Source organism: Pseudopipra pipra, chromosome 5 (genome assembly GCF_036250125.1).
Source record: "Pseudopipra pipra isolate bDixPip1 chromosome 5, bDixPip1.hap1, whole genome shotgun sequence".
Lineage (NCBI taxonomy): Eukaryota > Metazoa > Chordata > Aves > Passeriformes > Pipridae > Pseudopipra > Pseudopipra pipra.
Window position 1 is genome coordinate 16,027,064 of NC_087553.1, and position 144,179 is coordinate 16,171,242.

The following is a 144,179-nucleotide window of genomic DNA, read 5'->3' on the forward strand; positions in this document are numbered from 1 at the left end:
GAGTGTTGTTCTCCACGCTGAAGCAAATGCCCTCCTATACAGGTTGTTGTTACAAATCTCAGAGTGACTTTGCACGTATTCTTTGTTACACTGAATGTGAATAGTGTGTAGAGTGAATAGGTCAGTAACTAATCGTGGGTTTTCTCTTTGACCTTTCCATCTGTACTTCACCTACTAATTCAGTTTCAAAGACTTCACATTTTACAGCTCTGAGCTTAAAATCAACATTTCAGTGTGTGCATTTCCTCTCCTCCAAGAAGGTGTGTTTTCACCTTGTATTCCTGCACTGCCAAAATAATCATCCAGTCTCGTTGTGACAAAGTTCTGAACAGTTTTTGAAAGACACAGTTTGCAGCATTCTGCCTGGCAGTCTTTTTGGTGGTCCTTAGGCTAACAATAGGAGTGTCAAGTCAACGAGATCACTTAAGACTCTAGCTACCAGTACTTAGAGAATCATTAGCCTGTAAAACCGTATGGCTCATAACAATAGCACTTTAATATACACAGAAGTGGAGGAAGCAACAAAGATCAAATGTTAGAAGGTAAAATCAAGATGAAATAGAAAACTTGAAGGAGGAGATAGAGAATAATCTAATTAGAAATAATAGTCTTCAGTGAAAATAGTAAATTTCTTTTTAAAAATGTAAGCATCACGTTTAGTTTTAGCTTTGCAGAAATGGAATTAATTGTGCAAATACATGTGTTTTTCAGATCAAAAACGAAAATAGAAGAGACTGATGTTCTTTACAGCACCAAACTTCCCTGTCTTGATTGTCAGAAACTTCTGAAGGATGTGAAAATCAGGACAATTCACTGTGTAGAGGAATCATCCAAAGAAACTAACAAAGTATGCATCTGTAATATTATTATTTATTGTCATAATGTAATTATATGTTTGGGGGCAGGGGAGTCAGTTTACTTAGAGCTGACATACAGACAAACACATCAGTTCTTGCTCTTGTATGTAGGAGAGGAGCTCTAGCAGAATATACATCCTTCCCATCTGATCAGCACTGGTGAGGCTGTGCTTGGAGTGCTGTGTCCAGTTCTGACTGCCCCAGTATGAGAAAGATATGGACATGGGAGAGCAAGTCCTGCTAAAGGCCATGAAGATGATTAAGTGATGGGAGTATTTCTCATATGAGAAGGGGCTGAGAGAGCTGAGACTGGACAGCCTGCAGAAGAGAAAGCTCTGGTGGGATCTTATGGATGTGCATAAATACCTGATGGGTAGGAGTAAAAAAGACAGAACCAGACCCTTCTCAGTAGTGCCCAGTGATGGGACAAGAGGCATTGGGCTCAATTTGAAATACAGAAAATTGCACTAAAATGGAAGAAAATGCCTTTTTGCTGGGAGGAAATGAGCACTAGAACATGTTGCCCAGAAAGGTTGTAGAACCCCTGTCCTTGGAGATATTCAAAACCTGAGTGGGCACGGCCACAAGAGATCTGCTCTAGTTCATCCTGCCTCGAGCAGGAGGTCTGGACTGGAGACGTCCAGAGATGGATCCCAACCTCAGTGATTCTGGATTGCCTGGTTTATTTGTTTGCTTTTAACTTTCTCTTTTTTTTTTTTTTTTTTTTTTTTCTTTTAGAAAGGTCAAAAGCAAATTCTTGAAGAATTAAAGAAAAACTTTGACTATCATGGGGTAGGTTTGCATCTTGAAGATTAGACTAAGGGTTGTTGAAATATTTTTCAATATTCATTTAATAAAAAAAGCATGGACTATTTTGCTTTGATATGAGTCATCATTCTGGGGGGAGTTTTCATTTGGCTTTTTTTTCCCTGTTGTTTTTACAAAGCATTAGATGGAAAGCTTTTTAAAATACATTGAGCGTTCATGAGTGTTTGATCATATATAAGTATGTATTCACCTGATTATTCATATCAGAGCTTTTCAGTCATAATTTTGAAAGTGATTGGAGTTTTGGGAGCCAGTCATTCCTGTATGTGATAACAAAATAATTCAGCAGGTAGAAGGCATGTCAGATGTGGAAGCAGGTGACGTAGAAATATATTGCTTCACTTTTGAAGATCCATCAGATACATCTGATGGAAGTAAAGCAGTCTGACTTGGAAAAAGAGGGAACTGAGACACTCAGGACTACTGACAAATTGAGTAAATGGTTGGAGGAGAGTAGGCTGTGTGATTGACTTTTGTCTTTCTCTGTAGAAAAAAGCTTTAGAACTGGAATAAAGAAGAATGACTTCAAGGACCCATCTTTGTCCTGTGGTCCAAGAAATCTTCATGGTAGATTGATTAATAGCTGTTAGATATAGTGGCAGATTTGAGCAGTCAAATTGTGGAAAGTGCTAACTAAATGTTCACTTACGCTTTAAATAAATTTATTAGGAGTTTATTCATTTGTTTTTTTCAGTGGAAACAAACAAAGTGTGAAACCCAACCTAAATCAGGTATGGTTAAGATTAATTTCCTCATCCTTTTGTACTGTTCCATTTGTCTTCTCTTGGTATTACTTGATATTTAAGTTTAGAAGCATGGTGTGTTACTGTCTATTTTTCTTTAAAGCCCCTTTTGCAGCATGTAATAAATAAAAAAAAAATATGGTTCTAAATTGGATATAATTACTGTAACTTGAACAGAGTTACCCTTAAGTTAGTTCTCTTCATTCCAGCCTTCCTTTGATACTATTATAAATATCTGTACCCTGCAGATACCACTTCTGCCACAATAGTTCTCAATATGCAGAAGGCAGAATTACACAGAAATTCTGTCCTTGAGGTCTGTACATGGCCAGATCCCATAACTGGTTACAGTTGTAAAGACAGAGGAATGATATAGCAACTTTCTGGGTTTTCTGCTGTATCTCTTAGTCAGTAAGTTTTAGATTTCCCCCAAATGGCTAATCAGCATCCTTCATGATAGTTTTCTTATTTCAAGCCTTTTCTTTGGATTTCTTCTAGCCTTAAATGGATGAACTTTGGAGGTACTGGGTTTGAGTCTTTTGTACTCCTTGCTTGGTTTAAGCAAAATCAGTACTGAAATAAAATTTTAAAATCTTAATGATTTATAAGCTGAAGCACCATTGCTCTTGCTGAGGGGGAATATGGATTTGAAATCAAATCAAGAATTGGAACAAAACTGGAATTAGAAGATAGAAACTCCAAAAAAGTTGCTGAGCAGATCTCCATGGAGTGTGAAGATAAAATGGATAAGTGACTTGGGGAAGACTACATAACTGAAGAGGAGTAAGGGGAGGAGAAAATCAAGGAGAATAGTGCATATTTGCAGTACATAATTGCCGTAGAATGAAATCAAGCTCATGGGAAGAGTGAGAACCAGGATGATGAAGTTCACATGAAGTGGATGACAGGATTATGGCAGAAATGAACAAGCAGAGACTCGGTATCAAAGACAGAAGAGTCAGTCCTGAGTGTGAAAGCAAAGGGAGAGAGGGGACAGTGTAGGTATTGGCCTTTCTGTATTTGAGGAAAGCATTATGGATTTGTTCAAACTTCATGGAAATTCAGAAAAATCAAACTTTCAACAGAAAACTCAACAACAAAAGCCCAACCCAATCCCGTTGTCACCACCACCAGCTGTTGGGGAGCCATATTTATTTCTACGTGACATTCAGTTATCTGTTTTATATCTGTGAAATTTCCATTCATTTTATTATAGTTTCTTTCTGAATAAAGTGTCAGAGGCTGGACTATGATGTCCTGACTATCAAATATTGTCCTAAACTAATTGTGACTTCTGAGATGCCCAACTCACAGTGGATAATCTGTTAGTGTTGATAATGACAGGAGGAGGGCTGATACACTGCTGTACTTCATGTCACCTGTTTATATCTGTTATTTCTAATCTAACCTTTTTCTTTTCTGTCTTCCAGTGCCCAGTGACTCAGAAGAGAATGGAGGAACAGAAGGACTGAATGATGAAGGCAAAGTGCAATAAATTTAGTAAATGTTTAGCTAATAATCACAGTTTCATTTCATTAAACAGGGTTGAATAAATATAATTGTCCTGAAAGCAATGAGCTGGGTATTACACAGCACAGACATCCGATGCATGAACTTCTGACATATCTCTCTGGCAGCATGTTTGTCTTAATTTTAAATTTACTTTAAGTGAAAGTAATTATATCCTTTTTTTTTTCTTCAGTCTTACCTGATGTTATTGAAATCTCAGCAAAAAATATGACCTAAATAGGGAAGATTTTGTACTATAATAGTTGACATATAGCAATTTTGAAGAAGAATATGACATAGAGTAATAACATTGGCTGTTTCAGATATTGGATAATCACATGCTGCTTCTTCCCTCTTGAAATCAATAGAAATCATTCCCTATGCCAGCAGAAAAGAGTAGATAGCATAAAGAAACCCCAAACAAACAAACAAAACCAGAAAAAAAAAGAGATCCAGGATACCTCTGCATTCTGTCAAGCCAAAGCTGCTGGGATGATCATTAGGATTCTCCTCAGAGGACTGGCAGGCCTAAGTGCATGTGCTGATGAGTGAAGTGCAAAGACAAGACTCTCTACAGGGTAACTGGCACATTGAGCTTTGATACATTATTAAGAAACAGTTCTGTAGTTCAGCATGCGTAGAAGTTGGAGCTGCTTTCCCAAATCTTTCACCTCGGACTGGAGAGCTAGAAAATCATGCTTTCTGTCTTTTACCAGTAATTGTTTACTAATTTTGTGACATTACCTACTTTTTCTCCAAGATTAGATTTTCTGTCCATTATTTCTTTCTAGGTCCTCTGGCTCCTTACCTGAAGAAAGAAGACTTGTGCATGTTTTTAGCTCTACATATGGAAAATTCACCAAGTGAATCGCAGAAATCCGTGAGTTATGTCATCTCAACCATATCTATTGGTACTAAGGCTAAAAAAGCCATACTGTCAAATAGGATCTTGATTTTAAAATTACTGACTTGGCGTTGCAGGCAAAATCATCTAAACTTGAGGAATTTTTACTCAATTCAGTTTATTTCCAATAAATGCAAATTTCTGTTTACTGAATTTGGTATTAAGGGGAAAGAAGAATGTAAGGAGTTAAACACCAAAGTAAACACCTTTCCTCCATTTTTTTTGAGGTTTACCTTAACCCAGACACCTACCTTCCCACCTTCCTAGTCTCAGTTTCCATTCTTTTCACTGTAGGCTACTCTCAATTGGTCCCAAGACCTTCAGTGAGGTGATGAGTAGTGCAGGAAGTTGCAGCTGTGTGTGATGCTTCGTCTGCAACTCCTCTGTACTTTTTTTACAGTCTTCCTCTGCTCTTTTACTGGCCCTGACCTCTCATGGGTTATCTGCTGGCTGTGGTCCCTCAGGAGTGTCTCTGACCCAGTGTGGGTCACTTGTGTACCACAGTCCTGTAGTTAGGATTGTATGCTTGGACTCTAATAATTTTTGATATACAAAGCTGTTCAAGGTTGTGAAGCTACACAGATGTCTGGTGCTTCCTACTGTGAGTTCTTCTGAATAGTGTTGGCATTTTTTTTGAAACTGCATCTTGTCACTCCTTTCTCCTGTTTTAGTAGTCTGCTGTAGAGCAGGTATTGGGATATTCATCTCATTACTTTTTTCATGATTTTATGGACTTCCAGGTTTTCTAAAGGTCTGTCTGCCTCTTATGCCTTTCTGACTTTGATCAAAGCATTTGTGCTGTTGATATTGAATGCTACAGCTGAGTTATGTGCTGTAGCCACACTAGAACTGACTAAAAATCCACATGAACCAGCACACTTCTAAACTGCTTGATCCCTACCCTTTGGCAACAAATGCCATTCTTTTTCTATGAGATCCTTTGATTGCTGTTACTTTACATGCACATAACTGGATGGACTCTGATTTACACACTCGTTTCTTTGTGTATGTGCATGCAGCCTTACACAACTGGAATTGTCGTCTGTGAAGCAAGCAAGCCAAAAAGGATTATTGCCCTGGGCTGCTCAACAAAGGAACTCCATGCTGTGCCAAAAGTGCTGTTAAGGTTTCCTAATGCACTGAAAGGCTGTGAGGTTTACATGTCCAGGATGCCTTGTAATAACTGTGCAACATTGTTGGTTCAAGGTCAGTATCAGAACTGAAATATCTCCTAGACTAAGGGTGCACATGTGGCATATCCACAGGCTGGGAAACTAGATATGCCAGTCATTTCTCATCCTCTCATCCGTTTTGATCTCTGCATTTTTCTTCAGCTGATTCTATGTGATTCATTCAGATCACTGTGAGAAGCTGATGTAGCTAAGTAGCTTAACAGTAGATACCTGTGATTGTTAGAGAATATTAAGATGTGATTCATAATGTCGTTGTACAAATTGTTGGTATTCACTAACACATGGATCATGAAGAGTGCAAGTTATTGAATTTGAAAAGGAGCCACCAGTGCTTGTAGAGATGCCTGTGAAGTGAGAAAAAAAAATTGAAGGAGTGGTCTCAGGGAACCTGGAAATCCTGAGAAAATAATGCATAGATAATCAACAACAACACCAAAAAAGAAAATAGCCATTTTTATCTGAGAATTTATCAGATGAGAAATATACCTCAGGTACTAGTATTTAGGATAGTGAGGGAAATAGGTAGATTTTTTTGCAGACAAGTTAAGCTTTGGTACTTCACAAATGACAACACACTACCTATATGTTGATTTTTCTGGGGGTTTTAGATGCCTAATTGATATACATATTTTTCCTCTACAATAATTTCAGTAACTTTCTACTATCTTTTTAAAACAATCTCCTTGTTTTGGAAATTTTTACTGCTTGTTAAGTATAAGTAGAGACAAAAGTTTAATCACCTGGGGAAAAAAAAAGTCATGAATTCTATATAAAGTTTCCCTTTTGACTCTGAAAAAATGTGGTAATAAAAAATTTTAAATATTATTTTACTAATGTGATGAAAAGCTGCAGCTTAAGTATATTCCATATCACTTTATATTTATTAATGAAAAATTTATGTATCACTTTATATTTATTAATGAAAAAATTACCAACGATATATTTTATATTAAATATTAATCTTGCATATATATTTCCTTTATTCAGCACAAGTCTCACAAGTGAATTACTGGCCAAATTTTGAAAGTGAAATGACAAAAAGGGAGTCATTGAATGATTCAGTAAAACATGCTCAAACCATCTTTACAGAAAGCTATGTCGTTGCAGCACCAAATGTGCCAAAAATAGACAGTCAAAAAGAGATGCAAATACTTAATTCAAACAAAGGAATGTTTTCTGATGATCGTCTAAGCCCAGTTACATCTGTATTTGATGTTACAACAATGGATATTGATGGAAATATTTTAAAGTACTTGAACTTGGAACACTTGAAAAAATGCCAACAGAAAAAAGACCAACTGGAAGAATATAAAAAAAATCTTACTACAGCAAAGAACTGTTTTCAAGCTCTGGCAAGGTGCAAAGATGAAAAGATAATAATCTTAAAATTAGAAGAGAAGAAATACATTGAAATGAATAATCCCAAATACACCCATGCCATACAGCTCTGTGATTTATTAGCATCCAGAAGTGGTAAGTATATCAATATTGCTAAATTTAGCTGAGTAATTCACTCAGTGCAGAAAAATCCTACATAATTGTTAGTCATAGTCCTGGAAATGTAATATATGGAAAAAAACCTTTGATTGGTAATTCATGAAACTGCATATCTAGCCAACTTTAGTATCCCTCTTTCTATAATGCAAACCAAACTGGAAGAAGAGGAGGAGTGTGATTCTCCTGTCTTCCTCACCAGGTGGGGATTTTTAACTCCTTAGGCTGATTGCAAGAGACTCTGGTTGGGTCCAGTTTCTCCATGGTACCAAATGGCAGGCCATCAGTTCCAGTGTAGTTTTTGGCAAGCTTTTCTGTTTTTACACTATAGGTTTGCAAAAGCAAAGAAACACTGCTGTGACAGGTAAAAAGAAAACAAAAGTGGACATAATTATCTGTTTCCTTCTCACACTGTCCATTAGGCTGGCTGGTTGTGGTTGGTTTCATCAAAACAAAGCTGGTTTTTGTTCGGTCCCACCGAAAAGTGCAAAGTGAGAATATGGTCCACTCAGCAGCATAGCAGATGGTTTCCAGTTTATCCCAAATCCCTTCTGCTGTTTCCCAGTGCTTCTCCTCCTGTTAGCTAAATGTACTTTGCTGCTTTATGGAAGAGAAAGTATTGCAGATTTTGACTGAATTTAATCATTGTAGCAGTTGCTCTTTGTTCATAGATAAAGAAGTGGAGTTTTATGGCACCAGGCAGAGCTCGGGCAGTCCCTGTCAAGATCATGACTGCAGCAGCTCCCCTGGCTTAGTACTTTCAAGCTTTCCCTTCCCATTCCCACAGAAGACAATTTTGGGGGGTTGTTTCCTCTTGCAGAGGGGGAAGACACAGGAAGATACCCTGGGCAGTAGATACCAGTGCCTGTGCCTTGAGGAAGGTCCAACAGGACTTGCTTTTCAGACAGAGAAAATAGTTTTTAAAATCTTTCTGAGCTGCAAAGATAGAAAACATGCTGGTCCCAGCAGTGGGGAAGGTCTGAGATTCTGGCATTTCTACACAAGAGGACTAGATCAGGCAACTGAGATGGACTACAGGAGACAGAGACCAACAAGGACTGGAGGCAAGTGCATTGATTAGCCTAATGTTTGATTAGCCTAATATTTGATTAGCCTTCTTGTCAGCACTTTACCTTGTTCAATATTTTCTGGAGGTAGTCAAGCAAGAGCAGCAACTTTTATCCCAATAGCACCAAAAGGCATGGATAAGAATATTATATCTTTTGACCAGCAGGTTTGTTGTAATATCATAGTGTTGTATGAATTTGTGACTCTGATTGTCTGACTTTTTATCCTCAGACAATAACAATGGAGTGGGGACAGTGATTTACAAAGAAGACAACATTGTAAGTAAAAATTTATGTGGTATTGAAAATTGCACTCATAAAACTTTCTAATCATGATCTGTTGTCACCTGAAAGTAATGCATGTAAGACTGCTATGTAATAAATTATCAGCAACAGAAATGTTTAGAAAAGCACACTTCTGCTATAAGAAATGCACTCCAAGTTTACTAGGTTTGTGTTTATGCAGCTGAATGAGGAAGTTAACTTGCAGCGTATGGACTTTCTTAAAAAATGTTAGTGAAGTTGCAATAACATAAACCAACCTTTTATGGGGAAGAAAAAGAGTTAATATTCCCTAACTCTATCCCAGAGCATTAAGATGATGGATTATTTAATATACTGTCAGCAGTTAGAAGAGGTTAAGTCCCATATTTGCTGAACTTTTATAAGCTGATGTCCTGATGACATTGTTACTACTATCATATTGAAATTCCGTGCTTATATTTTATATGTTTCCAAATGGACACAGCTAAAAAAATGTAGCTAACAGTTTCCAAATCTTTTTGGTGACTTTGGGTTTAGCAGCCTCTTTTGTTTTGATTTTCTTCTTCCTAATCAACTTCTGTGATGTTTGTTTATAATCATTGTATTACATGTTAATTGGAAAATGTGTTTCTGGAAACATAAATTATCATTTTGGGGAAAAATATTCATGATTTTCTGAAATTTCACATATCATACAAATAATTGATTAGGATCCACAATCAATCATCTTGAAATGGAAACCTGCATAAATACTACCAAAAAGTATCACATGAGGCTTCTTGTCGAAGTTATTAACAGGTTTCAGGAGTTGGATTAGGCTGTAAATAGCTAAAGGTCCCAGAACAACATTAACTTTTATTTCTTTGTATGTTGATTCTTTCTAGGTTGCCTTGGGCTACAGTGGATATCCAAAAGGGGCAATGAATAGTTTATTTTACAAGAAGGCAGATGTTGATTTTGACAAGCATGCAGTTGTATGCGCAGAAGCTAATTCAATTATTATGAGGTAGGAACTAATTACATATTCTTAAGAAGTTAGACAAAAAAAAAGTCTTGGTGTTGAGTGCTTCGTTAAAGAATTATCTCTCTGACTAATCTACCATGGGAATTTCCAAAGCATAGAAAGGAGAAGTAATATTACATAGCATGGAAAATAATGTAGTCTTATAAGGCATTGAGTACAGTACCTAGACCTTCTACAGAGGTCTAGGTCTCTGTGATCTTATATTCTAAAATCCACCATTTCCTAAGGTGGCAAACTCATGGTATATGCTGCAAATGTTTACTTTGTGTGGACTGGTGATCCCTTACTTCCTTTAGCCAGGGATAGAAGAAAAAAAGAAGAACCCACTCTAGATGCCAAGAAAACTAATTCCTCCTGCAAGCACACCTTGTTTGTAATTGTGACAATATTTTATTTTATTGTTTTTTTCAGTTCTGAGAGAGATCTGTCTAATGCTGAGCTCATCACTACACGCGAGCCCTGCGATGAGTGTCTGAAACTGATCTGGGCAAAGAAAATAGCAAGAGTCATTTGGCCTCTGCGAAATGGAAATGTAGGTGGCGTTAGAGAAGGTTAAAAGCTGTGTGACATCATCCAAGGTTCGCTGTTCCTTTGTCACCTCCCTGAGGACATCTTCCTAAAAACCTTGTACTTTCCCTTTTCTGGGCTGGAATTGCACAGTCTTCACCCTTTCAGGCTGGACCCTCTTCTGCATTGCCAGCTTCCAGCTAGTTAGTCCCAGTGGAGGTAGGCTGAGTGCCAAGGGAAGGGTACTTCTCACAGGGGTAGAAATAGTAGAGATGGTTGCTCCCACTTGGAAGCGGAAGGGGACAGGAGTGAGAGGTCATCCTCACAGACTATCCTTTGTCTCCTTCAGCAAGCAGGGAAGGTCCTGCCTACCCAGGTACAATAGCTACATAGCCTTTGGGTGGAGTTTCATGGGGCCCACCCTACCCTCCTGCCGCCCAAAGTAGGCTCTGCTCTCCTGTCCAGCATGAAGATACAGTGTTGGCTCTGGCAGTTCCTCCCTCCTTCTGAAGCCACATGGAATTTCTGAACAGCTCGTACTTTGCTAAAGGAATATGTACAGCTCCCTAGAAATCCAGAGTCTACAGACTAGCCTGTCTTAGAGTAAATATCCTAACAGGGGCAGCAGCTCTTACCTTTGAGACAGTGGCAAGGACTTTATAAACATTGTTAAATAGTTGTCATTTTATCTTAGAGGTAAGGTCAGGTGATGACACAATGGGGAGATCAATGAATGGAAATACAGTGCTGAATGAGAAAAGTTTAGATTATTAACTATCCAAATAATACTGACAAGAAGAGAATATCTAGTTGTTGCACATCAGAAACCAAAAAATAGCCATTATCTTGTAAAGGACCTGGTAATGTTCTCCCATGCAGCACTTTCACATTTTGCTGAAATTGCTGTTCTGTACCACTTTTAACTATTAGAAAAAGCAACGACTATGGAAAGTTCTTACTTGCTGTAGATTCAGATAAATGCCTAGTTGGAGCAGATGCTAAGATCCCTCTGTACTGGCAGGGGTCACTGCCTGGGGATAATCCTTGCTCTTTCTTCTCTGGTTGGGTCAAAACAACCCCTTGCAATGCTACAGGCTGGGGGAAGAGGGGCTGGAAACCTGCCTGGTAGAAATCCACCTGGGGGTGCTGGTTGACAGCCAGCTGAACATAAGCCAGCAGTGTACCCAGGTGGCCAAGAAGGCCAGTGGTATCCTGACCTCTATCAGGAATAGTGTGGCCAGCAGGACCAGGGAAGTGATTCTTCCTCTGTATGCAACACAGGTGAGGCCACACCTCAAATCCTGTGTTCTCTTTTGGGACCCTCACTACGAGAAAGACATTGAGGTGCTGGAGCATGTCCAGAGAAGGGAATAAAGCTGGTGAAGGATCAGTTTAATTCTCTGAAATCTCTGAGATGCTCTGTCATGTTAGTATCCCTCCCTTTGCATGAACTAGTTAATTTGGTTACAGATCTCATTTTTGCCATTTTGTTCCTTATTCATGTCTCCTGTACTTCTGCTTTCCTTTCACAGGGAGAGTCTGTGCCTGCTGTGCATGGTGAACCAGCTCCACAACATCAACATGAGCTTTAGAATCCCATGCCCCTAGCCAGCACGCAATATCTTCAGTGGTTTTGGGATAGACACCTTGGAATTACGGATGCTCTTGTTGTGCCCACCTCCTTCTGGAAGCACACCTCATACCAACCCCTGACACCTCTTTTCTTGTTATTGCTTCTGCTGTACTCAAAGGCTTTGTTTCTGTCTGTGGCCTAAGGGTGGGAAAAGCATTTGCTTTCCATGTACTTCTAAGGGGTAGTCATGCCTAACTCTGCAGTGTCTGTAGGCATGAAGGCAGTGGTTATTTCCTGCAGTCCTTATTCCCTCTGCAGCTTTTATCTCTTGGATTAATCTGAACATTTGAATGAGTATTTTTCCTTTTCTTTTGTTGTGGTTTCCCACCCTCCCTCACGTTCATTTAACTTGATCTTTTTATTTTTCAATATATTTATTTTTTTTATCCTGTCGTCTTATTCAGCTGAAAGGTAACGAGTTTCCTGTTTCCTCATCTCTCTCCACCCCAGGGGTATTTGGTGCTTGTGTGTTCTTGTGTCCTTTCCCCTTCCATCTTCCCTTTTTCTCTGTTGTAATATGTTATTTAATTTGTAGCTTATTCATGGACCTCTTATATGTCCTCTGATGGGTGCATACCTGCTTTGAGTTTGTCTTTGTGCTGTTGATCATGTTTAGACTTAGATTTAATGTCCATCCCTGAATCACCAGACTAATTAATGTGGAATATGCTTTCGTATTTTTCCAGGCTAAATAATTTTGCTGATTTTGCAGTGAGGGTTTCGCAGACTATGGTGCCAATGGCTGCTTTTGTCCTTGCCTTTAGACTCCCTCAAATTTAGTTTCGATACTGGGGTTTTCTAAGACAGTCCCAAACCCAGAATCAACTATGAAAATCCTCTTGATTTTTAATGTATTATTGTAGCTTTCAGCAATTACTCCTCTTACACAACTTCAGGGTGAGATCATCAAAGCAATTTGTGTGGGATTAAATTGAAGGTTATGTCACATAAAAAAATAAATTTGCTTGCAGTTTTCAGCATGTGTCCATTGACTGTGTTCCCTTTGGAGATGGTAAGAGCACAGCATCACAAATTAAATGGCAGGGATCATGCTGTCACAGTACTTGATACTCATGTTGGAGTGGATGTTGCTATGACTGGGCATCTATTTGTTTTCTTTACATAAGGTATATGCAAGTCTTGGGCAAACCTCTGTTCTTCATTTCACCCTTTTACTTTGTTATCTGGTATGAAAACGTGTGTTAGCTCTGTCCTTAGTGTGGAAACTGAGGAGGCAGCAGCAGAAAGAGGATTTTGATTCAGGATAGCACAGCAGTGGATGTGTGTGCATGTGTGCAGCAAGGGCGTGAAGAGTGGCAGTAATTTCCAACGAGAGGCCACTTATATAATGTAGCTATGATAAAGCCATGCTACAGGCATCACGAAAGAGGACCTTTCCCAAGCTAAATACTATATGCAAAAAAACCCATGACAACATCCAAAGTCCAGAATCTCTCCATTCTCCACAGCCAGTCATGCACAGGCTTAATTTTCAAATGAGATAAAATTTTACTGCAACGACTTTCCCTGGGTCATGCAGAAACCCATGAAACCGTCAGAAATGTCATCCCTATTGTGACTGCATCCCAGTCTGATGTTTCAGTGTATGCCCACCACTCCTGGCAAAGATGGAGGATAAACTTGTGTAGCAGAAGTTTGCAAAGAAAGCCCAGCTGCTGAAAGGACTAATTTTCTTCCAGCCAGTGTTGTTAGACTGAATCTAAGTCACTGCATAATACCAGAATTTACCCATCAGGGACTGTGTTTGTACGTGTCAGATGGTGGCCTTTATAATCACTGAATTATGTGTATTTTTATGTGTCTGGAAAAGTGTCATGCTGTGTCAATGACACTAAAATTTAAGTAATCACACAATGTGTATAGGTACATAGTATCTTCTTCCTCCTGAAGCCTACTCATTGGTATCACTCACTAACAAAATATTTGCTTGTGGCATTACTGAGAAAATTTTTGTGACTGTTTCCCCACCCTGCCATATGTGACTGTCAAATTATATGTTCTAAGAGCCATTCACTTAAAAGATTAAGACAAAGCCAAGGGTGATCTCTCTTGGCTGTATAAAGGGATATCAGCAAAGTAACCAGGGAAAGTAGGAAGTGTTCGGGACTAAATCCTATTAGAAGACAGGCTAAGCCCTAAGTAGAAGAAATGTGGATGCAGTCAGATAGAGATGATTAAGGTGCTTAGCCTTTTCATTATTAATCATCAAGCCTTATATGTGATTGTATTCCTATAAATCATAAAGCAATTTATCTTAGCCTTGCAAGCAAATGATTTTTGAAGGCATTTTCAAAGCATTTGCACACAAAATCCCCATAAATGATAGCAAAGGCTTAGCCTTCATTGTGGTAAATAGAATAGTCATGAAAGGACACTTATTCTCATGGCAATGTACTTGTATAAATAACAGATTAGAACAAGAACTAGCAAGAGCTAAGAATAAGAATGGTTTTGCTTTTTTTCTAATTCAGTTGTTGAGGATGAGGCCTTTATCCCTGCTGATTTAGAATTCTGGGTGCTGCTGATGCTGACGGAAAGAAGAAAACCATTCTGCTTTCAGACTGTAAAAGTAAATGTAAAAGCTGGAACTCCCTCTGCCTGCCAGTGCAGCTATATAAGCTTCTTCGTGGTTTGAAGGAAATTACTTGGAGAGTTCAGGGAACTGCTATGCAAAATTAAATATAAAACTCTAGTATGAAAGGCCTCTGTGGAGCCTGGTGAGCATCCCCACAGTTCTCTACTCAGTAGCTGATGCTGCTTCCAGTGGTAGGCACCCCTCCACCTACGTTTTCTGCCTTGTTCTTCACTGTACCCATGGCTCCTTTGTCCTTCCTTATTCTCAAGTATGTGTGGACATAATCAAATTCAACTCCTACAGTATTGTGGGATCTAATTCCTAATAAAGGTAACATTTCCTGTAAACCACAATTATCTCTATGTCAGTTGAATATCAAATCACCCAGAGACCTTGGAAGTGATGACAAGAATTTCCTGAAAGGATTACTTAATTGAGATAATTTTGAAGTCACTTATTAGTGGCACTATAGTCTTTTGTGTCCCACCAGCAAGAGTGCCAGGGCCGAGGGGCAAATGCATAACTGACACACCACAGCTGGGATTGGTCGCTTATATTTCCACTTCATGCTTGAATTTTCACCTAATATTTGATTCATATGCTTCCTTCAGAGAAGACTCTGGTTCCATTGCGAAGTTTCATTATTAAATGTAACTAAATTTAAAACTCTGTTTCGAATTATGCTAGCATTTATTCACTTTTTATGCAATACAAGGAATTCCTGCTCTCTCCTTCCAACAAAGCGAAGTTATACGTGCATTAGCCACGAGGTGGCAATACAAGAGCTTAGTATGCTAAATTCTGTTGGTATTCATAGCGTTCACGCCGGGTAAGCTTTGAGGTATTAGCTAAATAAATATGTTTGCAGTGTTTGTGCAGAGTTTGGCTTTCTGTGCCAGTGTGTAATATGTGCTCCACATCTGCATAATTGACTTCATGCAAAAGCCAAGGAAGACTAAGCTGATTTTCTGGATCAATGATTTATGCCTTTTATGTTGCTAATAATTGATATCTGTATTTAAGTGGCTTGGTAGTGGATGAGAGATGTTATGCTAGGAACTCAGCTGCTGTTAAAAGCAAAATCTCTTAGGAAAGGGGCTGCACTGGTGATATACAGCTGTCCCATTGTGAGTCTTCTCCTGGCTTTAACTCTTGATCTTCCTGAGGTCCAAAGAAACCTGAACACCTCATTTTTGTGAAATTCCCAGGGAGGTGATGCTTCACACCGTTGAAGCCTCCCTCTTTCATCCATGTTTTTAATTCACTTTTCAGCACGGCTGATACTTGTTTTTCTGCGTTATAAGAGCATTCAACAGTGAACCATAAGTCGTGTCAGGTGGAAATAGTTAATTTCCAGTCTTTTTCATCCTGTCTTGTAATTAAAATTGTGTCATTTTCAGGCACTGGGGAAAGTAACAATATCTCTGTTTTCTACAGGTACTTTCAAGGACTAGTTTTCCACCCACTGTAACGGAGAAAGTATTTGAAGACATTTTCTATTTTGACGTCAGCTCTTTCAGTAGAAGTCAATGCTACAGCTTTGGAGAAGGTGGGATTTTCTACTTGTTTCCTCATTCAAATAAGATAGTCTAAAAATCTTTTAGCATAGGAAATGGATTTTGGACTTGGCATATGTCTCAGGTCACTATATTCACCACAGTATTTATCTGAACATGGAGAAGTTATGGATGTGCATTTTGTTATTTCACATGAAAATGCTAACAGTCTGCTACTGTCTTCTTTTGACATGGAAACAGTTTTCCACTGAGCACCTTATGGGAAATCTTATTTTCAATCATTGTGAAGTCAGTCTGTTAGCAAATATGTCTTTCAAGTACATGCAAGTTTGTGGTTTAGTAAATAAATAGAACTGTAAAGTAGAGCAACACATGAGGGAGCCTTAGAAAAGGAAATAACTTATGGGACATGAACTTCTCTAAGAAAGATTTAAGATAAAATTCTGCTTGTGAGTTGGGTGTTCAAGCTGTCACATGTGCTGTGGGCATGTGTGCTGGGACTGCCTTGTATTTCGAATAACATATAAATCTTCTACAAGGGCACTGATGGCCCTCTCTGTTCAAACACCTCACTGGACCACAGGCACTGGCACATGTCTGCCCTGAATTCAAGATTCACAGCTTCGAAGGCTTGAGGGAAACAGTTGGCTGATTTGCCCTCTGCACAATGCTGACCATGGAATTTAACAGCTGACAGAAATGGGGACCTGTATTTGGCAGGAACAGATACTTTTGTAAGGCACTTGGGTTGAGGTGTATTTCTAACCCTATCTGTTAACATCAAGCAGCCTGCTTAGACAGTTGATAAATTCTGTCTTCAAAGCTGATAGCAGCAGATTTCTCCTGAGAAAACATGCATGATCCCTCAAGCCTCTTCTGTTTCTGGAGATTGTTTGCATGCACATCTCAGCTTTCTTGCTTCTACACTGCACAGCCTGCAGACACACAAACCTCGAGCCATGCTCCCCATAGGTTACAGAAAAAAAGCTTTAAAAAGCTGACTGGTGTTTGAAGAAATGAAAGTGAGCTTTGGGCCATGCTGTTTGAAGAACTGGGTGGCTACTGCTTTTCCCTTAGAGCTTTCTCCAGTTATATTCACCAGCTTGTAGTTGAGATGCTGGATATAGATCCCGATGTGAGAAATTTCTCAGAGATTACATGTAACTGGCTGCACCAGCAGAAGGATAATTTAACTCAGTGTTGAGTTTTTAAGATAGTATTTCTGTCCACCAAAATTGTTCTGTAGTGTCAAATGAACAAAGATAAGTTCACACTTTTATTAATCTGAGGTTTTTGAACATTACCCTGACAACTGTGACTATACAGAATAGCATGTACCTCTCAGAAGGGAGAATTTGAAAAGGGAGGAGAGGAGCAGAATGTGACTGTTAGCCTCAAAGTACAGTGCTAATGAAAGAGGCCACATACTATATATTTTTCTTCCAGAAAAATAAAAGCTGTTCTTAGAAATGCCCAGTGTTCTGTGCTGTAAATTTTCCTCTGTGAATGAGCTATTTTTAGTGTACTGCTTCCTGTGACAGTCACTTTTTTCTTCCCAAATTTTTGCACCCAAATGGTACAAAATGGGTAGGATATGAAAAAGGTAGAGAAGATGAAAGGATCTAAGCATTCAGAGGCAACCACAGAAAGCTTTGCTGAAATATTTCTGCTTATCTTGCCAGAAACAACCCAGAAAATCTTCTTGGAATCTCTAAAATCTTCCTAGACTGTACCAAGGTATTTCAGTGAGGTTTGAGATGGGGCTTGGCACACTGTGAGTGAAGTGCTTTTCAGGATCAGAGCAACAAATTTAATTCTGTGTTCCCCTGCTCTCCTGCCTATCTGCTATGCATTTGTTGAATTGGGAATTAGCCTTCAATGATTTCAAAATATATTTTAATTGACCTTAAATAGCAACATTCAAACAAACCCTGCTGAAAATTATCTTGTGTTTATCTGGTGTCAGAAGATGCTATGTTGCTTTGACTTGACATGTTAAAACATTTAGTAGGATGAGTTGAGAATATCTTCTTCAATATATAATATAGATGATAATATGTTATTTGCTCCCCCAACTCACCCTTACCTTCCTCACTGTTACACTTCAAAATGTGGTTTTCAAACTATAAGCAAACTAGAGTTTTCAAACTGAGTAAACTCTAATTATCAATAGCGTGTCTCCATATTTCTATGAGACACCAGGAAATTCTTGCAACACTTGGCATTTGTATATGAAGATGACAGTGCTGTGTCCTCTCTTCTTGTGTAATTTATTTTTCTCATGTGTATCTTGACATGGATACTGAACATTTGTTGTATTGCTCATTTCTGTTTCTGATTCAAGGTGTTCAGTGTATATCTCAACCAAAAAGAAGGAACCACTTAAGCAAGCCATGAAATGATGTTGCTCGACATAGACAACGGTGTCTGTTCATTTCAGGTTGGTGGATATTTTCCTTATATATATAAATAGGTGCCATTGATGATTAATTTGATGGGTTTGTGGTCTGAAAGTGAATAATTTATATTCCTGCTCTGTTCCTGGAAGGGACATGCTTGCTCTTTCTTGCCAGGAATCACTAGTCAATGCACTTGGTTCAGGCTATTCATACCTTGTGTATTGTTATGTGATAAGAGGGAATTACAGAGTGGGATTCTGCTTGAAATCTTTTTGGCCTATGGGAGTTTCCCCAACATGTCACAGGCTTCTTCAAATACATGATAAGGCAAGCTGCAAATACTGATAAAAGATAGAGAAAAATGTTCATTTTTCACAATAGAGGGGAATTACCAACTGGAATCCCTTACAGATCAACATTAAGCTCTGTGCTGTTTGAAATATCTATAAACAATGTGGGAAGGCAGTTGGTTAGTGAGTGATTGTTGATGAGGAGATGATATCAGCTCCCAAAGACATTTCAGAGGACTTTAAGTTTGTTGTGTATGTATTGAGGTGCTGTTTTATCTAGTCTGGCTTATCAAACATCATGGAGTTATCAGAATAAGGGCTGCATGGAACTCAGGAGGAGGAGGAAACTTAAAAGTAATGTTTCTTCTAGGTTTGTAAGAAAATACCTTTGTTTCTAAAGCAGGATTTAGTAAGAAAAAAGCTGCTTGTTCCTTCTGTTACCAGAAAGGCTCTGTTGCAAGGCCCCGTCACAAACAGGGGAAATAACACTGGTCTGTGCCCAAATGCATTTATGGCTTAAATACAAAGTGAAGGTTTAGTTGGTACAACCAGACAGGGGACATGACAAAACAATGGGAAACTGGACAGCCATAGTCTGAATTGCAGTGTGACAGGAAATATATTTAAACTAGTGAATAAAAGTGTATCTTTGCAGTTTCCTTTTTATTTGAAGATACATGTCAGTGTATTTGCAATAGTAGTTCAAGAAGTAGATGAGAGTTTTGCACAATGGAGGAGCTGGGTTTGGGTGCAGATGCAATGTTTAACTGCTTTTGTCAGGTGAGGCTTAGGAAATGCTTCAAATTCCTACTGCACATCTGTGTGCAGTAGGCCAGACAGCTCAAGCATGGGAAAACTGATACCAGTGAAAATTTTTTGTCTATCCTCTCAGTAAAACACAGTCCTATGTAATGAATAGGCTTGCAGTAGTGCATAAGCCTCCACCAGGAAAAATAGCCATGGCAAAAGTTATGAACCAGGGACATCTTAAACCCCACCCTGAGGGACTGATGTACCATGTGGGAGGAAGGTGTGTCTGTCACCAGATAGAATAGATAGCTCTGCTCTCCTCTGAGATCAGCTCCTGCACTGAGTTTTTCTCTCTAAACACAAGCATTAGAGTAATCAGCTAAATCATTGGCCTTTTACCTGAAATTCTTTAACTGCAGTTCTCACCCAGGATGTGAGAAAACTCAAGTTGCTCAGAGAAGGGGTCAAACAGATATCTGGAGCATTTGGTAACATTGTATCTGTGGATGAACCCAGGGGCTGTGTGGACAGTGTGTCGTGCTGTGCTTGTCTAATTGCAAGGTCTGGAGCCATCTTGTATCAACACGTATAGAGGTGCTGGGCCTTTCTCTCACGAGTTAAGCTCTGTGAGTTTTAGTGTTATCATGGTTTTTGATGTTTCCAGATCTGTCAGGCAAGATCTTCATGTGTTGGAAAGTCTCACTTGTAAAAGACCATTGTGCAGCCAGAGGACTCTGGTATGTCCAGGGATGGCAGCAACTGAGGAATGAATTTGCAGAAATAAAACTGAGACTCATGTTGGTAGGCAACACTGAGGAATTAAGGGCTCACACAGGTAATTCTGTGCATGCCTCCTACTTTTAGCAGCCTCTCCTCTTTTATCACTACAAGCCCTCACTGCCCTGCCCAGCCTCTCTCCTGAAATGTCGCCACCCTAACCGAGGTCCAGGACCCTGTTTCAGCTCAGCCCTGTGCACCTGTCCTGGCTACTTTATAGGAGTAACCCTGCCTGGCTCTTTCTCATGATGCTGGCTTACCTGTTGATGCACCCAGTTGGGCTGAGTCCCTTGCAGAGGTCTTCTGGGTGGGTGGTTGCCCTCAGCCCCCTGCTTGTCCACTCTCCTGGGGCAGCCTGAATACGGCACAATAGGTTAGGTCTATCAGGGAAACACAGGATGCCTAGGGGTGCTGGGTGTCTCAGAAGGGTGTGCTTTATTTTCTGGCTTGCCTGAAAAATGCCTACTTTTGCCTGCAACTCTTGGCATGAGCCTGTTCCTAAATCTTACCCCTAGCCTTTAAGATGCAGCAGTTTCTCACCTCCCTGAAGCTGACCACAAAGGCAGCTCCACTGCAGCTGGGGTTATTAACACTGCAAGGACATATCAGCACTTATATATGATACTGGTAAAAATTGATAGCCCAGAACCTTGAAGATTTCAAGAAGCAGAGGGTTTTGCAGACTGTGAGCTGCAGAGTGAAGTGTCTGTCAGCCCAGAAGCCTTGCTGTAGCTCTGAAGTTATGATGTTGACCAGACCAAACCTACAGAGACTGAAGAGAAGCCAGAAATACCAGCTTCTCCATGGTGATTCAATCCAAGCCATAATGCCTCCCAACAATGCAAGGAGTGATCTCCTGGATGCAGTGGCTGCTAAAGAGTGTTAGATCAGCCAAATGCTCATTCTCATTATCAGCTGAAAGTCTCTCTGTGGTCCCACATATCCCCAGAGATGTTAAGTGGTAAGTTTTGCCCCATTATTTGCCTTCCCTTTGCTAATCCAGCACTATGCAGTGGCTATGTAGGCTGGGAGATGTCCATGGAAATTTAAGCTGCTCATTTATGATTTGAGTAACAGAGATTTCCTCAGCCTGTTGAAATAGATCTGACAATGGACTGTCTTCCTTATTTCTGTGGGACTCCAGTAACCTGAAAACCAGGCAAACAATGGCCCTGTGTATCTCTGTCTGCAATTGCTTAATCATCCTTGCAAATAAGGAGAGCAAGGTTTCCCCAGTATGATGTGTATCTTAGCATTAGGGCTTGCTATAGGATATTGTTAGCTGTTTACATTGCTTAACTTTAATGTTAAACAAGACAAGCTGTTTCAGAGCCCAGGATAACTCCTGGCTGCCAAATGGAAGTCCAGGTGCAGCTGTGTAAGCACTTCTAATTTTTTTGTGTGTGTGAACCTCAAATAACCCTGAGGAGTTCATTACTCAATCTTTATCATGAGCACACAAACAAACATGTTTTCTATAAATAGAAATTTCATTAACAGTGGTAGGTAAAGGAGCCTCTTGCATGTGTGGCCTTGATATTGTGTTTATGTACAATCAGTCTTATGCCTGCACACACATATATAGGATTTTTTAAGTGCATATAAAAATAAAATATACACATACATATACATAAATACAACCCTGTAGTCCTTTTAAAATACAGAGAAGCTCTTGTGAGGAAGGAAGACCAAAGCACGGGGAAGTCAGCCTCACTGTTGGAGACTTTCCCAGCTGGCTCAAACCAGTGCAGCTGGTTCCTGCTATCTGTCTTCCAAAGAATTAGGTTATGGCCTGCTGGCATTTGTTTGGTCAAATGCATCTGAGTAAAGAGGAAGAGCAGAGGTAACTTCAGAAGCCAACTTTTTAAAATAAACCAAACCAAACAAAAATACCCAGAAGCGTGGTGCCTGCACTCAGCACAGGAAGCTTTGGGAGCTTCTACAATGATACTTCAAGTGTTGCAAAAAGCTGGGTAATTCAGAGGAACTGCTATTTGCCTCCAAAATACATTAAGCTGGGCAGCTACTCGGTGGTGCTGGGATGTGGCTACCTTACTCCTTCCCACCCTGGTTCCCTGTGGGGTCCTGCTAAGGGTGTGGGTGGTGACTTCCAGCCTGCACTAGCTTTCCATCTGTCCTGTTGCTCCTGCCATCCCAGATGGGCAGCTGGGTGTTAAGAGGGCTGCTACTCCAGGGCTGCAGTCCTGGGAGATTGGATGGCCATCTGTGACCAAGGCAGAGCTTCAGCCTGTCTTTAGGACTACCACATGCTGCAGAAACAGAGGCCCAAGTGCCTTTTTAATGTGTTTTTTTTTTTTCTTAATTTTTATTCCCCTAATACTGGAGCTATACCAGGAATTAATTTAGCTTTGGCACGTATAATTTCCACTGTGTTTATAATGGGTTTCCTTTGTGCTCAGCAGCTTGATTTTTGTTTGGTTGTTTAATATTACCTGGTCTTTTGCACTGTGATGGATGGTTAATCTTTACCAGTCATGTTATTAAGCAGTTCCTACACAGTATGAATTCAAAAGTCTGCATTTCCCATTCTTCCTTGATAGCCTGGGCACATATTGCATTTCATTTCTCATTACATATGTTAGGGTGAATTATGGGCTATTACTCAAAATAAATTGTTCTTTGATGTATGAATGGCCAGTTGTAATTATACCAAGTTGAAACAGAACTTAGTACTATTGTGCCTAGTCCAAAATAACTGTGTCTTTTTTAAATAGAATCAAATCAGCAATTTTCCATTGTTTCTCAGTTCAATGTAGCCATTATGAAAGAATTTTTTCCTTTGTAGATTTGAGCTAAAAATGCAAGTGGCGTGTGAACAGCATTGACAGAGGCAGAGGAAAGGTGATCCTTTCCAGTTTGCAGTCTCCGATTTCTGTATCCCTTCAAAGGCAGCAGCCACTGGGTGACTCACTGCACTTTTGCTTCATTTCATTTCATTTTTATGAATGTGCTGAGTTCCCAATATATGTCTTCCTATTTATCATAGGAAGACACCACTCCAGTGTCTTAGCTGCCCTGTGGAGTAACATAACAGAGCTGTATACCATTTGGGGCAGGGGGAGAAAGGGAGGGCACACACTCTGTTTTCAGGCATTTAAAGACCCCGTGGATGTTCCTGGGGTTGTTTTCATGATAAATAGTGATCCATTGCCACGCTGAAATTCACAGACATGTTCCTCTGGAGCAAATCAAACATCTGCGTTTAATGCAAACATAACACGTTTTAAATGAGAGGACTAAACACATTCCTGGTGTCAGACCTAAATTTCAAGGGGGTTGGTTGTTTTAAATGTAGCTAGGACACATCTTGTGCTGGATGGAATTTGTTATCAGTTATGTTTACAGGCTGCTCCAAGGCTTTATGGAGCTGTAAGGCTCTTCAGCATTCATGGTTCTGCTGTTGGGCTGCCTGTTTTACAAGAGTACGTGTGTGTTTGCTACACTTTGGTTTTAATTATTGTCAGCAAATACACTTCAGGAGTGAAATATGTTTTGTCAGGAGAAATCTGGCAGTGCTTTCTCAGGAGAAAAATAATTAGAAAGGTTAATGCAATCCACTCTGTAAAAGACTTCAAACTCATTTGCTTGGAGATGTGAAGCAGATGCTTTGTTCACAAAGCTATATTAAATTAGCCCTGGGGGTGTCCCATTACTGTTTCTCAAGTACAGCAAAACCAGCAAATTAAATATATATCAGTTTTAAATATTGACGATAAAGTTGGCTTTCAAGTGTGCACAGTGCCTCATGCAAACCACTGTAGTTTTACTGCATGCTTTGTATCACACAGACATTAAAAGAGAGAAAATAGGAATTGCAGTTTTTTCATACTAAAACAGTAGATCTCCTTGGATAGGCTGTATAGGAATGTGATTTTAACAGGATGGCAGAATCAGTTCTGAAAGCCTTGACCAGCAAGCCAGTTCCTTGCAATCACTGGAGACCAGCTTTGGGAGCAATTTCCTGTTGAGGCAAACTGTCAGAGCCAGTTGGCTGCCCTGGCTGAGAAGGGTTGCTCATTTTTTGTGGAGTGGTTTTCAGGACAGGTTGTGTGTGCATACAGAATTGTGAAAGGCCTCATCCTGCTCTTTTTGGGCTTTCTCATACTACTTGTGCTGGGCCATGAGAAGCTAAAGTGTGCTGGGAGTCTGACCCAGCAGCAGTTTCTTGGTTGGTATTGCCAGGGCAGTGCAACAGCTTCTACCAAGTTAGCTCTGGCACAGTGACAGTACCACTCACCTGACACAAATCACATCCGTGGCTCTCACTCATCATCTGTTTGTGCCTTTCTGGCTAAAATTTTGTCTGTGGTTCCAACATGCAAACTTCCTTGCAGGATGTTATAACCCAGACATTTCACCCAGAAGAGGCTGAGGCTAGTCCTTTGTGGAAAAAACCTTTTTGATTAAGTGTTTCAAAGCTAGATAAATCTGTTATTGGGCTGCATATAAAAACAGTTTTAATCTCCCATCAGTTTTAGAAGCATTGCTTATGCTGATCATGTTTCCTCCTGGTAATCCACATGGGAAATAGATTTTACAGCACAAAACCCCTAGTTCAGGTAATGGTGTGAGTGTACCTTGAACCTGTTGTGACCCCACTGTCACTGCTAATGTGGGCTGAGTTGCTGGAGAGATGCAGAAAAATTATTAAAATGGGAAATTTAAGTTCTGTGGGTTGCCTCTCCTTGAGGTTAGCAGTTCCATCAGTTATTTCAGTTACAATAGGTTTGTTATCTCTGCAAATAACTTTTCACTACTGAAAGCATGGCCATCCTTCTGCTGGGATTAAGGAAGAAATTTGCAAGGAACGGAGGTAATTTTGGGGCTAAGATAAGAGAAGCTGTTTCTCCAGAAAGCATTGCAGAGGAATTTATGCAGTTTAATGTGTTTCTTGATCATTACTTGAGCCAAGATCTCATATATTTTCTCAGGCTGATGGGACAGGAATATAAAACTTCTGCACTTTATTATCTTGTTCTATATGCTCAAATTTATTACTTCCCCTTTGTCTGGCTAAACTCAAAGATATATGATATAGGTAAAGTTACTTGGCATAAATACAGAAATGCAGATGCAGATTTCTTAATGGAATGTGAGGTTTTCATTTTAGCACTTCACTTCCTCCCAGGTCTTCTGTCTAGGTGACCCTGCTTGCCTTTTTTTTTTTTTTTTTTCCCATTGCTGCATTCCTGGCATCTGAAATATGATTTATTTGTCTTCTGTCTCTGAAGACATTACAACACCTGTGCTAGTGGTGATACCCTTCCCAGTAACTCTTGTTTGGCCACCCCTTTCAACAGTTTGAGCCCAAGCAAACTTGTCTCAGCTCGGGAAAGAGGAAAGTCTGCCTTTTCAGCCTCCATCTTCTTCTCTCCCTTCTCCTCCAAGCTTTCTCCCATGGAAAATGGGAATCTTCCTCTATAAAATCAGTGTGGGATTCCCAGACATGGTCTACCTTACTGAGGGGCTTTCTGCACAAGTCATGCTCCTTTGACTGGCATCTTACTCTCCTCAGACTCAAAGTTCACATACTCCATATTAATCGAAATATCTCCCAAATTATGTGTAACTGAAAGGAAGGGTGGCCTGTGCTATTCGTTTCTTATCTCCTCACTTAACAAGAAGTCCTGTGGAAGGGAGTCTTGCCTAAAGAGTTGCTATCTTTCTGGAGTTCCTGGGAAAGTTTCAGAAGCCAGTTTCTTATCTTCGAAAATGTTTGGTATCTGGCTTGGTACCAGCAGCCTTGGTCTACATTGGAAAATGCAATGAAGTCCAGGCCAGCCCATCCACAAAAATACATTAAAATGGAGGAGACAACAGGCTTGAACTGTTTTGCTGAATGTGAAATTAAATGTAAAGGTATTTTCCAGGCACCTGGCATAACAGAAAATTCAAAAAACCAGTATCAAACCAAACCAAAGCCACACTCTCCCTCTCCCTCTCTCAAAAAAAGCCTCTCCCAAAACCAGAAAAAAAAACAAAGGAAAGAGATGTTGACAGGATTCACACCACTGAAATTCTCTGGCTGTGGCACCACCACAGGCTGTGTGTGACCATAAGTTACCATTCATCTGAGAAGACACAAAGAAGTTTAGGACTGACACATCAGTGTCTTCTGGGTCTTCAGGCTCCCACAACACTGCTGGGTTACTTTCACTTGAGGTAAAAAGCACCCTCCAGTAGTGAGGGCTGTTGGCTTCAGCTAACTCACCTGTGGTATATGAACCTGGATATTGTCATCTTCCTGATCCCATATTGCTCCTCATCATCCTACTCTTATTTTCTGAACTCTGCTATCCTACTCTCTTTTTAACCCTGCACTGGTTTCCCAATATAATGTGACTGCAAAGTGACTCCTACAGAACTATACAAGGCACTAAAATCATGCCTTTAAAAGCTGAGGTGCTGGTATGCACGAGGGAGTTTGTAGCCAAACTGCTTTTACTTCCTCAGCAGTAATATTGCATGTTGAATATAGTGGCAGGGTCAAAAGTGTCCTTTTCTGGCTTAATTCCTTCCTCTCACCATTTGCACATGCTTGTTTTGTAGGAAACAAGAGCATGTTCCAAGAGCACCATCTCTGACCCCAACAACTTCTTCTCATTCCCCACAGGGTCTCAAGTGCTGAACACCATCTGATAGGACTGTCACAGGGGAGTTTCACCTATCAAAGGTATTGTATAATGAAAAGGAATAAGAGTATTTGGTTAAAAGTGCATTTACCCCACTAGACTTTTTCTATTTTATTTTTTTTAATGATTGTTTTCACAGCTGGAATAGGGGTACTTGCACATGAAACTGCAGACAATAGTTCTTAACTTTTGATGGGTAAACATTGATTTTATTCTTGTAATTCCTCTTGTTTTACTTGGATGCCTTCTTATCTAAATCAGAGGCCCTGTGAGATCCCAAAACAATACTCTTACTTTGTTATGTAGCAGCCTGTCAGGTTTGATTTCCTAGATATGCTTCAAGTAACATCCACACCCTAAAAGCTTTTAATAGTTTAATTCTGTTATGTCAAGGCTGCTAACCTTGATGTCAAAAAGCTCTCTGGTCCAGCTTATATTAACTAAATCTGCTTTGTGTTGCTACGTGTCTTCTTGCAAAATTCCTGGAAAAGTGATTAATATGTTGGTGATTAGGAAAGTACAGGAGTCCACCCTTCTGAAGAAACTGGGATTTACAAGACAGGGTGGGGTTACTAGAACTTTGTCAAACAAAGGATTTAATGAAAATCATAGAACGATTTGGATTGGAAGGGACCTTTAAAGGCCATTTAGTTCGTCCCCCCTGCAATAAGCAGGGACATCAACTAGATCAGATTGCTCAGAGCCCCATCCAACCTGGCCTTGAATGTTTCCTGGGATGAGGCATGAGAAGGAAGCTGTTACCTCTGGAAATCCGCTGTTCAGCAGCGCAGGAATTCTGATTAATTGCTCCTGGAAATGTTATGTTGCACCTTCATGAAAACTGTAACAGGACCTGGACTGCCTGGTCCCTCCTACCAACGCTCTGGAAGCATGTAGGCCTGTTGTGTTTTGTTACTTTGGGCTTAAATATTTGTGGCACCATCGGTAAAAGAGAGATTGGCTGGTCCTACCATGCTGCATCACGGAGGAACACACCATGTGTGCTCTCTGAGCTCCTGGGGTGGGTGAGGGACACAGGTTTAACTGCGGATCTCCCACCTCTGGGGTATGCTATCTCTGAGTGCATCTCCAGTGCATTTTATTTATTTGTGTCCTCCACTTCCTTTTGCTTCTGGTAATACAAAAAGAAAAAAAAAAGAAAAGAAAAAGAAAAAGCTAAAAGTAAGAAATATTGTATTCAGTCCAAAATACAATTATTTTTTTTTTTTTTGTCTCAAAATGAGATGGTTTCTCTTTTCTCAATCTTAATTGAGACCTTTTTCAGGGTTTCTGAAATGGTGGTTTCTTACCTGATGCTATTGAGATTTGGTTTGTAAGAGAAATCACCATGCTTTTGCTTCCAGGGAAAATGGATTAATATTACTGGGTTTCTGCCCTGCAGTGGCAGAGTGGGAGTACATGCCCAGCAAGTAGGGAAAAAGTTGCAGGGCTGAGTGGAGTCAAGGATACAGAACTGCTTGTGTTCAGACCAGCAGACAGGAGCAGAGAGACGCTGCTCTTCCCACTCTGTCCGGGGTGCTGGGGCGGAGGTGCTGCAGCCTGGGCTTGCTCCACCCTCAGTCCCTGCGCAGAGCTGTGCTGCAGCCGTGCTGCCGTGGGGGGTGAGGTGGCACCAGGTGCAAGGTAGCAGCAGTGAGGCTGGATCCTTTGCATCAGTGACCCTGCTGAAAATAATTTCTGGCGTGGCAGCCCCTTGCTGCTCCCCTGGGCTGCTTCCAGCGAACACGGTGGGTCGGTCCCAGCAGCAGAGAAGGGCTGTGCCAGCTGTGGGCTGGGGCTGGCAAGAGTGGGGCAAAGCTCTCCTCTGGCTGCAGGGGGGTTTGCTCTACAGCTGTGAGTTCACAGGGATGCATTGATTTCTCCTACGTAACCTGTGGCTGTGGCAATGCACAGGAGAGACCTGCAGTGGAAATTACCGGTGAAAAAAGCAGAGTAATCCCGTTTAAACCAAAACTGAGGATAGGTGTGCCTTTCCAGCCTAGAGTTCAGCTGGCCAACTGTGGTTCACAGTGCTAAATCACAGCTATAGACGGAAGACCCGGGGAATGAAACTGCATCAGTCAATTCCTGGCTGGGTGCATGGCACAGACCAAAAATGTCAATATGACCCCACCCATGGCTTTTAACCCTTCTGCACTCAAGACAGCCATGGAGCAAGGAGAGCACCTTCCTGAGCAGTGTCACTTGGAGACCTGCAGCCCTACTCCCATCCCGCACCTGGAGTGACTGAAGCCTGCACAGCTGGGGCAGACTCCCACTTGGGTACTTTTTCAGTCTTCCTGCTCTAAGGCTTGTTCAGGAAGACTGAGGGGGCACCAGGAAAGTGTGGTAGCACTACTTAGTGGTATTTTGGGTACCTGAATTGCAGATTTACTCTTGACTGGCAGGTATGGGTGAGGGGAAAACAGCCTGATACCCTTTCTTTTATTGAAGACCTGAACGTAGGTCCCTCTTTCTCCACAGAAATTATCCCAGTGAGTCCTGTCAGTTGCCAATGAGGTCCCTCTTGACAAGGTCAGCTTTTTACTTGGACACCTCCACTTTGCTCAAGCCTCATTACAGTCAGTTACCTCCTTCCCTAAATCCTCTTGGCTCTTGTGGGCTGACTGCTCTGATTTGGGACTATCAGTGCGTAGTCCACTTGTGGCTTATTTGCTGTACCCCCTTGGAGGTCTGAGGCTCCAACTTCCCACCGTGCAAGTCCTCAGCTAGTTCACAGGAGGGGTTTTCTTTGGCCAGCATTTCAGAAACAAGGTTTTAAGTTACCAGGTAATATCGAAACATCTTGGGTTTGTGAGTCACAGGTAAGACATGCTGCTACAGGTCTTCCAAGATGAATGAAATAATGGCCTTTGATATGTATCTTTATGACTTGTTTAGTGGTGATGTTCCTGACTCAGTGGGCAGTCTAAGAGAACACTTCCTGAAATTGTTTTGGGGGCAATTAACATCATCCACGATTGTGAAACAATGCGAGCAACAAAGCTTCTGGTTTTTCTCATCTCCCTAGGGAGGAGATACAGGTCTGGAACCTGAGTCAAATAGCTTCAAGCAAGAGAAGACTTGAAAAGAATGACTTGTCTTTTCCTCTGAAGGAAAGAGGAAGGGAGAAGCTCTTCCCAGACTCTAATGTATGACCCACTTTGCTGGCTCACTGCATGGCCTGATATGACAGGCATGCCTGCAAACACTGATACTTTTCCCTGGAGTGCTTCTCTTCTGATTAGCTAACACCAGGTTTCAAGGGATCTGGCTCACTCTGTTGTTCCTTGAAAGTCCTGGCCTGCAGATGTGGCACCACAACCTGGCCAGTGATGAGACTGGCTGGAGATCTGTGATGGGACTCAGGGACGTCACCAAAAGGCACATATAAATGAATTGCATGGAATAGTAGCAAGAAAGAGGATAGCTAAGAGATCCAGTTACTGTCCTTGTGGTCTTGATTTCCTCTGAGGATGGCAGCAGGAGTCTCTCCCCTCTGGCGAGTAAGGTGCCCATCTGGTCATGCACGTGGAAGTCATAGCCTGCCCTGGCTGTATGTACCTGCCCTGACCTAATGCCACATATGCCTGACACCCAGGCAAGCTGTCTGGAAAGCTACCCAGGCTCAAAGGAGTCTCAGCAAAGAAGGTGAAAAACAGAAAAAGAGGAGTCAAATAAATGCCAGAACTGATGCAAGGGAAGACCGAGGGAAAGTATAGTCATGAGGGAGGTAAAGCAACCATTTAAGTTGCTTGAAACTATTACAAAACCACACTCTTAGCCAGCAATGATATCCGGATTGAAACACAAGATTTCCCTGTCCTGTTTGTGACTGTGATGGCTGCCTGCCTTTACTTTCCACAGTAACTGTCCTTCAAAGCAAGATTTGGGCTTCTAAGTACTCCACAAATCTGCTGAATTATCATGTGTTAACTAACCTCACTAAGGAAGCATTCCAAGTACCTGCCATTAACAACTAATTGAAAACTAGTCATCAAGGGGATCAGACTGGAAAGGGGTTTTTTACAAAGACATTGAAGTACAATTAACTGATGGTTCATAATACCTTGAGGTTATCACTCTTGCGGTTCATCCATTTTTTTTCTCTTTCGATTCAATTCAAAGTCAATTAAATCTCACCTTAAATCACAGGACATCTTTTTACTTCTTTTGCTGAGTTTGTGTGAGATGCAGTGCAGATGGCAAACCAGGGAATCTACTCATCTACTGTTGCTCCTTCTGAATTTCAGTGGGAAAGGCATTTTTCAAACCTGGGTGACACAAGCCTTTGTGAGTTCACCTAGTAAATCTTTAGCAGGGCTTATTAGGCACTTTCAGACTCTGTCCTTATTTATTGTCGAAATGGAGCTTAATATATCGTATCAAATTAGTTTGACTCATGCTTACCATCCTGCGGCCCTTTTGAACCTTGTCACTTCTGCTGGAGACAACTGGTTATCTCCAGAGGTTATGGCAGTCTACACGTTCTAGTTCATGTTTTACTAAACCCTAACAACTGCAGTAAATATTTTATAAGATTAGTGATTAACTTATTTTCCATCTGATCTGTCTTGTTTCATCTATTGCCTTTATCTGAGCAAGATTCTTCATGTAGCTCAAAAATCCACTTGGAGCTCTCTCTGACCTGTGGGAAAAGTTGGAAATGGGTCAAATGGGCATTTGACTTGGCCAATTCTGATGCTTTACTAAGACTAACAAGAACACAGCCAAGCCACTCAGATTAACACAGAAGAAGAATCTTAGATGGCTTCTTACCTGGATATGCTACAGACCTTTCTGGAATAATTTTTTTTTGGTTGGTCTTTTCAGTTTAGAGCTGGGAGAGGACATAGAGCACAAGTGAAATAAAATCAATGGGGATTGATTTTATTAGCATAAACATGGAGGTGAGCATTCCTTGTGAAAGGAAACCTTATCTGAAGAAGAAATCTGAGCAGATCTCAGCTTCTGCAAAATAATTTCTGCAGAGCTGTAAAACTACAGAGCTGAAATACCGAATATGGTGCTCTGTCTGAAAATCTGGTTGTTTTAATTAAGCCGTTTCCTTCCACTCTGATCAATGTGGTTTTCTTGAGTGCTTAGGAGATGTTTCTAGTATTGTCATTAAAGGAATTACATTTGGACAAAACCTTAATAAATCTGGAGCATGAACTGGGAGCACCTTGCAGTCAGGATCTCCAAACAGTTCTTAAAAAAAGATTGTTGGATCCTGTCCTCCCTGGCAGGCAGACCTGCCAGGCCTTGTGTTTCCAGGGGAGAGGAGCATGGTGGCACCACTGGTGGGTTCTCAGCTGTGGGGTACTGAAGTGCCACACTGATATGCCAGTGGCAGCTCTGGGTACAGATTTCTGTGCTGAGGCTGCCTGTAAAGGTGGTGTTGCTTTTAGGCAGCCTGCCCACCAAAACCACACACACACGTGTGTGGGAAAGCTGCTCTTGGCTCTCTGGAGAGACAGGGGGTTCCTCTGACAGTCTGATACGTATCCGGGGCAGCCAAAGGAATTTTTTTTCCCTCTCAAAATGTTCAAAACTAGCCTAGGTGAGCAGTAGCTTCTTCAACATTTCACATGTTAAAAGAATCCATTTTCTTGAATGGTTTTTTTTTCCTGATTCTGGCAGAAATACGTTTTGGAAGACCATGCTTTCATGTATGATTACTGTTATCATTATGAGGAGAGCATTCCGAAATACAAAGGGGTTGTTTCTAACAAGGGGTTCCTTGTCTAAACTGGGCTAGAAAAAACAGCTGTTCTAGTTTACCTAAGCTGTTTGCCCTTCTAATTCTCCTTTGCAATGTGAGGGAGAAGCAGGGTCTTGTTGTTTTTCTGCATTTTTATTCTTTTAGGTGCAGGGTGAATTTGCAGAGCTGGTTGGTAGATAAATCACCGCTGTTCTTGTCCATGCAGAGTGCATTTCAAACTAATATTGTGAATATGCCACGTTCTCACTTTTCTTCAATTAACTTTTGGCATGGAGCTTCACTTTGTAGTCCCAAATGCACTGCAAACTCACTTTAATGGCAACATTCAAAAGGTAGCAAAAACTTCTATCTGAACTTGGCACCTAAACGCCTCCTTCCAGGATTGTGAGGGTGAGTTGCCAAAGTAAGTTCTCTTCAGTGTTATCCGTGCATCTGGCCCTCTCTTGGCATGGGATGGGCCTGTGCAGTGTGAAACGAAGTTACAACTTCAGCATAATGTTGAAATGTAATAAATTAAAACCACCAGCCAAGTGAAACTTGTAATTGGAGTGTCACTTTCAAGTGAGAGAATGGCTCAGGCAGGTTCAGCGTTCTGCCTGGGTTGCAGAACTGTTGTAATTACCCTGTGTGGTTTTTAATACTTCTGAGAGAAAAAAAAAACAAAAAAACAAACCACTAATTTTTAGACTTACAATTTCTTGCCAACATACAGCTGGCATCTAAGGGCATCTATCTAAGTGTTTCAAACAGATGAAGTGTGCATAAGCAGTAAGGCAGGGTCAAAAATTGCTGTTGTCAACACAGGCTGAGTTGCTTGTAAAGTACTGTGAATTCTTGTGGACTGTTAGACTGTCACTGACATTGTAATTTATTTTCAAGATTAATCTCTTTCTCTCTGTTCCAAAGCAAAGCATATGCTGAAAACATGAGAGGACAGACTAAAAAATGTAAATTTACTGCTGGTCCTCCCTAATGGCTTTTTTTCCCATCACTCCTGAGGACATTCTTCTTATAACCCTTGTACATAAATTTGTATAGATATACCCAAATACACACATGTGTATTGACAGAGACATTGGCATTCAGTGTGCTTGAATAGATTTCACACCTTTCTAGAAAGAACCTAGATGATATGAAAGCCCTCTTGGCAAAAAGATGCCCTTGAGCTAGCATATTTGCATGAGGAAGCTCCTAAAATAAATATGTGTGGGAGTTGCTGAACAGATTTCATCTACGTTTGTCTGGCAGAAGTAATAAATCAAAAAAGAGAAAGAAGTTGATAAGTATTTAACCTTGAAGGTGGAGCAACACCCAACCAACTCCTGAACCTGCTGTGCATATAGCAGTTCAAATGATCATGGATGCTGGTAGTTCTCCTCAGAGCATTGATGCTCTTTAATATCAAGTTTGTTTAGTAGCTATAGAAAGTAATGTACTGTGAAAGAACAAAATTAAGCACTTTATCTGAAGTACGTACTTTTAATTTGTGTCAATATATCAGTGTTTCCAAAAACCAAACTGGACTAGTGCATTTGTGTCTGCTGGTTGCCACCTTTGAAAGGCACCACAGCACTTTTAAGCTTCACCCTCTTACAAGTGCCTCAAACTATTGAGTGGCAAAAGTCAGATCAGGGAGATATAAGTCACTGAAATTGCAGTCCATTCAAACTGTAAAAAGTAGTGTTAAAAGACAAATTTATCCATATCCTTGTGGGCTTTCTGATCTCTTTGAATATTTCTACAGGTCTTTGGCCTCATGGCTGAGATGCAATTGTGTAATTTTCCTAATCTTAGTCTGAGGCTGAGCCTGGACTGCAGAGCTGTCTGCATCAAACTTGTTTATACTGCTGAGTTCAGGTATGTTGTACTGTAGCATGGATGGATTACTTATACATTTGGAAAGCCTATGATTTATACCTTTAACAGTAAGAACAAACTATATATTATGGAAAAAACATAAACCAATACATTTCTGTCCTAACATTTGCTCATTTTATAAATGTAAGTTATTTAACATTCACTTTCTTATTTTTTTCAGCAAGGATGGGAAGGTGAGGTATGGCCTCACATCCACATGTGCGTTATGCTCAGCAGGGCTTTGTGGTGTCCACTGCTGTTACAGGACATCAGTAAAGAGCAGCTCCCTTCCAAACTGATCTATCTACTGGAACTAGAGAGTGGTGTTAAAAAACCCAAACCAAAACAAGGAACCCCAACCAAAATACAAGGCAGGAGGTTTTCAAGTTCAACCATGGTCATATAACTGTGCACTTCACAATGAAAAGATTTGATTGATATCACTATTACTGCCTTTAGCTCCACAGGGATAAGTGAGTATTGCTCTGAAACACTGAGTTCCTATGGAAATTCCCATTGCCTTAAATAACAGCTTTGGAAGTATCCTTGACTTTTTTTGTTTGTTTGTTTGGGGTTTTTTGTTTGTTTTTTAACTTGTGGCATGCATCCCTGTTTATTCATTTCACATACATATGGGCTCCTAGCAGACACTGAGAAAATTCCCCTTGGTGCAACAACAGTCCTTTCAATAAGCTTTTTTCAAAGCATTAAAAAGCAACATCAACATTCACAGACTACGACGTCCATACTTTGCTGAGGAAGTGGCATGGATTGTCCCTGGAAAATAACAGGAGGTGGATATTTTAAGGACTTATGTCCATATGTGATTAAGATGGCAAAGGTGAGGTTAATTCATCCACTGCTCTTCTAGATGCCAGAGAAGACTGGTTGTTTTGAAGGGCACCTAGTTCATAACAGATTTTGCTGATCCCTGGAGGCTTTCATTGATCTGACAGGTGAGCAACAATAAATGGAATACCTTTGAGTGCAGGAATCCAGTAAACTCTTCAAGAACAGGTAAAACTTGTTGATCTTTTCCTGCAGTACATTCTGAACCATAACATTTATACAGAGGATGAAGTTTGAGAACAGTGTTCAGGTTGTTATTTCCTCTGCACTTTGTAAGGTGAGGTTTGGATATGCAATATTAAAACAGAGTTCTGTAGATAAATGGCATTATATGATTTTTTCTTAAAGTGCTTACATGCTATAGGAATAAAAAAATCCAGTTTTTATATGCAACTTGTGATGGCAACTTGGTCTCAAACATCCTGAAATCAAGAATCCAGGGCTAAAGTTTTCCTGTATGATGAGGTCTTTGATGGTTCCTAAGGCACTTACTTCCACCTACTCAGTTGCCTTGTAGCTGTACTCAGTGCTTGGGCTCTGCATGGCAGCACGCTTCTCAGTTTTGTAAGGACAGGACCAACTCCTCTATTAGTAATCACTGCTGACTAGTTTATATGTTTTCATAGAACTACAGCTGAGGCCGGCCAAAACAGCACCATTGCTGAGGCATGGGGCTTTTAGTAGATACTCCTTAAAATTTACATCAGCTAAGAAGGAAACGTGGGATTTATCTTGTGAAAAAACTTCTCCAACTTTATTACTGCTGTTAGAATAGCAGATTACTGCAGCATTCTGCCTTGGAGGCATAACAAGTAAGTTATTTCAGCATAAAGTTCTTTCATGCGATTTTGGACTCTTCCCTCCTGAGCTATGTTGTCTCTTCCTTCCTTTCACTTTGTTCAGCATTTACTAAGTGACAGATGCAGTACAAACTTTACCCATCTATTAATTGCTATCCACAGGCCCAGGTCTTTTGCCATTTCCCTTACTAAGGAGGAACTAGGTTTCTAAATATGTTTAAAAACATGGTCTCAGTCTCCATGGGAAATTCTTTAACACACTGCTTGTTTATACCCAGGTTTCAGGTGAACTAGCATTTCTAACACAGGCTGTTGAAAAAAAAAGCAGTAGAATAAAACAGATCTCTAAGCTTTCATATTAATTACAAAAGAAGCTCCAAAATTTCAAACTAAGAAGCCTTGTACAGTACCTTATTATCCTTATCCTCTTTCCCTCTAATTTTAGTCTATCTTTAAGAAAAGAAAAAAGAATGATGACCCATAAACCAAAATTAACCTGTAATCAAAGACCTAGCACTTTAACTAATGATAACTTCTAATTTTTTTACCTACTGAACATGCTCATTAACACAAACATGGTAACTTTAATGAGAAAAACAAATATTTGCACTGAGGGCCCAAGATTTGAATTCTTCTGGATTATAGTTGGTGGAAACAGCTAAGGAAAAAGGTCAAGTTTCCTCCTTATCTGAGATGTTTTTCACAGTTGATTGGGTTGCTCATTCATCAGCTAGGCAAGACTCAAAGTCCTTTAAGAGATCGGACTGCTTCTTGATGTGAGGCTCACATATAAGCTCCTGATCAGTGAGCTGATTAAAGGAATTTCCAGAGCTGGCCCAGTCTGACTGATGGTGACTATTACAGCTGTAATGTGAGAGCTCTACTGAAAGGACAGCACAAAAGGATAAAAGCACGGTAAAGGAACCTGTCAGCATTATGAAATATCAAAGCTCAAGCAAAAGTACAGTAGATTCTGAAAATAGATATGGGGAAGCCCTTTTCTACTGGTGATTTTAAGACCCACTTCAGGAAAGCCTGTAAGTGGTTGGTTTTTTTTCTTAACGTGTATTTTTCCTTTCATGTAAGGGTTGTATGAAATTTTTTGGAGGCAGAACTCTCAGCTTAATTAGAACAACAACAATATAGAAGTACAGAAGCATTCAAAACTTGTGAAAATCTATCTGCTTTGCTATGAAGCTAAGCTTTGTGCTGGGGAATTAGAAAGGGATCAAATAAATATCTTGTTCTAGTGTCATTGGCCAAACCCAGTTAATGCTAATGTTAGTTGGAACAAATGTTTCTCTGTCTGCTTCCTGTAGCCAGGCAGGGCCACACAGAGTGTGAATTCTCAGCTAGTGGATAAGTTTGCCTTCAATTGGAAAATATTTCCCAATCTCCAGTTAAAGTTACCTTGAAGATTTTTTTCTTTCTATCCCCATGAGCCTAAACTGGTTTGTTATGCTTTCACTTTATGACAAGAATCTTTTAAAATCCTGTAGCAAGCACAGCAACACCACTGAAGTGTCGTCTGCTGTCAGCAACTGTCCTGGTTGCACTGGGGATGTCACCGTTTGCACTGTGCACAGAACAGGAAATGCTGAGTTACCAGGCTGTTTTTATTAGCCAAGTCTTCAAAAATGGCAAGGATGGAGCATCTCTGACCTCTCTGGGTAGCTATTTCTAGCAGGATACCACTGACCTGGTAAGAATTTTTTTCCTAATGCCCAGCGCAAATCTCCCACATCTCAGCATGATGCTGTTGCCTTGTTGCCTCTTGCTTTATCACCTGTCATTACTGTAACAAGAGTTTGGTTCTGCGATCCCTGGGGCTTAGTTTGAAGCATTTGTAGGTTGTTTTACATCCATGAGAAGCATTTAAAAACTACAGGTCAATGAACATGAAGCATTTTTACACAGTCTAAGTCGTATTCTTCTTTACTGCTGGGGGAAAACATGAAGTTATAGCTTCAGTTACAAAAAGCCCTTAACAGAACTTGAAAATCCAAGGTGTGGTGATTTAATATGTTTTTTTTACAACCTGAGGTTTTATAGCATTGTTTATACCAAACTAAAAGCTCAGCTTTCACAGAATTATCCCTCCTGCACCATCAAAAGCCCTTCAAGTAGAAAGCCGTATATGGGGACAGCTGTCTCATATAAGCAGACTTTAAAAAAATGCTCCAAACAGACTCTTGTCTCTTCAGTGGATGCAGTTACCAGATAAATGCAAAGAACTACATCCTGCACAGCACAGGTGTGAGAAAGCTGATGTATCTCCTTACCTGCAAATTACAAGGGTCAGAGATATAGAGAGAAGGGTTCACAGGTTTGAAAAAGTCATAGCAGGAAGAAAGAGATGGCAAATGATGCAGTTATGGGGATGGTCTGCTAAATTCAGCCAGGGATGAAAGCCAGTGACAGGTAAGTGACCTGTTGTCATGAGGAAAAACAGGGATGCAGGGCTTTTAAATACCATTTACTCAGAAAGGTTGGAGCTGGGGTGTTTCCATAAACCATTCTGGTATGGTTTCTGAGAAGTATGTTTGGACAATTAGAGGACTCCAACAACTAGAAAAATATGCTTCCCAGCAAAGCTTTTTAGGAAATAATAAATAAGTGTAAGACATTTTCCATCAATCTCCTGTCCCATCAGAAATTATCTTGCATGTGAACGAAGTTTCAGTGAGCAAGGCTGTATTTCCTGATGTATCCCTTTCCAGTGAAGTGGCAAGGTGGAGAGCAATCCTGAGAGCTTCTGAAACCCCTTGCAACCGAGAACAAGCTGTGTCTTATTTTAGGTGTGTCCAATCATGTTCTTAAATTCGCTCTCACCCCACTTTGAGGATTCAGTTCTTTGTACATACAGGCAGTGCAAAACACCAGTGTGTGTCTGTGTGTGTGCACATGGAGCTTCCCTGCACTGCTACAGCCTTAACCCTCCCCACCTGTGCAGGGTTTGTAGACCTGTGAGCAACCATTGTACCAACACAGCTACTGCTGTAATGAAGAAGGTTCCAAACAGATGTATGTCATTTTGTTTTGGCAAGAAAATACTCAAGCCACACTTGAAACATCCTTTGTTTTGAGATCTTCCCTTCCCTCAACCCTCTGCTTACTTTTCTGTGTCTGGGGACGGGCTTTGGGTTTTTATGGAGTTAAGCAGTTTGTTACCCTGATTCACTGCTGAATTTAAGGGAGATGGAACTGACTTTAATGTGGGAGCAGAGATGGGACTGATGGATTATTTCTGATCTCACCTTTGTCGGAGAGATGTCACCTTCAGAGATTGTCTCCTAAGCCAGAGCAAGAATGGTTTGTACTTTATGGCATGTGTGCAGTTTTCATCCTGCCTATTGTACCCAGGCCTTCCCAAAAAAACATTAAGGGATTTATCTTGGAAGACAGTGAGGGGGGAATCATAGATTGCTTCATTTAGGAGGAGAGTTATTGTTATGGCCCTGAAAGAGAAAAAATGTTGGCAAGATCTTCATAGAAACCCTCCTTTTCTTTTCCTCCTTGCCTTCTTCTTCTTACCCTGAAAAAGCTACTGTTAAATGACATGCATGTAAAAATTAAACTGTCCCCCAATAAAGATGTCTTTGCTTAAAGGACAACAACACAAGTCACTGTAACCTATGGGCTATTTGCTGTCCTTTTTGTGGACAGCAGGTCATGCTGGGCTTTGCTTGCAGCCAGAGCTAAACATCCTGGGGACTGCCTGGGGTGAAGGAAAGAAGCCTTGCCAGTGATGCTGCTAGCAGTCAGGAGGGTGTCTTCTTGCCCAAACCATGGGGTCATAAGCATTTAACAAGAAATTAATGTTTAACAAGAATTGTGGCAAAAAATTTCTCTGGCTTGGGATGTTACACTGATTTTTAATTTTATTTTTGTTTTATGTCTACCAAGAAAAAAATTCTAGCCAGGGTCCTCCTACCATGGAAACAGTGACAGAGCAAAATATACAACTACTGCAGGTGGTTGGTATAAACACATGGTACATTGGGGACCATTGTCCAGGGCTACACCTTACTTACCTTTGTTTTCTTTCCTGGCTGGTAATCAGCTGACTGCTGTTTGCCAACTGTAATGGAGAGCCTGAGAGCAGACATGCACCTTCCAAGAATTTTGCCAACCACAGTGGATATGGTGTTTGATTGATGCTGCTAAGTGCATTTTTTTCCATAGGGTGAGTGCTCACAGGACGGATATAAAGCAGCTGTTTGCCCTGGTGCTGTTCAGAGCCCACCAGGTTGTTGTATTGTGCTCACCCTGAATTTATTCAAATGATCCTTGCCAAGGCATCTGTCCCACTGCTCCAAATGCAGACAGGTAGAGATTCATATGGCTCTGGGATGGGGCAGAGGTAGTTGCCATGAGTCAGGAAGCTCCCCGGCCTTATGGGAAAAGTGGGTGTACACAGTGACAGAGCATCCACCACGTGCCTGCCATTTTGTCACTGAAATCACACAGTGAAACTTGCCTATGAAAGAGTAAATATTCCTCCAAAGCTGCTCCAGTGCTGTGCTGTGCTGTGTTGGGTCAGGCTGGGGGTGCTGGGCTGTTATTTTGTCATTCTGAATCAGGATAGTGGGGTTTGAAGGCAGTTCTCCATTGCAAAAATACACAAAGTGGGGCTAAAACTTTAAGTCTACATATAAATACCTTGGATCGGGCTATCTCAAATGGTAATGCTCTTTCTCCCCCTTTTTAATTTTAATGTCTGTTTAACAAATATACATCTGTAGCCACTGCAGTAGATGTGAAGAACACAAGGTTGCCCATAAAACACAGGTACGTACCTTTCAATTGCACTAAATAGCTCTTTTTTTATAGGTGAGCACATTATAGATTATAGAATTCATTGTGGCCTATTTATTATCCATAATTATCCCTCCAATAATTTAATTACAACCCTAAGGTAATGGTGAATTTGTCCACCTCTCTTCATAACAGTAGAAAATAACTGATGTAATCAGGTAACGTGTCCTTGGTGGATGGGTAATCCGTGCTGTGTGTTCAGAGGGCACAGCACTGGTCAGGCTGCTGGCTCACAGATGTGGCTGTACAAGAGACAAATGCCAGACTGGTGCTGGCTTCCCTCTGCTCAGTGTGCAGGACCTCAGAAACCTGCATAACAAATGCCCTCAGCAATGCCCAGTCCGTACACCTTGGCAATTTCCACTCCAGCTTCTCATTTGCTGCAGGTAGTAGTTGGAAAGAGAGTTGTGTGCAACTCTGTCAAGGTTTGAAGTGAAGGTCTCCTGAGATGAGTCCTCCTTGCTGGAGGTACTGGAAGTGCCTCTGACCTGGCATCCAGATGGTCTTGCTTTCTGCCAAGTGAATTTCAGAACTCCTGATATTTCTCCTTTCTTTTCCACACCACTTGCTTGGTCTTTCTCACTTTAACAGTTTACCTACTCATAATTTTTTTTGCCAAGGCAGCATTTGCTGCCTGATCCCGTCCAGTAACACCTCTTACCAGTGAGAAGCCAGCTATTTTCCCTCCTCCCCATGCTCCAGCTTTCCTGACCACTCCTCAGTGAATCACTCTGGCATTTAAACTTCTTTCAAACGCCTCTGCTCCAAGTCTTTCACACCAGAGGACAATTTTTCCTCCATTGCTTTGTGTCATTTAAACTGTGCCAGAACTTTTGCAATAACACTCACAAGAACACTCCTGCTGTCCAGAGCACCAGTTTTTGACTTCCAGGTTTCAAGTAATTTCAGGTCGAGTAGTAGCACCATTAAAACAAAACAAAACAAATCAAAACTAAACAAACAAAAACCCTCCTAAAACAATGCTACTTGAAAATATTGATTTGTACATTATCCTTGTCAGCAACGTGTATATCATTAGACCTGACTTTCTCATCTTAGCCTCCCTTTATTTTAAAAACTCTAATTTTTGTCCATACGCTTTTAAGATAACAAATATAATCTTATTAATAAAACAGTATTTCAAGGCTATATGTATCATAGTCTACAGCAGCTTTTTTTCTAAGCATCAGAAACGAAGAAACTTCTTAAGAATCTCTATTTTAATTTTCAAAAAGACATGATAAAATTCTTGTAATCCCAGCTTTCATTTCAGGCGTGAAGCAGGAGCTGGATGACACACCTAATCCAACGTGCAGACAGAGAGCAGACAGCCCACATGGCCACCCAGTCCCTCCTCAAGGATAAGAGTTGCCTTTGAAAGGCTCCATTGTTCTCACTGCAGCATCCCACGGGTTGTAACTGCAACTGCAATGCAAAGCAAGGCAAAGGTAACCACGGGCACAAACGCACAACACAGCAACTGTGCTGCCAGGCAACATCTTTATTACAAAGGGGAAGTTTGATGACGAAAAAGCCTGTTTCCTCTTTATACTATTTCTTCAGTTTAACAGCTTTTTTTCCCCCCCTATAAAATCTGCTTCAATCTCGGTTACACATCATTCATCTTGCATTCCAAATCCAAGGTTCTTCAGCCTTAAGAAGGTTGTGCAGGCTTTCAGCTCGTACACATGCCCCATGTCCAGAATTTTGAGTTAAAACTCAAGTGTGCTCATGTATCTTGAGGCACAGTGTGCGTTCCAGGCAGAGTTCAACAGTGATACTACAACACTACTGATTTATTTAGTTGTTATTCCAAGCCAAACACAGCTATTCTGGCTGGGGCCCATTGTCTTATGACCTTCAGGGGCTTCAGAAAGTTTCTGAACTTTCTGAAAGATTTTACCCTCCTTGGCAGCAGCTAAAAAAGCCCCTTTCACTCTTTATTATTTTTTCTGTGCTTGCCCAGACTTGGCTATTTCAATTTTTGGTGAAAGCACAATAAGACATATTTTTGAGGGTCAAACAATTAAATTTCTCCAGAACTGGGCAAGACCTCTAATCTCTTACTTAAGTAACAGGAGGTCCAAGATGTCTAAGTATAATCAAGGCAGTAGTGGTGTCCTTCTGAACCCCAGACATCAAGAGTAGACTGGAGACTTTTGAGGCCATCACCTTTCAAGGTGTGAGTGGTGGCAGTTTGACTCACAGTCCTCTGGGTAATTACAGCTTAGAGATGCAGAAGGCAGGCCTAGGCTTGTGAAATTTCAGAGGCAATATGTGGTGAGCATGGAAAAAAGAGCATGGAGATGAGCACTGTATTTGGAACTGGTGTTGTCCCTGGTCCCCTTCGTGGCCATGGTGCTGCCTGCTCTGTGACCAAGGGCATGGGCATGTTCAGAAGCCCCCGATGCCTTGGGGGTGTTTGCAGTATTGGCTCTAAATTGTAGCTGCTGAGGATATGCCTGCTTCCTCTTTATATCTGTGGATATTTAGGCTGGACTGATGACTAAGAAAAATAAGATAGAAATAAGGGAATGGGAGATTAGGCATAATAACTGAAAAATTGTTGAACAAAGATTAAGTTCCTAAACTTGAATTATTTACAGTCACATCGGATGCAGCTGAAGAAAGGATAAAAGCAAACTCTAATTTCTGACCCTGAGCTTACAATACCTTAATGTGTATATTACAGTGCTTTTAGCTCTGAACATGTGAAATAAGATAAAATTAGTTTTTTTCTCCTTCATATGCAAACCTATTAAAATATCCAAAGGATGACTGTAGAGAATGGCAAAACCCTGATCTGTGTATACTGCCTGCACTAAAGCCCTTTCTGTCTTTGGTATATTTGAGCAAATCTCCCTGCTGTGTTTTCAGTGGGCAGATTCTGTGCCACATCTAAAACAATATGCCAGGTGTAACTCACAAGGTTGTACAACACCTGATTCTTCAGGACTTCTCCTGGGTGCACTGTGATGTTGAGCTCAAACATGCATTTCCTTCAGTTGATTTCTGCCGCTGTTTCCAGACCTTTGTATCATATCAGATGATGCCTTAAGGTCATGTTATCTTCCCTATGGGATGGGTCTGGAGTATGAGTCAGGAATGTAAACTGAGATGTTAATCAGTAGCAATTAAAGCAAAAGAATGGAAGAGCAGCTGCTGTAGTTGAAATAACTTAGGAAACATCAGTATCAACACTTTGCATGGCTTGTGCATGATTCACTGTGTGACTGTGCTCATCAGGCTGTCTCATGAACCCTTCCCCAGGAGAGCTGTGAAATGATTCTGTCGGGCTTTTTGTTCCTGAAACCTAAAGGTGGGAAAAGGTTAATGCTTCTGGCAATGCTTCTGGAACCTAAGGGCTAAGCCTGGTAAAAAGCAAACAGGCAGCCTGCCTACCATCAGCTGTAATGGATTGCCTTCTGAGGATGAGCTTCCAGGCTAAGCAGTGGCCAGTGAAAGAGCTGGGGTTCTTGCATCGCGGCTTATGATGATGCCAATTCATCTCACCTGCAGTCTTCTGTGGGCCCAGAAGGGAAGATTGAACCTTTCTTACAAGATAGTATGTTCCTACTCAAAAGGAAAACCTCACAAAAAGAGCCAAGTAACCTAAAACCTCTGTTCATGTATAATATAATGCAATATTTTACATAGTTTAATTCTATTTAGGAAGGGAGAGAGAAGAAAAAGCAGTAATATTTAGATGCAATGACAGTAGGAAAAAAGGTAGGAGGATGAAAACAGGAAAGGAATAACTAATTCTCTGGCAATGAATTAATGTCTATATTCTCTAGTATCTACTACCAAATTATCCATCCTGTTTAAAGATTTCTACTAAAACAATTCAGTGAAAGATGGTTGTACTGGGTTGTGGTTAAGACACAAGCCAAGAGGACCTGAGGTCAATTCCTTATTAAGCCAAAGACACTTTGGGCACTGCTCAGTATGTTTAAATTCAAGGTTTCTCAGGAAAAGAGAAAGTGGGAATGTTCTATTTCTCAAGTCTGAGACTATGGTGAGAATGATTCTAACTATTTTTGAGATCTTCAGTGGCCCATGATGGAGTTTACTGGCAAATACCAATTAAAGAGAGGTGAAAATAGAAGATGCTGGGTGGTTTGACAGATCAGCAACACTGGACAAAGAAAGCCATAACATATCTTGAAAGTACAAACAAATTATTTGCAGGAGCACTCTGATGCCAACGGGAGCATTACACAGCTTGTCTTCAGTAACACTGTCCCGCTGTAGAAAAGTCTAAGTCTCCAAACACAGATTTAATTTAAAAATGAATTTGCCCTTTTAAAGGAAGGGCTAAGGCTTGAAAATACATTTGCTGCATCCCAGCAAGTAGGCTCACTAATAACAAAAAAATCAAAGACAGATTTTTTGCATTAGAGAGAGCACTTTATTATTTCTCCGACTAACATGCTTTGTTTTCTTTGGAGACCTGCTGAAGTGTTTTTGATTGCATACAAGTAGGAGATCAGTTGTAATAAGGCGTGTCTCTGTTACTCATGTTGTTGCCCGGTCTGAGATACTTTGTAACTTTGGAACTTGCTTTGATTTTAAAGGGACACTATCATAGAATCAGAGAATCATTTAGGTTGAAAAAGACCTTTAAAATTACTGAATCAACAGAAACAACCCAAAAAGTTTGCATTGCTTTCATAAGGACATCTTACTGGGAGACAGTCATACTAAACAGGGTATTTAAAAGTACCCGGCATTGTTTGTTTTGTTTCTTTTAAATACCTTGTGAGTTTCACAGAACTAAACCAGTGCTTGAGTATTTCTAAAAGCAGCTTTCCTGATCTTTAGACTGCAATTCTTCATTCCCATGCTACTCTGTATTCAGGTTTACTCTTTGTATATTAATTTTGCCTACCACTTCTTTTTGGGCAGTAAAAGTAGACTTGTCCAGGTTTCCTGGTGTTTATTCAGTTGTGACACATGCAATGTTACTTGGGTTAACAAGTTAGAAGAAAAACTTAGATTTTAACTGCCTGTTTTCTATCATATTTTAAAAAGTTATAAAAACAATTTCCTCAACATGAGGTGCTCTAAGTTCCCTTCCCCTGTGTTGTTTTTGGACCTGTAGTTGTTTGAATATGACCTCTTAAAAAAAACCAATAGTATTTTTAAAACCTCCTTCTGGAATGCATTTGATTTGAGTTATTCAAAGCAAATGTGGAGGACTAACAGACCTATGAAAATGATCTGTGATGGGAAAACAGGGTTGTTTGCTTACCTCCCCAGGGCACATTCAGTTCTGCGTGCACGTGTAGGACTTTCTGGGAATCCTCTGAGAACAATGTGCATCTACCAGCAGAATTTAGGTCCCTGATATCCAGAAATACGTTTGGACACAACGCAACGTCACAGTCTATTGTCTTAGTTTCTGGTAGGAGCTAGACCTTTAGCCAGGAGTGTTGAAATGAAGAGGCCTGATGGCCTCCTCTGCATCAAAGGATTGCACACCTCCTTCTGGACAAGAACAGCTGTAATAGCTCCTATGCCAGCAGTTCGGAATGAGGGCACAGGACGGGCTCTGTTCAAGCAGCAAGGCTTAAAAATACGTATGAGAAAATCTTCATTGCCATAAAGGTAGTTCACCTTCCCTGATTTCAGAAGAGGAATGCCAGATAATGTCAGCTGATAACCCAATCCCCATCCTATTATATATTTATATATTAATCTCCTGTTGGTTTAATGAACTACTGGGGTTTTTTTGAGAAAAATCTGACTTATTGAAATTGCAAATGAGGTTTTTTTAGTGCTTCTTTACCCTCTCTGAGCATCATATCATGGTAACAGTTTTTAGGTGCTTAGGATTTTTTTTTTCCTCCTGTTGCCTATTCTCACATGTGCAGACATAGTCCTAGTTATCACATTGCATGTAAGTGCTGTAGGGAGGATGATTATTTCATGTAAGAGAATATGGAGCAGGATCAGCATTCCTTAAGCAGCACAGAGCCTAACCTCTTGTGCGTGTGTCTATTTACTTCAAAAACAAAGGCAAGATTCCACTCCCTTCACTATATATAATCAAAAGAATTATTTTGATATTGCAATTTTTTTTAAATAATCACTGAATCACCCGCAAATAACTTCCCCACCAACTAGTAAAGAATGATGGGCCCAAATTAAGCCTAAAGTTTCTGAAACGCAGTGTCTTAAACCTAGTGGTTCTAGTCAAAACCCCTTCTGGACAAAATTGCAAGAGCCACGTGAGGGAGGATGAGAGGAGAAAGAGATGATAAGATCTATGTAAAATCAGTTTTGTTGCTGATGAAATCTCAAATGAAAGGGGCTTAAGAACCAGTGAACCCATGTATACAAGCAATACAAAAATAATAATTTTAACTTCATTGGTGCTCTTATAATGCAGGCAGCGAAACAGCTTCTTGTGCATACTCATGGAGTCTGGAGATTCTTATGTAGCTTGTGGGAAAAATAAGAGGGTGAAAGACTACTAAGTCCTGAGCAGTGCACTTGATGCTTATCCACTGTAGAAAACTATTTGTATAAAAAAGTCTGAAAAGAATTTGCTGCCGATCAGGATTTCAAACTTCTCTGCATAGATCAAAGGCAGTCATCTGGAGCTCTGACTAGTGGTAAACCTGGATGAAACTTCACCTCAGACATCCTGAAGAATCCATCTTTGGTTATTCTTATATTGATATATACAGTGACAACAAGGCGATTAGGACTAAAAACTCCAAAAAGCTACTCTCCGGTCACTCAAGTCTTTATATAAAATCACAATATCTTTTTTTCTGAGATACTTCCTGGTTCACAATGGCAACACCAACCATGTGAAGATAGTTATGTTAACTGATGTATGATCTCGTTTGTCTTCAGTGGTATGTTCTGATTCAATCTCTCAGCGAGTTATAGGCTTTTGTGGTCCGGGTGTTGATGAAATCCGCCTTCTTAAAGTCAGCCTTTGGAATGAAAGAAACAGAATAATCCATTATCTTCAGTGCTGATTCTGCAAGGAAAGGGTGGGTTCAGCTGTCTAAAAGCTAGATATGGAGCCATGGTAGGGGTCTAGGCAGAGTCCTCTACAGTCACAGAGACAGTCACATGTCCATTTAGTCTACGACAAGTGAGATGAATAATTGGAGTTGCTTAACTCTCTCCACTGACTGTACCAGGAGCCTGTTCTTCTAGCTCAGCTCTACAGACTCTGAGCTCTCAGGTGACTAATGCCAGCTGAGATTAACATTATCAGAACAAACAGTACAGGGCAATGCCAAAATTACTCAGGACTTTATCCATCCCATTGGATCAAGTAATTTCTGTTGCTTATTAGCCTGACTTGTCAAAAATATCTAGGCATTAGGTGGTCTGCAGTTTTCAGTGCAATACCTGGTGTCTCTAGGGGACCTGATTTGCACAGGAACAACAAGTAATGTGAGTTTTGAAACTCAGATCTGAGAAATGTGTCTTATAGGCATACCTAAACTACCAGTGACTTCAGAAAATTCATACCATATTGCTGTACAGTAAAGTCAGGAATGTAGTTGTAAAAAACCAGGGACAACAAAATGTAGTTAAGAATTTATATGGGTACAGTACCCTCATTCTTGAGCACAGATTTCTGGCTTGTGGGGAAGTAAACTGCTGAGTGTGATGCAACACTGCTAAAGCATATTATGCTAAGTAACTTTCTTAGAGCAAATTTCAACAGAAAATCTACAAAAAGAAACAGCCAACTAATAAATGCTGAAGGCTACCTTGAGAACATGGAATAGTTTTAGGTTACAGGGAATTTTAGGTGATGATTATGAACAGCAAACAAACAAGGATTGAAAACAGTTTGAAATGCAGGGTGAAGGTAGGTAGGTTGAATTCAATCAGCTGTGTACTGAAAAAGCGGTCACAGAGCTTCAGGGGAAAGAAAAAAAAAAAGGAAACTGGTTTGTTGTCTGACTCATGCTGGTCATTTCTTGTTTGATTTTGACTATGGCAGTAAATATTTGCCAACACCTTTCCCAGGCCCTAGTTTTCTGCCTACACGTGGGCTACCAGATCACACAAATAAGAAGAATAAAACTGCTCTGGTTTCAAAGCAGGAAGCTGCCTTGCCCTGCCTTTGCTTCTGCTGGCACTTTACACCCTCTGTGCCAGGTTGGTTCTGTCAGTGGTGGATGGTGACCTACTATGCATCACTTCTCACCATCTGACACTTCTGACAGGCAGCAGGAACAGTTTTCATAAACTTTGGCAGTGGATTTAAAACTACAGAGGGAGGGAACATGAATGCAGATGAGCAAAAATTAAGGCCATGCATTATTCAGGCATTTAAGAATCAATAAGAGACCACTTGAAATCTTATTGATTCTTAAATGTGTGGAATTGCTAAGGGCCCCAGAGGACAAATGAGAGAGTTCTAGGTCCAAAAGGACAGATTATGTGTTGTTGTTCTAACCTGGATCTTACCTTTTTGTAAGCGTTGTGGAGATCAGTATGTGACCACAGGGAGTAGAGGAGGACTGAAGCAGCCCTACTAGCTTTGCTGAACATGTTACTGCAATTTTGCAAAAAGAATGATAAAACATATTTCATATTTCAATTTCCATGTCATAATCACAGTGCATGTACAGACTTCAACAAATGTAACCTTGTAGCATTTGTCCTGTCTCTCTTTGCTCCTAAATGCTGCTTTCCTAGTCTTTAGCTATAGTAGCATGTTTCATGCCATCCTGATTACTGAAACAAATGAAAGTACTTTGTAGGCTACATTTTAGAGCAGCCATCACACTATTAATTTTCAGTTGAGGAAAATACACTCAGCATAACAAGCATTTGAAAGAATCTTTCCAGTAGGTAAAATCTCTGGTTAGTTAAACAGGATTTAAACTACTTGGGGCCTCATGAAGCCTCCTTTATTGAGATTAATTTCCTCTTTCAATTTTGTAAAGAGAGAGGAAGGCAAACAGCATCATTATTCATATTCTTAGGCATTAATTATCTTTTGAGTAAATATTGATTGCATATGATTACCTATTAAAGAATGATTAATTTTTGAATCTATTCTCTAAAATGCTACTTTATAAATTATTTTTAAGTACAGGTCTATAAGTTTTATAAAATTTATCCCTGCACTTCACTCTAAAGTTTATCAGGACTGTGTTACAATCAACGGGAAAGACAGAAACTTTTTGGGTACAGATAAGATCTGATGGTCAGTCACTCTGTACCAGAACACAGATAATGTTGTGCAGTTATCTTCTGAGGAGTTACTTAAAATTCTGGAACATGGTCAATTTAGCTGAGGATGGAAGAGTTGCAAGAGATGTTTCTGTATCTCCCAACATGTGCAATTCTATTCACATCGCTTGTTTAAGCTGTCCTGTACCTTGAGATGAAGTGTTTTTTCTCCCCAAGAGGCAGAGAGGTTGCAGCTTCTTTCTTGCCCAGGAAAAGAAGGAAGAGGGTAAGACTTCTCGACCACCTTACCTGTCATTCATGCTGATGGCAATAATCTTTGGCAGCCCATCAGCACTCAGGAGAAGCCGTGCATTTTGCGAGCTGCTCTGCGTCAGATTGTACAAGGTGTAGCAGATGGACGCTGTGGTTTCACAGGCAATGTCAGACCCTGGGACAGACTCGGAAAGTACTGCGACCAAATCAGGCAAAACTTCTCTAGCTACAGGTTGGAAGAGAGACAAGCAATTCCATTACCAACAGGTGCAGGTTTATGTAGGGGTCCTACCTTTTTCCTGCCATTCTCACCTGGTAGGGTGCTGTGTGCTCTCTCAACAGTCATGGTTTTGTACCTGCATTACATCCCCACAACTTGGGTTAGGCTGCATCCACACTAACTCAGACACTATGCAATTTGCCTCATACACAATACATTAACGCCTCGTGTGCTGTAGTGAGGTCACCAGGCATGTGCCAGCAGCAGGCTGCCCCTTCCCAGGGAACCCTCTGTGTCCCAGAGGTAATCAGGGGTATAGTGATGCACAGCAAACTGAGAAAGGGTGACTGCAGCACAACTTTCTGAACCAGTGTGTAAGCTGTTTATTTAAGAATGACATCATATTCTGAAGTCCATCCCTACTAAAGAAACACCTCATCACTTTGACCAGACTGTTCATTCCTTCAGATGGGTGACAAGGTTCATGCATCAGGCAAAGCAATTATGTCAGAGATGATAGTCCATTATTTTCTCCATTAGTAAATCAAGAAAGGCAATTTTCAGAAAGCTTGATCAATTTAGACACATATCTAGAAAACAGTATGCCTTTCCAGATGTGTTTTGAACTAAATTTTTTTTAGGAATTTGACCTGAATGCATACATGCTTTCAGTCAATCACAAAGAATACATTTTCATGGAGAAAAGGTCCACCTGAAATTCCCCCAGTTGTCTCTGCTATAGGTGAAGTAAGAAAATGACTGTGACTGTGCAAGATGAAGCATCTGTCTACAAAGCTTTGTGCTATTCTATCTTTCCCACACTCTTTCATAAATTATTTTTTCTGATGAAATCTCAGCTTCTCATCAGTTTAATTTCTATTCTGTCTGGGGGATTCACTACTTGTAATTTTTAACACCATATGGATTATCCCTTCGAGCTCAACAACATGTTATAATATTTTCATTAATAGGGAATGTTCTCTAAGGATTAAACAGTGCCCAGGAGACTGTTCTGCAGAATTCTGAAGGTTAATCTGCCCCATGAACCATCTGTATGCCTGTAATTTCCCCTTTTCCTTTGGTGGGAACACAGAAGAGGACAACAATTATGTGAATTCATTTTGTCCTATCAGTAGGAAAAAATTTCAAATACGCATTAAATTGAAATGAGAATACTCAGAATAGAAATGGCTTCTATTTAGAAATAAGATCCTTTAAAAAGACTGAATTATTTTTTCTATAGCACCTTCTAGCTTCCATTCTGACAAACATTTTGTGGGAAAACTGTGTGAGCTGCAAGCTTCCAAAGTTTTGTGTCTAAATAGAAGGAAATATGACCTTTGCTAGAAGAATTAGAGATGCACTGTGATTTCTAGCAAAGCATTACATAGCTGTGGCAGCACAGAAGCTGGCACTCACCTTCCTTTACCCTATTTTAAGCAGAAGAAAAACTCCCTCTCCAAATCTGCACAGATTTTACTTCCATTATGTATTTTTAAAAATAGCACCAATGGAAGTACCTGACGAGGAATACACAATATAGAGAAAACTTGAGGTTAAAGTCCTCCTTAGGCAGAACTCTTTATTTTAAACCCCGTAAAATGGCTGCAAGTATCTGGCGCAAAGATCTACTCAACTCACACGGATCAGGGTTTTTTTTGGGCATTTCTTTTTTTTTTTTTTAAGGAAGGAAACTGGAAGGTAAAGAGAGCAGAGAGCGCCCAAGAGACAACGCCAGTCTTTGCTCACCTATATCGTTTTGCAGAGAGGTGTTGCGAGACAAGTTCCTGAGCAGTGACACTGCTGTCTTCTTTACTGCAGGGTGACTTACATGCAGCATAGTTCGGATGCTTGGAAGGCCATTTGCCTTTTGAACAACAGTCCGGGCCACCGCAAACGGCATCTGTTAAAGGGCACGTGGCAGCACTGTGTCATTACCGTGAATGTACGGCCTCATAAAAACCCACACACAGAGGGCTCTCTACATCACGTTAAGCACGTTTAAAATAGTTTAAGTTCAGAGCTACATATCAGCTGCAATGGAAAAGGAAAGTTTTGAGCCCTCTTTCTCCCATGTGCTCTTTGGCCAGTTCCTCAGAGTCACTATCTTCTTCACAAAAGTGATCTGCTGTTGTGTCAGAGCCTTCTGCTCCCCACGGGAGTACGTTCCACAACATGACTTTTTCAGTGCTTTTAACATCTGCTCATCCCTCTCACTGTGTAACGAATTAGCAAATTCCACGCATGGAACTGTGCACAGAGTGAGAAGAAGCAGGGCCCGTGTTTGCCAAGCAAGAAAACACTACAAAGCTGGTTGTGACTTTCCCTTCAGTGTTCTTCAATTTCCTTGAAGATGTCAGTGAGACTGCGTTATTTGAGCTCAGGGCAGTGGGCATGTTGCACTGCAGCCCTGAACTCTATTTGTTCACATTAAGAACTAAATGATCAGAAAAATATAATGCTGACTTACGGGTCCGGTGCCAGCTGTGAGGTTCTGAAGAGCTCCCAGGGATGCTTCCTGGGTGTAGTTTCTGGTGCTCTTCGCTATTAAGGAGAGATATATCCTAATCAGTGTAGAATGCCAGAGCGATTCAACACCTTTGGGATTGCTCTTTTCCTCAGGTAGAGGGGTGTCCTGGTGCTTCTAAACATGTAAACAGATCAAGCCTTTAAAAACAGCGACCTTACATGACTTAATGCATCACAAGCTAAACTAGCCATTTTGTAACTCTCTATGACCAGGTTATTTGCAGATTGTCAAGTTGTGAGCTCATATAATAATGTGTAAAATTTCAGTATTTAATTATACTGGCCACTCAAAATAAAAGGTGATAGGTATGGGGGAAGCAACTCTCTCAGCAACTGATCTTAGGGGCTGAGACCAAGGAGAAATAGAAATGCACAGCTTGTTGTACTGTGGGTGGACCAGGAGAAGGCACAAAACACTCCAGCAAAACCAAGGGATGGGGAAGGCTTATCAATCTTTTTTATGTTGCTTTTGCCATCCCCTAGTACTGTTTTCCCTCCAGCTATTCCCGGTTGTCAGAATATTAGTGATCTGTACCACATGGCATTGAAAAGAAGAGGTCCTGAGATAGCCCAAACCCCAGCAAGTCATGGAAGTGGCAAGTCATTCTGTGCTGGTTTCACTGGGGAAAAAACCATCACAACACCCACTCACTGGGAGGGCACTTGCACAATTGCTGTACATGGCACAGATACGACTTAGATCCATCAGAGGGGATGAAAACGAGTGGCAGTGTTCCTCAGCTAATGGAACAGTGTTTTTTATATGTCAGTGTCACCAGCAGCAGCCGGAAGAGATAATTGGTGTCAAGTAGGACTATCAATAAATTTGCATTTTTGGGGCAAGTAAGTGTCATGCTATTGGACACATCAATAACAGACTGTTAGGTAGATTACAGTGTTATTCTCCAGAGGATACTACAACTGATTAACAAAATGAGATGTAACTAAACATGCACTTTACCTCTTTTACTTTTCTGCTCCGTGTTCCAAAACAGCCTGGTGTTTTATCATTGCTAGAAATATTTCTTCTTTGCATATATATGCTCTGGGCATAGCTCTCAGGGAGCTCTATCTCTAGCTGGTAGGAAAGATTGTGAAGAATGCACACACAGTTTTCTGTGGCCTAAAATAACAAAAGAACAGAAATTGAAAGATTTGGCATGCATTGAAGGGACATGTATAGACATGGGAAGAGCTTTCGTTTTTGGATCTTCAACAACTAACTGCAGAGCTTCTAATGCCTTATGGAAGAGCTGGGCTTCATGCCAGTGATCCACAAGACTGCATTTACGCTGATAAATTAAACATGCCCCGGGATGTTCCCGAGCACTGAGGCCAGCTGGCACACAGGGCTTGCATTCAGAGTGGGGTGCATGCCTGCTGGAAATGGTCCTGGGACATTATAATTCCTGAATTGTGCCTGGGAAGTGTTTGGGCGAGTGCTATTTGACACAGACCAGAAGTGTGCCAAGAAATGTTTAAGAGCTTAAGAGTAAAGATGATCATGTACAAACCCTGCTGTAGCATCAGCAAAAGGAAAGCTTTGTATCTTTCCCAAGGAGGAAGTTTTTTTTTCTGTGGTAGAATGCCTTTTTAAATAAGATGTTCCTTTCTGAACACAGCTAAGGTCAGGTATACAATTTCTGAGTGATGAGTCTATGGCAAATGGCTTTATTACCAGCTCCTCCTTTTTTGAAAGTAAAAAAGGAATAAGCGGTTTTAAGACAGAATGCAACAAGGAGCTATTGGCACAAGTGTAATGTGCTGGATTCTCCCTGAAGCTAATGGCACTAAATACAAGGAGATGCTCAAGCAACTAATCCTAGAATAGAGCTGTAAATGTGCAGTAATTACCACTACATGGCACAAGTTACAGCAGGCACACTAGAGGTGCCTCGCAGGCTTCAGATAACTTTGTCATAAGTGAAGGTTGGTCTTCTCACCCAGCTTCACCCAGCTAAAAGACAAGCATCTAGTCTAGGCTGTGTTCAGGATTCATCTGCAGTCAGCAGTGGGAGGAAGAGAATGAGATAAACTGGCGTCTGGAGGTGCCCGTGTCCCTGTAGTTACTGGCTTAGGTGGCAAGTATAACTTCTAAAAAACACTTAGGAAAATTAATTCCATTCTAAATGATGCAAGCTCCTTAATTACACTGCCACCCAAAGGGATTTAGGTTCTTCGTTTCCTAAGGGGTATTTAGCATTAAATATACAGGTGAGTAACCAGATTAATTTTTTAAGCTTCTAGCGAGCTAGCTCCCTGAGGCAACTGAAAAGGTAACATCTTACTCTTTTGTGCCTTACTATCTCTGACAGCTGTGACTTTATCTCGCTTTTTTAAAAAAAGACAGAATTTTCTACCTTTCTCTCTGATGATTCCAAAAATGCTTTCCCAGTGCTAAGGTACTATTGTTTTAGATAGCAGGATAAAAATACTTCAAAAAGCTTCTTCCTGGACTTTCACCTTTGGTGGCAATTTTAAAAGCCCTGGAAACATGTTTGGCAGTTACAACAGTTTCTGAACATTGGTTTCTAAACAACGACAACAACAAATAATCACTTAGCAATTTCCCCCAGGAAAACACTTTTCATCTCGAAGAGTACCTTGTCATTAGGCTCATGGTCTGCAATAGCTCCTTGGATATAATACACAAGAGAATCAATCAAGCCATTACATTCTCTCATCTTTTTCCTTCCTTCTGGGCCGGCAGAGCTCATGTTTCTGTGCAGGAAGGAATATGTTGGTGAGAAGAGATTTAGTCAAAGATATTTTTTGTGCTACTCTGACAAACTTTTCCAGCTAAATCTTAAAATCACTGAAGTTAAGGTTGACTGCTTCCTTTCTTCAGGGCTGTAAGACAATCTGAGCCTCTTCTAAATAAAACTTTCACTTCAGCATACTCCCAGACAAAAGCAAACACTCCAGGAAAACAAACCATGTGTTTGGATAGATAAGGTAAGATCTGACTCCAATTTTCATCTCAAAGTTGAGTTAAATTTTTTTAAACAAACCTGAACAAAAAAAACTGGACTTTTTTTCATTATTCCATTTTAAGTTATATTTTTAATATTTAGGATGGTGCCTATGTCAAAATAACAGAGGAACAACAGCTGTAAAAATTTCCATGCACACAAATGTCCTTTAGCAATTTACCTACACGAAACCAGTTCTTGATCCAAGATAACTCATCAACAGGCACTTGTTCTGAGAGTTTTAGCAACATCTCTACATTAACATGAGAAGAAAACCGATGTCACTTACAGGGCTACATTCACATGGCAGTTCAGGTGCATGTGGAAATTCTCCAGGGGGAAATGCTATTGGGCAGGAGGGGATTTGAATGCAGCCAGACTGGTAGGCTGGAGCAGCAGCCTGGCCCCACTGCTGGGCAAGAGGCTGCGGATGAATGGTGAGGCAGCTGCCAGAGCAGCAGTGGGAGACAGGGAAGAGGAGAAAGCTGTACTGTGCTCAGCTGATTCCCAGCTTCCCAGAGAAGCTGCTGGCATCTAAGCAGGTAAAAGCTGAAGCCAGTAGAAGCTTCTCAGTCTGAGAGGGAAATGCGAGATGCCTTCTGCAGATGCCTCATGCTGTTCTTCCGCAGCAGCTCAGACACTGCTCTGCAGGTTTTCTGCCTCCTCCACACCCAAAAGAAGGCACTGTTTGCCTGGCTTTCAAGTAACAGTCTCTGTGCTTTGTAGTAACCCAAGTGCACCTTGAAAACGAATTACAAAAGTGATTTAAAAACTCTTGAAAACCCAAACACACACTTGCTGCTTGAAGCTTAGCTCTAAATAAGATACTGATTTCCAGGGAAGTAACAACACATTCTGTTGTGTAATTACTTTTACAACTCAACAAGGTCTGAATTATGGAATGCTGGAATTATAAACCTAGGCCTCATTATTTTGGACTCCTGCAGCTCTGCTGGCCAAAAGACTGCACATTCCAGCTTCTTTGTTTGAAATAGCATTAAATATAACCCAACCTTAGCATCCATCAAAACCGGAGAGGGACATGTTTCTTTAGATAGTTTCAGGTTGCTTATTTTGTATGCTTACTTTACCCATCAGAAATCACAGTGTTTATTATTTTAGTAATGACAAAGCCAGTAAGGTACAGCTTTAAACTTTCCTGTAGATTACGACTGTAAAATGAATGTAGCATTTTATACATTGTCATTTCACTTCTACTGTTTTTTTCCCCCTGGAAAGTACATGCTCAGATTAAATACTAATGCACTGTAATTAGAATTTTACTTTAGGTCATAATGTAAACAATGTCTCTACCTATGAGTTCATTTATTCTCTCAGGAGATTATGTATCACATAATCAATATTCAGATTCCTCAATATGGCCTACTATAGACATCACTTTGAAATTTAATTTTACCTATATATGTCACATTTGAGGCATGTCACCCATTCATATGTTTATGGCTATGCTGACAGAAATGTACATGTTATAGCCCTTCTAGCACATAGCAAAAATAGTTCCTGAGGCACAGAGACTAAAAATACTGTTAAAGATAAGTGTGGAATTTCCCTCACCAAAGACACTTCAGCTGATGCAGTATTTAGTTTTGTCCCAGTACATCATTCTAAAACCCCCTGAACTTTTTACAACTGATCATGCTGAATACTTGTGCAAGGAGTGGCTGTGCCCTGGACTTGCTGTTTTAGCATGAATATAGTGAGGGAAACAGCTTTTATAGCTCAGGAGGTGGAGAAGAACCTGAACTGAGGGCACTGTCCTGTTCTGCAAAGGAAATTAATTACCAGACTCTGTTTCATTAAGAAGTTGATGCTCAACTGTTCATCCAGCAATAGATATCAGTGCATGTCTGTGTGCATGTCTGTACACACATGGCTACTCCATTCTCCACCTTTCCCTGTTTTCTTATCACCACAACGTGGGCCTGGAAGGGAAGAGCTCCTGCTCTCCCACTCACCCAAACACAGCTGTAACCACCTTACTCTAAATAGGGTCAGAGAAGAGCATTTCAGCCAAAACCTCAGTTGATAGCTTCAGTTTGTTTGCTAATTGAAGCTTGAGAAATTCCAGGAAATAAAAATGCTATTAGATTGGGAAGGAAAAAAAACGTTTCTGAGAAGTGTCACAGAAATGTAAACGAAAAAAAATTATTTTTTAAACAATGGCGACATTTTGCTTAGAAAATTTCAAAACTGACTTGGCTTCCCAAGATTTGAGGTTCCTGACAACTGGAACAGCTCCTTCTGAGCTCGGGAGCTGGACTTTATTATAGTGGAATTGCTGGAGGCCCTGAAATACTCAGTGCTTGGGCAATTGTCATGGCTGGGCTGGAAGGTCGGAAACCTTCAAGTCTGCTATGCAAATTTGTTTTATTTGCATTTTATCAAAAGTGCTCTGATATAAACAGATCCATGAAGCAAGGAACAGCTGGAGTAAAAATCAAGAGTCTTCTCATAGAAAAGCTCTTCTGCTACCCAATTTGTGATATTTCAACCCTGCATTGGTATTCAAGGGCTGGGACAGTGTAGCATGAGGAGAATACAGCCTTAGGGAGATTGGTGCTTGCAGGGATGGTCTCTAAGTGACTCAGAACTTACACTTTGGCATCACCTAACTACCAAAAATCTCTGACTTCTGGCATGCTCAAATGTGGTAATCCTGGTGACATGCTCAAACTATACCACATGCTAATGTGGATGCATTTTGTCTATCTATGTGCCTCATTTACCTCATCTTACATTTGCTGCTTCTGTTCTCTCTTGCACTCACACATGGTGCAACTATATCTGTAATCAAAATAGCTGTTTGCCCATGTTCTTGTGGCATTTGGGGAGGTTCAGCTAATTCCCTACTGGGAAATATAATTTTGATCCAGAGATGTGAGGTAAATACAAAGAAATGTGACATAGTAAAATCAAGCATGACTTTGAAAGAAACAGAATGATGGTAATTAGCTTGCAAATGGCACCAAATGAAAGGGATACTCCCTTTAAGCCAACACTGAGTCATACACCGACTGTTGGAAAAGGTTTTTGAACTGCTGTGAATGATCCACATAACTGATAAGAAGAGGGATTTTGCTCCTGGGACTCATTCAATTACCAGACAACGATTTCCTGGAGTAGTTTGGGAAATTCTATTCTCTGCATGCCTTACACAGTTCAAAAATCCATCAAGGAGGGAAAGGTATCTAGGATCTACTCAGTAACCAGAAGCGCCAAGCTGCAAGATGCTTGCTGGAAATAACAAAATTCCTTTCAGGAACTGGGGGAGCAGATAAACTGAAGAGGAGGCAAGAGAAGATAAGAATGGATGGAAATAAACTTCAAGGAGTAGCAATGCTATGCAAGAGGCCTTGGTTCAAAGACTTGTTATCATCAGTCATTTGTTTTACGTTCTCTCTTAGAAGCTTCCATTACAGGTTTGAGCTGCCATCACACTTTTCAACACACAGTGAGAGCTTTGGCTTCCCTTCTCTCTGGAGCAAATGGAAGAAGATGTTTATGCAGCCTCTTGGTCTAAAGTATAATGATACTACTTCCTCCAAATACAGCTTTACACTGTCCTTGTGGGTCACTGTGTAATTCAAAACAAAAGCTGAAACAAGAGCTGGGATAGACAAAGTGTCAAAAATAATTATGAAAAAGGAAGCATTACTTTTATTTAACTGGTTGGGGAACCAGTAACAGAGAGGATAGCTGACTTTTCTGGAGACAGTTGCCTAGAAAGTTTTGAAGAATTAGAATACAAAGGGGCACCAGATGCTTCAGTTCCAGAGCAATTAAACAGGAGGGCTCTGCAATGAAGTACAGCAGTTGTGACTCCGAGCTCCAACACTTAAATGAAATGTTTTGCAGGAGGAAACGTGATGACTAAACATAAATTTAGGGAAGTTCAGCATTGCAGAACTTTTGGGAACAGGTATTTCAAGGTAAAAATGGAACAAGATCATGTCTGTAATACTCCTGTAGATATTTTTTTTGTTGTTGTTGTTTTTACTTATTCAGCTTATTGTCAAGCAACCAGTGAAGTCTGTTCATTTGGCTTACTCTGCCTGTTCAGGGCACAGTGTTTTTTATCATACTTCACAACTGAACAATACTGTTTCTTATTCTAACCGCTAGTGCGGAATTCTGTGGCGTACGCAGCGTCTTTTTACTATGTTAAGTTTTGTGATCTGTGATTTCTGTGAAGCTTTGCTTCTGACATGGTTCTAAGACAAAACACAGACCTGGAGAAAGGGATTAACAAATCCTTCTAACGTCAGACTTCCTTATCAGTGACTGCAAACACTGACACAGGCAGCCAAGATTCAGGACTCCACAATACTTCTGGCAATAACTGGTTAGCAGGACAGGGATTGGTCTGCTCATTCACTCATTCCAGTGTTTGAAAGTATCTGCAATATTATCTGCTAGAGTGGATTCACTTCTGCTCCTGAACTTTTGTCAAGGAGGATGAAGAGAGCTGTGATTTATGAGTTGGTAACTGTGTGGCACAGTGCATACACCCACACCATATGCCAGTGTTAGATTTGGACTGTGGGTGTCCCTTTCAGTCCATAGGTGTATGTAAATTTTTGAAAATAAGTTTTGGCATTCTCCTATAGCTAAGTACTGTACTATGCATAATGTATTGCACTTCAAAGTACTATTTTTACCCTGTAATAGAAGCTGCAGGCTATAGACTTTATCAGCATGCACAACAAACATGTTAGTATTACAAAAGGGAAGACTAATTACAGATTTATATTTTGGCAAATAAATATACTCTTCAAACATCTTCATTAGCAACATCACTCCCTCAGTGCACAGTTTTATTACTTTGTGTATGCTCCTTTTTTAGTTTTCAGCATTTATTCATGCAGAGATTAATTTTTAATTAATACATAAGGAAGGAATACTTCTAGTGACCTAATCTGGGAGGGGCATCCATTTCCAATAAAGAGATGCAAACTGATTAATCTTAAAAATCTCAGCTATTTGGCCTGTACAAATATGATAAGCCTCTTCTGTGCCAGAAACTAATTCTGCGCTGCAATCCTGCAGATCTCCTTTACCTGGAAATTTTTGAGCCCTTCTTGTTCTAATTATAAGTGTTGAAGCTCTTAAAAATGAGGACTAGAATATGGACATCATATTTACAAGATGGGTAATTCATCTTTGAGCACCTAGATAAGGGCAGTTTAACAGAGTTTTCATTAAACCTGCAGAGCTCACTGCAGCTCTGGAGCAGCCTCAAGCACTGACTTTTCTGTACAGAGTAAGGTAAGCCCAGAATCTAATTTAAAAGAACTCAGCTACTGTTATGCCTTATTTGTCACATAACAACTTGTATCAAGCTGCTGAAACAATCTCAGACAAAGCAATACAGGGCTAAACCTGAGAATGATCCTTTGTCCACATCGGCTGGCTCATAGGGAAGAGACAGTTCCAGAGTCCAAATGCAGGACAGGAGCAGACAGACTGTTTCTGTATAAATGCATCCTGGGCTAAGCAATATGAAAAAAGACAACCTCTTTATTTCCTAAACACCACCAGCATTAGCTAGAGAGATTTTATTATGGGTGGTTAACGTTTCTTTTTATTTGCTTTTGAGCCATCATAGTAAATAAAAGTTAATTATTACTTAGAGATGAACTTAATTAGTAGCTAGTGGGCTGACAGGAGTTCCTACAGGAAAAGGTGCCTTATTGTTGGGTATTTTGTATAGCTAACAATTCATCTGTCTTCTGAAACCACATGAGTCAGGCACAGAGCTGTTTACACAGTAAAAATTAATGCCATATATATACAACTAATATGCTATAGGACACGTTAGCATAGCAGGAATGTGTGAGGCAAAACTGGGCAGCTTCCCAAGCCTCTAAATTTCAGACTTTATTCCTTGTACTATACTAGAAGGTGTGTAAAACTCAGGCCATGCCTTTGCACTTGTACTTTACTCCTCTAAGCAGCTCAAACTGCCCTTTCATACATTTTTGAAATGTGTAAACAAAAGGCATGCATCTCTGATGCTCATGAGTGTACTTAACGTGCAATGACTTTGGACTCACAAACACAAAGAGCCCCAGTTCTATAGGCTGTTATTTTTAATGGTGTTTTTATTGAAGATGTGATTTTCATCCTTCAGCCATTTAGGGGTGTGTTCACTGAGGCCCTTGGTGTTTCTCTGTAGTAAATGCTACTGTGTTCATGAGCCTATTAGCTGATTGTAGTAGTAAATACACAGCTGCAAATCTATTCATTCACTCCATGGCTGCAACTTGCTTGAACTTGTGTAAAAGGTTGGACAGGGCTTACCATGGTTTAAGAAATGGTTTTTCCTTAATTTAAATAATTTTCTAGTCAGTTTAAGTATAGATTATGATATGTCAAAGTAAGCATCTTTGGCAGCAGCTGAAAACTGAAGACTTTTATGTACTTCTAGGTATCGAGTCTCTTTTCCAAGTCATCTGTTTAGATGAGAAGGGATCGTGACTTGAGAGGAACTCTGTGCATTTATCCAAAGGGTCCTTGGAGATGCTAATGAATGTAACTATTAGTCATGGTTTATATGCAGAGTAGAAAAAAAGACTGACTTGGCCACTGCTGAGCATGTTCTGCTCACTAGTCAAAGGAGTGCTCCCATGCCTGGTAGCATTTAGCAGGTATTGCAGCAGGTGAGCAAAACATACTCAGCAGAAATGTCAAAAAATAATGGTCCCATTAATAACCAATAATGCTGTAGATGAGGATAACTTTCTCAGTCTCTCGAAAGAAAATTTCAGATACACAGGCACTTCAATTGTCCCACCAAAGATCTATGATACCAGAACTAATAATTCAAATATGTTAGTCTTTTGGTAGTCCAAATGGCACTTATAGGGCAATACAACAGTAAAGTGCATCAAAATTAAAAACAAGAAAAAAAATAAGTGTGCAGGCCTGTTTTATCATCACTATTGCTTTGGGTAGTTGTAGATTGAGTACTCACCTCAGGCATCCTGTGGCATTGTAGAAGATATCAGGGTCAGGTAAAACACTTGACTTCGGGTAATCTCGATCTGGCCAGCCTGAGTAAGGGATGAGGACAGCTTCAGTCAGCGTCTGCAGGGCTTCTCTAATCAACAGGTGCTTCAGCTGGTCATTAGAGGACAAATTCCACAACAAACCTGGAATACCCAAAATAAAATCAGAGAGGCAAAAAGACTCTGCTGCAGTTTGAAAGACTTAATCTCAAAGTCCTTGAAGTTAAAAGGTGAAGAAGCCTCACTGACACTTGACATTCTGACGAGGAGCAGAATGGGTTGGTAAGTGTTCACCAGCCCTGATCTGAGGACAGGGAAATGGGGCAAAAAAGGGAGCACAGTTATCCATGTGATTGAAATAAAATCTCTGCACAGTCAGTCTGATGCCCAACCATGAAGTGCAGTTTCCCATGGCTCTGCATTGCTCATCTGCAGCAATCATCTTCTCTATTACCAAAGTAGTACAAGCTAAACAGACATAACACCACCAGCATCAGTGATCATCCTCCACGGTTCCAGGGAGGAATTTGTCCATTCTGGATGCCTGGCAGAACTAGTTGCACTTCCAAGTACGAAGTAAAGACCAATGAGTGGGAGAATAAACTCGTATGCAAAAGGGATTGTGATGGGAAGTACAGAGATTGAGTTCACAGGTTGCTGGAAATCTGCTGGAAGACAGGAGATGCCCATTACCAAGTTTCTCTAACACTTGATAGCAAAATTTCTCATAGGAGGGAAAGCTGTTAAACCCTGGTTGGCCGTTACTGTCCAGACATTAGTCACTAAGCAAATCATTAAGTAATGCTACAAACCTTGTCTATTCACAATCTCCCAAACAAATCTTAAATATAATATTGCATAACTTACTAGGTTTGCTTATGTTCTATTCCAACAGATGACAATTCTTTTTAAAGTACTCTTCCCCTGGAAAACGACATGTATTTCTGCTTTTCACTACAAAGACATTCATTGTTTCCTCAGCCTGCTGCTCTAAGTTTCACAGACCTCCTTCTCCACACACACTGGCAGAGTATTAGTGAATGTTCCTTTCATCAATTCACAACAGAAAATGCTTCTTTTATATCTCCTTACACTTTGAATTTAATTTCAGGTATTGTGAGAAATAATAAAACCAAAACAAAAGCCAGCCAAAAGCAGCCCATTCCTTCTTTTGGGATCAGCTCTTCAACCTCTGAATTAAAGGATAAAAGGAAGAATGTATTTTCCTGAAGGAAAATAAGGCATATGGGAAATCAGACAAGCAGTCCAAAGAGCATTGGTAAGGGAAGCAGGTTAAAATAGAATGGCAAAAATGCAAGGAACGGCACAAGGACAGAATATAATTTCAAAAAGAACAAATTCATTTTTAATTGCAGATAGATACCTAGAATAGAATTGTCGGAACAGAATTTGAGATGTTGCTTACACTGTATATTTTCCAACAAAAATCCTACCTTTACCCACAGGCACTGTATCACTGGGCTGAGAAGGATTCTCTCAGTGGCATTCTGGGTGTGGATGAATTTGTTCACATTAGAAAATGTCTTTAGGAGTGGGCTCTTTCCTTGCACCTATGCTTAATGTACTCATAGGAGCATAGTTTTCCCTTAGATGGTTATTTGGAAAAATGGGTGGGGTCTGCTTTTGAATTTATATTTCTTTTAATGACAGTTCTGCTTGTGCTGTAATCTTCCCTGCAGGAAAAATTTCCTTTCATTTCTTGTATTTATGCTTCATGATAACAAGATCAAGAGGTTAGCTACTCCCTGGAGGCTCATCTGGCTTACCTTCAAAAGCTAATACTTTTTTTCTTTTTTCCATGCCACAGCCATTTTACTTTCTGTTCCTCAGTATGCTCTCCAAATACTATAAAATTCAATTCCTGTCTTGGCTCTTGTGTTGTCACCAAGTGACATCCTCTCCTGCTACTTACGAGTAACACCATTCCTTTCCTAAGTGACTTCTAAGTAGCTTGTCAAAAAGTCAAAAAGACAAAAAAAGGACAAAGCCTATGTTTCCTTTACTTTACTTGTATCAATGATTTCATGAAGCCAATTCAGTCAGTGTGCTCTTGAGGAGGACTCATTCACCCTATGAAGAGGCCATATAAGCACAGAAATTGCAGAGAAACCAGGCAGCTATTTTCTGCACAGGGGCCTTAGTTAAACCGGTCCATAGCAGCTTTCAAACCACTTTCATAGGCACAAAGCCACTTTGGTGGGGGTTGTGGTTTGGTGCTTTTCGTGTGTTCTCCTGGGATGCACAGAGCATGAGGCAGCACGCAGCACTTGCTGTAATCAGCATTTATCTCCATACACTTTGATTGCTTTCAGTCTTTTCATAGGACAATTCAAGGCACACTGCATGACTGTGCTCAGTCTGTATTCCTCAGGTCTTGAAGAAAAAACAGGCCATTGAAGTATTCTTTGAGAACATATGATGTAATGTGGCTTAATGTTAGGCAAGTGCTTGTCTGTATTAACACTGCCAGTACTAATAAGCCAGCGATCTTAAAAATAAGCTTTTAAGGTTGATGTTTACTTATGTCAGGTAATTTTCTGAGAGGCAATGAAGTACAGTATGAGAAAGCTTCTGTGTCTCTGAGTTTTAACTTCCTTCTCTCCAACAACTTCCTTATCTTCATATACTTTTGTCAGGTGGAGTGCTTTGGTACCATGCTTGCTACACAGCAACAGAAACAAAAAGCTTCCCTCTGCTGAGCTCAGACATCTTTAGTAAAGAGTATTGCATGCTTTCAATCCTTGGCCAGGAGTCTTTCACCACAGCTCGATGAGGGATTATCAGGCACCAAGATGATTTTAGTCATCTTTTATGGGGAAAGACATTCAGGTAAATATCATATCACACGTTTGGAAGTCCCTAATTTACAGTCAAAGTAGGCAAGTAATATGTATGATGTGGAAAGAAAAATGGACTTCTCGTGCTGACTGGGTGGAAGGACAAATTTTCCACATTAATCTTTTCCCAGAACTGTTACAACACTGCAGAGAGATTGCATGCATAGCTGTGATATTCCACTAGTCCTGCAGGAAGTCAAAGGCAATGCAAGAGGAGAAACAGAGCTTGTAGGTGAGCCATCAGTCAGACAGGGAAACTGTTGTTCAGCAGAATTTAACTATTTTGTTAGAAAGGCAGTCAAAGGTTTGCATTATCCTTGGAAGAGCCTTGTGTTGCAGCCCTTCTCAGGCTATGCAGGAAATCTGACAGGGCAGTAATTCCAGTGATTCCTAGATATCACTGTACATGCCAAGATCATCTGGAAGCAATGACCCAAGTTAGCATACTTATAACAGTGACTCTCTATCTCCTGTCTGCAGCTCACTCCTTGCCTGTCTGGGAAAGAAGGTGGCCAAAAGCAAAGCTAATATTCTCATAGAAATTCATTCATCCAGACTGCCCTTTGCCCTGTAGGCTCCTTGGAGCTTATTAAGGAGATGAAGAATTGTTCAAGTGATGGCAAAAAGTATGCCCTAGTGCCATTTTCACAAAGGCACTCTGTACTTCCTCCTGACTGCACATTTGGTCTTGAACAAAGCAAGAAATACTTCTCTCTTGGCATATTTTTAAAGCCATCCTTTGCAAGAGAGAGGCACGAAAGCATATCACAATATTTTGCTTTACACAAGCTATCTCATCTTGCTTGATATTGCTTAAATATTTTGTTGGTGTCTTCTTTGTTTTGTAACTAAATATTCATGTTCAACGACAGGGGTAATTGCAGAATGAAGATAAGCCTTCATCCAATTCCACATTGAAGGGGAAGACAGTACCATTCACAGTATCCATGTGAGCTATCCTGCACAGTCAACAGTTTTGTCAGAAATGATGGAATTGCTAGCAAGCAAAGAGCATTGGCTTTCTGGCCACTGTATCACCATTTTCACTGCTTACCTCACTGATCTGTAACAGCACAGAGAGATAACACACTATACAGTAAGTTACTAAGTGACCCAGTTGTGCAACTGATGAGTGTGAAAACCTTTAAAACATTTTAATGTTGCAGAGCTGTAGAACTGAGCCAAAAGAACCAACAATACAAAGCTTTGTTCTCCAGCTTAGGGAGCAGAGTATTTAAAATACTTAAAAGAATGCAGAATTACAGAAGGTCTTGACATGTCCTTGCTTCAAGGCAGGGCTGCTTGACACCTTCTGTATCTTTTCAAGCACAGTTCTCTTAATAGCTTTTGTTCCTGGTATCTTTAAGGTTCACTTGAAATAAACCTCCATTCATTTATTCATAATGTTTTCCATTTATAAAATATAAGCCTGCTCTTCCTTTGCATGCCAACGAGAATGAATGTGGGTCACAAGCAGTTGAATTCCAACAGACACATTATGGCTACACAGGACTGCAGGGATGAGGTGGTTGACAAAGCCAACAAGGCAGCAACCATAGGTTTCTTTTTGAGTAATGCTGGACTTTTCCTCCCACCATCCCTTCTGCTACACTGAAGTACAACAAGAGGTGTAATATGGGGTGTCTGATCCAAAGGGCTTTTCCTTCAAATTTGCAATGGGCCCTACTAATTAACAGTTCTTCCTCAAGGTTATTGGAAATAAAAGCATGAGAAGACTAGCCCTGCAAAAACAGAATCCAGAATGTCAGTCACTCCATTGATGATACTCTGTGATCTTTGCAGTCAAATGGCTGCCTGGGAGGAATTCTCTCCCCTGTACACAAAAAAGAAACATGCTGTTACTGTGGCAGAGCTTTCTGCTTGTCACAAATCCAAGAAGACAAGACTCGTGTGCAAACTGCTGGGAGTGGGAGAGCTCAGAGCAGAAATTTGGGGCAGTAGAGTTTGTGGGGAACACAACAACCATTTTCTATCCATGGCACCTGACAGTTCTGGGTGACTGTCTTCAACAAGGAACTCCCAGTAGGTGCTGTCAGCATAGAGTCAAATAACAAAGGCTGAGTTGCTGTGTAAATAGCAGCAGCATTAATTACAGTCCCAGTCACTTTCTTTTCTGGAATATCTAGGACTTTAAGCTTCCCGCAAGCAGACTCATATAATTTCTGAAGGAGTTTTAAGAGGGGAAGTTGCAGTTCCTCATCTCTTTTTATTGACTGAGAGACTGGTCTTGAGTAAGGACCTTGGAATTTTACCCTAAGTAAATTGCTTAGAATAGGTGACAATGTTCTTGTATTTAGTCACTAATCACGGGCCTAAGTAAACAATCATGTGCCTGTCCCGGAAAGCTTGTGCATTACTTAAAGCACTTCATGTTTGACTGCACAGAAAACACTACCTGTGATTTGCTTCTTAGTCTCTACATCCCTGGTGTGTCGGAGTAGGCGGAGCAAGAGTGGGATCCCTTTCTGCTCTGACACTTCCAGTTTGTTGTCATTGTCCTCAAACACCAAGTTTCTCAGAGCACCACATGCTGCCCGCTGAATGTCCTCATTCTGAACCTCAAGAAGCTGTAAAAGTTTGGGGATACCACCAAGTGAAAAAACCTGTGAAGGAAACAAAACACAGCAGAGAATACTTAGATCCTGTAAAAAACAAACTCCACTCTCCCCCTAGCCCAGCAAATATTTAAATAGTCATAGGGACTTCTTTCATTTGCTACTATTTGAAAGACTTGAAGCACAAATCATTAATCATTTGCACATGACTGCTAACTTCTGGTCTTTTATATGACTAATAGTTAAAATTAACTAAGGCAGGCATCATATTTTGATAATGTAAGAGAATGAAACTAAATATTTTCCAGCTTTGCTGCAGATTTGTACTCTCTGACGAGACATTTAATCTCTCTGTATTTTAGCTTCCATGTTGGTGAAATGGTTCTTTGAGATTTCATTCTGAACATTTATAAACTGTTTTGAGATTTCTATACATAAAATGTTCCTGAGATGCCAAATTTGTGTTTTTCCTCTTAGCAGCCAGCCTGATGAAAAGACAGTATTTTTTCTCTATTAACTTCTGTGCACTTATCAAATAAGTGACAGTGTATCAAATAAGAACACATTATACTTAGTACTTCTTATCTGTGGCATACTGAGAAAAAATACTAAACTAGTAAAATCTAAACATTGTAAGTTAGCTATCTACTGAACCACCCTCATTTAACAAAGACTACTTTTCAGTGTCTAATTCTTTAGAAAATGAGGTTTTGATCATAAATGAAGACTTTAGAAGACATTATTTTACCACAGCTGTATGGAAAATAAGTTTCCAAGTTCTACATGTTGTGGCAAATGAGGAATTCCAGTGATGTGCCATAAGCAAGCCTTGGCTCATTTAAGAACGACTTTACTATGAAAAGTACCTTACATTCATGTACAATTGAGAAAGGCTTCCTCCAGCATCTCAAAATGCCATATGGTTTTGTGGACAAACTCATCCTTGTGTATAATCAACAGCATGTGAAAGACTAAGAAATCTGATACAACTGTTTTGAGCAGTCCAGAGTTTAATAATAAAAAGAATTGAATGCAACTGGCAGGTGTTGGCAACACAAAGAAATGGAATGTAACACAGTCTTTTGCCCTTCATGTAGCAAAGTACTCAGCCTGCCAGCCTTTCCTCTGATTCAGCTGTACAAAAGGCACAGTTTCTTGCTACTGCACTGCTGACCTGATTCCCTCTGCAATCATTCCATAATCATCTCAATGCTAACAGAATGAAACACAGAAATACATATCTTGAGGGAAATGGAGCATAGAGGCACATCAACCTACTTTATTACAGTAGATCAGCCCTTTTGACACTGACACTGTAGTTGGTTGGGGTTTTTTAAACATTTATGCAGACTTTCTGTTGGTAATTTTAATGCATTTATAGCTCTTGTAAAAGAAGTGGTGCTATTTTGACCTAATTTGCAAAGGATAATTTAAAAAACCTATTGACTGGTCATTCTAAATTTTCATTGGTAGACAGAATTCACCAAAATACTGTAAAAACACCAGTTCACAAAAAAAAAAAGAAAAGCCACTAAACCCACAAACTATCAACTATCAGGGAATAAAGCATTGTAAGACAAAGGCTGAAAGGCTAAAAAGGGGACACAAAACAATGCCAATGTGAACAACTCTGACAGGCACCAAACAGAAAAGCTCAGCTAGGATATGTGGCATAGACAGGAAAATAGGAGAAGGCTTTAGGCTGACTGCTCCAATTAGAACACTTTTACTCATGCACTTGTTTTCCTGGGACGCTGTCTGAGAGAGGTCTGTATAATAAACCACCTCCAAACATGAAATTCTGAAGTTCTGTCCTCAGTCTGAAGTTAAGGATGCTACCTGTACTGGTGTTTTCTTCCAAAACAGTCTTTGACATACCATAAAGCAAGTTAAAAGGACTGAGTGATGTTTGGCTGTCACTGAACTGGACTGAATATACATGGAGTTAAGGCTGAGGTTACATATGAATGATACTGAGCATATTACAAACCAAGGCAGGTGTAAAACTGTTTTTCAATAGTTGAAATAAACTATCACCTTACACATTCATGTACAGAACAGAGAGACATATTTGTGTCCAATAGGGAAAGAAAAGGAAGAAGAGAATATATTTAATACGTGCTTTCAAAGAACTCGTAAGAGACCTAACAAGTGTCTTCTAAGGGATTTAAAAAATTTGGTTAATCTAAACAATGTATTAATGCATTTGTGCAGTCCCAGAGAGCCCTTAACATTTTGGCTAATCCATGCACTGCATTAACACATTTGTGCACTCCTAGCAAATCCTAAAGATTGGATAAGTTTGTACTCTACTCCCAGACTTTTCTTTTCTGGGATATTTTTGTACTAATGGTGTAAGCGTGCAAGTCAAAAATGAGAGACAAGAGCAATTATAATGACAAAAAGTTCAGAGTCTATTTATAAAGGCTGAAAGAACTATGTTTTTTTGGCCTGAAAAGGAGCAAATTAAGTGGTTTTTTCACTTTGCAGCGTCAACATTTATGAAAAACCATCCAGACAGGATAGAAACTAATCAAATCAGTTTGAAAAAGGGAGATTTAAGTTATGCTTTTAAAGTTATATCAGGAATAACTGGCAAAGGTAGTAAAGCTCTTTGACTGCTTACAGAAGCTTGTGGAATCCTAATCAATGGCTTGATCTGGAGGTTGGTCCTAAACATCTGTAATTACCCATGGTTTGAGTGAATTTTTACCCTACATTTCTATGTCTCCTACCACAAAATGCTAAAGCCCAAATTTTTGCAAGCATAGACCCAGTCCTGTTCCATGGATTTAAAAGGGTCTGCAGCATAAAGCATCAGTGTATTTTAGGGAAAATAACATTAGTATCCTATAAGGTTTCTTGGGTGCCTTTTTTCTCTTCATGCTGACATAGTACCATACAGTACAGAAAGCTATTTTCTCTATCTGACTGTAACTGGCATTAAAATAATTACTTACTTTTCTTCTGGCATCTGCTTTCTGGAAGCACTCATGCTGTATGAAAGTCACTGCAGCAAGAATCCTAGGTGTGGACTGTGTATTTTCACTCTTCAGTATGTTCACTGCACGCTCCAGTGTCATCTCCACTTCTGGGCTCCTTAAAAGTATAGACAGAGGAAATAGGGTGAAGCAAGAGTGCAGAAAAATTATCTTTGTCATAATACAAGGATTTTTGTATTTTCAAGTAACTTTAGATTGTCTTAGAACTTTTTTTCCTTTCCAGTAGCAGAAAGTATTAAAAAAGCTGGGGAAGAGAAAATCATAAATGAAAGTGTGGCAACAATGAAAAGTTCTGGAGAAAGTCATGCTTCAAATTCTAAAAACAAAATGGAAACGTTAGTGGGTGTTTTTATCAGTGTTTCCATCAGTTTCCATCCTTTCATCACTGGATGAAGGACAGGATGTGGAAGGAAAGATGAAGGAAGTGGATGAAGATCCAAAGAAGGCTATAACCAAAGCAGAGTGAAGGTCATGAAGACACCTTGATGTTTTCCTCAGTAATGTGATGATTGCTTTTCTACATTTGTTTTCATGCCTTCCATCCATTTCTTAGTTCCCAGAATACATATATGCAGGGCAGCATATTTCAAACTATAGAAGTTGTTCTAGTTTGAAATAGATGGGCAAAGCCTTTTTTTCAGAATAAAAATAGCACTCATTAAACTGAGTATGTACATCGACTGTGGGAGGATTAAAAATAAGCATGGCTATTTTCCTCTCAACTTCCAGCATGTTTGCTTAAATGATGATTGTGTTAGACAATCATATAAAAAAAATGGAAAGAGAGGTCACCAGACACATTTTTTCCCAACTAAATGGAACATAAAACAATTCATGGCACATTCAGGTGCATTAGCCATGGTGCAGGTGGTTATGCTCCCCAGACTTTTATTTACTTTTTGTTTCAAGTATGTTCCACCTAGAGAAAAAAAAAAGGGGGGGGAGGGGAGGAGGAGGGGAAGTGGACAAGAATATGAGCATTTTATTTTTTTAAACCAGATAGTTTTGTAATACCAGATCCTCTGTTGCCCAGACAGGGATGAGAAGGCAGTCTGTGAACCCCAGTGAAACAAGCAGTCATTGGCAATAACTCCCTACTTCAGAGCTACCAGAATGATAATGATTTACTTGATAATCATCTCAGTAAATGAACCCAAAGTTAGAAATATTAACACAATTACCATTTATGTTAAAATAGGAACCTAGGAAATAAATTGGCTTAAATTGAAATTTTAATTTTTTTTCAATTAACTAAGTAGAAATATTAAATAATAAACAATGTTCAGGAAAGTGAAACACCAAATGTTTTGATATTGAGAAGAGAAACATTCCTAAAGAATGTGTTTGTAGACTGCACCAGGTGTCACCCAGTTCTTCAGCTCTGAGACTGGCTCCATAATGGACCTGCAGGAGTGAAAGAGCTTGGAATTCCAGACTTGCCCAGAATGGGCTGCAGGGGAGCAATGCAGACAAACCAGGCAGAAATCAGGCAGGTTTCTCACAGGGAATCTTGCTATAAATGCACTGAAATCCAACTGTTTCCCCCAAAATGTTTATGATGTACTCATGAGCTCTGACACAAAAACAGATTTTGCTGGAATTTTTCTTGCAGCTACACTGTAAATCGACATCTGCTGCTCGGTTTTGGCAAGGTAAAACCAATTAGTATGTCTGTAAGGACAGTAAAGAAGTGGAGAATTTTGATTCATTGCACCTGTTGCAAATGAAATTATACACCCATACCCTGAGGTTTCTACCTGCTTTTATATTTCTTTTTGGTATAAATATGTTATTTCTTGTCTTCTCCTCTGAGTTAGTGTTTTGAGCAAATACACAGTATCTATAGGTGCTGAGGATGCTTGTGCAAGAGAAAGAAGGGGACAGCGTCAATGGAGAGGTTAAATCAAAGAGAAATTAGACAGAACTTTGGTTAGTATCTCTAGTGCCTGGCAATGCTTACAGCTTCCAGATTTTCAGGGTTTACTTCCGGCCAGATTTAAAACAAAGTAGTTACTAAGTTACTCTAAATTGTAAGTAAGGTGAACTGATCAGAAACCTACTTAAAGATCTCAAACAATGAGTGATGAAAAAAAGCTAGATCATATTTCTCCTTCTTACTCTCTGTGGTGGAACAGAAAAGCAGGCTTTCCAACCTTGGGTTTTAGTCACTTTTCTTAAACCAACAAAGACCCTGCTATACATGTGCACATATGAGCATGTCTACCTGACTGCCAGTCACCACAATAATTTTGGAGCCCTTTGCCCAAAGGGCTATAAACATGTGCCTTTCAAGGTCAAAATTGCTGCATGGGCTGATCCCTCATGGGATACCAGAGAATCTATGTGGAAACTCAACCTCAGGACGCCAAGGGTGACCCAGAGTAGTTAAGGTCCATCAGCAGTGCCTGCCAGGCTGAGATGAACACAGGGACAGCCAGACTGCATTTCGAAGTGCTGGGGGTGTAAATCTGCACTGAGACTGACAGCAGCTCACTGTTCACTGGTTATCCCTTCATGGCTGATACTCCTTCATGCAGCAGGCAAAAATATTTCTCTCCTGTTGCGCACTGCCATACTAAGCTCGTTCTTCATTGGATAAAAATAACATTCCCTAATGTTTTCTCTGGCAGCAATAAAGGATGCAATACAATCTTTGACCCTCAATGGTATTCATAAAGTTACAAGACCCTAACTCTCGTGAAAATAGAATTTGATGCAATGATTCTACCCCACCCTCAAAACATTTACAGGCAAACTTAATAGCAATTGGCTGATTGGCATGTGTCATGACACTGCAAACAGTCAGTCAGGAAATGGTTGTTAAACAGAACAATGATTTGACAAGTTCTGACTTCACCTTAATTGCCAAAGTATACCATTTTTGAGATATATACATACATAATAATTTTGTGACAGCTCTCAGCACATTTAGAGGTCAGATTCTGTAAGCAGCTGTTTCTCAGACAGCTTCACGCTGAATCTATCTCTTTCCTAAGTTCTTCATCATGAGGATGCTTTTAACTGATTCACTTCACCAGAAGATACACAGATAACATCTCTATACTCTGATTTTTTCTACTTTTCTTTCATAGCATGAGCTAATTCTTTTACAGAAAGTTTGAAAATGCTTTTATATAAATTTCGAATGCTGTACACAGCTAGTCCACTACTTCTCTCTAACCATGCACAACTATTTTACATTCTCTTAATTCACCTTGGAAAGCCCAAAATTGTGATTTGCATAAAAAAAGTATAAATTTCAGGAAAAATTAATTTACTCCAAAGCCAAGCTTATCTTTTTTTCCCCTTTACATTACTAAGGGAGTGACAGGTAATATGTCAGATAATGCAGACTTAAAACCAGAGAGAATGGGAAATGACAAGAACTCTGTAAGTGTCTACAAACTTCTTTACCTGAGAAACCTTGTCAGAAGAAACTATTGTACTACTGGTGGGATGATGGACTTAAGTGAAATACCTCTGACTTGACAGTGGTGTATGCTGCACAGCAAAATGTTGTCTAGTGTGGTTTAAACAGTAAACTGTGTGGTAGCTAGATGAGGTTGAACCAGAATGTACTACAAACAAAATAGGACTTCTGCATCCAGTCCTTCCAGTGGTGAGACTCACAAGAGGACTTATTAAATGTTGACAACAGTAGGTGTTGACAACAGTAATAATGTAGGTGGATATCATACACATTATTACATAAACACGTAACAAATGCTGACTTCAGTCAGCTAAAACGGCTACAGTTTCTTCCTTATAATTTAAGAATGGTGTAAAAATGGTGAAAGTGGTGCAAGACTTCTGCAGAATTTTAACTTACATGCTGCTTTCCACCAGCCTCTTTACTAATATTTAAGTTATTACATTTTACAGAGACTTTTTAATACTTTGGGTAAAGAGCTCCTCACTCCCCCAAAAACCTAGCTATGAAACTAAAGTAGATTCTAGGATATTTGAAAATCTAAGCAAGATATGTAGAAGTAAATGAAATGGAAGCACAGAGATAAACAAAATCTGTAAACAGCTGCAAAGGGAACTTTAGCAGCTTTCAGAGCACTTCCAGTTGTAATTTTCAGCAAAAGCTGAACCTAAAAAGTGGCACTTAAAAAATTGTGCTGTCAAAAGATTTCCAATAGGCTACAAATCTCCCAACTGAGTTCAACATGGTCTCAATCAAGCCACTTGCACAATGACTGAAGAGAGATTTTTACATCTGCAGGTATGAAAAATACTTTGGTTGATGTTTGTACAGGCAGACAACCAGACTCCAGTGTCTGCACCTGCAAAAGAAAAACCAAAATTGCTCCTAAATGTAATTAAAGACAAAAATTGCTGGTTGTTGCTTAGAAATGCATTCAAGAACGTGCCAAAAGTTAAGTAAATTATTATCAGTGGGATTCATGACTGTCTGTAAATTGTCTTACTGAGAAATGAAGTCCTCCCAGATACCTATTTTCAACATTACTACTCTCAAATCTTTAGCTGTTGTGAGCTCTCAGATGTTTTTTTCTGGACTTACTTGCTGTAAAGAGTGAATAGCTACAAGTCACATCATTAATATCAGATCTCTTAACTCCTGCATTTCCCAGCAGTGAAAATTTCAATCCAGGCCAGAAGTGGGCACGATACTATATATGTTTGTAAATCTTATCATAACACATAACACGTAGTTGTCAACAGAAAATGTCTCCTCAATGATACCAGATGATGCCTCATCTCACACAGTAACAAATTTAGAAAAAGAAGAAAGGTAGTCTTCAGAAAAACGAGCTTAACCACTGTGCAGTTATGGGAAAAGAGCCATTTCTTAATAACACTGTTGCAAATTACACTATGATTAACTTAAATAAGAAATTTTAGGATCTCATTTGGATTATGAAACAACAATAGAAACCAGAATAGACAGTGCAAGTAACCATCTCCTGTATACCAAGTGGCTTGTTCTGTCTATTGAACCTTAACAGCTCTGAAAACATTCAGAATTATTCTAAAACAAAAAAATATTCACCTCTGAGTGGAATTTCAGAACTGATAAACTTTCTTTTTTGAAAATGAAACTGATTTTAGACATTCTGAAATCTACTCTGGAAGGAAATTTCAGTGGGGGCAGGGGGAGTGATGTTGGCAGAAAAATAATTCCAGAACTTCAAACAACTTTCCTGAAGTCTGGGGGCAGACTTTTGACTTTTTGGCATGGATCTAACAGGGCTTTAAATCAAGATAGTGCCCTCAGAGCATGTAGGATCTCATGGTAGTGAGAAGCTCTGGGGTATTGTTCTAGGGATGGATGGTGCTACAGAGCTCAGAGAAATTTCTGTTTATGTTTTAACTGAAGTTAATACTAAAAAGTATCCTTGAAACCATGAAGGATTTTTAACCAGAAACTGTAAATCTGCAAAAAGCTGCTTCACTGGTAGATTTCTGATCTATTCTTGTGAGCATCACGATATCCTCTGGTCTTCTATGAGCACAAAATTTGCCAATACTATATTGTGTACTGTGACTTAGGTTGTAAATTACTCAGTGACTACTTATAGTGTTATAAAATTGATTAACTCTTGGCAAAAGGGGGTCCCAAACCTAGGCAGGAGGTGTGGATCCTGCAATATGTACATACATATACATTTTTTCTCCCTTTCCTCTGTTGCACTGGCAGAGGATTTTTAAAAGCAAATCTCTCTGCATCCCCTGCACTGATATTTCGTACACTGTGTTGGCTGCTGAACCATAAGCTGTCAGTTTACTTTCTCTTTTTAAACAAACATGTTCCTTTCAGCTGTGACACCCCAGAACCAAAGCAGGTCCTGCATCATGCTTACCCTAGCTGAGATCCATTCATGGTGACTTGTTCACTCTGCAGGAAACCATTTCTCCCAGCTGCAGCCACAGCAGCTGTCAATGGCATCCTCTTCCCATCTGTTTCTGCAGTGACACTGGCTATTGAAGCTGGCTGGGAAACTTCCCTCCTGGTCTGTGCGTTTCTGAAGGTGGTTTGGTAGAAGCTGGACCTTACAGATTGCCTGTTCTGAGACCCCAGACGGGCAGCAGTTGGTGATCTCACTTGTCCCATGGCGCTGCCCGAGGTCAGGTAGTTTTCTTTCTCCAAAAGGTTGGTCATACTGCGACTGTTGCCTGCTTGGTGGTACAGAGGTACAGTGGGGCTGGGGTAGACACCATCCAGAGCAACATCATTGACAGCCCCCATGCGGGAGTGTCTCTTAAAAGAGCGTCCCCTGTTCACCGAATCACGAAGAGTGTAACCAACAATCTCAGACCGAGCGTATCTCGGGGGGACAGTCCCACTTGATCTCCCGATATCTCCGTGCCTCATAGAGAATCCAGGTGAAATCCCTCCGTCATAGTGAAAATCATTGGACACATATGCCAGTCTTTCTGGATTTCGTTGGGGTGAAACCTCCAGTCTCTTCAGAGGTTGCCTTTGAGCTCCCTCTTCCATCGTCCTGTAAGCAATCCTCGTCCCCCAGCCGTTTGTATAAGAGGACGGTGAGGCAACCTGCTCAAGGGTGCACAAAAGAACAGGAGTCACAGTAAGATGGCAGCACTTAGGATTGATAGCAAAGAAGCCAAACCAAAAAAGCAAAGATAAAAATTTTACACTCTGCTTTCAGAATTGGAGAACAAAATGTGAACATCAGCAAAGTTGTGTGTTAAATGGGATTCTGCAACACTTCTTTTACCTGCTTCATGAAGGCAGGAAGAAGTACAGTCTAAGGCACCTAATCTTCAGTTATGAACTCAAAATAGTTGCATAAGCCAATTATTTCTGGCAGTGAACAGTTTGATTATTAATGGACATTTTTCAGTTTGAAACTCCTTGGGGATTAATACCAGCATCTGCTACTAAAACTAAATTCAAGGCTGTCCAACATACAGAAGAAAATGAATCAGTGAGATATTAAAAATATACTAAAGTGTCTGCATATTGATATTAACCTTATTAATATAAGGTTATTTGGCACTCCTGTTCGCTTTGTGGTAGTATCTAGTAAAAAGAGATAGTCCTTTCCCTGTTTGTTTAACCTCTTAAAAATGGAGGAGATTGTATAACATTTCAAGAAAAACAAAACGACCATTTCAATGATTTCCCCAATTCTACAGTTGCAATTTTAGATGATTTTTCTCTTCCTGTGCCTAATGGGTATAGACTGTAATGGAACATCATCTTGCTTTATAATTTTCTCTTTTCTAAAGTCAACAAATCCACTTCCTCTAACCTTTCTTTGTAGGATGTATCTTCAAGATTTTTACTGTTTAGGTGCCATTTGAAGTATCTCCAAATTTTCTACCTTTTTCTTGTGGTTTATATTGGACACCAAACTCGATTCAAACCTTCCACAAGTAGATCAACTTGGAACACTATCTGGCTTTCAAACAGAGGAATCATGTTTTTTTAAAAATCAAAGCCCCATATATTCAATTTTCATGTTGTAATAAGGTTTTGTAATATTAAAGGCATTTTTTAAGGTAAACTGAGGAGTTTATACAAACTATGAATTGAAGGAACAGTGCTCAGCAGATAGCTGCCAGACTGAAATCCCCTAATTTCACTGTTGAGGAGGTCCTGAGGATGATAATTGACTCACAAAAGGAGTAAAGGTTACAGGAACTGGTAGGTTGAGGCAAGGATCATTGGCTATATCTGTTTATTCTAGAGAAGTTTTGCAAGGATATCTTTATCTTTTGTTTGGGGACAAGGAAATTAATGCTTTTGTGAAATACTAGACCTTGTGGCTTTTTCCAGCTTTCACACAGCACAAATAGTCTCTCTCTTTCCCCCCAACCCCTGTTTCCCCCCAGGAAAACTGTATTATTTTCTTCTGATTCCTATGTCACCTCCAGTTTTGCTCTTGTTGCTCTCTTTAAAAAGGAATGAATTCCCATAAAATATTATGGACTGGAGAATAGGTGAGAACAGCAGAGAGGAGGACACAGAAAGAAATATGTTTAAGTAAATAGTTCTAACTCTCCCCATACAGAGCCAGGGCTGCTTCACTGGCTGTTCAGAAGCTGGGCTATTTCTTTTGACTACAATAAGCTATTCTTAGTAATCTAAAATTAAGAAAGAATTGCCCTCTCCATAGACAATTATTTATTAAATAAATATTTCTGTTCTCAAGCTGAATTTCTTTCAGTTGACTAATGTTGATCATGCAGCAGTGATGCTATTGAGCTGTGTTGATTTCCCAGTCACATGGTTGCTCCCTCAAATAGGTTCATACCAGTTATAAGCTTTGTCACAAACCCTGCAGAAAACCAATTATTTGTTCATTCAGGCCATGAACCCAAGAAAAGCTGGTCAAAACAACATGAGAACTTATGATTGGATGGTTTAGAAACACCACTGTATTGCAAGGACTGTACTGCTGAAATTCCTGTAAGGCTAAAAGAGGTTACAACAATGGTATTTTAAATTATAAGGAACACTATACCTGTCTTTGTGAAAGTAAAGCAATCTGTTTTCCTTTGGGTTTGGATGCTTAATTCTGTTCAACAGGGCAGCATGGCCTCTAGCTGCTCTGAGTTACGGATGTGCTGATTGAACTGCTGCCTGGTGGGATGGATAAACTTGTCACAGCCTTTGCCTTAGTGGAGTGTTAGTATGATTTTTCGTTTTCTAACCTGATGCCCATTCTCACAAAACCAACAGGGTTGCAAACAGCCTGTCTGTACAACTGAGTTTAATCTGGCCACTAGGCTCCGAAGTCACTGGAAGTGGGGTAAAACATTAGGAGACTTCAGTTGTAAAAACCTCATTTTCTAGAAATCAGGCTTCAAAAAGAAAACAAATAAGCAACCAAACCTTGTAACACCATCTAAATGCGACTATTTGTGGTAACAAAATGAATAAACTGTGCACATGATATTATATTTTTTTCCATTCATCATCTTCCTCACCTGGCTTGACTGGTAATATGAGAAACCATAGGGAGTTCTTGGTGCAAAATCATTTTCAGCAATCCCCATGTTATAGACACGCTCTGGAACACTGGATGCACGGTGCAAGCTGCCTGTAACCAAAGACTGATATTAGTAAGATTTTAACAAAACATGGTATTGTTACAGAGCAGGAGGTACAGTACTAGGGAAATGCAGCAGTGTGCACTGCCATTAATATATATAAGCTGGACATTGAACAGGGAAATAATGGAAAGATGTTTGCATTTGGTGTATCACATTCAAAACGTGGTTAAGCAAAGCTTCCTAGGGATACAAGCCTTTTTTTCAGTTCCCTATATATTTTATATAATCTTCTCAGTGCTTCATCCAAAGAGGACAAAGAGTCCACTAACATATTCTATGGCTTATGGAGGCACGTGGCATATGATGCTGTAAAGTTGGGTTGTTCATTGATGCTTCAAATCTGCAACTGAAAGGTTCACTAAGCCTCCGAATAATGTAGAAGATCCACAGTGTATCTGCTCTGATTCTTTTCTTCCATGACCCAGCTTTGAAAACAGAGCAGCACATGGGGATTATTTCTTTCATTAAAACCACAAACAAACCAACCAAAAACTTCACGCTGTTTCTTTTTTCACCAATACAATGCATTTTCAAAGAACAAGTGCTCCTATTAATGAAAACTTTTAAAGCAACAGATACTGCTGATATAATTATCCATGAGATTTCCATGCTACTGTGAGAATCTGCATGCAGGAATATAATTAACACAGGTTTAAAGAGGTGAGACTGAAGTTTCAAGATATACCTCAAATCAGTCATAAATGGGGCCAGTGTGTGCTGCAGAAGTTTGGGCTGAACAGATAGCAGTGGTCAATAAAGAAGTTAACTGGCCATCAATTTTCAAAACAGCAGGTATTACCTGAGATACTGCAGAAAAGCAATCTAAGGAATGAATCACTAACTGGACCAAACAGCTGAAGTCTCTGCTTCTAAAAATAGCAGGAGACCTATGACTATGGGAATTCAGGTCCCAAAAACATACCAGCAAGTGGCTGTTGGGGTGTTTGAAAGCACCTCGTGTGTGTGTGCCAGAGCTGAGGCCTCCAATGCATGCAGTTAGATTCCGGGTTTCTTTAGGTGCACAACCCTAGAAAGCTCAGCACATCTGTACATTTTATCCTTAGTGTCTGCAGTTAGTAAAGGACTCAACAAGGATGAAAATAAACCCAGGTAACCATAATAACTTATGAATAATTCTCCCTAGCACGTACCTACCTGGGCAAGTCCAAATTTGTGTATCCTATAATATAGTATAATACAATACAATATAATGGCAGACTGCAATAATTTGAGGCCTAATTCAATCATACTTTGCAGTTATTTTGCTTATTTAATCATACTTTCCAATTTTTTCATTTTGGCCACACGAGGCAGATTTAAACACGCATTAAGTGATTTGTTAAGACACATTCACAGTAACTTTGCGTCATGAGAGTGGAATGATGCAGCTTGGTCAAACTCATGATTTGGATTGTAATAATTCCTTTGTGACATTACAAGGTTACCAGAGCCCAAGGGTTACCCGAGTACATGAGAAATCAGTAAGAGGAAACTGTTCTCTTATACTGCAAAAAATTCTGGCTGATGTACACCAACATCCAAAACCTACAAATTTCTATAAATCTCTCATTTGTGTCATACAAGACAAAATGAACTATTTCAGGTGTCCAATAAGAGTCTATCTTAGCCTATCCCCTGTGCCTACTTTTTTAAAGATTCGCTTTCTTCATTGCTGCATAATAAAGTACTTCCATGAAATAAATAATACAAATTACTGTTTCTTTACAGTTAGTATTTTTTGTCCTGTTTACTACACTTAGTGAGAAAGTACTCCCAGTTATTTATCTAGTTAGGGCACAATGACCCTTTGAACAAGTAATTTTTGTATATTTTAGGCAACTCTAAACTTGTCTTTAATAATAATACAAAAAAGAGGAGAAGATAAAAATAACAAGGCCATCCATGAACTAGCTAGGATAGACTACACATCTAACAGTTTCCTCTTTGCAAAAGCAAAATGCAGTCAAACAGAAATTGTAACATGCAGTTATCTTCAACTAGCCCTCTTTTTTAACCTTCAGTCTCCCTGTGAAACTATCCATCAGTAAAAATTTTTCTCTTTCACAAACACAGTATATGTCAACTTATGGAATTTCACTTCACATTTGCAGTTGCTTGCTCTCACCACACTGGTAAATTATTTTGCCAGACTTTTACCTGTAGATTTATTAGGCAGATATAAAATGCATGTCTTTTTACTGTGAGCTCTTTACTTGTGCCACAAGTCAGTGTGTTAAAAGTGGTAATAGAAATGGTGTGTCTTTCCATGAGGTGCAGAATAAGTGACCTGATCAAAACTTGCCTCTGCCAGGAAGGATTCCTTCAGATTATTTTCACCACACTACAAAAACCTACATGTATTTCCTACCTTGCAAAGTTGCTCAGTATTACATATATTCAGAAATCATTATGCTGTCCTTACATACTCAGGGTACTGTTTTTATTTTTTTTTTTCCCTAAAAAAGCCATGAAAGATTGTTTTAAAAAAAATTCATATTATGGTCTCATATGCTGTAACAACTAGTATTTTCTAGTTGTGATACTCAGTGTTTTAAAGTCTCACAAAAACTCTCTTCAGAAAATATGCACACCATGCTCATCCATAGGGAACAAACACTATTTGAGAGGCCATAGGATACCACACTTGATTTCCAGCAGCCAGTCAAGAAAAAAATGGGTTTCCTACAGGCCCTGCATCATGTCTGTCAACCCATAAGGATATTTTAGAAAACTCAGGCATCTCAGACAACACCAGACACCCATGTGTGGGCAACTGAGTGGAACCATTTATCACAGTCTCCCCTCTCCCCTGTCAATATGAACTGAAATAGCCCAGGAACACTTTGGATGTCACTTTGGTCAGTGGGGGAGGAAATCTAAACCCCTTTGCTCTTCTCCAAGGCTAAAATGAAAGCTGTACAAAAATCACCTGATATTGCAACAGTTATGACAAAATTTTAAGATTGAAAAAAATAATTACACTATCAGGAGGGAGACAGTACAGATGACTGAGCAAAAATCCCATCTGTCTTCACAGAGGCCCCCTTGTCCCCCTGGATGTGACAAGCCCAACAACTCCAAAGGCCTTGGAAATTTCTCCCCAGCAATTGCTGCCTATGGCTGCTGACAGATCAACCTGCTGTTTGCTCTGCTTTCAAAAACAATTATGACAAGAGGCATCTCTAAGATATATGAACAAGACAATTATCCTCCATTAAGAAGGTCGGTGTATCAAATTGCCCTTAAATCATGTACAGTGGTAACTCTCAGCTGTGAGTCTTTTTCAGCGCTTTTGTGTTCGAACGGTTACCATCAAAGTCAAATTTTGGCTTCAAACCTCCCACTGCAGTCATCAGTGTAGCTGTACCCTGGACACACAAGTCTATTAAGGTCTGTGATACTTTCATGCACCCGAGGGCCCACCTGCTGTGTGTTCACTGTCCACTCTTGCCCAGGGCAGGTGGGTGATCATATCTCCAGCAGAGACTCCTCAGTGCTTCTGGACTGTCACCTTTTAATCCTTTTTCATACTTCAGCACTCATGATAGACTAAGATGGTGACATTTAAGAATGGCACATCAAAAAATTCATTGAATCACTTCATCTAGAGATCACAGAGCCCTCTTTTTTTGATTGTGCTCCTTCATCACTCTGCCAGCATGTGACTGGTCCCAGAGGAGTTTTTCTAACATTTTGTGCTGGTCAGTACATTTACACAAATGCTCAAATTTAAGAAAAAGATTTCTTCTGGCTCAGGAAGCAGAGGCGAGGAATTTAATAAAACCAACAAAAATTGAAAGTCATCAACGAGGAATTTTCTTCTACGTCCTTAACCCACAAAGATATAAACAGAAAATTGCTACAAAGCAGTCATCACAGTCAGCATTCTGCAAAATAGAAGCCTAAGGACAAAAAAGTGCCCCAGCCCCCTAAAAGCAGGTCTAACAAGAAAATACTACTCAGAATTTTAGAAATTAAGAATTGTGAGGAATAAATAAGGGTCTGATTTTAACAGTCTTGTATCTGATGTTTTTTATTGGGAAATCTCATAAGTTTGAATTCTGGTTTGGGGTTTTGGTTTTTTTTTTATAAACACACTGTGTTTATAAAACTATGTTAAGGGAAAGAATCACAACACGGCCAGCAGTTCATCAGGACATTTGATTTTATATGATATATTACTCAATTCTGCCCTGATTTTTTAGAGTGAGGAACTAATTAGGATGGTTTAAAAAGCCTACCAAAATCCAAATGGAACAAGATCAGAGGCAAGTGGACTTATAAACAGAAAAAAGTCTAATAGATTCCTAAAATGTACATAAAATAATCAAGTGCTGCATCATAGGCAAGCTGAAAAACACCAGTCATTAAAGTATATGATTCTGAATGCCATTTTTCTTTGATAAGGCAGAACTACCTAGCAGTCCATTTCCATCCTTAAATAGCATCCAGAAATTTGATATGACTGCTTTAGTTATTCAAAACTTCTAAGGGCAGCATAATCTTTAATTTATAAAGGTTCAGGAATGGATGAATTAGAAAAGTTGCAGCTGTTGTTAAACTGCTTGAAAAGCTGTTAACAATGTTTGACAATGTCTTGAAAAGAGTTGAGGTCATATGTAACTTCAATCATTTGGCAGCAGGTGGAATCCTCAAATCCAAGGATGACTGAATTTCTATTATAAAAAAGAAATACACACTCCAATAGGTAGAAAAGGGCATGAAACAGCAAACAATATGAGGGTAGGAGGCAAAAAGATGTTTTTTCCATTTAAAGTAAAGCTGAAGGCTAATAAGACACCTGTAAGTCGAAATTCTAAGGAGAAATTATGCTGTCTGGCAAACTACTTCTTGTGGCTTCAAAGTTTCCACTACAGTCAGTAGAAAATGGGTGTGCACAGATGATACTGGGCAAGACCTTTTCTACCACTGATTTTTCATACCCAGTGGTTATGTGCTTGTCTAATTTTAGGCATGTATGTGAATACTGTGGTTAGGTATGCACTAAGTACCTTGCTGAACAGAGTCTGAAATACTCCTGCAGATAGGACAGTTATATCACTGCTCCTGCTCCCTCTAACCCTTTGTAAGTCTTCCCTGAAATGGCAAACAATATGGGGCCCTTGGTGAATGTATCCAGAGAAAGGTTATAATTCAGAGAAAGTGATGCTTTTGCATGTAAAAGAGGTCACATTTTTTTAAAAAAAATTTTAAAAGTACCCTACATATAAGAATTGAAATGTTTCTCAAAGCATAGCCGATTTTTGAGCAAGTCTATACAGAAAGCACATTGGGACAAGTATGCACATATATGTATATTTTTCAGGAAAGTAAACATATTAAATTCAAGATAGGCATTTGATTCACATATATATTTAAAATATACATAGAGGTACGTATATTATATATATATATATGTATACATTCATGGAATGCATTCTGGTTTCATTTACTTTTTCTGAGTTTTGCAGTAGGACTAAAAAGTGTACAGTGAGTTGGGCACAAGAATACATTTGAAATATGAAAAGTTCATTTTATGCATGAACAAAACACGTTACAGACATGGCATTTGCCACTCCTGATCCTAAAGTTTGAAAGTTTTGGTGTCTCAGAAATGCAAGGGGTTCAAATACTTGACCTTTAGAAAAACAGAGCAAACCAGGATAACTATCCCCAAATACATCAGGTCTGTTAATGTATTCCAGAGAAGTCAAGATGACTTGGGAGGATGGGAACTCTGTCTTCATAGTTTTATGCATGGTTTAGAGACATGAGCTCAGGTTCATGACACTGTATCATCTATAAACTAGTGCTTAAAAAGCTTTTTGCAGGCTCTCTGTTGAGAGGAAAAGAAATTAAATTACTCTAAGAGCGTTTAGAAAACATAATTAAATGACAGCAGCCAAGCTAGGGACTTGGACGTGTATCTGCACATTGCACAGCTGTGTGTATCTGTTTATGTGAGTTGTATACCTGATTTTTATGAGCAGAATATGTCCATGTCCGCACCATGTGCTTTTTTTGCCATGAGGTGTTTTTTAGATAGAGGCCAGACAAAGAACAAGGGAACATTCCTCTGCCTGAGACGAATAGATGAGTGAAATATAAAGACCTTCGTCTCACAGCTTTTAGCAAATGAAAGGTGACAGCTTCTTTGAGGATAACTGAGCAACAGGGTATGTACCCTGTAAGTCAGTCGTATCTTCATATTTTAAAAATAAGATTAAAGTTTCATAGTATACAAAGTTTTCATTAATAGTTAAGACAGCCCCTTGGACAGCTTGCCTTTAACCCTCAGCACCTGACAGTCACTCTGTAGGTGCCTGATGCTGTGATCGGGCCCTAGTTGGGGCACAAGGTGTGACTGCAGACTTTATTGATTGAGTCTGGCCTTCTGCCTACAAGATCTTAGAAGCACGGAGTGATTGACGTCAATTTGTATCATGCATGTCAAAGAACTGGGTAAATAATGTCTGATAGCACTATTGTTCTGTGTTTCCCATTCATGCCTTTCTCAGAGCTACTTTTCCAAACTTCCTTTTAGTTTTGTTTGTTTGTTTGAATTTCATAGTTAAACAAGGCAAAACATTTCCTATATTTCTTCCCATTTTATTTAGCAAACAGGACCGGTGGGTAAAGATAAAAGCATTAAAATAAGCACATTAAGCGGTCGCTGGATTAGAAGAATTTCCCCTCAATTCCTCCCCCTCCTGGGCAGCGGAGAGCCGAGAGCGGCCCCACCGCGCACCGAGTTACGGCGAGAGTTTGGGAGAGAGAAACTTCTGACTCACTGCGGTGGGAAAAGAGAACGGGAAGAGGCGACAGATTCGCTTTTTTCTGCATACCCGGTCACGGCCTGTGACCGGCACCGGCTGTCCCGAGCAGTCCGCACCTCCCGGGGCCGGGAAGCAGCTGCGGCCGCCCTCGGACAGCCCGGGTCCCACCCCGGACTCCCGGGAACCCTTCCCGTGCTCCCGCCGCCGCTCCCATCGGAGAGCCCCGAGGGGCCGGGGCGGGCACTCACCATTGTACAGCGAGCCCCGGCTCTTCCTGGCCAGCGTCTGCTGGACCTGCCGGTGGATCCGCAGCGCCTTCTCCTCCCCGGCGCGGTCGCCCGACAGCTTGAGCCGGTCCTCGGAGGGCAGCGCCAGGCTGGAGCTGTCCAGCTCCCCCAGGATCTGCTGGCCCAGCACGGTGCGGATGTAGCCCTGCTCGGCGGCGGGGCCGCGGCCGGCCATGGGCACCGATGGGCTCCGATCCCGCTCCGCTCCGATAACCTGTTGCGCGGCCGCCGCTCCCGCAGCGCCGGGGCCCCGCCGCGCCCAGCCCGCCCCGGGGCTGCCCCGCCCGCCGCACAGGTGCTAGGCACGGCCCGCGCCCCGCTCCGCCCCTTCCCTCCCTTTCCCCGTCCCTTCTCCGCTATTCCCCTCCCCTGCCCTGCCCGCCGGGGTGAAAGGGTCCGGTGTGGCCGCCCAGCCCAGCCCAGCGGGGCGCGGCCGCCGCCTCCAGCAAGAGCTGCCTGTCCTTGTCCTCGCCCTGGGGGAGTCCCGGAGCGGCCGAGTCTGTGTGTGTGTGTGTGAGTCTGTGTGTGTGTATCTGTGTGTGTGAATCTGTGTGTTTGTGTGAATCTGTGTGTGTGTGTGTGTCTGTGTGTGTGTGTGAGTCTGTGTGTGTGTGTGAGTCTCTGTGTGTGTGTGAGTCTGTGTGTGTGTGTGAGTCTGTGTGTGTGTGTGAATCTGTGTGTGTGTGTGAGTCTGTGTGTGTGTGTGAGTCTCTGTGTGTGTGTGTGTGTGAGTCTCTGTGTGTGTGTCTGTATGTCTGTGTGCCTGTCTGTATGTCTGTGTGCCTGTCTGTATGTCTGTGTGCGTGTGTGAGTCTGTGTGCGTGTGTGTCTGTGTGCGTGTGTGTGAGTCTGTGTGAGAGTCTGCGTGTGTGTGTGAGTTCGTGTGTGTGAGTTCGCGTGTGTGTATGTGGCTCTGGCGCCACGTCCCGCACTCGCCGGGGGACCGGCTACCTTTCCCCCCTCCCCACGCCCCCCGTCGGGAACAAACACATGCAGGCGTTTTAAACATATTAAACATGCGCTGTCTTCATGTACCGTCCCTCGCGGATGCCCTGTGTTATGTCATATATTTAAGATGCTTCTATGTTTTTACACATTTACGCATTTTGTGCTTGTGTACGTAAGTTTCAACCTGGAAATTGAAGACGCTTCAAGTGCAGCGGCCCGTGCTGTGCAGATCAAACTTTCAGGCGGGACTGTGATGCGAGAGTGGGTATAGGGATGCTGGTCTGGGAAGTTTTCCTGCTCTGTGGGTTTTTTTTTCAGGCTGCCTTGAGGGATTGCAGAGAGATGAGTCGAAACCGCCTTCTCTCCGTTGTAAAGAGGTGATGAGGGAATTGCTCAATTAAAGGTTGGAAAACCCCCGACTGGCGCTGCCCCTGCCGTCACGAGCGGGTTCTTACCCACTGAAGTACAGCGGTGAGAGTGCGAGCCGGGGGAAGGCTGAAGTTCTCTATCACAGGACACAGCTTGGAGTCACTGTTTAAACAAACACTCTACTCGCGATGGGCTGAAAGGAGGAGGAACAAGAGAACATACAATGTCTTGGGCAAAGGAAAGTGCAGGCTTTAGAAAAAGAAGCAGGCAATCCAGGGTTGCACAATTTAAAAGAAAAAAAATCTCCACCAAAATAAATGTAGGTATTTCGATGGAAAACCCGATATTTCTTAAAAGCAAATGAAAATTAATGCGGCTTTTAACTTCACGTGTTGCTATTCCAGAGGCGTGCTGGGACTCAAAATGAGCTGTTGAAGCTTGTTTTTTACCAAGCTTCAGGCAGCAGTGAGGGTACAGGATGGCTGGGGAGAAACTGGGGTGATCCTTGTCTTGGGTTACACTGTGACATAAGAAACTGGGCACCTTCTCAGAAAACACAGGATGGGGATGAGGAACCAGCTCTATACTTAGGAGTTCAGAATCCTTTTGCTTCTGATTTTTAATTGTTGCCTCTCTTCCAATTTTTTGTCTAAGAGGGAGAAGCAGCTCTGGCCCTTCTCATCACTTGGGCTGACTAACGTCATTCCCTTTTGTTCCAGTGTAGTGCTCCACAGGAGAGGTCATGTTTGTGATACATGAGAATAGTTAAGAGAAATTGAGTGGCACACTCCTTTTCCCTTATAAATGGGGAAAGGTTATATATCGGAGCAGAAAGGTTGGAGATGAACTGTGGGGGTACCAGCTGGAAAAGAGGAGCAGCAATTTGTGCAGAGGAAATTGGAGGTATGTGGCAGAAGTGCAGATAGCAGTGGTTCCTCAGGCGTGTGGCTTTTTTGTCGCATATTAGGACAGGACTAACTTGCATCCTGACCTGGGTTATAAAGCTGTGCTCATTTCATCAGTCGTTCATACAATCTTGATGAATGCTGGCAGAACTATGACGGGCAGGAAAAAATTGTAACTGAAAAGTGCAAGGATAAAAAAAATGAAAGCATGGACAGGATAAGGCAGGAAAAACAATGGGGAAGACACATCACAGCTAGAAAGGAATGTTAACTATGTCAGAAACTCTGTTAGACCCTTTTGCTGACATACAGATGGTCACAAAAGCATTTCCAGTAAACAATAGATACTACATTCTCAGGCAGTATGAGTGAGGAGATTAGAAAATAGTCTAAAAAATGTGAAACATTTCCTCCCCTCCTCCTTTTCCCTACTCTCTTCTCTGTTGCCGAACTCCAGCACAAACATGAATTCTGGATAGTTTTTATAGTCAAGACCAATTTGGTTTCACACAAAAAATACACCTGAAATGGATTCAAGATTTAGAAAATACTTTTGTAGAGGGTATCCCCCTAATGCCACTTACACCACGTAGAGGTTTACAAGCTCTTGGCACATCAGCATGGCCTCTGTTGGAAGAACTCTTGAATGGTTTTTAACTTAATTTTGCAAGTATATACATTTATTTGTGCTTGTGATATCTGTGGCAAAAGAAATGACAGTTTTCTCTGGACTTTAAAATCTCTAATTAGATTTTTTAGTTGGGTTTCTCCTCTTGTAACTAGGAATGCTGACTGGAAAGTTGGGGGTGGGGGGGGAGAGTAGAGAAAGAAAGAATTTTGCTTGCACAGCAATTCAGGAAATGCTTAGCCAACATCTGAAATAGAAATGAATTAAGTTTTTCTTCAGTTTTTCTTAACTGAAGAAAATAAATAAATACCACGTAACTGATTGCCCCATCAATAGCAATTCCTTGAAGTTGATTTATGTTGGATTAACACCCCTTCTTGACTGAATTACAAACAAAAAAAAAAAGCCCCAAGTCTTTTGAGAGGGAAATACTTTAGCAGTGCCATTTGCAGATGTAAAGCAACATATTTGGGATTATCTTCGAAAAGATTGCAGCTTGTGATGAATGTTTGCTCATTAGATTTTTGAAAAAGAGAATTAATTATGATGCATATGATGATTAAGGGATGAGGAACCACATACAAAAATATTTGCTTTCAGCTCAGTGTCTAATGGAGTCAAACAGATCAGAAAAACAGATATTTCTTTATAAGACTTATTTCCTATTCTTACCAGATGTGCTTGGCCTAAACCATGCAACCTCTCTCTATCAGAAATTTCCCACAAATAATATTTATATTAAAGTTATGGTAGTTGTTCCTTTAGCTTGTTTTCCCCTCCTCCCCTTGCCCCATTACCATGTTAGGACTTAAGTAAGCAGCTGAGTTTGTACCCTGGAAACAGATTATTTTCAGTTGCAGGAACCTTAGAGGAAATGAGGTGTTCAGTTTAAAAGTGAAACAGCATCTTAAATACACACAGAAATAACGTGTGTGAATCTCTAGGACCACACAGAAAATGAAGTGGCATTTACTCAGAGTCTGGTTTTTTCCCCCCTTTTTCATTTTGGATCCTAGGGTTGTGGGCGTTATATGTAAGTGCAGGTTAGTCAAGAGTAGCAGGATTGTTTCCACACGTGTCCTCTTCCCTCTGGTTCGATTTGACCCCGCCGAGGGGAAGGGAACCGACTCCTCTCCACCAGGAAAACCCCTGCGAGGAGCGAGAGGCCACAGTGCCACCGCGTGTTCCCTTCCTGGAACGGCACGGCCGAGCCCGCTTCCATTCCCTGCTCCTGGGAAAGGAAAACTTGCAAAGCGGACTTGGAGAGTACACAGGAAAGAGTTAACTCTGTGCTTTGAAACCTGAGATCGGTATCTATTGCAATTTTGTTTGCCGTAGGAGACAGAACTGAAGCTCAGTCCTTCTGTCTTTTGCATCGGGCATTGGTATCCTGTATTTTCTTCCAGTAACATACATTTCTTTCACTCTAGCGTAATTTTTGGAAACAGAGAAACAGAAGATCATCTGTTTGGTCCTGCAGGATAATTTAAAGTAAAGATTTTTTCAGAGACACCTGGAGGAAAAGGGCTATTTTTTCCACTGGTGAAATGAGTGTGATAGCAGTTCTCTGCCTGAAAGAGATGTGGCAATAACAGCAATAGGATCTGTGACCTAGACAGAGTTCAAGGGAGCAGCAGATTGCCTGAGGAAAGAAAAAACACAATCACAGTCACACACACACACACACACACACACACACACACACACACACACACACACGCACACATACACGAAATTACAATGACCCTCATTGAAACATGACAAAACCTTCACTCATTTTGATGAGGTGAGTGTGGAACTGTTGGCTTTGAAAATCCAGGCCATAGCCTGGAGCTGACTAAATGTTCTGACTTGAGAAATGCCATATCAAAACTGTCCTATGGCCATGGGCTTTGCTTTATGTCTCAAGAGACCAAGGACTGCAGATAACAGTGGCTCCTCAGGCATAAGGCTTTTTTTGTTGTGTGGTAGGACAGGATTAACGTGTATCCTGACCTTGCTAATAAAGCCATGTTCATTCCATCAGTCTTGCCTCAATTTGTTTCTTCCTGCAGCTGGAGGTGTTGGTTTTCCAGCCCACCTATAGCAGGGTGGCAGCTCACATTGACCAATCCTGTAGCCCTGAGGTAAAATCTCTGCTCGAGTCACAGTCTGTTGAGCAGTTTTACTTGGTGTCACTGCCACACAGCACTTGATCTGATGCAAAGGGGATGAACCTGCTAGAGATCTGCACTGGGATGCATTCAACCAAGGGATATTTTTGAATGCTATGCCCAGCACAAGTTGTGGGGTTAGGTTGTCCTCTGATACAATAGAGCAGTCTCCAGGAGAAAGGAGAAGGTGTTGGCGTGGCTGCCCTCGTGTACGATGACATCTGTGATGCTGTAAAAAGGTTTTGGCGCAGTGGATGAGACAGCAGGAACAGAGGGAACTGAGATAAAGTTTTTAACACGCCTGACTATGAATCATCTCTGTGGAGATTCCCCAGCTGGATCATGGGGAACGTTTTACTTGTTAGCGGGCTCCTCTTCACACTGTGGGTAGGGGACAGTCTGGTTGCACAGCCCCACCAGGAAGATATTTTCAGTGACTAAGAATGGAGGAGACAGAATTAGTCTAAATTTTCTGTGTCCCTACAGATCCTTTGTGTGTGACTGGACCAGCTGCACACTGTGAACTGGAGGTGAGGTGGTCAGCAAGTTCTGGGGGAAGGTAGTAAAGCCCATTCTGTCCTAGCCAGTCAATATCTTGCGGATAACATTCCCTTGACTGCTCTCTTCTTATCCAGTTTATCACAGCAGGCTCAAGGCTTGCTAGCAAAGCAGACAAAACTGAGCAGTAGGGAAACATGGCCAAAGCTGGTAATGCTGCATTTAAGCATCAATAAAATAACAGCACGGCCCTGTCTGTGTGTTGGACTGTTTGCTGCCTGATAATCTGTTGACACAGGCAATTCCCTGCGTCTAAGGCTTGTTCTCTTGTCCTCATTTCTTTTCTTTCCAAGTCCCTGTGCTCAGTTTTACCCTACCATTTCTAGTCTCTCATTTTAGTAATCAAGTGTAATATTTTAAAAGTGTGATTTTTTTTTCTTTCTTCTTTTTTCAACCTCAGAAATGCAGTCAACCAGTTATTGGAACAAAGGTTATGCTCTGCTTCTGTCAGTTCTTGAGTCATCTGGGCACTGGGAAGACAGCCAAGAAAGATCTAGGAAGGCATATTCAAATGGTCTTATCAGATGCTTTGCTATAAAGAACAACAATTTAATGTGACTTGTTTGCTAGATTTGGAATGAAAGGAATGAAGTGGAGCTAATTTCAGTAATCTGTGATCACTGCTTTGAGTAACACACTTTTTCAGTTGTCTCAGGTGTGGATGCTTTTCCATGCTTTAGAATTTTGGTCACTGTAGTAAAAGGACATGATGTATATGTAGGTGGAAGTATAAATATTTTTAAAGTGAGGACAGAGGATTAAAATATCAGTGTTTATTTGAGCTGTTATTGCATGCAGTATCATCTAGAGGCTCTGAATTTTGTTGGGACCCTCTTTCATTAGGGGCTGCATGTGTGAGGGAGTTTTGACTTCACCTTATGGTACAAGTAAATGATATATCCAAATGACTGATATCTCATCTTTATATACAAGTCAGGGGTGGAGGAATTAAATGCTATTCCTGAAGAAATGTGGTATCCCAGAAACTGAAAACCATTTTTTATTTGTTGGCTTCTAGTTTTGAAATGTATGAGACATGTCTATTGAGGAAAGTATTAGAGCAACATTTTAAAACATTCTTTTTTTCCCCTAGTGTTAGTAGAAGCATTTTTATTGGTCATATTTACCCCATCAAAGTAGTATTTGAAATGAAACTAAAATATTTTTTTCAAATAAGAGCTGTCAACACCCCTCCTCCAGGCAGATTAAAATTATTTGTTTCATTAAAATATCCTAATTTCTTCTCTTCAGTGAAGTTGTAGAAAACACTGCCAAAGGGACTTGAGGAGAAAATCTACTAATTTTCTGCTGTAAAGTAGGATTAACTGAATTTAAAATAACACAGATATCTTCCTAATCTGCTTTTAATATATAATTTAATAATGCATGATGGGCAGCTATTTCTGTATCATACTGTTTTTCCACAACCTGAGAATGCACACATGAACAGTCTGTTATACTAGACACTCATCTGCATAATGCCAGATTAATGCATCCAAACCAGTCACTGTAAGAAAATGACAGAATGCACTAAAACACACAGGAGGTTGAGCTGGAAGAAAACTGAAGAGTACATGCATATTCATTTTGGGTTGGATTCTTAACTACACAGAGCAGTCACAAAGCTGGCTGCCCTGTTCCCTTGGGAAAGGAAAATCTAGGGTAGACTCCAGTTGCCAGAATAGTTTGTAAACAGTCTGTGGGTAAGAGCAGCGGGTCCAGTTGGCCAGCAAGAATTGCTGTTGAGAGATGCTCTATGAACACAACGATTTCCCAACAGGTTTTCTGGGTTTTTTTGGGTTTTCTTTAGGTAAGTCAGACTAATTAACTTTTTATGGGCACATTTTTTGTAAGTTCGGTCCAGTCTGATCCTGGCCCAAAATACGTGCAACCAGGTTTGCAGTATAAAAAGCTGCCTTGTTTCCTACACTTTTTAATTTTTATAACTCTTTTTCAGGTTTTGTTGTTAGCACAGACAGTGGTGGGTATAATACAATGAAAAAGTTAATATTCTAGGCATTTCCAGCGCAGTTTACGGAGTGCATAAGAACAGAAACAAGTTTGCCCCGGATCAGATCAAAGATCTGAGGTAGCCTACCATGCTGACATGGTGGCCAACAGTGGATGCCTAGTGTAGAATCAGCACAGAGGTGGAATAGTACTCCCTTATTGTCCTTCTGCAGCCTACAGCAATTTGCAGCTCAGTGATCTCTTCAGCCAGAGGTAGTACCCTTGTGTTTAATCATCTTTAATGATTTTCCCCCAATAACTTGAATGATGTATTTTTGCATCACTATTGCCCTTCTTTAATAGGTTATACAGCTTAATTATAGGATATGAGAAGATATATTTCCTTTTGTGTTGTTAGAAAATGCTAGATGACAATTTCACTTGATGTAATCTATTTCTGGTATTATGAAGAAAAAACAGGAATAAGAGTTTCTTATTCATCTTCTCTGTGCTGCTGATTATACCGTTCACTATTATGTTCCTCCAAAATTGGTTTCCCAGGCTGAAAAGTCCTAACCTTTTAATCTCTCTTTGCATGCAAATTGTTTCAGACTGTAGGTTATCTTTATCAGCCTTCATTTTTCTAGCTCAGCTCTACAATTTTTAAGATGAGATGCCAGAACTGCACACAGTATTTAAGGTGTCAAGACACCTTGGACTTAGACAGTGATATATTCATTATTTTCTTTTTTTCTTTCTTATTCTGTACCTAATAATTCCTTTATGTTAGCCTTTTTGACTGCTTCTAAGCTGACATTTTGAAGTCAAACACTACTGCAGAGGATTCTTTGTTTGGCCTTCATGCTTTCTGAAAGGATGTTGATTATAAACACATTTTAGTGGCTATTACAGAGTTAGTCCTTGATAGTGACATTGTGACACAAGCCAAAAATACTTCTGGGAAGAGAGTCAGACCCAGACACTCCCTCTTGAGCTGCCTGGCTAGCTTATCCATGAAACATTCCTGTACAATGTCTAAAAATACCACAGTGTGACATTTAAGTCTACATGAGTAATTAAATTCTCCTGTTATTATGGAATTTCCAGTCCTGGCAGACTCTCTGAATCTGAATTCCCTAGTTTGTTGCTGTGGTTAACTGTCCTGATCTTGACCTGATTGGTGGCAATGTCTATAGTTTGACTTAAGAGTTGTTTTAAAATACTTTGACTTAAGAGTTGTTTTAAAATACTTTGCCTGACACATCTGTAGGAGATTCGAGATTTGCAACTGGACATCAAACTACTGCTGTAGTTTTAGTGGTCTTTCAAGGTGTCCATGGGGCTGTGGAATACACATCAACTTTAATGATGAAGGTCAAGTGTGTAAACACACACACAAACACATAGTTTAAATTTGGGGAAAAGAGCCATAGCTCTAAAGAGAAGTAAAACATAATATTCATTAGAAACACATTTCTTTCCTGTAGGGAGTAAATGATGGAAGAAATCAAAATTTAAATTGCATGCTTTGTTCCAAAGACTGCAAAATGTTTTACATTTTACATTCATGAACCAAACTTGACAACATCACCAAAACAGAATATTTGGCAACTAGTTCCCTGCAGCCATCTGCAAAATGAAATGAAATGAAACCTGGGGGTTTTCCTACAGACTTTCTATGGCTGTGGCTTGATCAATATTCTCAGACACTTTCATGTCCTCCCTACCCTTTGCTCCTTTGTTGTATAGTAAATTCATGTGTATTTATCCATACCGCAGCATCTGCTGTCTGTTAATCCAGATGCTGGATTTAAAGTGGAAGTTCTCTGTGCCAGTCAACTGTTCCTTGCTATGTGCTATGTCTCTGAAGTTAACCATCATTTCAGTATGAACAGGAAATTTGGATGTTGTTGCTTCCTTTACCAGTTTGTGGAATCTTTTAGATAAATTATAGAAATATATGCAGTCCCTTCGTGGTCTCCGTAGTATCCCGTTTCATTTTTAGTTTAATGAAAGTTGTAGCTAGGAATTTCTTTCCCTTGCATAGTTTAGATTACTGTGATATATTGTGCCAGCAGACACCGGATTTCACTCCTCTTCTTCGACTCCAGACAGTAATTCCGAATGGGATAATGGGATAAAGCACTTCCTGAAAATCTGAAGTAATCCTTCCAAATATTTCCCTGATGTGAAGCCACTGGCAGTAATGCAGATACAGAAAGAATGAATATTGCCTTGGCATCCACTGAATCTGTTTCATTTGGGTTTGGCACACACTTATAACTTTTTTTTAATGAATCAGTCAGCCTCTCCATAATCTGAATCCAGTCTGGCTGTTCTTATTCAAGTTGCACTTTTTTTTTGGCATTGATGAAAATTAATTGATCCCCAGACATACTCTGGATGATAATTTAGTTCCTGCAGCTGCAAAAAGCTCATATCTCAATAGGCAATTTAAACTGGAATATTCAACTGAAAAGCAATCTAAACAGACAAGGACCCTTTTTTTGTGTGTGTCTAGATCTTATCTGGAAGAAGGGACAACATGCAGTGGCCTACTGGCCAGATTTAACTGGAAAGATCACTGTGGACATCTGTTACCGACAGGCTTCCTTCCAGCCTCTCTAAAAGCCCTGCTGAAAGTTTTCTTTACTAGACCTGGAATCATGTGGTAAGAAGGATTGGAATTTCTCCCCCAAACTCTGTTTTTTTGGCATGGAGAGGACACTAAAGGCTTCCAGTTGCTAAATCAATGTTTCATTTAGAATATGAAGTAATGAATTAGGGCATCACAGTTATTTAAGACATTTTTATAGTTAAAATGGATGAAATATAATAAATCTCCTTCCTGACCACTTTGATCCTTGCAGGTCTTGTCCATCAACTGTCATTGAACAAACTCCTGTGGCCTCTTCTGGATTGCTAAGGAAGTGCCTGTCAGGGATACCACTTCATGTCACCTTTCATATAGGTTGCTGATGAAATGACTGTTCACACTTCTTCCCTTGCTCTTCCAATTAAATCCTTCTGCTCTTTCCTTTGTGTTGGGTGTAAGCAGTAGTTTGGCCACAGGGTAAGAAGGCTTGCCTTGGTGCTGCTGCAAAACTAGAAATCTCTTTTTTTGTAGGGTTGCTTTTCTGTGAGATTGGCAGATGAAGGAGCAGCATCAAATCTTCTGGCAGTAGCAGGCAGGTAACTTAAATAGCTATGGATCTGTTCTCTCTTGTAGGCTGACCATTATTTTCTTGAGGGTCTCTCAGTCCCTGTTACTGCTTCATGCCTTTTTTCCCTGTCTTTCTCTCTCTCTCCAAAGAGTTCAGTACAGCTCAAAGACCAGTAGCTCAGATGAGACAGACCTTGCCCTCTTCTTGTGGGATTCCAAATATAAAAGAATGCACATTATGGGAAGGGAATTAAGTAGTTTCATAAAAATATATAGCCAAACATACATGTAAAATGCATACATCCAATTTTATGCATTTCAGATGAAAAAGTAGATGAAAATTTGTGTGCATAGAAACTGCAGTCAGTTGGAAAACATGCATGAGTTACTTTCCATTAGCTTTCCTCTCACTACTGGGATCTATCAGTGTTTATTCCCTCATGGACTGAGTAATTTAGCTCCTCTTTTCTCCATCATAGGAACATAGTTGAAAAAAGGCTGTCTTTTATGCTATATTCCACAGATCTGAAACAAGATCCTGGCAATATTTCAGATCAAGAAAGTTGAGTGCTATTAATACAGATCTCTTGTGTTGTATCAGCTTTCTAGGATTGCTTTTTTTTTTCCCTCAGCTTCCTCTCCTACCTCACTGTGAAAGCTGCTCTGAGCTTTTTGAACTTCTATTCAGTGCTGGGCTGTGTTCTGCTATGAGGCATGGCACTGTATTAGTAATGGGTGATGTGACTCTTCATTTTTTGTGTATGAGCACACACAGAGGAATGCACAGACAAGCACAGACTAATGCTGTTATATCCAGGGGAGATCACTGGAGAGGAAGAAACTCTGGATTTCTTGTCTACTCATAGATATGGAATAGGATTGCAAATAGTTTTCTAGGGATGTTGAAGTTTTAGTCAGTTGCAATTCCACATGGACAAAAACACAAAGTACAAATTATTTATGAGGTGAAGATCATGGATTTGTGCATTCATTGGTTGTATGTGGGACCAGGAAATGCATATTTTATCCAAACCAGTATAGAAGTTTGACCCCTTTTTGTTAACATATTCCCTAAACTGTAGCAGCACAGAGCTCATAGTTGTATCTTTTCATGGATTGCTGTTTGCAGTGGGAATGGGGGACAAAAAAGTCTTGGGCTTCTGCCTGGTGTCCTGATCATTTGATATGGAATTTGGCCACAAAATAAGATTATTGCACCGTATAATGTTTAGCTTTGTGTGGCCACACTTTCCTCTGAAAGCCAAAGTGTGAGAAGGGGGAGTGAAAAGGTGGGGCTACTGTGCCTTACATCCTTGTACAAGCTGGGATTTGGGCGGGTCACAGTCTGTGTCCGCCTCAGAAACACTCTGAAGTCCATCAGTTTAAAAATAATCACAATAGTTCAGTCTAACAGACAGGACAGAAAAAAGCTGTATGACAAATCTGAGCTTGCCAGTTAGAAAATGGAGAGAATAGAAAACTCCAGATCTCCTGCTTTGCTTTGCCTAAAGTGATACAGATCTTGAATCCTGAGCTCCAGTTCAGGACTTTAACCCTTCTGCTGGCAATTTGTTTGTTCTAACTATGAATTTCTTTGATTCTTTGAGTCACTTTTCTTGTATTAATCATCAAATGGCTATAATGCTGTTCAGGTAGTTGAGTATTCTATCCCTATTTTTGTCTCTTCCAGAACGAGGAGTACTCAAGAAGACAAGTAGTATTTTCTCTTTTATAAAATATAGCTATATATATTATTATGTGCTTCAGTGTGAAATAAATGTGATAAGAAAAAGAAAGAATCTTTGCATCAAACACTGACTATTTTGTTCAAACATAACAACAATTGTCAAACAGAAGGTCTTGTTTTTGTTCTTTTCAAAAGCTGGTTTTTAATTGCTACCATTACTTCTTAGTGGTTATTGTACATGAGGAAAAGTGTGACTGCAGTTGTCAGCCACTTTTTCTACACAGTGTTATTCTTTTTCAGGAATTATATAATCTTGTAGCCTACTGAGAAGTAAATTAGAAAGCACTGAGATTTAGTCCTTGACTTGAATCTCCAATTAAAGTTACAGTTGCTCAAAGTTTTGTTTATTTTCCTTTTTCAAACTTAGTAAAAGGTTATTTGGAATATGGTACATGACAATTTTGATGGAGTTCTAGGAAGATGTGCTTATATAATACTTGACTTCAAAATCACATGAAAAGATTGCAATTAAGTTCTCTGAGACTCACTGTGCTCTTTGGTTTTTGTTTTTCTTTATATGCAGATTAAAGACCTCACTCTCTTTCCCTACTAACATATAATTCCACTCAGGCATTTGGAGCTGCACTGCTGTAATACTGTAGTCAAACAGAACAGCAACAAAATGCAAGTGCAGATTGAATACTAGGTGAAATTTTTGCTGCTGCTGAAGTAGAATTCTGCTGCAGGGACAGACACCAGCATAAGCAATCATCAGTCATGGCAGAAGGAAGGATTGACACATAGACAGCACTGGATATTCTTTATACCAACAGCAGCTGTCATGCTCTTGATGAGCTGGAAGTGAACCAGATTGAGTAGAACACAGCTGAGGGTTAAAAGTCATCACCAAAGGATTAGTCAATAGGAATTTGTTGCTTTGTTGTTTCATGACATCTGAAGCTTCAGCTGAAGAAAGTGCAGGAGGTGATACAGGGCTACCAGAGTAAAAGTAAGAGCCAAGGTAAGAGCAAAGGATAACTTTCAAATTACCGTGTGGAATTCACATCAAAAAAGCTGATTGAAGCAAAAAAAAGTTCTCTATATTTATGGATATCCCAGTAGATGCCCACTGAGAACTAAAGACAAGAGCTGTTGAGCTAGTCTTCAGAAAGGAAAAAGAAAAAATTATAAACATCATTGGCACTATCAAGGGATTTTGGGGTTCCATATATTCTGGAAGGGCAGAGTTTTACTTTGATGTCCTCTTTTTAGCTGAGACTCATGTCAGCTTCTAAATTTCAAACAGGCAGTGTTTGTTAGGCAAGAGCAAAGATAGAGAAGTAAGGAGAGGAGGAGCTATGGCTTACCTTGAGCAAGGTGAAATCTGCTTCCAGCATAGAGATGGGGAGAGAGGGACATTTTCTGTTCTCATTAAGAGGAAAGAATCTAGGAAAGCATGAAGAAAGAATAATAAATAGAGATAGGAAATGGTGTTAACATTTATTCACACTGAAAATAGGGCATTTATGAATGGATTCGTAACAGCAAGAAAATATTTGAACTTGGTGTTGAGTCAATCTGATCCAAACTTTAATGAACTTTGAATTGCTCCTCTGTATTTTTACTGTCCTTTTAATGGAAAATAATAAAAGATTGGAAACATGGGCAAGTTACATGTTACAATAAGCATAGTAATGAGACCATAAATATACTAAACTGTTGTATAAACATAAATCTGAAAGTGTAAAATAAGGTTTTGAAAGCAGCATGGGTTGGGATATCATAAAATGTCTCATTAAAAATCTGGATACTTTATTTTCAAATTTCTACTTCTAAACTTTTTAATGAGACAAATAATAAAGCAAAATGACAATCTCTATTTGGTCACACAGGGCAGTAGAAGTTTTAAGAAAGAATCAAGGGTAGGTTAAAGCTATCACACTATAAACCAAAATGGAGATTCATAAAGTGCTAATGAATCTGCATGTTTCATATCCATCATATTACATTCTTCAGAAACTGAAGGCTATATTATGGGATCTTCTCTCCTGCTAAAAGCAAATGGACACAGACACAATTTCTATAAGGAATTGCAGGTTTACCTGTTGATATACGCTGTGAGTTAGGCCTGAAGAACATAGAGAATGTGGTATCCTTTTGATATGACATGGAAATAAAAAAAGATAATTACACTCAGAGGTATTTCAAGCTATCCAGGACCTTAGAGCTCTAGAAAGAATTTTTTCAGAAGTACACCACTTTGGTAGAAACAAGGATAAACTATGATGGCTATTAAGTAATGACAGGGTAGTGTGATCCGGAGGCCACCGAAGGTGGAAGGATTGCTGCATGATTTATTTTGAGCAGCAATGCCATCTTTTCTTTTTCTTTCTTTTTTTTTTTTTTTTTTAATTTACACTGTTGTAGCAGTGATAAGTCACAGCTGAAACACAATTCTTGAATGTCAAACAAAATAATGGATTGAAAGGTGTGAGTTTTAACTATGACTATCAGAAGGGCTTTTAGTTTTAAATTTAGACTCCACGAGATGCATACAAGATATCATAATCATTAATGGTTTAAAAATCTCTCACAAAAGTAGATGACTTCTACAGAGAAAAACAGGAGGGCTACTTTGGGCATGCATCTGTTAAAGATGCTTCAGTTCACACAAATAATCTGTATTGTGCCAGAGGGAAGCTAAATTGAGCTAAGTCAGTGGTACTTTTCAAGATTGAAAGATTTTCATGAAATATTAATGGGAAATGTAGAAAACTCCAATTCAAATAATTGAATAAATCTCTAAAAAGAATAATAGAATAATACAATAATTTGTCTTGCGAATGATATTTAAAGACCATCTAATTCATGTCCAGCCTCTTATCCACCAGACCTCCAAGTCCTTCCTGGCAGGGCTGCTCCTCAAGTAGGTATCTATTTGATGTAAACACTAGATCATAAAGATATATAAGAATATATAGAGATTACCAATACTATCCTTACCATGTATCTGCTTGTGTTATAGTGCTGGCAGCAGGTTAAAATGATATCAAGGTATGGGGTCATTCTTTCTTCAAATCAGTTCAGGTTAGGAGTCACTGAAGCCCTGGAAAACAGAGGAAATACTGGATTATTGTCAAGCACATATAAGAAGAATGAGGCTAAATCATTGCACAGAGATTTCAAATCTGTGATGGTAAGTGTTATATACACAGATCTTCCCTATGACTGTCTGGTCTGTTGCTCTTTGTTCTTCCTGTGCTGCTGCTCAGTGCCTGAGCGATTTTCCCCACTCTCTTAGATCTTTATGAAACACGAGATTTCTTCCCTTGGAGTAGCTGACTAGTTGGCTTTTATCAGATTTTACCCCTCTCTAGTCTGTACAAAGTCTACAACAGGATGACATTCCCCTGAACTTCCCAGAAAAGCAACGTAGCAAAGCAAGTTCTTGCAGGTTATTGAGTGTTTAATTATTTTCTTCTTTCTGTGTACAATGCAGTTCACAAGAATATGGCGTGGTTTTCATGTGACTCTTCCATCTTTGGAGGTCTGCTTAATCCACAAGGCCAGGATGCAGTGATTTTAGTGGCTTTACTGTGTAGGAGGAAGACCAGCAGGAAAAGAAACATCAAAGGGAGCAGCAGAGCAACAGGAACTGTGAGGAATGGCTGGTTAGGCGCATGTGTTAGTGTTTATTAGCCATGCATATGCCATCTGCTGAAGGAAAGGAGCAACAGGAGACTAGTCATGCTGGGCGGAAAAGATGTGAGAGCAGTGCTGTGACTGGCTTAGATGGGCCAGCCAAAAGACAAAGAGACAATCAACGAGAAAGTGCAGAGGGAGAGGAGGAGGAGGCAACCCAGCTCTGTGAACATAAAAATACTTGTCATCTTCTAGTGTCTGTTTTTTTGTTTGCTGAGGGCTAACTGCTGAATAAGGCAAGAGTGCACACAGTATTAGGACTGGAGACAGTGCTGACTGGATTTTGCTTCTCCCCTCTTTAGAGACATTGCTGTGAATCTATCAGGGGAGAGGGGACCTGAAATTGCTATATCTAATCACATGAGGCAGTTAACATCATTGAAGGTTTCTTCCTTGGGAATAGTACCTAGCATAAAAGTTCTCAAATCATTGACAGACAATATAGATTAAAGCTTGCAGCTTTAATTAAGAGGACTACTGGAAAAGAACACCAAGGGTATAAATTCAAGGATTTTGAGTTAAGAAAATGTCAGAATTAAGACACATATAGAATATAAGACACACAGTTCTTGACTGGCCAACACAAATCTGGTAATAAATAACTTACAGGAAAATTTGCAGTGGAAAGAGGCAGAGTAAACAAATAAGGGCAGAGATACTCTTCAGCTGTAAGAGGCAAGAAAGCAAACAATGGAAACAGAAACATCATAGGGCAGTGAAGAACTATACCAAAATACTGTTGTTTAAATGCCTATTGATATGATAAGAACTTCAGATTATGATCAGCAAATACACTGAAGGAACTTTATGTGAACCTGACTGCATTAAACTGAATTTTCAAACTGACTTAAATGAAGGATTGGACAATCTCCGCAATAAACTCCAGCTTCTTTTGGAAATAGGACTTTAATGCTGTGACATTAATCTTACAAGTACATTTTTATTCTCCAAATAAAATTGGAAAGAAGGAAAAGAAACTACAATATGAAGAAATTGGAACTGAAGAATTAAATGGCTTTGCCAAAAAATGCTGAGTATGAACATTCTGTGTGTATTTTCCATGAGAGCTGAAGGTAACCGAGCGCCCAAGGGGATTTTCTCAGTATCTCCCTTGGCCATCAACTAGAAAGTATAAATCACAAAAATATTCTTATGGATAAAAACTGGCCCATAGTATTTCTTTGTAATCTTGCAACATTATTTTGAGAGTGAAATATAAAATGGAGCGACAATTCTGTATTCTCACATGTGTAAAATTCTAAAAAAACCATTTCAAAATTAACCATTCATAACATTAGGTTTTTCCTACCATGCGCATTTTTTTTTTTTTGTGGTGTGTGTGGAATTAACTCTAAATCTCATTTCCTAGGTTAAATTAGGTCTTTCTGAAGCCATCTTTGTATTGTTTTTTGGTTTTTATTTGGTTTAAGTATTTCAAACCTACACAGGAAATTTTTTGTTGAGAAAGCTAAATTGTACTGTATTAAAAACCAACCCAAAACATAAGACTGATTTAAACACCAATTCCATCTCATGCTTAAAGATTATTAAGCTATCATCTGATAATGAAAATACACTAACTGCCCTACAGCTGACAAATAAAAAGGCATTTTACAAGCATTATATGGGATGTACAAGCTAATATCAATTCATATGTTGCCTAGTTATAATTTTAATTGTGTTCAGAATTATTTAATTAACTTCATAATTGTCAAGTAAAAAAGAACTGAAGCATACAATTCAAAATCATGCAAATCGAAAATCTCAATTAGCTGTTACAGAGTTTGGCTCGTATGTGTAGTGCTGTGGTTGTCAACAAAACTGTAGTTAAAAAATAAAAGACTAAAATTAGAAGGAGTTCAAAGGAGGATTCTGGATGAACTTGTGGGGAGAGGGAGGAAAACATGGACCTGTTTGAATGAGTCCTGAGAGTCACCAAGTTGATCACAGGACTAGAGCACCTCTCCTATGATGACAGGCTGAGAGAGCTGGGATTGTTCTGCCTGGAGGAGAGAAGGCTCTGGGGAGACCTTTAAACACCTTTCTGTACCTAAAGGTGCTACAAGAGAGCTGGAGATGGTCTTTTTACAAGGTCAGAGAGTGATAGGACAAGGGGTGATGGCTTTAAACTGAAAGAACGTGGGTTTAAATTAGATAATAGTAAGAAATTCTTTACTGGTGGTGAGGCACTGTAACAGGTTGCCCAGAGAAGCTGTGGACATCCCAACCTGGAAGGTCAGGTTGGATGGGGCTCTAAGCAATCTGGTCTAGTAGGAAGGTGTCCCTGACAGGGCACTTGGACCTAGATAAGCTTTAAGATCCCTTCCAACCCAAGCCATTCTATGATCCTGTGTTAAGACTGCCAGGTGGATAACTGATGTCACTAGAGCTGTAAATGCTTATGTCAAAAGTATAATTCAACATGTGTCATATAGAAGAAAACCCAATGAACTCCAAAGCAAAGGAAAACAGCTTTTCAAGTGAGTACTGGTCTGTATAGCAAACGTGACACAAAAAGTACTCCAGAAGAAGTGGTATATGATCATGGGTCATCATCCCTCTGTACAACTCTTTTTAATCTTCTCTTTTTCTGTGAAAGCTTTAAGATCAAATATTGCCATTTGCTATCCAAGGGTATGGTAAAAAAAAGATAAAACAGAGTTAAGAAAGGTGATATAGATATTCCTGAGGTTCAAAAGTTAGTCACAGCTCTTCTATCATAGACATTCCAAAAAGGATACAGCAGAAGTTCCATCTTATATCTGAGGTAAAGCCAGGAGATGGCCAAGGCTGAGGAAAGGACCTTCACTTTTGTTGTTATAGATGCTCAGCCAAGAGTTGGAGATCTTTGTGTCCTCCAAGCTGTGGTGACTTTCATGAGGCAAGAGAAGGGGGAAATCGAAACTGTCTAGGGCCAACAATTTGAGGAATTTATAACATCAGTTAAAGTCCAAGTGGACTCTCAGGGACTGGAATTTATTACTCTGTTGTATTAGGCTGTTTGTGTGAGATAAGACGAGGCCACAAGGCCAATATTTAATTGACCAGTGTAATTTTCACAAATCATTAGAAGTGACCTTTATTTTCAGCCTCAGCAGATACTAAAAATGCAATGGACCATCACAGTTTTATTTACACTTCTCTCTTTGGAGCCAAAATCCTCTAAACCTTGGTTAAGACAGATAATAAAATTGTAATGTTGGACTATCTTGCACTTCAGTTCCATCTGCCACACCATTTCTGTGATAACAGGGGTCCTGATCTTAAAAGCACCTAATTATGTCACTATCATGAGTAATTAAAAAAAATAAAAATATAAAATTTCAATGATAAAATGAATCCAGCTTCACATTGCCTCAGAGTGTTAGCTAATACCAGGATTGGTAAATTTTCTCAAATGCACTTATCCTCACCTTAGTAAGAAGAGCAGAGCTGAACAAATCTCCCTGGGGCTCAAAAGTGCAACTTCCAGATTGGCCTAGCACTCATTTGTAAGTAAATGAATACAGTGTGGGGAGATATTTTCCTTTCATTTTATCAAGCCTTCCTGAGGTTTGTGCCAAGACAGTCTGAATATGATCTTTCGTCATATTACTGAACTACTCCTGTCCTTCATTTCACTATGGGTTTTATTTTCCAAGAGTGATCTCCTATTGGAGCACAAGTAACCCTCTGCTCCACCAGCAAGATACAGGCTAATATGAAGTAAAGGGAAAAAGAATCCCTGGATTGGTCATCCTCACACAACACTCTTCCAGCTGGGAGTATTGAGAATGGGGCATCCTCACACTGCACACTCGGAAGTGCTGGTTTGGGATGTCCATGAGGCAGCAGAAATACCTGCTTCAGTCCTTGACAGAAGGAGAATCCCCTAGGTGAGTACATTTTAGGATTGGAAGGTGCTCACAGAGCAATACAGCTTGCATGGGTGTGTGTATGTGCAGGGAATGCTTCCATGTATGTCCAGTGCTGAGGAGACTTGGCAGTGATGCCAGAGCTCAGGTGGGGCAGCAATGTGGCAAAGCCACGTAGGTGTTGCACACTTTGCCAAAACATAATTTCTACTAAAATAACAGACTGAGATTGCACCCAGGCCATAACCTTTTGTACCAGGAAAGAGGCAAGGGGGCCAGAACAGCTTTGCACAATGAAGTTTGCTGTATACAGCTGGGAGGGACTTCACTTTGGTGTCCTTTCTCAAGGACAGCCTCGAGCTGAAAATGTCTGTGTTGGACCCACTGGGTTCTGGGGACTGATGAGGGTCTGGAAACCAAAATACTGGCAAAGAACCACCACCTCTGCTCCAAGCCAAAATGCAGTGAAATCCTCCCCACCCCTCTGGATAAGTAAGGAAATGATGCCATCACAAATCCATTTGGTTTTCACAGGGCCTGTGCCAAGAATCATTGATATAAAGCCGACGCTGCCACTTTTATCACTCAGTGGGATCTCAGTGGTATCCAGTGAAAGAACAATGTGAGGATGATCATCTACTGGAACAGGTTGCCCAGAGATATTGTGGGACTTTCATCTTTTGCAATATGCAAAACCTGGCTTGACACAGCCCCGAGCAACCTGCTCTGGCCAACCTTGCCCTGAGCAGCGGATTGGAGTAGATGGTCTCCCAAGATCCCTTCCAATCTCAACTATTCTGTGAGACTGTCCAGGTCAAGTTCCAAAATGTAATTAAAATAATATTGTCTAATTCAGGATATAATTTGCATATAATTTAATTTCTGATCCACCTGTTTAAGGCATGGGCAAATTCACATAGTAATTGTAATTGAAAAAAGTTTTGTCTTTAACACAAATCACATATTACAAAATTCCTATTCTTGCAGAAATTCAATTAAATACATGTTTTGAGAAAAACAGATGAATGTAAGCAACTAGTAGCAGAAAAGAAAGTGTTATCAGGAGATTTTGCTGCACAACCATTCTTGATTATGTTTATTAAGATTTGTTTACTAAACTGATCTACCTATTTTCATCTAATTAAAATTAATTACAAGAGGAGTAATTACGCTTGCAGTCAGACTTGCTACACTGAGCAGATTATTTACTTGAGTGCTAATTTTACGGCTGCATCTGATTTTGCAGTATTGGATTTTAATATGTGGATGCTCATCTTTCTTCTTGCATAGTTTCTAAAATAAAATTACTTGTGTGTAATTACTGAGACTTTCAAGAGCCATCTTGATCAGGAGTGAGATAACTTGCCACTTTATCTTGGAAAGATGGAATTTAAGCTGAGGAGCTAGCTGTGTTGTAAACATATGCTGAGCTTATGTTACTATCCTTTCTCTGAATAGTATTAGAAGATTCATTTTATTAACATATATATGTACCCCTGGCTTATGCTGAACACATAGAGAAATATATGTTCATTTAAGAAACAGGACATTCAGCAATTGCCAGAGTATTGAAATCAGTGGGCATGGGTTCAGTATTCTTTGTAATAATACTACAGTGTATTTATGTCTATTTATAAATTCATAGTATATATTTCATTAAAATATTAATGGTTTAAAAGTACAGTGTGGTTCGCCTAAATGAAACAGGTTCAGCACTGTATCTGGAAGATAAACATAGGCGTTCCTATCTCAATAAAATACAAATTTTCTTGATACGATCAGAGGCGATACACAGAAATTAAAAGCTCCAAAAATTGCAAAAAAAGTCTGTTAATTTACACATCAGCCTCAATCTGCAATATGAGACTGGTATCAAAGTGGATGGAGTTATGTTTTGATAAAATTGTAGAGGTGAAAAGGAAAAGAACAACGTAAATGTTGGATCAGCTGCTTAGGACTGGCAGCCCAGGGGCTGGCAGACCAGGAGAAGCTACGTTCTCTCCCTCTACATTTCTCACTCATTCTAGTTAAGAGGTAAAATGTACACTATGATTACATTATTAAGAAGTAATACACTAGTTTGAAGAATAAATTGGCCAGTGCCTACTGTGCACCAGTGATGAAATTAATGGAACATAACCACTGAGAACAGAAACTGAACTTACTGTCCAGGGGGTATTTGTTCTATAAACCAATAACACCTGAACACGACTAACTTATTCGGAAACAGCAACTGGCCTGAGAATGAAAGCAATTAATCAACTTTCAAAAGCAAGATCCAGTTTAGTAAATTTATCAAATTGTTAAACCAATTTTTTAAAAGAGTTCTGTATCTGAAATATCTGTTGTCTGTAATTATTGATAAATTATATTTCTTCAAATCTGATAGATATGCATACTAGAATGAAGTGCTTTGCTTATCTTCATTGTGGTAGCTCCTATTTAGCTAAGATAAAATGCACAGAAATTTGCTCATGTAAGCTGAAATAGGTTGTCAAGAATTGAAACAAGGTAAGGTATGTACCTTCTTGTTTCTTTGTTGTTTTAGTTGTTTGTGAGGTTTTTTTCTATTTTAATATCTAGGTAATGTTGCAATGCAACATAAAAAAGGCTAATGAGACTAATCAAAATCTCAGACAAATATTTCTCCATGATTGAATTTTCTGATTATTTATATAACCAGAACATACTAAGCTCTTTAAAAATGTGATGCACGATAATAAATGGACCACTGGAAATGTAGCAGTGATATTGCATATATACCATTCATTAAAAGGACCAAAAAAGGACCCAAAGGCAAGTGGATATAAAAATGCATTTTTAGTGGTATTCAAACAACACCATTTTCTTTTACTCAACGAATGTCCTACTACTCTGAGAATGCTCCAAGCATTTTAAAAGCATTTAAGGGTAGAAGGAGAAAATTGAGACACTATGTTGAATAAGAATTTTAATCTATAAAATCTTGATAATAAGGTTTTAAATCCCTTTAATATAATTCTTGAGATATATATCTGAGAACTACTACTTATTCAGTATTTTAGCAGAAGTCCTTTTCCCTGAGAAAAAATGGGACAGTATTATTTAAAATAAGCAACAGCCATCTGCAAATCACTTTTGCGGATCCCCAAATACAAAAAGTCCATTGCTTTTCTTTAAACAGAGGAGTAGAACAAAGAGAGGATGCTATCAGGGGACCTTTCTGATTATTCTTGAGTTATCTTGCTTCATAACTATTGAATGGTGCTCTTCTTAAATGGAAGTTCCCACATTACTCTGTTTTTTCCCAAGTTTTTTCAAATCTCCCTGATCTTCCCTTAGAAAATTTGAAAACAGCAACCTCTAGTAAGATTTCTATACCAATCCTTTCGAATAAAGGGAGAAATTTCAGCTCCATGGAAATAAACTCAGCAAGACATTCTGCTGAGATTTCACTGAGAGTTTAATGCCCAGATCTTTTAATTTAAAAAAAAAAAGATAATAGCTTTTTGTCTAACTATTCTGTTCTCTCTATTGATTACCTCAGAAATTTAACTAATTTATAACTTACTTACTTCCTTAAGGGATTTTTAATGTGCAAGTGAAACGTTATGGAGACCTCACATGCCACAGGAGGGAGCCTCTCTCCCGCTGAGCTTGAAGCAGGACTTTGGTATAGGCTATTTTTCTCTTTTGAAACCTGTACAAAAAGAGAGTGACATGTACAGAGAGTTAGAGCATGTTGGAGTAACTCCTACAAACAAAAAAAAAGGACTCCCCCCCTTCCCTCCACATTTTAATTATAAATGAAACTTTGGCATAAACAAAACATATGCCATTGAAATATTTGCAATATTTATAACAAACCACTGATGTAATTTTCAAAGATGCCATCCAAATTTGAATCCTTCTGTAAATTTCGCACTGAAAACCTTTTTTTTTTTCTTCATAAATTAATAGTTTTATAAGAAGCTGGAATAGGTTTAGAATAAACGTTTTTACAAAAAAGTAGCTGTTTTGGAACACCGTAAAATGGAAGGGTCTCCAAAATTCTTCATGAGCGGCTTTTATAGAGTAATTTTCAAATTCATTAACCAGCCTTGCTGAAAAGGGTAGATTTTCAGTTGTACACATTAAAGTAGTATTGTCTGAGGTAAGCATTCTAAAAGCACACAGGATGTGTTTATTATGCCAGCAGAGATTGTGGCAGCCCTGGAAAGCTCATGTGCATTTGGAAGGATGAACCTAAATGGACTTCTTGTCCTGCAGGCTGTTCAGGAAATTAAACTTACAAAGGATGGAGGCTAACTAGTTAGGGCACTCAGGAAACAGGGAGAAGATTAAACTAAATCTTAATGAAGACAAGTGGCAGCAGCCTCCACACCACACTAAAAGCTGCGCTCAATTCTTCCCACAGGACAGAATTCCAGACTTTGGGTGTCTGGTTCTGGCAACCACAACTCAGGTTCCAGTGCAGGAGCTTTTATTTGAACTTTCTCTAATGCTTTGCACTTCCTTTACCAACAAACTTCTAGGGAAATTTGAATGCAGCAAACATATTCTGGATTACCCCTTGGGGATGCTTCAGGACTCTGACAGACTTGTGGATTTTTAAGAGCGGACTGAACTGCTGTCGTCTCCAGTCATTTCCCCCTCTCTTTTATTGTCTTGCAGCTCCTGGGTCCTGATATTAGCTTGCAGGTGATCTCAGCACAGCCACCCCTGCAGAATGGTAAATAGGATTTATGTTCTCACCTGGCACCCACCTGAATGAGGCCTTGTGTAAGAGGGTATTTGTGAATGAAATATTGATCTCTGATTGTGTGAGGTTTTGCTAATCACAAATGCAAGTTAATGAACACCATCACCGACCACAGTGGCTAAATGCATGACACCTGCATCTTCTAGAATGCTAGACAACTTAAGCACAGATAGCAAACAATATCTTTCTCCATCCTGCTGTCTCAAGTCACATATTTTACCAGAATAATTACGGATTACTGAGTCATCCAACTGGACACTGTGTTTCTGACAGGTAGCAGTGACACAGTGTGATGCTGAGCTAACTGCAAGAGTCCTCACTTAAAGGATTGACTTCTCATCAGTATTTCAATGTAGTCTGAATAATCACAGCTTGCTGAGTGTTCCTGAAACTCCAAAGAGCCATCAGGGAGCTGATCCACCCAGACAAGGTGCAGCAGTACGGAGATCAACCGTGCCACATTTTTGTAACCTGAAACAGGCACAGATCATGGGCTCAGCTGGAGTGAAGAAAGACTGGTCTGGAAGTCATCTTTCCCTGTAAAACAGGATGGCTGTGTCTATGTTACCAATATGTCCAAACATTTGTGCCAGCATGGCCACAAATATCTTCCTCAGCTGCATGAAGTTACTCCTTGTCCTATCACTGCTCTTTGTTGGGAACTGTAGTGATAGGACAAGGAGTAACGGGTACAAATTGAAAGAGGGGAAATTTAGGTTAGATACTAGGAAGAAATTTTTTGCTGTGAGGGTGGTAAGACACTGGAACAGGTTTCCCAGGGAGGCTGTGGATGCCCTTACCCTGGTAGTGTTCAAAGCCAGGACGGATAGGACCTGTTCTATTGGGAAGTGTCCCCGCCCATGGAAGCAGGGATTGGGACTAAATGATCTTTAAGGTCTGTTCCAACCTCTCAACATTGTATGATTCTATGATTCTAAGTACTGCCTTGTCTGCCTCATTTCTTAGTAATCTGCTCTGCCATAACAGAACCAATAGTAAGACTTTGGAAAAAATTTTTTTCATGTTTCCTATGAAAAATTATTTCCCAGGGAAAAACAAATCAAAAAGGAAATATCTCTCAAAATCTATGAACGAGTTGAAAAAGGTCTCTTGTGATGATAATCCCATCATAACTTCAACTTTTCCAGACTCAAAATACTTACTCTTTTACATTATGCACACAAATGCCATGTATGAAAGTATGATACTTTGGAAACTTTGTACTCCTACAAGTATCTCTGGGATTTAATGAGCTCACAGTTCCTTTCCTGTTGTAATGCACTAACACAAAATAATCCTTATAGAGATTACTTAAAATGTCTCGCTGGAGCAGGAAGCCCTAAGTGAGAAACTCTGACACCTGAAAAATGATAAGTAAAACGTCACATTATTTTGTGGGTATTATTAATTTTTTTTTTTTTATGAATTCCAGTAAACTTTGGGAAACACAAACCATTTAAGACAAACCAGTAAACAAACACCAGACCCAAAATACTCTAAATTGTTCCAAATGTTTTGACTGGATTGTATGGTGGATTGTGGACATCCTGTTCTGTGCAGCAGTACACAGAACCTCAAAATGGAAGCTGTGGGACAGAGACAAAGGTGCAACCATCACAGGGAAAAAACTGGAGAATATGAAGATGCTTCTGAGTTGTCTTTTAGAAAGGCCTCAATTAATACATAAATACAGACCTAAATCCACTTCTGTACCAGGGAAAGGAACGTGATTGTTCCCAGAGGTAGGTTGGTCATCCACAACTCTGTGCATGGATGAAACAAGAGCACCACAGCTGAAATGTTCAGGAGCCTGTGAGTTGCTGTGGAGCTCACAGCTAGCTCCCTGCATTCCCTACAGAATGAGGACTGAATGGCTTCTGTCCCCAGAGCACTCAGATTTCCCCAAGAATGAAGGGGATCTCCTCATTAACATGGACAAATCTGGTAAAAACTCTGAGAACCTTTCTCCTCTGGATTTTTAGCATGTGTTCTCTCTGCATCAGAGATAGGGAGATAGTTCAAAGGGGTTAAGTGCCCTGGCAGAGGTTGTAAAGCAGATCACTACTGGAATTAGGAGGACCGTGCACATTCCTGTAAGCTGTTTCAGAAGAAGTCACTATCTCACAAATATTTTAAAGATTTAATAAGGTCTTTCAGAAACCATCTAAATATTGAAAGTGAAAGAGATGCTGCTGCATATTTTATGAGGTTTTTTTCAACTGCAGTGATAAAATTTCAAATGGTATTTCATCTTTTTTTTTTTTTTCCCCCTGGAACGACTGACACAATAATTGTTTTACAGCATTCTTAGGCTCGAGTTCCATTTAATAATGTGGGGAAAAGAATATAAAATACAAGGGAGACAGCAAGTGAATACTGTTTGTTTCTCATTGAAAATTTCCCAGGAAGGTTATGTGTACAAGAAGAGTTTTAACAGTTTATATTTTTGCATGTTAGCTCCAGTCAGAAGTGTAAGAGTATATGCTTAAACATATATATTAGAGAATACTATCTGAGCACACACTAAGACCTGTCATTCTTAGCATTCCATTGTTTTGTTTTCGTTCTTTGAGTATTTCATCCAACTGCTTCTACCTTCCTCGGTTGAAACTAATGGTGAGAAATACATCAAAATAGCTGTTCTTTTTTTTTTTTTTTTTTTTCCTTCAGGGGAAAAGCTAATGGACAGAATTTTGCAGAATACAATCACCTCTAATTAATTCATCCCTTTCTCTTACTCCACCTGTAAACTATTCCTGTTTTCTTCTCCTTACCCTGTTTCATTCTGAAAAATGACCTTCCACACTTCCTTTTTGATATCTGTCTATTCTTACCTAAGCTCAAATTTGTTATATTTATAACAAAATAAGAATTTGAATGAGACTGTTTTATAGTGTTACATTTACTATTAGTAGGCCTGTGCCATATATTGCCCCTTAATTTGTTTTCTAACATTTTCTGTAACATTAGGAGAGACCCTAAAATGAGTTATTAAGTCAGGGGGCCAATCAGCAGTGCTCCTGAAAAGGACAGATTTATTGCAAATAGCAACGAGATCTTCTTGAAATTTAAATACTTAAGGGCCCAATTTATACCTCAAAACCAAACAATCTTCATTGTATTTAACAGATCATTAGGAAAACTGAGATGTTATGCTTTTAAAAATGAAAGAGAATGACTGATATTGAAACAGAAGTAATTATGTCCTGGTTGTGACTGAAATAAATTATGTTATTAACAGATTCATGGGCTGTCTGCATTCATCACTCAGATGAATTGACAATGTGATCTTCTTCTTAGTATATAGATGTTTGTGAAAATACGAATGGCTGATATGAGAAAAACCCGCATGGCTATTTAGAGATCTGAAATAAATTTTATTTAGAGATCTGAAACAAATATTATTAGTGACTGTGTAAATAAAAATGCAGTGAAACCAGCTAATATAGGAAACCCTACTTTCTGTTTCCACATTGATTTGATTTCTGGAACACAGAAGTATATTCATAACTGTATAGATGACCTAAATTAGTTTAATTGCAACATAATTGATTCCAAAATGATCACAAAACATACAATGGAATGATATTTTGCGTACTGATTAGCCTGATAAAATTTTCAGTCTTGCTTTTGAACTAAATATGCTTACTTGTAGAGAGGTGTTTGTGAAGCAGAGGCTTAAGTACACAGGTTGTGATGATATATCCTATTTTATAATAATAGCCAAAACTGAAATTTCAGCTTTTCTGCATGGACTATACAGCTAACCATAAGTAAAATTCAGTCCCTGTATTGTCACCAAATTTGTTTCTCAAAAGTTAAATACACGTGGAATGATTAAAATAAACCCCAAATCTAATACAAATATGGAGTTATCAAAGGAATATAAGCTTCCTCCTCTGAAGTACAATCTACCTCTCAGAAGTAATGTTCTAGTTATTGCTGAGCAGCACTTCCACAGTGTCAAGGACTTTTCTGCTCCTCACAGTGCCCTGCAAACGAGTAGGCACAAAACCTGAGTGGTACTTAGCTGTCTACTGGGGCTAAACCATGAAGGAGAGCACTGATTTAACTACACTGAAATCCAGGGGATGTTCTAGAGGTTTTGAAGCTGATGTCAAAACGTAAGAGCATTAAAGGGATAAGTGGCTCATTATAGTCAATTTGATATAGTGTCAGTTAAAAGTAATGGAACAGTTTCATAACAAATTTAGGTGAAAGTAGTATAATTAAAGCTGATCAATATGAATTTATGAACAACTGATCTCATGTGACTCAATTAACTTTGTAGCTTTTATTATGACTTATTTAATAGAAATAATTGTCTGTGCCCTATATTCGGGCTTCTCCAGGGTTGTTTGACCTGGTTAGATCAAATAGCATGAATAATATAAAATCAGTATAGCACATACCAAGTGATTGCCCAAGTCAGATATACTAAACTCTAATTGTATATGGACAATTTTCTCTCCTAGGCAGCTTCAGTGAGTCCCAGAATTGTAAGTTTTTGAAAGAAATCTGAAAACACTTTTGCTTTACTCTTTGGCAATTAAAAATCCAGAAAATTTTTAAAAAATAAAGCAGACAAGTCTTCAATACAAAGTAATTTCAGGCACATCATAGTCTGAGTCCATGTCATACATAAATCCACATGTTGTGATAGATAATAGATTACATTTACAGAAGTATTAAAGGCCAAAATGCTGTCTGGTAGCCAAACTCCCTTTGGGGCAGCACCCTTATAAAGGAGCAACATGGATGATCTACTCAGTTCAAAACATTTTGAGTTTCTTCCCAGTTTGACTCTGATGAGTACTGACAGCAATGAGATACTTTGTGTGCTATCTGTGGACCTGGACCTTTCCTGTGTGGTAGTATGAGTACTATGCAAACAGAATGGAGATTTGTGCTCTAATAACAGTTTCTAAAAAGAGACTTCTTGGCTCTGTGTCATTATTTATCTGGCAGTAGGAGAAAGCATTTTGGCATCTCAGATCCTTATTTCAGCTTAAATAGAAATAAAATGCACATGGGTGGGTGTGAAGAATCCATGATGTGTAAGCTGCTTGCTGGGAATACACTTATTTATGAGGAAGGGAATACTTTAGTAGCTGTGATTTATTTCCCATTTTAGATATTTATATGTATGGTGTAGAAGGTAACTGGAGGTACTCATTAAATATTTTTATTTCATAAGGGCAGCAGTCTAGGGATGTGTACCTGGTATTTATGGATCCAGTAACTGCACACACACATATCATGTATCTCTACTGAATCTAGATTTGACTTATTTATCATTTTTCTAAGTTGTTTGATCACTCAGACTCAATCCACGCAAGGGACTCTAGGCAGAATATACTGAATCCCTCGTCAGAAGAAAAAAATAGGGATGTGGTCTGTTGGGCAGCATCTATTATAAAGCACTGGGAGTTCTGGATGTTTCAAGGTGCCTAATACTCCTACAAGGATTAGGTGCCTGCCCAGCTCTGATGTTTGTGGGTGCTTGAATTTCTGTTTATGTCCCTTCTGATATGACAACCACCTTAGTCAGAGTGACGGTGATGGGAGTCAGTATTTACTGTACAAACTGATCCCCAAGGCTGACTTTATGATCACTGGAAAGAAACAGATACTTCCTCTCACTCTCAAGTACACGTCTATAATGAGGCACGTGTGTCATTCTTAGACATACCCATTTCTCTCTACTGACTGTAAGGGACCTCAATAAAAATGAAGACACAAGCCTTGTAGATGGCTGAAGTTAGCAAGATGAAACCTTCACCGGCTGTTGATTTCCTAGCAAAGCACAGTCAGCATCCAGACACCCTGAAAAGCCACACTCAAAAACCCTGAAGGCCCAGGCTCCCTGTTAAGTCAAAATATTTACAGAGTAGGATTGTAGCTGCTTAGAAAACAGTAACAGAAAGAAAAGAATAACTACGGCGTCTCTGGCAGGTAAGAGAGGACCTGCTACCGCAAGAGCTACCGATGTGCTTAATTTTAAAGAGATGAGTAATTGCATTCCTCTTCAGCAATGTGCTGAAGCACACATTTAGCTGTAACAGCAGAGTTTGCCAATGCACTTTAAGACAATTTGCATGACATTAGGTAAGTGGCTTAAGTACTTTGCTAAATCATGGCCACAGGGCAAGAGACAATTCCCACTTTACATACCGTGCTGCTAATAGCTTTTCTGGTCTCTGTAATGGAGTTCTAAGGGCACAAAAGACAATTAAATTAGAAAAAAAAAATAATAACAAAGCACTTAGGGCTGCAGTGTTATATCTTTCCATGATGGAATTCCTGTAAAAGGGCAGCTAATCAGTTTATTTACTTCCAGGAAAAAAGATTTTTTTTTTTCATAACAAAAACAGAACCCTGCCCCACAAAAAACAGGGGTGACAATTTTATCTGGTCACTATGTAGAAGCACACAAACAACTTACATCTGGACCAAATAAGTCCCTGCTGCACTCACTTTTAAAATGGTGGTCTGGTTATAGAAGAGATGTTATTAAAAGGCAAGAAAAGTATGAGGAGCTAGTTAAATAGATGAGACTCTTTTGTGTCTTGGCCCTTTACCACTAAGTTAACCATTCATCATGAGGTGAAGAAGATACACTGATCTTGCCGAAGCCCATGGGCAGATTGCCATTGATTGCAACAGTACCACAGCATAAAGTTCATAAAGTTGTATCTCATAAATACTTCTGGGAAAACAATGACAAGAGGGTCATTGATAGACTCCATCAGAGACTAAGTAGAATTCTATCTTACCTACTCCACTCAAATACTAGTCCCTGTAATGTAAATGTTATTTGTTAGAAAAGAAGGAGGATAAATTTAAATAGCTGAAAAGCTATGTTACTGTGCAAATTTTGCTATCAAGATAACTTTAAAACTGACTACAAAGGTATATAACTGTCGATTTTGTTATTAAAATGTTATTTTTCACCCTCTTAATATTGCCATGGGTATTAACATTGAAAATACCATAAACATAACTTTGTAAGTAGGGTCATAAAAGGTGTACCTGAGCTAAACTAAATGTCCTCTCAGTAACAAAATACAGTGAACACTATTAAAACTGGGTAAAGACAGTGCATATTAAACAAACCTCCTGCTCTATACAAGATACACTGTAACAAGCATTGTTGTGTAAAATTATTTGAAATTATTACACAAACATTGTGTAAAATTATTTAAAACGAGCCTGATGACGTTCACTGAAGCGTGAAGGTGGGTGTGTTCTTCCTGGCTGTTGCCTTAAATGCCCAGATTTAAATTACTTTTGGTACTGGATCAGTTTTTTCCAGTGACACTGTAAAGCTGGGCAGCAGTCTCAGTATCTTCAGCAGCTCATTCTCCCGGGCAGCCGGGTCAACTGATGGTCAGCAAAGCTTTTCTTATCTTTCCTTTCCCTGCAGCCCCCCTGTGCCTGGGCCTGCTGCAGATACTGAGCAAAACATTGGTGTGATGCCACTGCTGGGAAAAGGAAAATACACATGGTAAACCAGTGAGAGCTTAAATAACTGCCAAAGCAAAATCCAGATTCAGGCATTTATTTTCCAAGGCTCTTTATTAGGGTTTGTTTTTGTGTTTACCATCCAGAAAATAAATCTTTGGAATAATCAATCAATCGTTTTCCTACCGTACTCAGCCCAAATAGGAGAGGATGTGTTTGCTCTTCATTTCTCTTTGATCCAACCTGCTTTTTTCTTTAAAAGCCCACCTCAAACAGTCAAGTGACACAAATGACTGGTTAGACCCTTTATGGCTGTGCCTCTCATCTGTCACTGCTGCTCATATCATATGACAGGGTCTGGCCTCTGTATGGATAGTTTCATTATCAGTGAGGAATTTAAAATCAGGTTGTCAGAAGGTAGTAGTATTATTGCCTCATGTATTTATTACCTAAATTATGTTTTTCAGTAAAAGTGGGGTTTTTTGACAGTATTATCAGTCGTCTTCATGGTAAAGACATCTTGGTTTTGGTCTCCTTGTTATATTTGTACAGGCACCACTGAGAGTGAAAATAGGTTTTTGAGGGGTTTGGGAACTCCATGGAGGAGCTGTTCTTTTTGTAGTCACTCAAGGTCACATCTGAAAACTTCAATCTAGAAGGTCCAATGCTCTGTGTCTCAATATTAAGATGGCTCACACCCTTCTACAGCACCTTAAAGATTTTTCCAGCCTTAAAGAATCTTGTTTGGGCACAAAAGACCTAAATGACACTCAGTCCCTTGCCTTGAATCAATATTTGTTTTGGAAAGTTTATCTGGAGGTTAGATTTTGTTTTGAGGTAGTTTTTAAAAGCTGGTCAGGGGCTGCAGTGTGAGAAATAGTCCGGATGGAGTTGGATTAATAGGCTGAGCACAGAAGAGACATTCAAAGTCACAATGTACTAAAAATCAATCATCATCTGAACTTTGGTTGTGCATAGAGTAATATGTCCACACAGGTAATCTGGCCTTCAAGTCTTGTAGATTTAATCTTCAATTCTAGTTTTTATTTAAAATGTCAGCTGAATTTTACTGGTATGCTGGAAACCTTTAATCTTACTCTTTCATCACTGAGAACACATTGCTGGTGATTTAGGGCTTCTAAGAATTGCTTTATGTTGCTGAAGATTGTCAGTCATATTCAATCAGCCTAAATTCCACCTTAGCCTTTAAATCTGGTGTTCCTGGCAGGCTGGATCTTGAAAGCTCCTAATTCAATGCCTTTCACCCTGTGCATGACTTTGTCTGCAGAAGTAGGTGAAATTTAGGCCCTCAAAATATTCCCCTTTCTTCTTTAAAACCAGAAAGAGAGAGAAGCACAGCCTCTAAAAATATGTTTCTTGTAATCTTGTAGTAGTAGTAGTACAAAGGATTCATTTGTGGATCTTCAAAAGAAGTTTCTCCAAGAGGACTGAGAGGGCTAAGACAGATGAAAGCAGAAGAAAAAGAAAAAAAAAAAAAGAGGCTTTTTATTCCATACCTGCAGAGATTACCAAGAAAAGGTGATAGTCATTAGTTTCTCAGAGTATTGGGCAAAATGAGTTTCTACTAAGACAGCTCTCCTAAAGACAAGTTTCTGGGAAATTGTGGTCCATCAGAGCTGATCAGTAATGCAGGGTTGGTTTGAAAGATGCTGCTCAAGGGAGTTTGTATGCATGAAGGGGACAGAGACAGCATGATCTATGCTGGGTGGCTTTTACTGTGATGTGGCTCTGAGAGGCATTGTCCATTCCTGGAAATAAAAGCGGAATTACACAGCGTTACCAAGACACCTGAAAATGAAAAAAACAACCTATTTATGTTAGAAATCATGATATAGACAGCATTTCAGTTTCCTAGATCTTTTGCATAGCACTACATAAACTCAGTTGCAACAGATTTCTTAGCAGTATTGAAAATCACATGGGAAGGCCCTTACTCCTAATTTTCTAAGACGTTTCAGATGACTTGGTGTTAGTGATGGAGGGAAGTTTTTTGTCCGATAAAGGTTTTTAAAGAAGACCTTGTTTGGCATAGACAAGTATGGAAAAAACACAAGAAGGTAGGCTGCTAGATGTCAGATGAGGAGAAGCAGAAGGTGTCTGAGTCATCTACCAGAGTTTGTCCTTGCATAACCTACAATGCTTCTAGTTTTCTAAGAAAAGGGCTGTGAAGATGTCGTTGCTCAGGAAGAGGGAGGTATCTTAAATCTCAAACAAAATATTTTGTAACTTCTATGCAAAAGTCTGAAAAATGCAAAAAATTGTGTTTTCATTAAAAATGCCATATGATCCAGTTTTGAAATTAGATATACATTGGAAAATCTTCTCTGAAAGGAAAAAAAGTCACCAGCTTCTTTACAGGAGCTTTTCAATTGCTCTTTTCTCTCCTTAATTTTAAGAAATAGAAACCCTACAAATATATAAGCTGGCACATCAAATTGCAGTGTGGGGTAGGGGCTACTGTATAGGAGACTTATCTTTGGAAATGACACAGAGAGCTTTATAACCTTGCTTAAAGAACATGCCATCTTTGTCTAAACCATGGCACAGACAGTGGATCACAGATTTGGGCCTTCTCTGAGTGTGTGCTTGACTATCCTTCCAACTTCCTCCCATGGCTTGGTTCAATTGCTCAGGGAAAGCAGGTAGCATTGGAGCTACATAACTTCTTTGGACTTCCTTCTCTCTTCTGTAGGAAGAATGGCAGCAAATTTTTTCATCTTACTTCATGGGAAAAAGTCTGGGTGAATTTGTGCTAGAAGGGGCACTTTTGGTTAATCTCTTGTGGATTATGGAGGATTATAGAACAGACAGGGTTTTGTTTCAAGAACACACCAGACCACAATAAAAATAGACATTATCAGATACTTGAATAGAAATAAGGATTTTACGGTGAATGTTTCTTGCTTCTGCCTTTTTTTTTTTTCAGTGTCCAGCTTACAGAATTTCATTTTCTGTTAGCTACAATCCATGTAAGTGCCTAGTTGAAAACATGATACTGTAGCAAATCTGAGGAATTGAAAAGACTGCACATTTCATCCACCAAAAAGAAGGAGACAAAAATTTAAGAAATGTGGGGGAACATAAGACAAATTTTAAATAAAAGTAGATTCTGATTTCCAAATCTGTGAAAGGGGAAGAATTTTATTCAACAGGTACTTTGGTGTGTGGAGCTTTATTATACCAGCATGGTTTAAGCCAAAATGGATTGATGCAGAACTGAAGGCTTCCAGAGTTAAATACCACTTTTATAGGGATTTTAATCTGCCCAGTAAGCAGTAGTAATGACTGGTTTAGAGCCTGGGAGCCATGTCCATTGCCAAAACACTGTGAATTGGACCTGCATGTAAAAGATATTTTTCATAGTCACTCTTTCCACTGAAAGTGAACTCCTTCCACTTTGACACTGGTCAGACAAATAACTCAGAACTTAACAGTACAAAGGGATCTATTTAATGAGGAGATAACAAAAGGAACTACCAGGTCTGTGCATGCTTAAATAAATAACTTTTAGTGTACATTTAATGCTGAGATGCATACCAAAGGATTTTTAATATCAGCTTCTCACCAAGTATGAGTAATTTCAGCCACAGTATATCAGGGGCCCACTCTCTTCACTGTGAATTACGGAGTGCAATGTGACATGCTATTCCCTCCTGCTGTCTGCCTGCAATTACATTTAATTATTTGGGATCACTGAAGTAATACATTTCATGTGAATCACAATTGTTCATTTGTTATATTGCAGCAGGATAAACCAGCTCAAACGGAGACCTTTTTTTTTCTGCACCGGCAAGGAAAGCATAGACATAAAATCCGCTGAGGTTGCAGGATGCTGTCCATTGACTCCACCACCTGCTGAAACAAAAAAAAACTGTGGAAGTTATGCACCCAATTTGGACCTTTTGCAAATCTCACGAGACATCTGCCTGCATCTTTAAATGTCAGATACTGTTATAAATGTTGTTAATGAACTGCCCAAGATAACGTGGGAAAAACATAGGGTACCAAATCCCAGTTCCCTTGTATCACAAGCTACTGCTCTAACAACACTTTCTCCTTTAATACATGCAGATTTGCAGTACATGTGTACTGATACAGCAAGGAATTTAAGATATTTTAAAAAAAATCTTGATTTAATCAATCCTTTCTGTAGTTGGACACAAGGTATGTTAGAGGTTTTTGGTGAATAAAGCATCATAATATCGTGTAATTTTTTGGGCACAGAAGGTTTGCATTGCCTTGGTAACAGGTAGCTCTCAACTGCTTTCAGCCAATTAAATGACTTCTTAATTTTCGGTTGGTTTCTGTTGTTGGGTTGCTGCTGATAGTACGATTTGAAATCTGATTTGTGACTGCACAGCTGAATGTGAAAGTAGTTTATGTCACTCAAAATAAAAGAATGGAAGAACACTCTGTGGATGTGTTCTGATTAAAGAATTTGAGATGATTTTGCCTTTGGTTGTAACCAGAACAATATGAAATCTGTTGCTGGGTGGTAAGAAGGAAAGAGCTGCTGCTGAATGTTCTGTAGAAATGCTTTACGTTGCTATGCCTGGAATGCAAATTTGTTTTGGAACATATTAGGAGGGAACCTACCCATGTTTTCTTCTTGAATTTTAACAGTTAAACAAAATGCTTTACCTTCTAGATCTGCATAACACTGTGAAAAAGAAGAAACACCCAGGAGCTAACATGCAAACAAAAGTGAACATGAGGCAAGCTAGTCTGTCCCCAGTAGGATTTGCACTGCCCAAATGATCCTGAGCATCCAGGAAACAAATGTACCCCGAAGCCTTGGGTAACACACAAGGGAACAAACGAGCTGTGTGCCCAGTGCTGGAGGGTAATGAACAGAGAGAGAGGCTGCTCTGCTGTGGACAGGAGATATGTGCTCCACGTACAGGTGTGGGGCTCTGGAAGCTGAGGTTATAAAGCCACTGCTGGAAATTAGTGTAGCTGATCTGGTTCAATTACTTTCTCTGCTGTCATTCTCTTGTCAGTGGAGTGCTGTAAGTGAATCCCAGCCTGCCCTTTTCCACCCAAAAGGATCCACTGTGAGGAAATGTGTGCAACCCCTCATGGTGAGATGCAGTGGGTAACCAGACAGCGTGGGAAAGCAGTGGGTGTGCAAACCCTGCACAGGAGTGCAAGACTCCACACTGTCTGTTCTGGGAGGGCAGTCACCCCACAAATATTGGATGGTCCAAGATGTATACAAGTTGCATTCTGGGGAAAACACCACTAACATCATTCAACTAACAAAATTCCGCAAAAATAAGAGAAAAACCCCCCCAAGAATGAAACCATGGCATTCTGTAAAGCAGTGATGGAAAATCACAAACTTAGTTTATATTTACAACAAACATAAATGTCTAATACATTAGACTCCTGTCCTACACTTGGAACACAGATCTCTCTCCCTTGCCTGCAAAAGTACCTGAATGATTAATTAGTGATAAAAAATAAAACAGAACAGAGTCCTAGCTCTAAACAAGTCATTTCTGCTTGACTTAGACTATGGACTTCACATTATAATGGTTGTACAATGTGGTTTGCACACCTTTAGAAGTTACACATATTCAAAATATTTTCTTGGAATTCAAAGATTTTTCATAGTTGTTTTAAAACTAATTCCAGTTCCTCTCTGGTAAAGTAATTAGGGGAAACTTAAATTTTATTAGATCTATCTCTGATTAAATTATCACAGCTCCTTGCTAAGTTAATTACTTATGTACTGTACCTTGTAAATGAATTAAATTAGTAAGCAGTGTATGAGACAATTTATGATCCTTTTTTTTCCTGAAGTGTGGTTTTGGATATATTGTAACTATTTTAATGTGTTAAGAAAAATTAAATACGCATTGTTTTCTTTTAAAAAAGAAAGCTTTGTGAGCTCAATTACTTGAAATGTTCATAAAATATGAAGGATTTATTGTAGTAAGGCTTCTACCTCTATGCACATGAGATCATATCTCTGAGCACAGAGACTTACCTTATATCTCCTCTGTGCCTCAAACATTGGCCTTAGAGAGCTCTGCTGCTCTTTATGATATAAAATTAATTGCCTTACATCCAAGGGTCAGACTTTGAGAGATACCTAGGTATTAGTGTTGCATTAACATACAGTGGATTTCACAGTAGTGCTTAATTATTTTACTTTACTAAGTTTTCTGTGTATTCTTTAAAAATACTAATGGATACTTGTCCGCAGCTTCAAAAATATAGATATTAATAAGTATATTATAAAGTTTAAATGCTTTTCCTTCTGTGTATATTCACAGTTTCACTTTAGCTTTTCAATTTTGTATGCTAGGGACTTTTACAAAGCAATAAATAAAAGAAGGAATATTTTGGATACAAGGTGTCCTAGAACAGGAAGAAATAATTTGTCACTTAAATTATCTTAAAATTATCCATAAAATGGCATTCACATTTTTATATGTTTAATTTATACACTTTTGCTCAGAAATATGTACATGCTGCTGTCCCAGCTTGGCAAAACACTTAAACACATATTTAACCTTCAGGGATGCTCTTTAATATCTAAGTGCATGTAATAAAAATTGATTTAGAGGATAATGCCATCAGAAGTAAGCTTACAGCATAATCAGGAATTAAAGCCAGACCAACTTTCAGTGATTAGATAGCAGCTTTACTCTCCTCTTTCCTATATCTTTCCTCTCTCCTATATTTTTCCCAAAGACTGTCTGCTGTAAAGGTTCTCAGGATGAAACCACCTTATCAGCATCTCTATATTAGGCCACTGCAATGATTCCACAGAGCTTTGAGCACATCTGCATCAAACTCAGGGTAACACATCCTTGACCATGTAATTTATCCCTTATGACATACCTGGCAAAGTGCTCCTAGATTGTACCTTCCCTACAACTTGTCTGTGGTCCTTGGACAAATAACCCAGGTAGGACACTGCCTGAAATATACTGTGTATTTAGACTGATAAGAAAGGCTCAAGGAGAAGGAGAAACAAACATAGAGGTTTGGCATTCCCTAGAGGTTATTTAGGTATCCCTAAATCTGGCAAGCCACAGGCCCTATCTACTTCTTTGTAGTGTACAAAAGAGTAAGAGTCTCATTACTCCTCATGGAAACTGCCAGACCAGGGCTTACTGGCAATGCCTGTCATCATCTCCCTGCTGAACCTCTTCCTTAAAGGATCAGTACCTAGGTCAGGCCTGGAATAAAGTACTGCTTAAAGGCACAAAATGCCAGGTGGCTAGAAATTAGTTCTTCTCTGGGCTTTCATGTCCATGTTTCGAGATGGATAAAGGATTTTACCTCACCAGGACTTTCCCTAAGGCACTGAAAGAGGGGGCAAAGCAAATGCCACACAGATTACTCACAGCATTTGCCCAGCTGCAAGGGAATGAAGTGCCATGTGGGAGAGAAAGGGCAAAGCTGATGAATCCTAAGGGAGGTTGATCTCGTGAGATCATGTCAGTGCCACTCTTTTGGCACCAACAGGGTGGGGGCTGGCCCTGACTCTGACTGTGGCCTTGCATATGGCCTTTCTTAATCAGTGTCCTGGATGGAAGTCCTCTGTGAGGAGACCACTTCCGAGCTGATTGTGCTATGGCATTGCACAAGGGAACAGAGAGCGTGTGGGAAGTCTGGTCCTGAGGGATGTTTGGAGAGGTTTTGGAAGACTGAAGCAGCCAAAAACAGGGGTCCAGGTCTTCTGGAGCATCTGAGGTTGTCTATGGTTATCCTAAGGATCCTCTCTTAATTGGCTTCTCCATTGGTTTCCCATCTCAGATGCTCTTCTAGCACATGGGGCTTGCTCCTGAGGCAGGACAGAAAGGACAGGTGATTTGAGGGCAATGCTGCACATGCTATAAGAGTCTAGACCACTTACTGCCACCTTGCAGTTTGTTTCAGCTAATCCATCCATGTGTGTTTAGGGTAACAAGTCTGCAAAGACTGACTGCATGAACAAGACCTACTGGAAAGGACAAAACCCCAAGGATGTGACTTGCCAGGACTGATGCCCTGTCACCAGCAATAACAGGTGAAACCTGGAGAGTGCAGCATCTCAGAAGTGGTCCTTTGCTTTTCAGAGATGACTAGAAAAAATTTCCAGTCTCTCAGTCCTTACACACAAATCCATTTAGCATTAATTTACACTGTTTACCTGCTGTAGTCAGAGGTTGGGTGCTAGATAGATTAATTCTGTATAGAAAACAAACATTTGGTGGAGTCGAGTATGGTGTGCAGATCTGCGCTTTTGCAAGGAGCAGACATGGAATCTTGCTTCCTGCTCTGTTCAGACAAAATCAAAACTGCCTATGTGCTTACAATTTCAAGGCCTTGACAAAAGATTGGTTCAAAAGCGAGCAGGAGACTTAGGAGAAGGAAAGGTGTGGTCTGTCACCCATAGACATCCTAGACTAATGCTTATTTGTCCTGCTTTGAACTGCTTCTGAAGTTCCAGTAGAGAAAATGATTTTTTCTTTTGTTTTTTTTTTCTTAACAGTCAAAGGTAAGACTGGCTGTTATACTTACCACTTCCAGTGCTGTTTGTCTCAAGCTGTAAAGCTACCTCGTATTCTAGAAGGACATTTCTTCATCATTGTTCTTTCTTTTCCTCTCATCTCTGTTAATCAACTGCTCCTTATGTAACATAGACTGTAATGAAAACACACGACACAAGCTGCTGCAAGCCACAGATCATGAACCCTTTGGACCACTCATCTTGTACTTGCCAGTCAAGAAGCATTTTGCTTAAATAATGTGCATTGTGTTCATTCTCCGTTCAATTAGAGTAACCAGGTAAGGTAATTGGGTACCCAGCAAATGTGGCACCTTCAGACAAGTAATCATAGCTCCAGCACCTGCTCCCATGGCAACTGATGTGTTTACACTCACAAAAGTACACATTTTCTTCCTTCTACACGGTGGAGGAAAAAAGGTTTTAGAGCTACAAGGAAAGAATTTACAAGGATAAATGTTTAAGCAAGTGGTTGTGAGAAACAGTGTTTGTTTTTTACAGTGAAAATATAGGGAGTGAAAATAACAATAATGAGCTGTTATCAGGCAACAATTAAGCACTTTCACCTCCTGAACTCAGCATGCAGTAGGGAACTCTCAAAAGCAGATCTCATTCCCTTTAAACTAAATTGCTCAAGAGGAGGCAGGACGGATTCCAGCAGTTAGTGCTCCAGCACTGTGTCTGCAGATGTGACACCAGTGCCACTTCAGAGGCATCATGTTTATAGAATACTTTAAAATGACTACTTTTTTAGAAGTACAAAATATTCCTTCAAAAATACCAGGGAAAAAAATGTCATTGCCAGCTTTACCTGGGAGGTTGTACATCTGCTGCATTTACTTTTGTGTTGCCAAGTGACAGAGGGAGAGTTGGGTGGATGTTTAGGGTCTGAGCACAGGGAAATTAAAAGACTTTTTACCTTTTCTTGCCTTCTCAATAAAGCATCCTTTGCTTCTCCTGCAGTAAGTCCAAGGCAGCCCATACACAAGCACTACTTTAACTTTCCTGTCCACATGTACTCAAAATTTAAACAGAAGAGAGACCTGACCATGCTGGGAATTTAAAGCAAAGGTCTGTCTGATCATGTGGGTGGATTAGGAAAAGCACCTACTAAACAAGCAGGGATGAAATTGCAGGAAAACTAGCCAAGTGTACCAGAGTTGCCCTTGCTAAAATTGTCAGGTGGAAAATGTGGGCATAAGAGAACCTTAAACTCTAGAAATATATCTGTTGTATTCTCTCAAAAGATGATGCTTTGAATGCAAAACATAAATAAACAGTAAAAAATACCAATCTCATATTTATTAGACTTCTCTTTTCATCCTGTGAGCTGTTCATCCTAATGAACAGTTATTCCTCTGGACTGTGGCTCTTGGCTGACTCAGAACAGATTCTACTCACAAGAGTAACATACCTTGAACAAATAATTTGTAAACACTTTCCCCATTCACAAATGTCTGGACTGATGAAATAAGCAGTTAAGATACTTCCGACATTCTGTAATGAGCTGTGAATTCTGAAAGGAGAAATTGTAACAGTGTTGCTAAGGTTAAATACATCTGCTCTCCATTACCATGAATTGTTCAAACTTGGATAATCACGTATTTGATGGTTGGACTGAATTTGGCAGTTCTGAACCAGGACAAGTGACTCATTATCTATTTATGGCTGCAGGTGACCTCAAAGTTATAAAAGTTGCAGACCTGTTAGGATTTCAAAGGTTTGCATCCTCACCTTATAAAGGAGGAAGAAATTATATGTCCTCTCCATTTAGCTACTTGGTAGAAGGATTATGAGGAAAGATGTCAAAATGTCTCAGTTTAAGACTGTGATTTATGATTTAAGCCCTGGTATTGCAGTGAGATCCCCCCCACGCATATGCAAATTCACTTATGCCAGTGGATCTGCGCTGGGGCATTTGTCTCTCTCTGCAGAGATTTCATTGCCAGACATTGTGTTTTAAATGTCCTAATTTGTTTCTTCAGATAAAAAGTTCTGTTATGGCCAAACAGATGGAATACTTCAAAGCACATCAGGATTTTGCTCTACAGAAATTACCCCTGGCTCTGCCACTGGTGGTCTAGTGACCAAGTGCATGTTTTTTTTTTTGCTTCTCTACCTCTTTCTCAGTTTCTCCATGTATGAAATGCTACTAGTCTAGTTAGCATTGCTTAAGAGTGCTGCATGCACTGCAAAAGTTTTTGACTTTTTTTGTCCAAATAATTTGTAATTTTGAGATTATAATGATATTACCCGAGATGACTTTTAGATTTAATTTCTGCTATCTAAGGTGCTTGGCTGCAACCCTTTAGAAGAGCTGTGGCAGACTTGCCCCAGAGATTGCTCACAAATGTCAGTTACATAGAAATAACATTAAATGAAAATGTTAGATGTGCTACCCTATGTAAAGGTAATAGAAGATATTATGATATCTATCAAAAGGCTTCCTTTATATTTTAATCACTTTCTAAAAACATTCTTCTGGCACAGTTTTTTCAGAAAATTATTCACTTTGAGCACATGCAGTTATTTCTGCTCACTTGAAATACACTATTTCAGTGCAGCCTCAGTGGGAATAGCACAAAGAGGTACTAAGGAGTTTTATGTTATTTAGGGGGACAGAATCTGTTACATTATTTGGGTAAAGACTTATGATGGACCAGTAAAAATCTCTTATTATTCCTTAATACCTGAAGGACACAAGAGTAATATGAAAAAAGGCCCTAGAAACTACATAGTAACAGAATCATTTTCTACTTCAAAATGTAAACATTTTGCAAATTGTGTGACTTTACCTGCTTCATTTTGTAACAGAAAAATTAAAAAGTCTTCTTCCAAAGTTTTCTAGATAAAAATTTGTATGTAACTTTCATATAATTTCTATTTTAAAAAAAGTATTTTAAAGAAAATTAAAAAAATGTCAACAGTGGAAAATGTTGCTGGGCAATGTATTTCCCTGTTTTAAATTTCAGGTTTCAATTGATAGAATGTCACATTTTAAAATCTTTCACTTCTGCCCAAATTATATATGACTTATTCTTCAATTTGTTGGCCACATAAGGTAATGTAATACAGGTTACAGAAATAAAGGATAACAATAACAATAGTAATACATTTTCGTATCCATTTGGAAACAATTTTTGTATAAGCTACCAAAATCTGAAGTATGATTTTTTGGAGCAATCAGTCCCATAAGTAGTAGGAGAAGATGATCCTTGTGTGCCCATATTTGAGGAGTACAGTCCCTGCCAGAACAGGGGTGCAAACTACTGCTGGAGCTGAACAGCACATACTGCAGCTTTCACAAGATCAAATGAAACATGAAGCAGATCAGTGAAAAAAAAGTTTCTGATGTGGCTCTTTGATCAGAACATACTTAATTTATTGAACTTCACACTGGATTTTTGTGACATTTCAGGATCTCCTTTTTCATTATCTGTATCATTTGTGAATCTGTGTCAACATAGTGACCCACTGTTGAGAGAGGAACCCCAGAAAAAAACCAAAAGCATAAATACACTAATACTTTTGAAGTGTATGAACCAGCCTTCTCTCTTCCAGACCCAGTTCAGTTAGTTCAGCATTTTGAATCAAACATTTGTGTCATTCCAGAGTCAGATTAGCAATACAGACAGCTCAACAACTGATGCATAACTAATGATGTCGTAATTGAATCATACATCAATATCTTGTGGTATCAGTGCTCATTATAATCCCAGTCAACATAATTCTAACCATTTAAATGACAGCAGTACAGATGCTATGAAAGCAATACAGTTTCACCATAGTGACTCTGCTTAATGTTTTCGCAAACAACTTTTCACCGTAAACAAATCAAAGGAGGCACAGAAGCTCTGCCTCTGGTCAGCACTTGGATAAGGGTGCAGAAATCCTCCCCTGGCCCCAATGTCCTCAGAAAGGTGAAAGGCTGGGTTTGTTTAAGGTAAAGTTAAAGAAAAATACAACAAAATCCACCAATATTCTTTTCCCATCCTCCACAAGCTGCAGCCTGAGCATTTAATTCTGCTTCTGTGAGATTCAATGGTCTTATCAAGAGTTTAGCAATATTACTGTAGGCAGGCTAATGGGATCCAGGTTTAATTAAGGACTGTATTTAATTTGTTTTGTTTATTACGACTTAAAAAAAACGGCAACCAAGAAACACAGAGCAGCCAGTCATCAAACATGTTCCTATTAAAAGTGACATTTGGCTTATGTCTGGAAAAGGCAAAGGACTTTGCAATCCAGAGCTGTGGCTTTCTGAGTCGCTGCTGGAAATGACCTTTCCAAAGCCTTGTATCTCTGTTGCATCCTGAAGTTTTCTTCCTTTTCTTACCTTTGAAAGGTGGTTCTGCCTTGGGATAAATCAGTGTACATCTCCTCTATGGTCATAAACCTGTGGGCCTATTTCATAGCTCACCTTTTGACCTTTTCCTCTGAGGCTGGTCTGGTGCTGTGAACTGTAAGACCTCCATAAGGCTCAGGAGACCAAAAGTCAGTGGAAACATTGTTTAGAGAAATGTGAGAGATGGCCACAGCATAGCAGCTGCCTTTGGTTGGTTCATCCCTGGTGAAGGGCCTCAGCAGACCCTGGGATGCAGCTGGGTTGCTCTGCCAGAGCTCTCATGTACACTGTCCAGCAGCAACCCCTCATGGCACTGCTAGTGAAGTCTTTTTGTCACTCATCCAATATGGGGAATTTGCTGCTGGGAATCTACTCTTTGTCATGGCCCTGAACGTGAGGTAAGGTAATAGTGTCACAGCCCATGGCTTTCCCAGTAAGTGCCCCAAACTGGTTGATGGAGGAGAGGAAGGGGTGAAGCCGGGACAGCCACTGAGGGGTGATTGTGTCTGGTAGCAGCTGAGCAACAGGGCACACAAATTCACTGTGAGCATCCAGCTTTGAGGAGCTCCATCCCTCAGCAAATTTGGACCCCAGCCGTGGTGTCAGCCTGCTGGCTCCTGAGGGCTAGAACAAAAAGCTGCATATTTTCGTGTCTGGGGAGGTCCTTTTGCTGTGCACAGGGCTCAGGCAGCTTCTTGCTCATGTGGTTGATGGTTGTGATTGGCATCAACATTGGCTGCTGGTTATATTATGCATGGGGTGTAGCAAGAGTGCCCTTTCTGATGGGGCAGTTAGTCACTGACAAGGTCACAAACAGGCTGGGCATACTCTGCTGATGAGTTCCCAAAAGGGCTCATCATATATTGGACTACAGAAGGTTGGAATAAGGAGCTGAGGTGCACCTTCCATTATATTGCTGTATGGAGTATCTTCCAGTGAAGCTGCATCACTGGAACTCATCCCAACAGGGACATGATCCCCTCTGGAGCCAGCACAGGCATGCTGGACAATAATGGTTCCAGAAGGCAACCAATCTGGGGGTGCTGTAGGTAAAGCCAGTAGTATTACCTTACTTTCAGCTGGTTTAGGGAAATATAGTGAATAGATATAGACCCTTACTTGGTACCTGCAGCAGATTCAGTGCACCTTTCTGTGAGGGGAATTTGAATTGATGTCTCCATAAACAATTAATAAATGTTTTCTGCAGAGAAGACCTGTTGACAATCCCATATAGAGTATTTATAATAACACTAATAACCTATGAAGCTCAGTTAATATTTGGAATCTGCTTTCTGAGGGAAAGTCTACAGAGTAGAGTCAATGTCACAGTCATTTGATGCACAGGGACTAGCAAGTGCAATTGAGGTTCATCGAGCACTCAAACACTGTGGTCTCTGCTTCGTGCCATATGATAGAAAGATTAAAAATAGACTGAAATAGTGTCCAGAACACAGAAAGGGAACAACTCAATTCTACAGAAGAGCTAAAAATCTCCAGAAATGTGGCGAGCAACCTGTTGGCCATAGGTGCTAGGAACAAATTTGATTTCTAACAACAGTCTAGTGAACGACTTTCAGTCAATCACTGAAGGATCAGTGGAGGACAGAATTTTTAATGCAGGTGTTCGAGGAATTCTGAACTATCTACTAAAAAAGAGTGCACATAAGGTATAGAAAAGAGAATGGGATTGAATAAGAATTTATATAAGAAAGTCTGGTGGAGTTAGCTGAACTAATATTAAAACAGAATCACTCAGGCTTTCAGAAAACACTATACTAAACAGAGGAAACTGAGAGTCCAGCAAAACCAACAAGAAGAACAACAGAGAGTAAAGCACAAATGTAACAAGAAAACCTGCAGAAACGACCTGCATGTGGAAAAGCAGAAAGAATTTAATCACTTTTCAAGAATATACAAATACCATCATGCAGTGTTCAGTGTTAGGATGATCATCTTTCTTGAAATTACAACCCCCATGTTTTTACAGGACCTTTCTGGGAAGCACTATTTTCTTTAATGTTTCTTTTGTATTTATCTTAAATGCATCCTTTTAGTATCCTCAATGTACAATTCCATTATAAAACATAAATTTACACTCTGGATTACTTTAAAAAAATCTGCTCACAAAATCTTTATTGTGTAATTTGATAAATTTTAATTTTAAATTCTGTCTAAGCAGAATCAGTATTTACCAAGTTTCTGCAACCTACTCAAGCCTATTACATGACAAATATTCTTTCAACTGCTGTTGTTGAGATGGGATCAGACATAACCAATGTCACATTTTTCAAGAAACTGAGAAAATCAGGTAGCATGAGAATATTTCCTAATACACAGTTCATCTGACATTATATATTCTTACTCATATAATCGTTCCACATCTAGTTTGTTATCTAATTTCAACCTTTTAATGATACTTACATTCTTGAATAATCAACATATCTTTTGAGGCACTGAAAGCTGAGTTTAGTGAAATTTCAGGTAAAAAGGGATTCATGTGTCATACAAGAGGTAATGTGTTCTAGACTACTAAGTTATTTTTTTCTCCTTACATGGCTATGTGTTTTCTGTAAAAATGTATTTGTTTTAATTTTTTTTCTACCTGAATATGTCTTCACAGATTCAAATGTTATTCAGTTACTCAGAATATTTTTGACTTTGTCACTGTCTTTAAAGAACCTAAAAATTACAGCTGGGAAATCCTCACTTTAAAAACAAAAGTAACCAGAAAACTTTAACAAAAGGACTTTAACAAAGAGCTAGAGAGATTTAAACAACTTGAGAACTTTAAAAGATTTACAATATCTAGGAAAATAGATGACCCACTTGTAAGGATATGCCTCCATTGCGTATATTTACACTGACAGCAAACAGTATTTCTGGTCATTCTGAACTTCTGACAAGTGAGGAAAATTGACTGTGAATTTCTAAATACAGTCTTCAACACACAGTGGAAATTCAGATATGATTCACTTTACCTTATGTAAACAATGATAGATTGTTGATTTTCAAAACTAGCCTTTTTTTTCTTTTCAGAGAGCCCAAATGCAGATTAACTCCCATGTTACAGGTAATCAAGTAGATAATGGATTTTTCTACTTTCAACTGCATAGTTTAAAAAAAAAAACAATCTTGGGAACATTTTGAAACTTTTATTCTTTGAAGCATCAGAAGGCACAAGATAGGCTATCTCTATCCAAACTTTCTTTCTTTTTTATTTTTTTTTTATTGTAACAGGAGCTAGTTTATTATTGGAAAAAACATGAAGTTTTGTCTTAGTGGAATGTATCATCCCAGCTGAGGATAAATTTCAGAGAATGGAGGAATTTCATTTCCTGTCAAAGTGTTCCATATGAAGGATTATAGACTTTTTTTCCCCCTTCTGTAGAAGCCAATGTATTTTCCACATTTGGACATTTTTCAGCCACAAAAAAAAAAAAAAAAAAGCCTTAAGGTTTTTGTTCCTAGAAGTAATGTTAACACTGTTTAGTGAGGTGTTCTGTTTGCAGCCTAACTTTTGACAACCCACCAGAATTGCAAAACTTTCTCTGCATACAGCATAGTCTTGTGATAAAACTGTTGGTAACTTTGATGCTCTGGCCAAAATCACTTCCTTGTTTGCTCCAGAAGGCAATAATGCTTTGTTTTTTAGGGAAAGTGTCTTGACTTCCTTGCATGGTCATCATCCATACAAGCATAAAATTGAATTGGCGCAGCAGGACCTGCCTGGGTAAATAACAAGAACTGCCCAAAATTCTTCCTGGAGGTCACTGAGTTATAAAGGTGAGACCTTTGAGGTCTCTCTAGCTATGAAGGTGGTTCAGAGTTCAGCCAATCACCAAGTTTTAAGTTCGTTGGCTGCTGCAAACCAGTTCTTTGTCCCACCTATGTGTGTGGCTCTTTGGGGATTCTTAGACCACTCAGGGAATGAACAAATTCAGGTGTATGCATATAATATCCTGAGAGACCCCAATCAAATGCCATACTGTGGCTCACTTCTAACTCGAGTCCCATAGCCCTTGCCACAGAGTCGCTGCTGGACTCCTGCCTAGTGGGGGAAAAATTTCCAAAGCATGTAGTTTTTTTGCAGTGTATGGTAACTCTTGCTGGCATTAGTAGGAGGTAGGAGAAAACACAGCTGCCTAAGGTGACTTTACTTAAGTCATAGTGATAATTTACACTGTCAAGAAAAAGATTGCACCCTGCCTGAGGTCAGGCTGACTGAGCAAGAAAAGTTCTGCAACAGGTAAGCTGCTCTTTCAGTCAAGTGCTTGGTGTCAGCCTTTCAGAGACTGTTCCACACAAATGTAAATGACCACGAGAATGTCCTGCAGGCAGGGGTTTATTTGAACTTTCATCTCTTAATCTATATAATGTGCTTTGAATCTCTCTGCAGGCTATAAGTAGACATGGGGATGTCACTTAATCTAGAATAAACCAAAACAGTGTGGCTTAAGGAAATGGTTGTTTTTGCAGGGAAGGCAAGGACTGATTGGCTTTTGACACTGATCACCTTCCTTGTGGCTAAAAATAATCCCCAAAATGAATGGCACATGGATGTGGGAAATATAGGAGCCTATGTTTTCTTTGCTCCTACTGCAACTATTGAAAGTATGAGGAAAATTATTGACCTGCCATCCTGAATTTACTTATTGTCAGATAGGTAAAAATGAGGAGGAACAGCCTTTTTTCCTCAAGCAATAGCAGAATATTTGTACTCTGTGAGCAAAACAAGAATTGGCAGGAGACCTTCATGATGATATGAACTGAACACTGTAAACTTTGTGTTCCCTAATCAGCTTACTGTCCCTTGTTCTCCAGCTCTGCTTTGTAGACTTTGGATTTTCAGGGACAGGAATCAGCTGCAATGTACAAAGCTCTCAGTCCTGTGAGGCCTGAGCAGCATCGCAAACACAGTCAACAAAAGCAGTAGTCCACTGCTTTCTTACAAAGTGTAATATTGCTGTTATGGAGATGGATTTTTGCCTCATATTTATAAGAAAACTCTATGATACGTGCACAATCACAGACAGATTGTCAGAAATACAAACAAATCTGTCATCAAATTTGCACCTTCCTGTTTTCTTGTTCAATGCCTTGAGAAATACCTTCTGCTGTAACAGGGTCAAAGCACTGTGTGAGGGACTGTGTCTTAGTGTGTGATGCCAGTGAAAAGGCTACAAGAGTTCTCATGATTGTCAGAGTGGAAATGCTGTCTGTTCAGGGCTCCTACAACACTTAAAAATGGTATTGTTGTTCTATTTTACATCAGAACAGATGTCCCCATAACAAGATGGGGCACAAAAGGAGCTGCTGGGCACTGGTGGAGTATGAAGGCTTTCTCAGACTTGCTTTTCCAGCTCAGAAAGACACTCGTGACTTTAGGTTGCTTGTATTAAGCACAGCTACTTTCCAGTTGGTCCCTTGGCTTTTATTATCCATTACTTCAGCTCTAAAAGTTCTTGCCTGCCTTTTATTTTGACAGACTGCAGTGCTTGGATACTAATACTGTATTTCTTTTGAATTTAATCTGCCAAAGTGGAACAAAGATGTTTTCTTGAGTACAATTTCTTTCTCAAGCCAAGGACATTTAGCCTTTACAACAAGCTGTATAGGTGACAAACATTTTAGAGATTGTAACTTTGTTATGGAGAAGGGACATAAAATGGTCAGGTTTGAAATATTTACAGCTGAGGGGAGTGCAGAATGGGTAATCAGCTTTCTGCCATTATTGGATATAAGATCGAATTATAGAGATGTTAATGGGACCCTTTATGGTGCTAGGAAATTTCCTGCCACTTTCTGAGGCAGGACTTTGCTTTCCTTCATGGCAGACTTCTTCCATCTTTGTGTTCTTTCGCATTTCCAAAGTGTAGATGACTTATGGATGGCCCAACAAGTTCTGAGTTAAATTACATCCAGTGCTGCACTGAGGCATATTACTCAATGTTTTGTATCTGTCACCTGTGAATTTGTAGCAGTTTTATCCATCTATTTGGGGGGATGAAACTTTCTGTTCTTGGCATGTTTGTTAGAGGTTTTCTGGAGAGTTTGATCAAAAAGAAGATTTGTTGACTTTTAAGAATGAAATATAAAAGTAGGGGTTTTTTTCCAATTATTTTGAACAGCAGTGGTTCTTCAAGTATTAAGATAAGAAATGTGAAGTTTAACAGGGTCAGGCTAGAGCAGCTTCTTTCATTCTCACTATGTAAATCCATTCAAAGTTGATAATCACCTGCTGATAGTCACCTGTTGATAATCCTTGCAAATGCGGAGATAACACAACTCTATTATATATATTCAAGTTTCTTAGTCTTTTAATTCTGGTATCTAAATAAAAGCAAAATGAATTTTCCTTTTACAGTTGCTGTTTTTCCTTATCACAATAATTTTTACTGTAAGAAAGGAGCATTGTGCATAAAGCAAGGAGAAAATGTACTATTCTCAACTGTGAATGTAACATTTCTAAATGTGATATTTAAATTGAGTCAAAATTTTGCAGAATTTTACACTTATAATTGGGGTTCAGGTTGAAATGTATTACTTGCTCAAATGCTTCTGGAGACAACACACAGATGAGCCAGACTACACTGAACTAGATCTTGAAAACCATATAGATATCAGTTCTCTATGATAAGCATATTTTACAGTATTTAAATAATCTATCATTATTATTATTCATAATGAAACACCCAGATTTCATTAAGCCTTCAAAGTACTCATTTAATGTAGTATTTTGTAGCATTCCATTGTTACAAAACTGTTCTGACCTTCTCAGCAAGATGGAAAACTCTGTTTTCCATTGTTTTGGTTTTGTTTTTTTTTTAATTAATTAATGAGTCAAGTTGAATTCTGCATGGACAAAAAAGTGTCCTTGACCAACAAAACCCATTTAATATCTCTGTCCCTTCCATGTGTTCCATCTATCTGGCACTGATTTATCAGGATAGCTTGCAGAGAGCTGTTGCTAGGGGACAGAGCTTTTGTAGGTCCCCATTAAAGCAATATTCCTGAAGAAGAAAAGTAATTTACATATTTCAAGTGCTGCCTATAAAAAAAATTTAATCAAGCCTCAATAAGTTTTAAAAGGGAACAAGCATAATTTGTATAAGTAATAACCCTTATGTGAGACACAAATTAAAGAGCACGAGTCACATTCTCTGATCTAGATGCTACTCCTTTGTGCCTTGGCAGATAACCTCAGTGATTTTTTTTATTTCATTAGGTTTCTCCTAATTTATACCTCTTAATCAAGATCAGAACACTTCGAATAAATTTGACCTAACCTTACACTTAATATAATAACTTTGATGTTAACCAAACTGCCAGTCTCCAGGGTAAAAGCCATAGGACAGAAGAAAAGTCTGTCAAAATCACGTCTTCTAGTTCCCCCAGTTATCAAATGCTTTCTGAATTGTTGCCCTGGAGGGGAGTCTGCCCTACTAAGAAGCACCCCTGTGATTAGACTGTGTTTTATAGCTTTTTAAGTCCATTAGTTCTTTTTTTTCTCTCCTTTTTTTTTTTTTTATTTTAAACTGCTTCATGTATATAAATACATCTGAAACCTTCCTTTTGTATAGATTACTGATATATCAATTTAAACAAAAAATGTGGATAGCAGACTGTGAAAACTCCTCAAATTCTCTCCTTCCTTCCTTCTTTCCTTCCTTCCTTCCTTCCTGTCTTCATACATTTCATTAATGAGACTGTTTTCCCACAAATTGGTCAGAATTTATGGCTTTTGCCAGAATTAGAACTGCATTGAGAACAACCTGTTCTCCTTGGCTAGATGACCATCGAATTGATGTGAATATGCTCACCCTTGATGGGATGAATGCATATGACCACATAAATCATTCCCTGTTTTCTTAAGTGGCTTGAATGAGTATGCGACCAACATTTGTTATGATTCTTCCCTTCTTATTTTGGTACATGATCAGGGAAGATTAGATTAAGCCAGCTCTGGAAACTGTATTTTCAGCTAATGGTTGGACAAAGCAATGCTAGTGACTCGAGGCAGTTCAGTGTGGCATTCAAACCCCAGAAGGATAAAAAACTATTGGCAGAGGCTGCAATGAAGCCTGCATTGCATTTATAATGCATAACAAAATCTGTTTCAGCGACGGTTTAGCAGAAATAAAGCAAAATTTATCATGGATTATTTGTTGTGTGATACTGCAAGAGTAAGCAAAGGTCCCAGATGGTTTCAGGATCCTGTTGTCTTAGGCTGCCTTGCTACGCAGACACACAGGCAGTTCCCTCCCCACAAAGCCTTAACTATGAAGAAAACCAAAAGATAAAAGTGGGAAAGGGATTTCTAATGAAACCACAAAGCAGACCTTTAGCAGAGCTAAAAATTGGACGTAAACTTCCTATACTGTAGAGTCAATGTGTGCAATTAATTATTGCTAATTTACTAATTTACTTTTGATATGCTGTCTGGCTGGACTATACAGAGTTGCCCTGCTGACATCTGCTCTGAAGCATAAAATATGGATGATGTTCTGCTTATGGGGAAAGGAAAAAAGATAATGCTGAAAATGAAAGTGAATTTTCAATTTCGTCTTTACCTTCTCATGGGTTTTCTTTTTTTGTCAGAGACTTTTTTCCCCTCAAAATAATTCTGAATTATTGGTTTAAAATACATGTGGGGTGGCTTTGTTTGTTTGCTTGTTTTTGTTGTCGGTTTTTTGGTTGGTTTTTGTTTGTTTGGTTGGTTGGTTTTTTAACCAGTGTCATCTTTATAACAGCTTTGTTCAATAAAGTAATTTACAGAAACTAAAATAAAAGCAAAAATGAAGAAATGTCTTTGGGGAAAAGGTATACAGATATCAGTTAAAGACTTAATGTTACTTTTCAGAATGAGCTGAGGATGACCCTGCATTTCTCTGTTAGGACATGGGTGAGCATGATGTTGTACATTGTGTCATCTGCCACCAGTAACTTTCAATGTATAAGGCAAATTTTTTCATATCCCTTTCAGAAATGGCCTCAGTGCTGATTTCTCTGATCATGTCATTCCAGCCACAGCCGTAATGCCACTGCCATGAGAAAACCCTTCTGGAGATAAGGGAATGGGAGCTGGATGGGTGAGGGGATAAGAACAACAACTCAAAAACCACTGTTGAAGTCATCTGAGACCAGACAGCAGGTGCACAGTAGATTAAAATATGTAACAAGTAAAATCTATGTATTGGGCCCCCAATTTCTATTTCCATCACTGCCCCCATGCTGCCAAGGTGCCCTGCAGCCTGCCTTGCTTCATGAAGCTCTCAGGGCATGGAGAAACTCTGCAATAGCTGTTCAGAGTAAAGATGTTACTCACAGAGTTTTTACCAGTTTCTGCCTGGTCATCAGAAGTGACACACCCCATAGCCATGTTCATGGAGCTGTACAAATAAGCATTCCCAGAGAGCTGGCTAAGGAAAAGCCTACTATTTAAACTAATAAATGCACGTTGGTTCATAAATAAGGATGAATATGATGGAATTACACAAGCACATATGGATAAAGTAAGGAAATTTAAACACTGACTTCCAAGTAACAAGGGACATGGCAAGAAATAAAATTTTCAGTGAATACATTAGAAATAAGAAGGAAAATGAGAAAAGAGATTGAACAAAATGTTCTACAGAGAAAAAGAATCATTTTCTTTCATCACAGAAAACAAAAATTAATTGTTTGCTTTAATCTTCATGGAAAACGTAAATTGCACTGGATACTTTAACAAATTAAGTTTAACAAGTTGTTTGGAATTCAGGCTGGAGTAGAGAAGGGAACAGTTCAGGGAATATTTATGTAAGTTTGGTACATTAAAGTTCTCAGTGCTTGATGAAATTCATCCCAATAAATGAGGCAAAGTAATCTCTAAATGATTAGTGATTATCTCCTGGAAGCTGTAGACAGGAGAGATCCTAGAAGACTAAGAAAAACAAACCTTTCATAATTTTTTTTAAGAGGAGCAAAGGAATTCCAGATCAAGCAGTCTTCTTTCCTGGAAATAATATGAAACAAATTATTGAAGTAATTTCAAGCACCAATGAAATATAAAGGCTGTAACATAAGCCAACAAGGAACTGTCACGAACAGATCATATTGATTTTTATGATTACCTTCTTTGAGAAGGGTGCCAGCCTAGTGTAGAAAGGAAAAAGCAATAGATATAGATGTAAATTAACTCTTAAAAAGTTTTTAGACATTTTTTCAACATTAGAATCTCAAAAACTGAGGAAATATGGTGTGCACGTATTTGTCTTTGGGTAGCTAGTAGTTGAAAACTTTATAAACAAATCCACATCTAACATGGAAGATGTGCTGAGTGAATTCCCTTAAGAACTCACTGTTGCTCAATTCTACTTAATTTCTTCATGAAAAATGTGCATAATAGAATGGAGACTATCTTTTAATTTATGGCTTGTAAAAAGCTGAAAAGAGTTTTAAGCATTTCGGGAAAAATGCTAAAAATACTAGTGGCAGTTTGGAGAGTTGCTCAGAAACCTGAAAGGTTGTGTCTAAGTATTTATGAACCAGAGCTCTGTACCTAAGAAAAAAGAAAGCAAATTGAAATTTGTAACTGGATATATTTCCTTAAAGAAAGAAAGCAGTACAATGGAAGAAGACATAATAGGAAAGCAGTTTTAATTTTAGATTCATGAAGCAGAAGTTTGTACAGAAAACATCTAGTTACATTCCTCGCTGAACTCCAGAGAAGCCTTGGAATTTATATTGTCTCTCTTTGGGAATTGCATTTTTAAGGCAAAGTAAAGAGAATCCAGCAGTGTGAATGAAGGATTTAGAAAGCATGACCTATGAGGGAACTGGCTTACTGAGAGGTGGTAGAGGGTGACTTGATTATATGTGGTTACAATATCAATGATCACCAAATGTTTTCCAAGGCCTGACGAAATCAATTTGTTTTTCATCATAGATGATTTCGAATGCAAAAACTTAGAAAACCTGGGAGGATGGGGGAGCACGAGATGGCATAATTTGAGGATACAGAGAAATTGCTTTTACCAGAAATGTTAAAGATCAGGGTACAGTACCATCTGTGAGGGATGGCCAAGGCCTGTATGATCTTGTTTTTGGTGGGGACTTTACTTAAGATGATCCCTGGGGTACTCTTTGAGTCTAATAATGACATAACAATGTCTGAAAAGAAGTTAGAGAGGATTCATTGCTTCTCATCTGATAGAACCAATGCTGGAGGAGAGAAAAAAAGGTCAATCTGAGGACAAGAGTATTAGCTTTTGAGGTGTGGACTCACAATGTATTATGAAGGAGCACAGTAATCTGTTTTTAATGTTAAACTTTCAGAACTTATTGGTTCTTGCCACTTCCTGTCATGTAATTATTTTGTAATCTTTAAAAACCCTTACACAACTAGAGATATTATGG

The 144,179-nt window shown here is 39.5% G+C and overlaps 1 protein-coding gene across 1 annotated transcript; it reads right to left on the reverse strand.

Moving 5' to 3' along the window:
• Positions 1-47,407: 47,407 nt before the first annotated feature.
• PKP2 (plakophilin 2) lies at positions 47,408-88,064 on the reverse strand. Its single transcript, XM_064654685.1, has 13 exons — positions 87,750-88,064; positions 80,600-80,712; positions 77,503-78,197; positions 71,633-71,771; positions 68,513-68,720; positions 63,205-63,382; positions 55,842-55,959; positions 54,200-54,361; positions 53,180-53,353; positions 52,459-52,612; positions 50,526-50,715; positions 49,506-49,593; positions 47,408-48,004 (listed from the first exon to the last, which is right to left on the reverse strand). Exons 1-13 carry the CDS (start codon positions 87,961-87,963, stop codon positions 47,936-47,938), a joined length of 2,502 nt encoding a protein of 833 aa, XP_064510755.1. The 5' UTR covers positions 87,964-88,064; the 3' UTR covers positions 47,408-47,935.
• Between the last annotated feature and the right edge of the window lie 56,115 nt (positions 88,065-144,179).

What these genes read in the sequence shown, in the direction of transcription:
- PKP2 (XM_064654685.1), bottom strand. Translation starts at nt 87,963, where the DNA reads ATGGCCGGCCGCGGCCCCGCCGCCGAGCAGGGCTACATCCGCACCGTG. An exon ending in AATGCCACAGGATGCCTGAG is followed by an intron (nt 55,960 to 63,204) that starts GTGAGTACTCAA and finishes CTTCCTGCACAG; the next exon opens with AAACATGAGCTCTGCCGGCC. An exon ending in GCCATCAGCATGAATGACAG is followed by an intron (nt 49,594 to 50,525) that starts GTAAGGTGGTCG and finishes GCAAAATTGCAG; the next exon opens with TAACATGTTCAGCAAAGCTA.